At 34.3% G+C, this 105,847-nt stretch overlaps 2 protein-coding genes across 5 annotated transcripts; both read left to right on the forward strand.

The window, feature by feature from the left end:
* Positions 1 to 5,271: 5,271 nt before the first annotated feature.
* Positions 5,272 to 36,679, forward strand: LOC143252513 (sterol O-acyltransferase 1-like). The gene is given in 15 exon segments (XM_076504760.1): positions 5,272 to 5,631; positions 11,694 to 11,770; positions 15,416 to 15,561; positions 18,948 to 19,007; positions 20,903 to 21,010; positions 21,466 to 21,617; positions 22,754 to 22,881; positions 23,678 to 23,753; positions 30,597 to 30,650; positions 30,653 to 30,692; positions 31,020 to 31,293; positions 31,972 to 32,070; positions 32,492 to 32,624; positions 34,370 to 34,512; positions 35,473 to 36,679. Coding segments are annotated over 15 exon segments (1,767 nt in total). The 5' UTR covers positions 5,272 to 5,417; the 3' UTR covers positions 35,536 to 36,679.
* A 6,526-nt stretch (positions 36,680 to 43,205) lies between these two features.
* On the forward strand, positions 43,206 to 91,032 carry LOC143252514 (papilin-like). Of its 4 annotated transcripts, none has more exons than XM_076504762.1 (13): positions 43,206 to 43,361; positions 56,088 to 56,195; positions 59,428 to 59,631; positions 62,548 to 62,790; positions 65,557 to 65,730; positions 69,718 to 69,924; positions 72,496 to 72,714; positions 75,725 to 75,904; positions 79,130 to 79,327; positions 82,833 to 83,039; positions 88,690 to 88,890; positions 89,694 to 89,879; positions 90,759 to 91,032. In XM_076504762.1, exons 1-12 carry the CDS (start codon positions 43,304 to 43,306, stop codon positions 89,876 to 89,878), a joined length of 2,184 nt encoding a protein of 727 aa, XP_076360877.1. In that variant the 5' UTR covers positions 43,206 to 43,303; the 3' UTR covers position 89,879; positions 90,759 to 91,032. The 4 variants fall into 4 exon arrangements, with proteins under 4 accessions (XP_076360877.1, XP_076360879.1, XP_076360876.1 ...); XM_076504761.1 differs by having other exon boundaries at positions 43,207 to 43,361; positions 72,493 to 72,714; XM_076504763.1 differs by having other exon boundaries at positions 43,207 to 43,361; positions 72,493 to 72,702.
* Positions 91,033 to 105,847: the final 14,815 nt, after the last annotated feature.

The following is a 105,847-nucleotide window of genomic DNA, read 5'->3' on the forward strand; positions in this document are numbered from 1 at the left end:
TCCACCTAGGCTTCCTACACATGAAGAATATGGTTCTTGAATGTTCAAATAATAAAACGATGCATTTTAGTACGTTCGTCATATGTCATTTCTTAAACAGCCTAATTTAAAATCAAAGGCATAAGAGGTTGTTGTCAGTAGCATTTAGGAAAGAATTGGCAGCTTAAAACAGAGCATCTTTCACACGAAAAGAAAAAAAAAAAGATTTCAGTGGCGACACCAGAATATTTTCGTTGGGGGGGGGGCTAAGGTAAACTGTGGAGCGGCTTTCCAAAATGCCATCAATATGAAGTATAGATGGTAAATTATAATAATGTGAATACCAAAGTATATTTCAGAAAGGTGTGCTATTTTGAACTGCGTTTTCAATGCAGTTTTCATTGAAAACTCATACTCTGATTAATAATTAATTATTACAAATTAGAAATAATCTGTTTATAAAGGCCCGGCATGGCCAAGCGTGTTAAGGCGTTCGACTCGTAATCTGAGGGTTGCCGGTTCGCATCCCCGTCGCGCCAAACATGTTCGCCCTTTCAGCCGTGGGGGCGTTATAATGGTACGGTCAATCCCACTATTCGTTGGTAAAAGAGTAGCCCAAGAGTTGGCGGTGGGTGGTGATGACCAGCTGCCTTCCCTCTAGTCTTACACTGCTATACTAGTGACGGCTAGCACAGATAGTCCTCGAGTAGCTTTGTGCGAAATTCAAAACAAACAAACAAACTGTTTATGAAAATATGCGTATATATAAAAGAGGAAGCTCACCTAAATTCCACCCAAGGTAATAATAAAGAAAATCAAGATTAGCTTAGATTGAACATTTAATATACCATTAAGAGCAAAGCTACAAATCAAAAGAAATATAACATAAAGACATAGTTTACATAGCAGAAACGAATTATCCCATGTGAAGCTAATACACTCTGAGGAAAAGTAAGGTCACTATCAGGTTAACTATCTTTCATCATGTTGTGTTTATAGTCAATATTACTTCAACACAATGTACCTGTTCTGGTGATTGGCAGCAAATTTTGGATGGCTGATACACAATGCAAAATAATCTCACAGAGGACACAACACTGGCTAAATGCTTCATAGTTTTGACCTATACACAATACACTTATACATGCATGCTATGTTTTACTTTTCAATAAAAGATAAATGAAATTAATGGGTAAATACCTGTGAAACCTTTGGTTTATCAAGTAAAATCCCTGATGATCTGTTGTAACTTAAAATCAACGTGGTTGTCTAATATTCGTCAAAGCTCAAGATAGAATGGCATTACACAGAGAGTGGCAATATAGCGCATGAGTTTCAGTGCATTCAGTACGTTGCTATGGGACGCATGACACATACTTCCGTCTTAATGAAGACGTTGAGTTCTACAGATCTATGTCTCTTTGATGTTAATTGTTAAGCAACAACGACGATTGTGTTTTCCATATTTTATGAATATATGTAGGTAACATTATTGGGGGCTGAGGGGGGCTTCGCTTATTTGGAGGGGGAGCTCAAGTCACCCAAAGCCTCCCTTGGCGCCGCCACTGTAACGACACGTGCTGGAATCAAGATTCAAGGAACAGAAGAAAGATGGAGAAAGAGACTTTTTATTACTTGAAGCAGCAGCATCTTTCCACTTCAAACTTTTTGGTTTTAACTTCAGACTCCCAGTCGAGCCATTGCACGAGAGGATAATCTATAATATACATATGTATCTTAGTGATGTGCTGTACTGTAATTTATATATCAATGTATCAATTTGTCACAGTAAACTTCTAATAAGATCCAAGCTTCTTCCATATAGCTGGCATATACTATCCAATATCCACTCTAGTACACCCATTCTTCTACTATTTTCTCATAGCATTTCTTCTGTTGTTGAACAGCCTCTCAAACTGTTAGCGATCAATCTCGTGTATAACAAATAATTCACATTTAAACCACTTTATATATTATGCGAATATTACGGGACATCTGCTTCTTAAGGATGATAACACATCACACCAATAGCGACTAATGTATCCTACCAAACTATGAGAATGCTGAACAATTTGTAGACCTGTATTCAATTGCTCTTTGCATCATTATAACACAAAGCAAATTATCATTTCAGTTAGATGAGATAAGATTGACAAGCTTGACAAGCATACTCTTGATTATTTATATTACCTATCTGACTGGGGATGAAAAGGAATAATGCACATATTCACCACACCCAAGACTTTTAATGGTTCAGATAAAAATTGGCTATTAAAATTAACTTCATTATTGATGTGAACGTTTTCCAGTTCTCCAAACTATGTTATCCAATGCTCCATCACTACATCAGCTGCAGTCTTTACTAAAGTATTGAACATTGAATGAGTGTTGTTATACCAATAGCTTATTATAGTTGTAGCAGCATTTGCCTCTTTCTGCTGCTTTTCTTGCACCTGCTGAGTAATTAATCAGAATTACCACTTTACTGTTCAGTAAAGTATATAAACTACTGATTTATCCAGCGCTTCGTGAGCTATCAGCTGGGATCAACAGCCTTGTTCCCTTATTATTTAACAAAGTACAAAGAATTGACTCTTCAGGAAATCGTCATAGTACAACCAAAGCCGATGCTTCGCTTATCTCATCGAAGACAATATCTAGATGATGGCATGATGCGCTAAGGTTGCAGCAAGTAAACTAAGGGAGGACCAGGATAGTTCTTCTCGTTCATTGGAAGCCAGTGTGATTGCACCACAATGCTGGAACTTGTGGGTGACTGGTTAGGCTTGGGTTCAGTGTGGTGAAGTTATCTGAGCAAGGTGGTCTATTTCAGGAGAAACCACAAAAACTCTCACTAAAAGCTTGTTCTTTTCCAACGATTAGCTTGAAGTTACTACTTAGTATCTGTTCACGACAGAAGCTGCCTTAGTTATAGCAAAGAGATCCCTCAAACCTAGATGATGTTTCATTATCTCACAAGTAATTTCTTCAACAAACTTATTCATGGGTATATTTCATGATTTTCTGCAGCCGTTGAAGTGTAAGATTCATTATACATATGGCACAGATCATCATGTAAGCGGCCAGGATCTTGATATGAGGCTCCTTTTCTGACTTTGAATTGGCCCAAAAACATTTAATTCTTCACTAGCTCGAAATATTAGTACAACTTCGCTATATATGTATCCCACTACTCTTGCTGTTCCTTATCCAAAAGCACGTTGGAATCCAGGAATGGAACATTTAAACTTAGAGTATCGAACTGGACTATCTGATTTTAAGTCCAGCCACTCAAAGAAATTACATATTTTAATTTTTTCAGAAAATGGTCCAGGTGTTCCTATGCTCCATCTTTGAACATAAGGGGCGAAATCTGCTTATGTTCATCCATGAAGACCTGTGATGATGACCACAGTCTCTCTCTTTGTGTTCTCAGCCAAAACCTAGCTTAAAATCTGCCACTGTTATCGGTATGGAAAGTAGATGGATCTAGGAAATTCATTCTTTAACGAACAAGTATTCCACGGTTTAAGGTTGAGCTGGGTAATTAGGCAATGAATTGATATACTCGATTACTTATGAGCATCAATGATATTAGTTAGCCATGTAAACTAAACTTATTAATAAAAAAATGTGTTTCTAATAAGTACTGTTTTCGATTACCCCAACAATTTGTTAATTGACATCATGAATAAATCCATTGTCAATAAATAAATAAATCGAAATTAGGTGTTTTTTATAACTAGCATTTTCAATTATCGTAGTAACTAGTTAGTCAAAACTACGTGATTCAAAGGAGTCAGTATAATTCCCGTTTGTCCTAAATTTACTACTCCTGTGTTTGTTAAACAAAGCTACAAAGGCTATCTGTTATTATCACTACTTTAAACTCTTGACTAAAAGGAAGGCAACTGGCTAGTAGCATCTATTGTCAACCTTTTCTTTTTTGTACATACATGATTTAAGCAACATTATACTAATCAATGAATTGAATGTAATTGACTAATATGGTAATTTATTTTTCAATTAGGAAATACCACTGATCTAACTTGGGTGGTACAATAATGAATTGCTCTTGGAAGCTCATCTTGAAACTCTAGGTTTCCTCTCAATCTGTTGCTACCCTGATAAGATACCTTTTAGCTTGGAGAGAATAATTTTCTCCTCATGATTTACAGTCTTTTCAGTTGATGCACACTATATCACCTTCCAGTGAAATAAACTGACTGACTAAATTCATTCATCAGAAGCACACCAATCCATTCTTGTTTGGTCTTAGGTAATTATGCCAAAGGCTTAGGATGTGTTCCTAAATTATAGTAAAACCTCAGTATTTATAATTTATACGATATATGAAAAAATATATAATCCGATCATGTCTAGACCTACAATTTACATCATATAACCAACCTGTTATACAAATATAGACACTTTTAACAATAAAAATGGAAATATATTCTTTCGATCACAGAGTATCTAACTATAGTAATAGTTAGCTAAGGCATTCGACTCACTATTTGCTGGTCACAAGTTCAAATCCAACCACCAATTATGCTTGTTATTTCAGCCACGAAGGTGTTATAATGTGATGATAGACCTCACTATTCATTGGTAAAAGATTAGTTTAAGAGTTGGAGTGTGTGATTGTTGACTAGCTGCTTTTCTTTTCGATTATTGCTTCTAAATTGGGACTTCTAGCGCAAATAGTCCTCAAGTAGTTTTGTGTGACATTATAAAAGCAACCCCGTCGCACCAAACATGCTCGCCTTTTCAGCCGTGGAGGCCTTATAAAGGTGACGGTCAATCCACTATTCGTTGATAAAAGAGTAGCCCAAGAGTTGGCGGTGGGTGGTGATGACTAGCTGCTTTCCCCTAGTCTTACACTAGATTAGGGACGGCTAAGGTAGATAGCTCTCATGTAGCTTTGCGCGAAGTTAAAAAACAAACAAATACAAAGGCAAATACACTGGCGTTAGAAACATTAATTTAAAAAGCATCAGAAGTCGAATAATGTAAAGCATCTTCAAGTTCTTTTAATATTAGTTCAGAGTCTTCATTTATTTTCCATCACAAGCTGATTTATAAAGTATTATAAATGGTTTGAGAAAAAAAGCTATTATTAGTACAGTTTTGTGGTTATCAATCCGTCCTCGATAATTTATATAATATTAACTCCCAAAATTAGTTTAATGGTATTTTAAATTTATTGTTGTATACTCTCTATATTATTGATTTAAGTCACTTTTTCTCTTGTTTTTCTATACTGTAGCGCCTCATCCGGTGACATGTGATAGAGAATAACTAAAGTTATCGTGCTATAATATACAACTAGAGGTTATCAAACGTTTGAAGTAGGAGGTTATGTGTTTGTTTACTTTATTTAGTTCGTAACAAGTTTTACAGGTACTTTGAACAAGTGCAAATATTAATCGTAAGAAATGTCTGAGTTGGACAATGATGGACTGAATGTGAAAAATGTTCAAGCTTCATCTTGTACAGAAAAAGATGATAACTCTGGAATTGAAAGTAAAGTCAGCCAAGTGGAAGGTGTCGAACCAGTCGACAAACGAGAATTTAATTCCCAGAAGATACTTGCATCATCAGTATCGTCATTTCAGGTTTCAAATTCAAACCTTCACTTTCCAATAAATGGTATTATTATTGAATTCTTTAACTAGATTTAATTTTCTTCTATTTTTAATTATAGGATTTTGAGCCATCTTACTTCAAGTTAATATTAATTTACTGTCATTACGAGGTTGGTAATAATATTAAATATTTAAAGTGAGAAGTAGTAGTAGTAGTAGTACAATTTATCAGCTCTAGTACTGGTAACACTATAGCTGACTATGAAAGACACTAACATAATATTACCCATTATTAGTATTGAACTGTTACAGAATTATACATGCATGAAACTTGTCATTGTTGAAATTCACTATTCATCAGTTACATTGTTGATTGTTTGAGAATATATTGTACAACTTCTGATGAATTGCATTGGCAAAGTTTGGGTTAATTTAAATTAATTACATGTATGTTTGAATTTTTAAAGTTTAATTAACTGTAGGAGAGAAAATTAATCTAGAACTGAGAGTATATGGCTCTCTTTTTATATTGTGTAAAAATGAATCTTGAATATATTTTTTTTATGAGATGTAAAACTATATAATACTGTATTATATATATGCAGATTTGCATAATCTTTGGAATTTGCTATTTTATAGACTGTAAGGTCAATAAACAGTGCTTTAGTTATAAGACTAAAGCATCACCAGCAAGAACTGTTACTGGTTTTTCTTTCTCTCTCTCTCTCTCTTTTTCAGAAAGTCATTGATAGGACATCAGTTATCAAATGTAATATCTTGCTGTCGTTTTCTTCATAACATTAATATTTCAGAACAACATGGGACATATTTGTCTATTTTGGCTGTTCTATCTTTTAAAAAAAATTAAATAATCAAAAAATAGAAATAAGTATTAAAGCCAATCTTTATCTTTCACATACTTGTCAAGCTTTTTCATAAAGTTACTTAAATTTACTGCCTCTATAATATCCAAAGACCATCCACCCTGTTAAAACTGCTTGAGCTTAAGGTAACTTATACCTTACCAAAGCTTGTACTTTTGTCTCCTAGACCCGCTGTTAAATATGAGAATGATGCATTAACACTATTAGTTCTCTTTACAATATTAAACACCTCAATCAGATTCCTTCAACTCTTCTTTTTTACAAGAGAAAACATTTTGAGAGATTCCAGACTCTCCTTATACGACAACTCCTCCATCCCAGGTAGCATTCTAGTAACCCTTCTCTGAACCCTTTCCAACAATTTGATGCTTTTCCTAAGGTAAGGAATCCCAAGACTGAACACATTAATCCATATGTGGCCTAACCAATGACCTATGAAATGAAATTATAACTTCTTTACACTTGTATTAGTATTTCTGTAGATACAATCTAAAATACTGTTTGCTGTACCACTAGCAATAGCACATTGCCTGGATGACTTTAAGAGACTGATCAGCTATCACAAGATCCCTTTCCTTCATACACTGTTAAGGTTATTCCCATTCAAATTATTCCTATAAATATACTGTGTTATTTGTCTCTGGTATTCTTTCTGAATTTCAGTCTCTGCTCGTTAAATCTACTGTGGAATTAGTAAAGTCAATTGCTTTATTGTCCCGACATTAAAGTATATTTGTTGTTTTTCTTTTCTTAAGAGTTTTAAACAGGAGTGAATTTAGCAAAGGACATTTTCAAGGTAACACAGCAAATGAACAACAGAGTACTGCACTGTGATAACACATGAACAACAGAGTACTGCAACTGTGAAAACGTAACGTACGAACAACAGAGTACTGCAACTGTGAAAACGTAACGTACGAACAACAGAGTACTGCAACTGTGAAAACGTAACGTACGAACAACAGAGTACTGCAACTGTGAAAACGTAACGTACGAACAACAGAGTACTGCAACTGTGAAAACGTAACGTACGAACAACAGAGTACTGCAACTGTGAAAACGTAACGTACGAACAACAGAGTACTGCAACTGTGAAAACGTAACGTACGAACAACAGAGTACTGCAACTGTGAAAACGTAACGCATCTAACAACAGAGTACTGCAACTGTGAAAACGTAACGCACGAACAACAGAGTACTGCAACTGTGAAAACGTAACGCACGCAACAACAGAGTACTGCAACTGTGAAAACGTAACGCACGAACAACAGAGCACTGCAACTGTGAAAACGTAACGTACGAACAACAGAGTACTGCAACTGTGAAAACGTAACGTACGAACAACAGAGTACTGCAACTGTGAAAACGTAACGTACGAACAACAGAGTACTGGAACTGTGAAAACGTAACGTACGAACAACAGAGTACTGCAACTGTGAAAACGTAACGTACGAACAACAGAGTACTGCAACTGTGATAACGTAACGTACGAACAACAGAGTACTGTAAAGTGCATTTTCAATGTGTAATAGTTTATCTTTGTGTTTGGTTTCATGTACTAGCCATTGCATGTTACTGGTATATTATAGATTATGAACTGTACAATGCATATTTATTCATAATATTTTAGTGTATAATTTTGACATAGAAAAGTAAAATTGTCAGAAAAGCTATATAGAATAATGAATAGAAAATAATTGAGAAAGGCACAAGGTATGCCTTTATCTTATGAAAATAATTTTTGCATTGAACTGAGTTTGTAAACACTAAAAGTGTAATTTAGATAACTGTTTCTTTGAAATATATAAACCTGTTTATCTTATCAACTTGTTTGTGTATATGTTTATAATACTTTTTTTGTTAAGTTTCTTTTTAAATATCTTTAGTTCATCTGTTAAACTATATTTGATAATTATATCTTTACCTTTTATAATCTTAGAGGTTATGTAACTGAAGCTAATTCTCTTTATATTTGAAGACTGTTTGAAAATAAATGTAGTTCAAAATAACACATGCTGACAGTGTATATGTATTCAGTAATCTTGTGTTATCTGTGTTGTTTTGTTCAGATAATCACATGAGCCTTGAGTATTATGAAAACTGTGATAACTTTATTTACAAGTTTTATGCTGCTGGTCAACTTGTGTATTATTTATTGTTTTTTTCTGTTCAATTAACTTACAAGTTCAAAGAGGCTGTGAGCCCTAATTAGTTTCTTTTTTTTTTTTATAAGAGTTAATAACATAAACACCTGGACTGCAACTATATCTTTCAAATTTGAGTTGGCCTGTTGAGTACTGGTGTTGGGTGAAATCACTTGTACACACTCACTATGGCAGGTTTAGTTTGTTGACATGTTTTTTCTACATTCATTTGTAAGTTCTCATATGTTTGTTTGCCCATGATTGAATTTACAGATATGCTTAACATTGAATGTTCATCAGAATATATGCATATCCTGTGTAATATTTAAACCTGCTGAGCTCATAGTTTGTACAAGATCACTGTTGACCTCGTATGATGACCTTGGTTAGTATGTTGTATGTAAAACCTGATGTAGAGTCAGAGAACATAACAGAAAAATTTCTAATACATTTCTTCTTCCTCAATTTTCAATGTTTTTTCATTTTTGTAAGATTTAGAGAACTGATTATTCCATCATGATCACATGATTTTATGTATGTGTAATATAAATTTACTTTTTTTAATTTTCATAACATGTATACATGCTTTATTGAAATTGAATTTACGAAGTAAAACTTGTGCATCTCTGTATGTTGTGTTGCATGTACATGGTATTTTTAATATGTTATCATGGTAATGGGTTTTCCTAATAAGATGTAACATGCAATACTGGGGAGTGGAATAACTGTATAGTTGTTCAATTTAAAACAGTGTGATTTCTATCTGATACCCTGAAACAAGCCTTAATTAAGTGGTATCAATTGTTTTTAGAATCTTTTCTTACCACTAACCATACAACTGTACAATAATTTGTGCTCCAACACATTTCTTTCTATTAAAAAACAATTTTTAAAATGTTTGAAAACACCATTTTAATTATTAAATTATATTTTTTGTATCTGTATGAAAAAAACGATATGTATTCAACAAATTTTGTGTTAGTGTGATGTGTTTAACTAAGTAATGTTGTAGATAATATAAGTATTCATTAACTTTAGTTTCTTACATTGACTTATCTGTGGCATTTGACTCCATTTGTGATAAAAAGGTCAAGGTAAGCTAAACATTTGGGATTATTTTCAGGAAGGAGTGTGATTACATTGTCTTAATGATTGTGTGTATCATATCATTATAATTTGATGATGAATAATGGTACTTTTTTTTTCCTACAAAGAATTACAATAATGTTTAATCTACCCCATGCAGTTCTATTTGTGTATGTAGTGGTATTTTCTCATTGCTTAGAAAGGTTTTATATTTATCAGTTATATATACATTAAGTAATGTGAAAATGTACAACTGTCCATGGTCATTTAACTTCTTAAACCTCAAAATACAAGGACTTTCAATAAAAAAAAAACAGTAAATTATATTTTACATTTATATAAAACAAGTTTTTATATTTATTAATTTTACAAATTTATTCCTAACATAAATTTTTAAGAAAAATATAATTTATTTTTTGTACACTTCTGTTCTTAGTAAACACATACAACTATTTCTTACCAATACTTCACAGTGAGGCACATATTTTACTAACTTGTTATAGGATTACAGGTTTTGTTCAAAAAATTGTATATATTTATATTATAAATGGATCACTAATTTTCCGTATTAAATACTTTGTTATTGTTGTTTGCTGCTTACGAGTTTCATTCACCCCTGTGAAGGTTAAGCAAAAGTGAAGAAACAATTTTATACCAGGAAGGTACACGTACTCAGAGTGTACAGGCTCTAATTTACATTTATTTGTTTCTTTTGCTTAAAAACAAATCTTTAATGTGTTTAAGCTAAAGTAATGTTGGTGTAGTAGATGTAAAAATATAAAGAAAGAAACTGTGAGATAAATGAGTAAATTCATGTGTGTGCACTTCTAGATTTTGATTTATTTTAGTTTATAAATTATATTTTTTGATGCATTTCCCAATTTGCCAAAATGAATTGGAAACTTTTCATAAGAAGCAACATCTTTTTATATGTTAGTTAGAACTTTTGCAAAACTTTAAAATGAAAGATAAAATTAATTTACTGAAATATTGGAAAATAAAATCTAGATAAATACATTTTGCCACCTTTTGTTTTTACTCATGATAAAATATGATATATCTTTAAGTCAAGTGCATTTTACTGTTTGAAGATTGTGTTTCCATGTAACATTACAGTTGATTCAGTTTTGTTGGTTAATTTGTAGGTAATTATTCTGTCTCATGCAAAAAAAATTGTTTTATGTATAATACATACAAGATACTGTAATACTAAATCTCCAAATTGTGGGTGGGAAATTGGCAGAAAATATACTTGACTATTTTTGTTTGGTTTTATTCTAATTTTTGAATTATATAAAAATTGTGTATCCATTTCACTAAATTGGGGTCATGTGGTTTTAGTCACTTTATCTGTAATATTTTTTTCAGCATTAATCATATTTGTAGTTAACTAGGTTTGTTTCATATAAGGTTTAATATGCCACTGTTTTTTTTTATTAAGCATAAAATGTAGGTATAAATACATTGCCGATTGAAGAGATGTAAAAATCATACCATACTACTATACTGTTTTCATCAAAGAGTTTTTGTTGTATGGATTATTAGTTTACGAGAACTTTAAGATAGTGGCTAATCTTAACATATACTGGGTCATTTTTATTATTTGCACATGTACATTTATACTTTGGTCAGAGCAAGTGTCAGATTTAGTTATTGCAACAGCTGACTTTGTAAGTTCAGTACAATTATATAGATACATATATTATAATATCAAATCTGTGTCCCTGCTCTTAATGTACATATCTTTAGTTAGTAGGTAATATGTATGTGTAAAAATTCTTAGTTTGCTCTGAAGAAGAAAAGTCCACGTTTTTGAAAGTGCTCAGGCCATTGGGTTTTAATTATTTTGCATATAAAATGGTTCAAGGCCAGTGATATAGGAAGTGAGATCTAATGTACATGTAATTTATTGGGTATGTTTCAAAAACTGTTAGATTTTGATTTGAAGTTACCATTTTGTACATGTATCTATAAGAAAAATTACAGTGTGGTTTTATTGTATGTATTGTAAGGTTTCCCTAACAATGTGAACATGGATAGTAAACTACTTCAACAATTAACCCTCAAGAAAGTTAAGGAAAATGCTCAGGTATGTATAATATATCTATTGTCAGGATGGGAATTTTTCTGAGTTTATTTAACCCTCATACACACGGTGGGGGTCAAAAATGGGCCCACTTGTGTTTAAGTTGTTATAGAAATATTAAAGGTGTGACTTTCTGGCCTAAAAATGTACCTAATTTAATCTATACTAATAACATACTATACTAATACGTTTAACATGTATTTTATGCAAATGGGGTATTACACCCCTTGTCTAATGTCGAAATTCACGTTTTCCACATTGGGGGTCATTTTTGATCCCCGTTTAAAAAACTCAATTACATGTCTGGTAAACAATCAAATAATATATTGATATGAAATTTTGTGTTCTAGAACACTCTATAAATGTTCTCGAGCATTCTAGAATATTCTTATCTACGTTGCATAGAGAGCCCTCAATCGATGATGAATCAGGAAAACCTGAAATAATATCATACTATAACTCCACCAAAGGAGGAGTCGATACACTAGACCAAATAGTTAGATTCTTTTCCACAAAAAGAAAGACCAGAAGGTGGCCAATGGCACTATTTTATAACATTCTTGATGCTGTCGCATACAATGCTTACCTTCTCTATCGCCATCCAGAATTCGCATCAAAGTACCAAAAAAGAGCAAGACGTGAATTTCTGAAGTTGCTTACTGATGAATTACTGCCTGAAAAAGATACAAATGAAGTGATTCCTCCAAAAAGACAAAAAGTTGCTGAAGAGAACGTTAGGAAATGGTGTCAAATATGCGCACGTGATTCAAGGAAAAAAACCTTTTCAAAGTGTATCAAATGTAGTAAAATGGCTTGCAATGACTATAAAGTTACCCAGAGTGTATGCATAAATTGTATAGAATAAATATTTTGTCCAAATTTATACTTTGCTTATATGAAAATAAATTTTTTTTAAATATTTTTGGTGGGGGTCAAAAATGACCCCCAGTGTGGGCAACATAATTTTTTTGAGTGTGTGTACTAGGGTTAAAGAATCAGGGTTTTTTTATTTCTTAAAATACCAATAAGAAGAAAGTGAATTTATGAATGTATATAAATTGTATTTAAATACACAGGTTTAGTAGACATATCAGCATTGCTTTAGATTGCAGTCTTTGCTTAAGATGGTTTGATTTAGGAGTTAAACAAGGTTTTGTACACACACACACACTGCTTAATGAAATAAAAGTGGTATCCTTTCATTATAAAGTACAAAACATGTTTCTTTTAGGTTTAATAATATGTTTAGTATTTAATATTTGAATTAGCCAGCTAGTTTGTGAATCAGAATTTGATCTTTTTGTTTGTAGTGAAGAAGAAGAGAGAATTTTAAACCATGAATTTTGATTGTAAATATGTTCCTAGTTGTTATGAACTTGTGAAAGTGTGTATAAACTTTATAACATTCGTAAAGACATGTTTTCACCATTTGTACTTCAATAGTGCAACCTAGTTGACAAAAAAAAAAGTTGCTTGTGAAATGGATCCTGCTTATCTGAATGAGAGTAATGGTGTAACTTTGTACTTGAACTCTCAGAATGCATTTGGTAAAGTGCTATATGAAAAGTGTGGGGATTAGTTAGTCAATTATGTAGAAGATAGCAGAGGGTTGTTATAAATGTAATTCAGTATTTATGTTTAATAGAAAGCTTAATAGGTATTCAAATACGAACTGGTTTTACAATTTTGTTTTTATTTATATTTATATATTTAATAGTTGTAGTTCAAATGATGGGTTAGTTGAGATGGATCTGTAGGTCCCTTGTCCCTAAATGTTGCATTACAAAAATAGAAATAACTATGTGCATTTATTTATATATCATTTGTAAAATTCCTGTGGTTAATTGAACTGTTCTAAGAACTTCAATAGTTCAAAAAACAATTATTTATCCAACACAACATTTCATGAACCATTTTTATGCTGTTAATTAATTGTTCTAGGAAGAAAAAAATAAGTTATTTGTTGATGTATTTATTGTTTACAGTATTAGTTTCCATAAAATATTTTGTAATTTTAATTTTTCTCAATCTGAGGAAAATTAATAATTAGTCACGAGCACAACAGTTTGTTATTATATTGTTCAAATTCATAGACCTGTGTGAGAGACTGTCTTACACCTAGTCTCTTGGTGATCCAAAATTGTGGTTAAAGATTTCTATCAATTTTTTTTTTCCACAGACTTCATGGCATCTTGTTATGTCACTGTTAGTACATATTTCAAAAAATCCTTTTATGTTACAAGTTACAGTTCATGTATCTTAATTTACATCACATGAAAAAAATCTTCAAAACATGTAATACGATCCATAATAATTATTGCTTAATGTTCTACAAATTACAGCTATTCTAAAGATATTTTAATGCTGACTTGCAATCACTTGAGAAACAAATATATTCACACATTGGAATTAGTATGTTACAAATGTACAAAAATAAAATTATATATAAAGTTTTAGTAAAAATTGGATACATATAGACAAAGTTTGTCATTAATTGGTATTTTAAGTAAAATAAAATAAAGTACAGAGTAATTGCACAATAACTTTATATATCATTTATGATGTTTCACATATTAAAGCACTAAAAATGTAAAATTACATCAAAAATATTTTTTTGCAGAAAAAGAAAGAAAAAATTATGTATAAAAAATGTTCTTGAGATATTTATTTTGACCATTTTCTTTAAGTGATTAAAAACAAATACACAAACCTCATTTTGTTTGGTTTTATGTGTAAGACACTCTAGTTATCATTAATGACTTTGTAAGGCATGACACTTTGAATAACTTTGTTCACATGTGCTATGTTTGGTTGTAATAATATTTAGTCTGTTGATAAGGCATTGCATTTTTGAACATGGGGCATACATGTTTTACAGTACGAATAACAAGTTGTCTCAACTTGTGTAAAATGGTAGACACACACTGTTTTGAAACCTATTTACGTTGTTACAGATATAAACACTAAAAGTTAACAAGGCATTGGACTAGTAGGCCTAATATCACTGCACAAAAAAGTTTTTGCTTCTTGAACACTGTTGGGTGTTTTTTATAGATATTTGGCTGCTGATCACGAAAATCACATCCAGATTTGCCCATCACGCACCATTTAATCAAAATCTTCAGTTTCACCAGGACATTGCTACAATGGAAAAACGATATCTGGGCAACTGTCGTTCATCAATGCTTGCTGACTACTGTTGGATACTGCAACGTGATGCACTGGACATTGAATACAAACGAAAATCAGGAGCAAAACACTTTTAATTACGTTGAACTTAATAGCGTATTAGTAACATAAACGCAATTAAATACGTTATTGCCGGTAAGCAGTTAACTGTCTATTTCTCGGAGTTCCTACGTGATGAAGCAACACCAAAACTATATTTGTGCATACCCACCAGGTACCTGTCACAATCAGCAAAAACTTTTCAAAAAAATTGTTGTCCAGTGTATTTGATAAATCACAAACTGAAAAGGACAACTTTAGAGAAATGGGAGAAAAACAAAACTTTCAGTTATTGTGATTTAGTTTTGTTACAATTAATTTGTAAATAACTCTTACAGGTGTAGTGAATGCATTTTATTTTATTAATATTTAGCTCATAATGAAATTATAAATTTATACTTAAATTTTATTTGTTTTAAGCAATTAAGGAGCAATTTCATGGACCAAATAGACAACCAGTTGGCAGACTTAGTTGATGATTTTGTATCAGAAGTTCAAGGCCAGCTTCAAATGCCATCACTGTACACAAAATTTAATACCATTCAGGACTCTATGCACAAGAAAGGGTAAGATATTTGCTCAAGTATTATATTTTTTATTTATTGTAAACATGAGAGAAGAGAATATTTATAAAACTGAAATTTAACTGTAGTTAAGTACTTATGGAAATTAAGGGAAAAAATAAAAGAATGGGAAATCTTAGTGTAGATTTGTATGGTTTTATTGAGATTGAGGAATACAATTTAACTGTTTGTATGCTGATTTAGGAAAGTATTTGGAATCATAGTGTAGGAAGTTTCTTGATGATGAGAAACCCACTTGAAATAAAAATGTATCTGAGAATGGCTGGTTTGTTAACCTAGGAAGGTCACTGTTCTCAGCCATTCTGATATGCAGTGTAGAAAATTATTGCATCAGTATACTACCTGTATTTTATTGTTGTTTTAATAAATTTTAAAAACAAATATGAAATGCATTGAAGTTTTAAAGAAATGTAAAGTGAATTAGAGTTTAGGGAACACAAATATGTGTTATTCTTAAAAATAGTTAGCAATACAAACATTTTAAACTGTGCCATGTGAAACTCTGGGGATCTGCAAAGAGTCATTTGGGATTTCCCACAAATATAAAATGTTTTTTTTATTATTATTACTCAGCATTAACTCATCCATCTTGTTAATAAAAGTAATTAAGTTGTTCTGTGAAATATTTAATTTTGTACAGTTTAAATGTAAATAAATTTACATTTAAATTTGGATAATCAAATAGCATGATATTTTTGTATTTTATTTGTAATTTTACTTAAATAATGCTGTTACAAACTTGGCCACTTCCATCTAAGCAATGCTATGTGGGTAGTTTAAGGGCTGGAGTTTTACTGAGGAAGGAATGTAATAAGAGGGTACCATAGCTTTGTAAAGTTTGCAAACCAATGAAATAATTACTAATTATAAATACATTATCCTCAGAGAATGTAAATTCCCAAAATATCTAACATTTTACAGATAGTTACTAAAACTGCTAAAAATACAAAAATCTTGTCTGTTCAGCTTGAGGTGTTGATCTGATAATGATGTCACTTTGACCTATTTGCGAATAACTGGTGGAATCATTGTGTGTGGAATGAGCAGAAGGTAATTTAGGCCAGATTGATATTCTTTATAATAAAATTTCAGAAAACCACCAGATGTAAGGTTAAGACATCATTGTCAACATCTTCATCTCCGTACAGATGGTAACTAATCTGACTTTATTAGGTAAGGAATGTTAGTTTTTGTTTGCTGATTCTGTTGTATGAATGTCAAACAACATAATGAAATGAAACTTCACCTTAATTTTTCCTAATGTATTTGTTTGAATATCCATAAATTTTCAGTTAAGTAGCCTTGAAAAAGAAACCTAAAAAAAAAAGATGACTTTTTGGAAAGCTTGTAAAATGTGAAACGTTAAATGTTAGGTTAGTTTCTTGTATGTGAAGATTTTAAAAACTTTCTTTAAAGATACAAATTTTGGCAGTTTTTAAAAAGTGTTTTAACAAAATCATAATGGTTATGAATTGTGTTCCTTAATGATTAAATTTCAAAGCATATTAAATTTATTCTGGCAAGTTCAGGATTAATTGAATGTTAAGCCTTTTCTGACTGTGCTGAAGTTTCTTGTACCCTGTAATTAATATTTGATCTTAGTTTCTTGCAAAAATAAATTTTTGTTTTGTTTTTTTTTTTTACCTGTTTCAATGGAAATGAAAGATACTTTAGAAAGTTCTCTAATATCATTCACAGAGCTGGTTAATTATGTAAATCACTGTCATGTATTGGATGGAAGAAAGGTGGTTGTTATAAATGGAATTCAGTCAAACTGAATTAACATCAAGTGTTGGTACCTCAGGGCTCAGTGTTAGTACCTTTACTCTTTTTGATTTAGATCAATGAAATATACAATAGAAGGTACAATATGTTATCTGCTTTGCCAATAATGTTAATGTATAAGGGGGATGTTGCTGTCTTTGAAAAGGATTTTGTGATTAAGGTAAATAACTGACAGTTTACTTTTAATTACAATAAATACAAGTTAATGCACTTGGGATATCACAATTTGAAAAACAAGTATAATTTTGATGTGAATAAAGTTAACAGGTTCATGAAAATAAGGTATCTTGGTGATCTGGTATATTGTCTCTAAAGCCATTCAAACAGTGTGCTGTTGATAATAGCAGGAAAAATAGTATTTTAGGTTGTATCTACAGAAATATTGAATACAAGTCTACAGAAGTTATGATTTTAGTCATTGGCTTGGTCAAATTTGGGTTATTTTTTCACTCTTTGGCACTCCTTACTCATTGAATTGTTAGAAAGGTTTCAGAAGAGGGCTACTAGGATGATACCTAGGATAGAAAAGTTGTCATAAAAAGGTCAAGTTAAGATCTCTGAAATTATATTCTCTTGAAGAAAAAAAGATTAGAGGAAGTCTGTTTGAAGCATTTAAGATTATAAAGGAAATTTAGTGTTGAAGAAGAATGATTTATTGTACTTGATGGTAAGAATGGCTGGACTAGTAGACACAAATGTAAATTTTGGAAAGTCTGGAATCATATTCAGCTAAGACACTTATTTTTGTAACAGGGTAATTATCCTATGGAATGGGCTGCATTTAGTTAGTAGATGTACTTAATTTAAAGGAGTTTAGATGAATATTTGAATGACAAGAGTAGGTTTAAGTGTTTTATTTTCATTTTAAAGTTTACTTTGGTAAATTGGACAGCTTAGATGGACCAAAATGTACTTTATCCTTAAATTCTATACAATTATGTAAACTGTTTGACAGTATGCACCATGAACTTTTTTGTGGTTGTAGTATATACTGTGGCAAAAGTGACACCATAGTAATTCTTGATGACGAGAAACCCACTTGAAATAAAAATGTATCTCAGAATGGCTGGTATGGGTATTAACACTTATTGATAAGGAGAGAACAATGTTTTGACCTTTCTAGGACACCTTCAGGTTAAGAAAGAGAGAGTTTGCAATGCCCCCTACAATCCCATACCAATTTATATTCTCATCCTTGACATGTGTCTGGCAACAGTAACTTGCAAACTCTCTCTATTAACCTGAAGGTGACCTGGGAAGGTCAAAACATTGTTCTCTCCTTATCAATAAAAGTGTTAATACCCGTACCAGTCATTCTGAGATACATAACACCATAGTAATCAAATAATTGAACATAGTCATTTATTGGGACCATCAACTGACAGATTAGCAAATACTAATAATAGTACAGCTCACTCTGTTGATAGTGATAAAGTTGTGAGCTAGTCTTGAAATGGGAGTACTTTAAACGTTTTATTTAATAAAGTTTAATAGCTTTTGTTATTCATGGTACATTTTAGGTTTGGAAACTAAATTCACATGGGATATTTAAAAAACTGATATGTACTTTTTTTTTTTAACAGATCTGATAGAAGGAACAGTCTACCAGAGAAGCAGTTTGTTTTAAGGGATTCACTATTGACGTAAGTTATATAAGTGGATCCAGTGTATAATGTTTTACACCTCGAGCATAATATGTTGGTTTAGAAGTGAATTTATGAAGGTTTATTGAACTTGAACAGGCTCTGAATAATCTCCTACAGGTTTGTTTCTGTTCAGAAGGTGATTTATTTTTGTTGCAGTGTCATTGCTAAAAGCATTATTAATGCATCTTCCCAACTATGTAATAAAGGCAAACATTGATCATTGTTATATCCATGATGTGAAAAATGTGGATTTTTTTTTTTTTTTTTAAGTATTTTGGTAACAGTAATACTATTAAATGACCAGTTTTATTTAATTTCTTGGTTGTATGATGAAATAATTTGTTTTGAATGAGAAGCAAAATAACTTAAATGTTGTGCAAAAATGTGTTTAGAAGAGAACAGCTTAAATAGAAGATCATGATATAATAGGGATGTAGTTGCTTCTCAGCCTCGAGTCCTCTGTCAGAACAGTGGTAGGTCTATGAATTTACAACATTAAAATCAGGGGTTCGATTCCCCTCTGTGGACTCAACAGATAGCTCAATGTGATTTTTCTATAAAAAAAACACACATACAAACTCTTATCTGCAAAAAGTGTAACTCAGAGTTATGAACAACCTTACTAGAAAGATTAAATATATTTATTAAATTGTCTTATGTATTCAGTATAACTTTTATTTAAACTGATGTTCAATGTGACAATGTTTGAATTATGAATCACAAACTGCAAGTGAAATATTCATATTGTTGAAATGTGTATAAATAAATAGTAACATGTTTATTTTGGCAATAAAGACCTTTATTATTCAAATAATAATACTTTTATTTTTGACTTTGTTTTGCTGATGTGGCTTCATAGAACAAAGTTCGAACTTTTTTTAAACTTTATAACTTAAATTCCTTCCATATGCTATACAAGTTGTGAAAAATGACAAAGATATGTGTACTTTGAACTTTTAGTAAATTTGGGTCAATTATTTATCTGTGATAGTTATATATGGGGGCAGCATGGCTCAGTGGCTTCACCTTTAGACTTGTAGTCGGGTAGTTGTGAGTTTGACATTGGTCCTTGTTGTGTTGTTGACACTTTATCCACTTGTTCCTGTATGATGGAACTCTGGCTGTTAGTTGTGGATAAACTCTCAATGATTGACATGCTATTCCATGGGGAATGGGCTAATGTTATTGTCCGCTTATACCATTGTAGTTGGAGTTTAAAAGCACTGGCTTTAAAGCATGGCAAGGAATTTATTTTAATTTCTCTATGTTCCAAGAAGCAAATAACATCATTGAGGGTTCTAGTATTACAGTGATAGAATTGATAGGCATCAAAGTTGATAATATTTATTAGTAACTGTATTCACTTCACACAACACCTGTACACTTTTTATCAGTTTAATTTTATGCAGAACATGTTGTGAAGAGCTGTGTGAGAAACCCACTTGTCGAAATAAAAAAACAGCTTTAATAAATGTAACCAAATTTAACACTAGCCCTATTATGTGATTCACAAGACATAATGCTAAAGTACTTGAGTATCATACATAGCTACATTTACTTTATGTAGCTGGTGTCTATGAATGTCAATAGTAGGGTCTGGTTGCTTTTGTTCAACATATGAGATTATATGAGAACTACAGACAAGCAACACTTGTGATTCTCAAAGCATGGATGAATGATGGTAGACTGAGTTACTTTCACTCAAGAGAAAATGTAAACCTAGGATAAATGTAACTTTTTTTAATCAATTATTTACATTTTCATTATCCCTTATACAAATTTTCCAGCAAATATGTAAGTAGTCAAATAATTGCATACAAATGACCTAAAACCGTGGAAAGGGTTAATCAAGCCTTGTTACAATTAATGTGATTTTTTTTTTCTTGTTACAGAGAACTACTCCAAATCAACCATGTTCAAACTATTTACAATATTTTTGTTGCTTTGCTGTTAACACTATTCCTGAACACTTTACTATGTGATTTTGTGGACACTGGCAAGTAAGTTTGACATGTTTCTTATTCTATTAGAATATAAGAAACAAACATGAGAATTAAAAATGGGCATAAAGTAATAACCCATATTGAAAACTCTGCTCTAAGTTGTGGATATGAGTTTCAAACTTTATGGCATTAAAGAATGACTGAATATTGTCATAAATGTAGTGTTATCAAAATATGTTTATATTCATTGGAGAGAGCATTAGTGTATGAGTCATTATTCAAAACACACACGGCAGAAAAATTAATTCTTTACATTTAGAACAATTACTGTGTAATCTAATATGTATGTCATAGAAAGTTCTATTTCTTCGTTAAATACGGTGTTTAAACAAGAGATTGAAAACTGTGATTAACACTTGTGGTTCTTTGACAGATCAGATAATTTGTTCAAGTACCTTCTCCGGTTTTGTGGTATGAATCTCTTGTCTTGTATTTCTCATTATGTTTGTTAGGTTGAACTTGGACTTTGAAATGATGAAGTATGCTTTTGGTAAAAGCCAGGCTGTCCTGACAGTGTGGGTCCTGATGAAAATAAGTCTAATTCTCTTGGTATTTCCTGTCTTCCACTACTGGGCGCATAACAGGTGGCATTTTACTCACAAAAGTAAGAAAAGAGTCAGTTTGTTTCCTTAAGTGCTTACACATAAAATTCTGTATTTTAAAGCATGTTCAGTATTGTAGTAACCTATTGCACAGTGTTCAAATATCTGTTACCTGTGGCCTTTAAAGAGGAAATAGCAATATTACTGTCATGTTTTATCTGAGGACTTGTATTTTATTATATTGCATTTCTTTTGTTATTGTTTAAGAGATTCATTTTGCTGTGAAAGGAACTCACCTGTAAATGACTAACAAACAGAAATAATAAGCCAGTAAAACCAAGTCATTTCTAGTTGACCTTCAGGGTGTCTGAAAACTCTGGAACCATAGGCTCTTCAACAGATTCTCTAGAATGTGTTCCACAAGGTACCCTTGTAATTCAAAACAAATTTAGAGACAGAATTATTTGAACTGCAAAGTATATTTGTCAGTGGCATGTGCTTGTCATGAATTTGTTTCAGATGATTGTTGTCTCTGATCTTCCTTTTGTAAATTTGTGCCTCAAGCAGCCCTCAGAAAAAGAAGTCCATATCTTGGAAGGGGGAGTCATTGCTCTGAAATTAAGGAAATCTGTAAATCACCTGCAGTTTTAGACACCCTAGAGTAAGGAAGTGTTATTCAGCCAAGCTGTGAAATTAAGATATCTGTAAAACACCTACAGTTTTAGACACCCTAGAGTAAGGAAGTATCATTCAGCCAAGCTCTGAAATTAAGGAAATCTGTAAAACACCTATAGTTTTAGACACCCTATAACAGGAAAGTTTTGTATTTTAACTAACTGAAATGTTTTAGTTGACAGTGAATAGTTTTCCATCTGTTAGTTTGATGTCAGTTGTTTATCAGTAGTGCTCTTCACCATATCTGTTTCTTAGACTCTGAACTGATTAGTAATGTATGTCATTAACACAAACATGAGAATAAGAATAAATTAATAACTCTAACATTTTGTATGGTCAACACCTTAGATATAAGTGAAGGTTTTTAAAAGTTACTTTCAGGAAAAAGTCTTGAAAGATTATTATGAAAACCCAAAGGTTTTATCAGTTCGATATTTCTTAAATTAGTAATAGAAAACAGTGTCTTTGTTTAAAAGAAATTAAATCATTGTAATAACAACCTGAGTATTGTTTCTTATGGCAGGGATTGTAGACTACACATTCCTGATGTTGTATATAACCTATCTAGTCGGACTGATGTCTTTTCCTGTGTCTGTAATAATCAAGGATGAGATTCCTCCAGCTTCAGCTGTTATCATACTGTGTGAACAAGTAAGATGAAGTGAATACATTGGAAAATTTTAACACTGCCTTCACTCTGTAGTACAAAAAGGGTTTTCCAGTTCATAACAGATGGATGGTGTATAAAGATAAATCATTCAGATTTTTGATAGTGTTTGGTATTTTTTACTTTTCTGTGACAAGTGAATGTGTTACAGAATCTTCAAAACCATCTGGTTCTTGATGGACACATTTGCTAAGTTGATCCTATTGGGCCTTTGTTTATACGTTTATTTATTTTATTTTTTTTGAGATAATGGGGAAGGGTAGTAAACTGTTAAATTATAGACACATATGCAGCTAATCATAACCAAGAACTTTTTGAATTACTTATGAGTTCTTGGTAAATTTATTAATTTAAATTTGAAGTACACATTTCTTTAATGTTATGAGATTAGAAATAAGTTGATTTGGTCATTAAGTTTTTAGTTAATTATTAAGGTATATTTGTTGGTGTGTGTGTGTGTGTGTGTATTGGGAACTAGTGTTTGTATATTACTCTCCTGATCAGGATGGTTGAAAATATTACTCTGTGTGAATAATGGAAGTAAATTTGACTACAAAGCTAAGTAAAGCTACTGGAGTTATTGTGGAACACAGTTGTTTTGTAATTAACTTTACATATGAAATAGTATAGTTATTTTGGACAAGGAATATTCTGCATATTAAATGTTAGTTTTAAGTATAACAATCCAGTGTGGTGTGAAATACATATACAAGTGTCAATACTAAAAGTATCTTTTATTGCTAAGTGATTATTATTCATGAAAAAACATGTTTTTTGCAGGTTCGTCTTGTCATGAAAACTCATGCTTTTGTTCGAGAAAATATACCTAGAGCCAAACGTTATAAGCCTCACCAAGGTAAGTGGTATTGAATAAGTTTCTTTGGTTTAGAGTTTATGGAATATGAAGAGTTTTCAGTGAACCACAAAGTGTCCTGGCTTCAGCTTTTATTAATTGTGGAGTGGGGTTAAATTTATAATGGGGGCCAAATGTGAACTAAACATAAAATTATATGAAAGGACATCATTCACTTGGGGAAGCAACAACATTTCAGGGTGCATCTCCCCTGCCTTTTATCGCTAGTGTTAGTTCTGACTGTAAATATTTCTTCTTATCTTTTGGGTCTTTCTAAATTGAAATCTAAAAATATTAATCTCAAAGTAGGAAAAGATAAAAATAATGTGATGTCTTTATTTGCATATGGTTTTAATCTTTCTTTGGTGCAAAAATCTGGTGAGAATGTTTTGTTTTTTTTTAATTTTTTTAATTTTATTTGTTAATCTGAAATGTGTTGTAACTGAGAAACAAATTATGATGAAAAAGTTGTATTTGTTTTGATGGAAAATAAACTATGTTAAGAGATGCTTCAAGTATTGTTAGGTCATAAACTTCTCTCCCCTTGGTGTGGATTCCTGTACATGGTGAGGGGAACTCCCAGGGAAGGTTCTCTTCTTTCAGCTTATCTCCTCTGGGATCTAAACTTCCACCCATGTGTTTGCCATGGGGAGAAACATGTGAAGGGGAGTAGAGGATCCTGGTGGTTGAGGGGTCCAACCCTAACACACTACTTTGTCTTTGAATTTCTGTAGACAGGACAGCCTTGGGCTGGTGGCCTGCCTCCCTTGGGTCATTTGGCTAGTTCACTTGGGCTAGGGTCAATCAAGTACCAGTGTTGGATGTTCTCAACAGGTTTTGTGGACATTGTGTCTGATGCTGGTGTTTGGGTATAGTGCTCATGAAACCCTGGTGTGTCCTTGTTTAACATTGTAGCGTGTCCCCTTGTAGGGCTCCATGGTTGGTGGGGTCAGTGGGCACAAAAATTTCCTTTTTTTATTATGGATCCCCCAAATAAAAACTTAAATGGTGAAAAAACAGTCCACAGGTAAACAACTACATTTTGAAGATTCTGAGCAGCAATCTTCAACATCTGTAACACCTGTTGTACCTCATTTTCTTATCCTACATTCTCTTTCAGACAAATATTGCCCTTTAGGGCAAATATCTCCCTTTTTCATTCAGAAGGGACTAGAGGGACTTGCTGGCTATCCAAAGTCAGTAAAGAAGCTTCAATCTGGTGATGTATTGGTGGAAACATCACATCTCAACACAGTGAGCTCCTCTTGCATTCAAAGGCAATTGGGGTTATACCTATTGAGGTTACACCTCATGCTACTTTGAATTTATCACGAAGAGTTATTTTTGAGAGGGATTTGAAGAACATCCCTGAGTCACAGATTCTCGCTGGTTTCTCCACCTAAGGTGTTTCTGCAGTGAGGCATATCTCCACTCGCAAAGATGGGATTACAATTCTGACCAATGTCCTCATTGTTATATTTACATCACCATGTCCACTTGCCATCATTAAGGCAGGTTATCTTAATTGCAGGGTACGGCCATACATTCCAAACCCTCTCAGATATTTCCAGTGTCAGCCGTTTGGTCACTCGAAGACGTCACATCGTGGTTTCTTGACATGTGCTCATTGCGGTGGCAAGGACCATGATGCCTATGAGTGTGAAACGGACCCTCATTGCATCAATTACAATAGCTCTCTTCCTTCCTACTTTCGTTCGTGTCCTAAATGGTTGGAAGAAAGAGAAGTGCAGCGTTTGAAAATGATTCAAAACATTACTTATCCTGAGGCTTGAAAGTTGCTGTCCACCACTTTATCTTGGATGTATGCTGCTGCACTTCGTTCCACTACTACAGTGAGAGTGCAGAGAGATCTTTTTGTACCTCCAAAAGAATTGTACTCAAAACAAATGATAAGTCTTTTGACCTCCATGGTTTAAAAAGTTGATGAATCAACTTCAACACCCACCTCTGTCCCTTACATTCCAACAAATCTCAAGATCCACTTTCTTTGGTACTGGGTACAGACATTTCCTCGGGTACATCTTCTTCTTCCACCCCAAGATGCAAAACGATCATTTGTTCACATCCTTAGTCACTGGAATCCTCTTCCAACAGCAAAGACCTGCCCAATCGACCCAGGGCAAGATCCATGGAGGTCGATAGATCTCCCTTGAATAAAGACAGTAAAGAAAAAATATGTGGTTGTAAACAGAATTGTTCTCCATCCAATTCGCCTACACATAAGTAAAAATGGCCACCTTGATACAACGGAACTGTTAAGGTTTATGTTCTAACCTGGATGACATCAAAACTGATTGCTTCCTACTATCCTGTATGTCTTTCCTTAAAGGAAACATTTCTGAAACCTGCCAGTACAGTCACCTTTCGGCAGTTATCTTTGTACATAAATGACGGGTTGTGTGATGGGCGAGTGCATGGAGGGGTGGCACTGTTGGTTGACCAGCATGTGCCCACCCTGTCTTTGTCACTCGACACACCCTTGGAGGCCGTAGCCATCCATGTTTCCTTGGGTCGTACCATCACTGTTTGTTCTCTCTTCTTGTCGTCTGGAGAGACATATGATCAGTCAGACCTCAATGCTCTTATTGAACAGTTGTCTGCCTTTTTAATCCTGGGGGAGTTTAATGGGAAGTGCTGATATTGATAGGAGGCATTTATCTGTAGAGCATATGCTTTGTGATCACAACCTTTCTCTTTTCAGTACTGGTTCTTCTACTTATTTTCATGCACCTAGTAAGTCCTTTACTGCTATTGATTTCAATTTGCTCCCCTTCACTATTCTCCCATTTTTCATGGAGGGTTGACAATAATCCACAATGCAGTGATCATTTTCCTATGGTGGAAGTTGGATCACACAAACTGGCCCTTTTTCATTGATTTTGCAGAACTTGATCCTGCCATCAATAGACAACTGTGTGGCAGCAGTAAGTGACTGTATTATACAAGCAGCTGCTCAATGTATTCCTAAAACCTCAACACGTTTTCCATGATATTCTCGTCCATATTGGAATCTTGCCTGTCACATAGCACGGAAGGCTCATAAATGGTCTTGGGATACATTTTGTAGGTATTCCACACTCTCACACCTCATCGTTTTCCAGCAGGCTTGTGCATATGCTCAGTGGGTAGGATGTCAAAGCCAGAAGGAATCTTGGATTAAGTTCACAACCAGCATATCTTCTACCACCAGTTCCAAAGTCATATGGGACAAGATTCGAAAGGTCAGTGAGCAATATAATTCTATCCCCCTCTCTATTTTGCTCTCTGATGGCCAGGAAGTAGCTGATACCTGGAGCATCACCGATACTCTCAGTGAAAGTTTTTGTCAGGTATCTAACACTTCTACTTCTTCCTCCACCTTCTTCTCTGTCAAGACTCGGGGAGAGTAATCACCTCTTATTTTTTGAGCTGATTGTCTGTTTGACTATAATTGTCCCTTTACACTGGTAGAACTCAAACTGACCCTTCATCAGTCTGGCAGTACATCAGTTGGGCCTGATGATATACACTATGAAATGCTGCACCATCTATCTCCTGCTTCTCTTGCTATTTTTCTGATTGTTTTTAACCTGATATGGCAGGAGAATGTTTTTCCTGATTCCTGGTGCCAGGCTATTGTCCTGCCTTTCTCCAAGCCTGGGATGGATCCCAGAATTCCTTCAAACTACCATCCAGTTTCTTTGACAAGCTTCTCTGTAAGACCTTAGAGAGGATGGCTAATGCTCATCTTGTTTGGTTCCTCGAATCAAACAACCTCCTCTCACCCACCCAGTGTGGGTTCCTACGACAGTGCTCCACCATGGACCACCTGATTCAACTTGAAACGTCAATCAGAGAAGCCTTTCTCAAACAATATCACTATTCTTTGACATTGAGAAGGCTTATGATACAACATGGAGGTATGGCATTTTGCCAGACCTCCATATGTATGGGTTACATGACCATTTGCCCATTTTAACTAAAAATTTTTTAATAGACAGGAGATTCTGAGTTTGTGTGGGTTTGAAACTTTCCTGTTCTTTTTTACAGGAACTTGGAGTCCCTCAGGGCTGTATTTTGAGTGTCACACTTTTCAGTATAAAATTAATGCCATCACTGAACAACTCCCTCTTACTGTTCCAAACAGGCTCTATGTCGATGACTTTCACATTTCATGTTAGTCGTCGAACACAAGGTATATTGAACAGCAGCTACAGAATGCCCTTTATTATTTACTGAAGTGGACCACAGCAAATGGCTTTACCTTCTCTCTCTTTAAAACCGTTTGCATGCACTTTTGCCACCAATGGGTATTCACCCTGATCCTGAACTCTGTATTGGTGAAGTTATGCTGCCTGCGGTCTCTGAGACTAAGTTCTTGGGGCTTATCTTTGACCGTAAGCTAACCTTTATACCACACATCAAGCAGCTATGGGTCAAATGTACAAGAGCACTGAACATCCTCCGTATCCTCTCTTCCACCACTTGGGAGTAGATCGATGTTCTATGCTAAAGACATATCATGCTCTTATTTTAATGAAACTCAACTATGGATCATGGTCTATGGCTCTTTCAGACCATCAGCCTTAAAGATGCCAGACTCTTTTCATCATCAAGGATTTTGTCTCTGCACTGAGAATTTCTGCACTTCCCCAGTTCAGAGCTTATACACAGTCTCATGAACCTTCTTTGCACCACTGCCGTTTGCAACTGTCTTTACTGTATGCTTCAAAACTTCTTTTCTTACCAAAGCATCCCACCTGGTGTTGTGTTTTCCTTCCTCAATGGGCATTCCTTTTGAGACCAAACAGTCTGCCATTGTTCCTTTTGGCCTTCGTATCCAGGTGCAGTTTGATTAATTGAGTCTGTCCTTGGATAACATTGCTGTATCCACTGGTCAGCCCATCCCACCATGGCTTATTACAGTCCCCAAATGTGACCATTTTTAAAGTCATCTGAGAAAAGTAGACGCTTTTGATTGTAAATACTGTCTGCTATTTGCTGAACATCTTTCAAACCATCCTTCCATTCCTATTTATTCAGATGGTTTGAAAAAAGGGGACTGTGTGGGCTCTGCCATGGTTTGTTGTGGTTTGGGGGTTATGTGCAGAATCTCCTCTACAGCTTCTGTGTTCACTGCTAAACTCTATGCAATTTCTCTTGCCCTGGATCACATAGAAACTAAGCAGTACTCGAACTGCACGATTTATACTGACTCGCTTAGTTCTCTACTGGCCCTGGAATTGCTTCATGTTGGTTTACACCCTGTTCTCACCGATATTCAAAATTGACTGGCCCATTTCTCTTTAACATCTACTTCTATTCAGTTTTTCTGGATACTGGGCCACATTGGTATTTGTGGGAATGAGCTCGTCGACACCTCAGCTAAATCTATCTGCTCTGGCATTATCACAGCTGTGCTTGTCCCATACATGGACTATGGCCTTGTATTCAAGGCTTGGCTCCATGCTAACTAGCAGTCGACTTGGAGTGAGCAACGTGAAAACAAACTTTTCCAAATAAAACCCTATATTGGGCTTTGACCATCTTGCTTCCGTAATGATTGGAAAGAGGAAGTTGTTCTAACTAGACTATGCTTTGGTCAAAGTTTTTAACTCATCATTTTTTTTATCTGGGACTGATGCACCAATGTGTGGTCTGTGTAACACTCATGTCACAATAAGCCACATTTTACTTTCTTGCCATCGTTAGGACTCTCAATGACAGCACCATTTTAAACATGTTCTGTCCAAAGGTTTGTCCATAATGTTAGACAGTGTTATTGGTGATGGTGACACTGTCTACGTTAGAAATGTTTTTTGTGTTTTAAAGGCCATTAATCTTTTTAATGCCATTTAAATTTTTTAATTTATACATTAGACCTCTTTTAATGTGATTCCCTTTTAAGAATCAAAGTGCATCTAATTCGATTTGAAATTAGGAAATGGCCATAACATCAAATAACTCAATCAGGACTGGAAAGGCCAACTTCAGGTGACTAACACTGCTGTTTTAACCACCCGTTAATCATCCTTGCAAGTTATGATTAAATATTTGCTGCAAGTATTTTAAAACTTTTATTACTGTTTCAAAATGGCCATAACATCAAATAACTTGGAACCAGGACTGGAAAGGCTAACTTCAGGTGACTTACGGTGATTTCTGTTCTTACCTGTTAGTCTTCCTGGCAAGTTATGCTATAGAAAGTCCTTTACAACTTGTATCACTGTAGTTTTTCTCTTAACATTGTAGACGGGTTGTAAACATTGGTTTTGTGCTATTTATTTTTTTAAAACTTTGTTTTGTTTTCCCTTAATTTCCTTTTATGAATTTTACTAAATTTACTTTTAACATTTTACCAGATGTTTGGCACAGATAGCCTAGCTGCTTTGTGCCATAAAACACCAACCAACTAACCATAAACTTCTTGCACTGTAGAGGGTGAAGATATATTTGTGAAAAATTAGTAATAAAATTGCTCACTAGGATGAAAACAGTTTAGAGGCTAGATCTTAATATAAAATGACATAGGTTTTATGAAATTCAATTTGTTTTTACAACTAATTAATAAAAGACTAAAAATACTTTATTTCCAGATTTACTCTTGTTAGGCCTAATTTGTTTGTATAACAGTACATAAATAAGAATGGATAAAGTATGAGGACTTTGCAATTTTTATTTCAGTTTTTTTATTGAGAATATTTAAATCAAATTTTTAAATCAAAGTTTGATAGAAACTTTAATGTGAACTAATTAAAAACTAAGGAATTTGTAGTCAGATAGCTTTTAATAGGTATTCATATATACACTTATATAGATACATGAATAAATTGTTCTATTTTCCAGATGGAGAAAAAGAGGACAATACCCCATGTCCAGATTTTGGGAAATTCTTGTACTTCCTTTTGTCCCAACTCTTGTCTACAGGGATAGTTATCCCAGGTTGGAAACTTTATGCAGTTTTGATTCTAACATGTTATAAAGTAAATTTAATTTTATCTAGATTTATAAGTTATAAAATTATTGCATCAATAACACAGTTTACAAAAGTTGTTATACCTAGCCTTATGAAGGTAATGGTGACACCCTTTTGAAAGGTGGGTTCGTAGGTCACTGATGAAACTCAGTTTTTGCCATGTTTTTATGACTTGTAGGCAAAAGTTGTGGTTATTGTAGTTAGCAAAGATATACATTAATATCAATCAAGTTGAAACTAACAGAAGTTTTCAGTTGCATTATATTTTAACATATATTTTTTATTTATTGTAGGACACCTTGTATTAGGTGGCGCTTTGTGGCCATGAATTTTCTTCAGGTACTTGCTTGTTTATTCTATGTGTACTATATATTTGAGCGATTCTGCGTGCCAGCTTTCCAGAGGTTTGGGCACGAAAGAGTTACCCCACGAGAGTTTCTTGTGGCTGTGTTTGGGTGCATGATGCCTGGTACCTTACTTCTTTTCATTTCTTTTTTTGCTGTTTTACATTTGTGGATGAACGCTTTTGCTGAAATGATGCGTTTTGGAGATCGAATGTTTTACAAAGTGAGTTTTTGTCAGAATCTGTTTTTTTTTGTTTTTGTGTTAATTATGTATAAGATTTTAAGAATTGTTTTAAGTAATGCAATGTTGTGGAGGTTCAAAGTTAATTGCTGAAGCTTTTGTTCCAACTAATGTTTTTATCATTTTAGAGACTGGTAATACTTTATTTATGTAATGAAAATGGATAAGGTTTGTTCACTTACATTGGATTTTTTGATAGAAAATATTTGTAATAAGACTAATTCATTGATCATAACTATTCATTTAATCTTTTTTGAGCCGAGTTACACAATAAACAATATATGCTATGTATACTATGGGTATTGAAATCCAGTTTGTTTGGTGTGATAAATCTTTGTACTTATGGCTTTTTTGTTGTTGAATTAATTGTATCTGGACATTTCACATGTGCACAGAAAGTTTTTAAAGTTTTAAGTTTTATATTATAAATTGTTTATTGAACAGTTAAATATAAAATCATTAATGTTTTTTACACAAAGTTTTGATATAACTTTTATTATTGATGTTGTATTATGTTTGTTTAAGAACCTCAATGGCAAAGCCAAACCTTTAATAACTATATATTTATATATATATACATATTGAAGATTGCATATTTATTGCTTCATAATTTGTTGTTCATTGGATAGCTGTTTTATAATTTTATACTCTTAATACTAGGACTGGTGGAATTCCACATCATTTGCCAATTATTACAGAACATGGAATGTCGTTGTCCACGATTGGCTGTATACTTATGTTTATAAAGATATGCATCAAGTAAGTTTACAAAGAACTGCTTGCAGTGTTATATTGTTTCAAGTTGAATAAGAAATTTTGATTCACAAATGTACCTTTGTTGTTTGTTTCTCAAACTAATGAGTTTTAAAATAAGTTGTAGAGTTTTGAAAATTTTGAAAACTAGTAGTGGAGAAAAAACGTTTGATCCCATAAACAATTACATTTTCTTAGTTTTAACTGAAACTACATAGGTCCAGTTAACTAGAACTTCAGCATTTTGTTTATAAATTACCTATTTGGAACATCAAATGCAATAAAATTATAAGCTGATGTTCTTTGAAAATATTCTAAACGAACAAATGAAGTGTTAATTTTTGATTATATATAATTTCTAAAGTTTGAAAAACTACTGAAACGTTTGTTTGTTTATCAACTGCAGAATTATGATTACTTATTTCAGGTTATGGGAATCAAAAGTATGGCTCCAATGTTTACTGTGTTTATGCTGTCTGCTGTTATTCATGAGTATATTGTGACATTCTCCTTCAAATTCTTCTATCCTGTTCTCTTTGTGCAGTTTGGTGGTTTTGGAGGTAAGTGTTAAGTACTATGCCAAGTTGTAAGTTTAAGAAAACTTAAATTCTCTTGAGCACTTAGATACTGGAGTTAAATATAATGAAACTTCTAAAACCACAGTGGCCATCAGAGTTTCCACACTATAACTGTTAAAATTTGATATATATTTTACAAAGTCTGAAGAGCTTGCAGAAAACATTACAAGAAAACAGAAAATCAGTTTTTTAATTAAGTATTTTCCTAAATATTTGTTCATGAATATGTAGGATTATAGTGCTAACTAATCCAAGTAAAAAGTAATTTTCATGTTAAAAAATGCTTTTCTTCACCTGAAAATTTTCAAGTTTAATTTATGTAAGTCTAAAACTACCTAAACAAATATCAAACGTTTTTCTTAGTAGAACTTTATTATATATTATTTTCTCAATCTTAACTCATTCAAATTGATTGACCTTATAATAATCATAAAAAAAATGAAATAAATATGAATATATCTTTTATTTCTAAGTTGACTGCAGATTGAAACAGAAAATTACAGTTGTTTATCATGAATAATTTGAAGCTTGTAACAGTCTCTGTCTATTTATATTTAAGTTTATTGGTTATTGAACGTTTTCTAATTAATAATCCCACCACAGGAGTTGTGAATCACTCGAAGAATGCATAGCTCATTACAATATTGAATGACATAACATGAATATACCAAAATAATAGTTATTGTTATTTTTTGTTGTGTTGTCAAATCTAATAAGTTTAATTTTTTTACGCTTAAATTATTTTTATAGCTATAAATAACATACACAAAATATAATACTCACTGTAGAACTCATGTTGTTTTTCTGTTCGTTACTAATGAAATTTGGTTCTTTTTATAATGATAATTTTAATAAAAAGTAATAAATTTTACTTAGTTATATAATGCATGTAAGAATACAGAATAGTAATGCATACAATGTCCTGTAACTATTGTGATTTTAATTGGCTTACTAACTAAGACAAGAGGGGCTTAGATAAATTCACTTTGCTGTACAATCAGAACACTGAGACATAAGTTTTCAAACTGGAGATAAAGTTGAAAATGCTTGAAACAACACAAAGGTATACATCATTTGATAGATTAGAACTTGACCTTTCTATTGGTTATAAATACACACATCAGAGAGAACTATAAGGTATTTGTGAAAGAGAATTTGAGTATGGCAAGTCAGACCTATTTTCTCTTTAAACAAGCAAGGTTTAAAAAAGACTTGCCTTAGTATTATCTATATTATAATGAGTAATTTACATTAAATTCTGTACTTCAAAGGGGGGATATAGATAAATTAGATAAGAGGGAAGACCTGAAGAACAAATGTCACGGTTCTCATACTAGGTTGGTAAAAGTCTTTTAAATTTTGTTTACAGCAATGATATATATATATATAACCACAAATAGGGTAACAGACAGACAGACCTGTATTTGCTGCTATATTTTCTATGGTATCCAATACAACAGCATATTTTAGTAACATTTTCTTAACTTAAACTGGCAATATTTTTTGTTATGTACACTAAAGATATTCATAAAGTTTTTTTGTCATTCATCTCTGTTTAATGTTGTTAGAATTGATATTGTGGAAATGGTAAAAACTACATAAAGTGATGCTTAATTTTTTATAAACCATTTACAAATTGAAGATTTTATGCCAAAATATCTGAGTATAAGGTTTATAAAGAAATTTTGAATGGCAAAACATGTTTCCTTTCTTTTGTTTCTTTGCAGTGATTTTTGTTTTCCTGACCAATAAACGAAAAGCACAAAGCTGGAATATCTTTATATGGTTGGCTCTTTTTGTTGGTACTGGATTATTAATGTGCCTGTACAGTATGGAGTGGTATGCTAGAACAAACTGTCCACCTGTTTTGGTAAGTACAAGAGCCAGCCTGTGATAAGTAGTGGTAGTGCTGCTAGTTCTTTACTTTGTGTGAACCAAATTTTCCTCCTGTTTATACTTTTTAATTTAAAAGTCCTGCTTTTAGTAACTGATCTCTCTCTCTCTCTCTCTCTTCCTACTTTCTAATATGTAGAATGAACTTGGTTTTTCCATTTCTCTCAGTGTCATCTGCTTTGACTATAGGGATGGCAGAGTGCCTTCATAGGACAGATTTCCATCAGTCAGAGAAATTGGATTGTTAAAATTGAAAACCTGACTTTAAGTTTATTAGCTAAAACAGCTACTTTCAAACATTCAGATGAAGGTTACAGGTATACAACTTTGGAAAAAACTGAAATATTGTTGATCAACAAATATATCAATCATTAATGTAATTAATCAATGGTTTTCAGAAGCAAAGCGTGCATGACATTGTGTCATGGCTGAATATGTAAGATTTTCATAAGTGTTTTATGCACAATTGGTGAATCTGCAGAGAAATGTGAAAGTGACTTGATATGACTTTAATAATGACTGTAAAATTATTACAAATTATTGGTGATTATTTGTCTTCCATTTTGGATTTAGAGTAAAGAACACTGGAAGCCTGAAAGTATATCATGAGCTAAAGTACTGCTTCATGAATAATAGTCAGTTGAGTTTCTCTTTGCTGCTATCCTTGTTAATTATGTATTACTTATCCTTTTCTGTAGACTCATTTTCACATTTGTTTGTGCACCAAGTTGTGTTTTCTGATTTTCATGTTGTCTTCTAAGGAGTATGCTTAAGTAATTACAGTCAAGAAACTAGTGCAAGGTTTTTTTTTAAACAATATGCTGCCTGTATAGAAAACAAAGTATGGACTAAATTAAATGTACTTGTATAAAAATGCCCAGATTTTAATACCATACAAACAACACAAGATTCACCAGTTAACTGTCTTTATTTACAGGATTCTTTCTTCGACTACATGATACCTCGATCGTGGATGTGTAGTGCTTTTACACTGAAGTAAACCACAAGTCAAACTACAATGTTAAGTTCCATTGTGGAGTTTATTTAACTAAACAATGACCAAAGAAGGGGGATGACAGTAATTGTCATAAGAGATCAGTCCAACATTATTTACATTTTTAACAAACATCAAAGGATGTAAAGAAAAATTTTTTTTCTTTTTAACACTAAGTTGCTGTAATGTGTATAGTGAAAATGGTATGTTGTGCTTCATATTTGCTGCATTCTTTTTGATTGGTAAATTTGAACACTGAGTTTAAAACTGAACATTGTGTGTCACTTCTTACAAACTTGAATTTTCCAATACATATTTGTTAGTGGTTCTTCTCAAAGGTTCAAGTATTATAAATATTCAGTGTGATTGAATATTTGTTAGTATAATTTAGGTCATTTTGCTGATACTTTTTGAAAATCTGAATAGTTGCTAATTTGATTTAGGTATCCATACTTTATGTTTTGCCAATACTTGTTTGAAAGTTTAACAGAAGAGCCAACTACACTTTTTTTTTTTTTTCACAATGATTTTATTAATAATCTGTAATCACTGAAAGAAAATGATATTGAATGTAATTAAATGTTTGCCATTTTATTTCGGGTATTCATGTTTCACATTTTGCTGGTATTTTTGGAAACCTTGATTACTAGTGATTTATAACTTAAAATGAGAAGAGAAACAAGTGGACTAGTGGCCATAATTAAGGAGAAATGTGCTGTTTGATATAGATAACGATTACATTTTTTTTAATGTTTATTTTTATAGTTATTTCAGTTATCTAGTTCTTAATTATACTTCAGTCATTTTTGTAAGATAGGTTATTAATTAATTTGAGTTAACCACGAATTTTTTGGTATTAAAAGTTCCTCCAAAACCTGAAGAAGAGTTGTAGTAAAGCCTGGCATTCTTTGATGGAAAAAATATTTCTTAACTGCATAAGCATATGAACAAAATGTTGTATTTATCTGTCCATATATATTTGTAAAAAAAAGTTTTTTAGATAAAAAGATAAAGAAATCATTATGAATATGTGAAAACCAGTTTCACAACACTGGAGTATAACATTCACATTTTGATTGTTTGATTTATTGGAAAGCTGAAGAGTAATAGTTTATTTTAGTCAGTTGTTAATAAATAGAAGTTGAAGTAATTTCTGGTGGTGGTGTTTAATTATTTTTATTACATATAATTTTAGAATGCTTAATTATTGAGTACGTACAAAACTGTGAAACTGCTTTAAAAATGTGCGATTTTATAGAATGATTAGAATAACTGTAAAGAGTATTTGTATGTCACTCTGTTGGATAATTTATGCTCTTTAGTGGAAGTCTGAAGGCCTACAAGTCTAACAAAATGGTTTTGACATCAGGTTATACACACGACATTAAACACATTAGGTTTGAAGAATTACATCTTCCAAGCTATAGGGTTAAAACTATTTCAACACTGTAACAAACATGCTATTAAACACATTGTTTGGAGAATTACAGTTACCAAGCTGTCTCAACACTGATACTGACATGCTATTAATTAAAAACGTTAGGTTTAGAGAATTACACTGACATTACTAACGAGGTAAATCTTCCTTTTTTTGTCTTTTTTTTGTTTCATGTTAAAGGTCTATGTTTATCAGACTGAAAGCTATTCTTGTTAGCTTATGGTAAGTATTAGGAAGAAGCTGTAGGGGATTGTTCATTAAGGGTCATGTTCTGTTTCTGTCATGTAAAAATCAAAGCCAGATAGCCGAGTAATGTAATAATTCAAATTTAGGGGTTAGCTGGAAAATACTGTTTACACAGTGTTCTGGGACTAGGAACAGGCACAACTATTTGAAGTTGGTGTTATTTTTAAGGATAGTTTGTTAAATGTTATACCTCTTAGCAACCTCAGCCACATGGAGAAAATGACGGACTGTTAGCTAGATTTTGATTGGCTTAAAATAACATTGTTTTAATAACTTAATGAGTGGTGCTTGTTCAGACGATGATGTTTCGTGTGTAAATGTTTAGTACACCGTGGTGGTGATGGGTCTTTACAAAACCACGACGTATTTCATGTCTTTAACGTACATGGCGATCCACAGTGGATCAGCGGTAATGTTTACAGTCTTATAAGGCTGAAACTTCGCTAAAATAAACAAACTTGTAGGATATTTCGAAAAAAATAAATGAATAAAAATAGGCCCACTAGTCAGGGCGCTCGACTCGCTATTTGATGGTCATGAGCTGAAACCCCGTTACCAAACAACTACTAGATTATTAAATGTTTGTTTAATAAAATATTTTAGCTAATATTTGATAAATTTAAATATTTATTCCTGTAGGTTTTTACCAGTTTTGACCACAAACATATTTTATTAGTTCTATAGGTAGAGGAAACAATAGTTTAAATTTTGGAGACAAAGTATATAACTTTCAGAAAGTTAAACCATAAATTTTGCGTCTAAAAAAAAAAAAAACCTTTAGCTCATGCGCACTGTCGCTTTTACCGCTACTCAATTGTCAAGTGTAGTTGAAAGGAATGTTTAGACCACATATGCTGTCACCTTTATTAAACGAAAAATATCCTTTTCGGACTCCTGGTCCTTCAGGAAGGGCCACATTCCCTTTTTCAATGTACAAACAGAACAAAAGGAATAACAATTTGGCAGGAAGTAGTGAAAAATTAATAAGAAATATAGATGGAAATATATTTGCTTTGTGTGTAGAAAGAAGTTCTGGACTGTCGGCAATGTGTATCATGTTGGAAATAGAAGTGAAGGATTTTATTTCCATAACATTAAGATAAATTAAAAACACATCACAAGTTAGAGAAGGACCTCTCTTATTCGGCGAGAGTATTAAATGTTTCCATTACAACAGTGGACAGTTCATGGTTTAAATTGATTCTGAGGACTGCTTCGCAACCCTCATTCTAAAGGTCAGTTCTACAAACGAAGGGGAAAAGAAAGAATTATCCTGATGGCTTTTGCTAATTTTTAATGGGGGAGGAGATCAGGAAAAAATGTTGGAAAGAGTTCATAGTTCAAAATGTTTCTCAGAGTGGGGTTAGCGCTTTTTTAAACTCCTTCATGTAGCTGTGCGCAAAATTCAAAACAAACCAAGCCGGACCGTATCTATAGTAAATAGGAACGCATTCTGGTGTTCAAAGCAATTTGTGAATGTTCACACACTTACAGCGGTGAGAATAATAATATATATTTTACGTAGAATAATAGATAATGAAGGTGTAATTCACCAACTCTCATCTTTGGTTTATAAAATATCTGTAGGTGATTAAAAAAATAATTTTATAAGCGGATTTAATTTAAAAGCGTTGTAGCTAGAGTTTTATTATAAGGTATATACACAACTAACGGTTTCAGTTTATTCATCTATTACTGGTAGGAGCGTCGAGAGTTAACACGGGCGTTGGGACAAACCTCTTCACCGGGCCTCCTTTCTCTTTTAACATTTTAAAGAACTTATTAACACTGCTTCCATGGACCAGGCACCCAGGATTTGGATTGTATGGGAAACTTTAATATATAACATCATTCCGTACTGAGCTAAAACCCTATTTATAGCGTTTTCATGTTGAACTAAAATTCCACACAAAGTTTTACGAAAAAAGTCGCAGATTTTGTGACGTTATCGTAAATTTTAAACTCCCGTCATACACAGTAGTAAACTTAGAAGACGTGCATATGGTATTGACTTACTCGCTTGGTTAAGATTAAACGTAATTTGTTGTGTTCTTGGCTATTTGTTCTCTTTCTTCGTTTTTAGAGTAGATACGAAGGCCTTGACTTTAGAGTTAGTGGGATAATTTTATCATCTTGATCAATGGTACTCTACCACTTTCAGTGCAGTTCGGATTGTACTGTAGGTTCGAGCTGAAACCCAGATTTCAATCGAGAAAAGTGCCATCTAGCTGTTTCAAAAGCTTGTTCTTCAATCTACAATGTCTTCTACTTTTTAAAATGTCATAAACTAATGCAAGTAGAACTTTACTCTGAATACATTTCTATGGCAGAGGAGCTTGTTGTACATCGTTGGCAGATGAGAATAGTTGTGTGTCATCATGTTTTTTAGAAATATCATTTCCAATCACGTTCAAAAGACCATCTGGATATCCTGGGAGTAACGTGGTGCATAGCATAATTAATAGAGTCACGCAGGTCGAAAGCAATTTTGTCAAGAGCACTGAAACTTGATACCTCCCGTCGAACTTCTTCATTTAGAAACTTTGATGTCACTGATGTCTGATGTCATTTCTTCGGTGTCACGAAGTCGAAGGGATTCCCATAAGGATCGCTAGACATTTCATCTTCATTACTCTCCTACTGAATAACATAACCAATCTTTTCTTTTAGTTCCTTCGCTCCTTTACTTTGATTTTATTGCCATTTTGACCTCTGGATCTAAACCGTTGCATCCACACTGACATCGAGAGCGTTTCCCACTAGTACCTCACATAAGCTTACAAGACCTTTTCTTCTTTTCCTGTATTATCTTTGCTTTATCAATACAAAATTAGTACACTTACTAATGTTGATCGTATGTCGATATCTGTTTTGTAGCCAGCACTGGATCTGGTTCTCACAAAGAGTGGCCCCCCGCTAGTACAGCGGTATGTCTCCGGATTTACAACGCTAAAATCAGGGGTTCGATTCCCCTCGGTGGGCTGAGCAGATAGCCTTTGTGGCTTTGCTAAAAGAAAAACACACAAACACACACACACAAAGAGTGCGACAATCGCCTACTTTCTGTCCAATTAGCTAAAAAAGGCGACCCTCATATTACGAGTTGAGTGCTTTAACCACCTGGTCATGCCGGGCTCATAAGAAGGACTAAAAACATGACTAAGAATTGGGAAAAATACAGCTAACTATAATGGTTATTTAGAATACTATCCTTTGAAAAAGAATTCCAGCAGTAAAAGATTACTAAAGGTTGAACAAAATATTCAATACTTTCTATACAAAATACTTTCTATTTGTAATTTAAGTATGGAGATATTAGACGTTCAGTGCTAAGTTAAATTTGTATCGAAAAAGGAATTTGAATCTGTCTGCAGTATAGTTATTTGGTAGAGTTTTAGACAGATAATTAATTATGAAACTTAGTTGAATGGGCGACACCTGCCCTACAGTAGAAACACAAGTATAGAGGGCGACGTTTCGAAAGTCTTCTATTCTAGTAAGTTACACTAAACTTGATAATACTACCATTTGGTGATGAAGATCCATTTAAGTGATGGAGAAGTCCCTGATTTGAAAAGAAAAAAACACACGAATATAATGGAGAAGCAACATAATAATGAAAAATCAAACATTTTCGTCAAATATTTGGTTTCCGGAAATTAACTTCGAAACATGAGTACTTATTCTTACGCACTCCACTGGTGCAGAGGTATGTGTGCGAACTTGTAAAATCAGCGTTCGATACCCGTGGTGAGCGGAGTACCCTTATCCCATTGGGTATCTTTGTGCTTAGCTACAAATGAACCCATTGTTATGGGTTACATAGAAGCAGACTTTTCTGTTTAAAGGGAATAACGTTTTAACAACTGTTTGGAAAGTTTTATCTAATGAATTAGCCGTGAACTGGTAAACTGCTTTTTGAATGAAACATATTTAGATATTAATATAAATTTACAAAAATTTACTTCCAGTTTATACCAAGAATATAATGATACCGGTTTGTGGTCTTTCCCTACTTTAATGTAAATTCCCATCTGGGTATTAGAGGAATTATGTTAATATGTACAGTTCCCGTCAATATAGTCGATTTTACAAAGTATATACCAAGACGAAGGAATTATCTGTGTTAATCTTAGACGTAGGATAGCCAACGCCCAATGAAAACTGTAGGAATAATGTTGTAAGGATTTACAATTTAGATATCGTCCAACGTTCATCACGCACTTTCCGTGGGAATGAGGCTAACCACATCCTATTTAGGATCAAAGGTCACATCTCATTAGTTGTGTGGAAACTTCTGTCATTCTCAAGTCCACCGACACAAGACATTCAACCCTTTGCAACAATGTGCTGTAATCTGACAATGTTCTTTAGCTTTTAATTTTGTTAAAAAACAATACACACAAATAGATAGATTATTATAACAGAACAAAGAGAAAAATAACATCGAAGGAAAATGCGGTTCCAACGATTCCTTACGCAACTCATGGTTTAAGCGATCAGATTAGAGACCTTTAAGGGTCAGAAATAGAGAGCCCTAATTCAGAAGTGTTGAGCAAAGACAGGGAGATTTACTAGTCAGCAACAGCCGCCGTCCTCGCGGCTAGTCTTAATCGAATAGGTGGACTGGCTGTAACGCTTTCGATCTTTTCAGAACTGAAAGTTCAGAACTTGTTCAGTGACACATATTTCCTCGAACTTCAAATTTTCCGATTGTCAACCCAGTACGACAATTTTTGGACTGACCATGTCAGTCCGCCGGCATAAAAGATAAGATTAAACAGAGTTTGGGAGAGAAACTACCAAAACGTATGCCGTGAAAGTTATATTAAAAAGTAAATAAACCAATATGCTTTGTATGTGAACGTTCACTGCACCAAATTTAAGAATATTGTATCGAACCAGAACTTTCAAAGGTTAAGGTTTAAGATTTAAAGCGTTATAATGGAACTGGTACACGAGGGTGCGTGCGTTTAGAAACATGACGAATAGCAAAGTCTTCAAAGAGAGTTAAAACTTTGTCAACTTTTAATACTTGATCTACTAGAAAACTCACCATTTATCTATAGAGTGTTTCTTTACAGTTAAAAACAAAGCTACACAATGCCCACCACGGGTATCGAAAACCGGTTTCTAGTTGTAAACCGGTTGTAGGTCTGCAGACATACCGCTGTGCCTACAGAGCGAAAGCAGTTGTGGCAGAAGAAAGGAATCAAGAACAGTAAGAGCCGGTTCTTATGTAGAAACCTCCCACGTGCAAATATTGAAGAGATATTGAGCAATCACCCAATCAACGTAAATTATAGCAAACGCCCTGGGCCCGGCATGGCCTAGCGCGTTAAGGCGTGCGCTTCGTAATCTGAGGGTCGCGGGTTCGCGCCCGAGTCGCGCCAAAACATGCTCGCCCTCCCAGCCGTGGGGGCGTTATAATGTGACGGTCAATCCCACTATTCGTTGGTCAAAGAGTAGCCCAAGAGTTGGCGGTGGGCGGTGATGACTAGCTGCCTTCCCTCTAGTCTTACACTGCTAAATTAGGGACGGCTAGCACAGTTAGCCCTCGAGTAGCTTTGTGCGAAATTCTAAAACAAACAAACAAAGCAAACGCCCTGTGAACGTAGTGACAGTATTACGTTGCACAGTATTAATATCCGAGTTTTAATGTGCACGTGACGTAATATATTAAATTATTTGATATATCATCAGTGTTTCTCCTTCTCACAGAAACAAATGAATCAGATAAATCAAACTAAGGTTACTTCCTTTATTTCTACACATAAGTTTTGTTCGTCTCTGTCGTGTTTCATTTATTCTGCTATCTTTCATCAGTTTCTGTTTCCCATCTGCTATTTACTGTTAAAAAAGCGACCTCTGTTAACATTTGGTGTGCGAATGAGAATATCCACCCGAACTTGTTAAATCGTCTACTCTGTAAACGATCTCTTGTTATGTTTACAGATAAAATCACGTGGGAAATATCTTTTCTCACTGTCTATAAAGGTTGTACTTACACAAATTAACCATTCTGTTCAGTCTCACAGATTGTGCATAGTTTAACATTTCACAAAGAGATACTGTAAGAGTGCAACGATCATGAAATTGTTGTTATTTGGATTAATTCATTCCATCTTCGTATGGACATCACTAGCATGTAAGTTACTTTCATTTGAAATTTCGAATTCTTATCAGAAAACACTATATTCAACCATCTAACGTTGTGAAGCGGTAACCAATAAACATTATTTTTAAATAAGTAACATTGCGAAGAAGTTACCAATAAATATTTTTGATTAGGTAACGTTGCGAAGGAGTTAGCAATAAAAAATAGTTTTAAAGTAGGTAACGTTGTTGTTTTGTATTTAAATATAAAGCTATACAAAGTGATATCTGCGCTCTTTTTAACGTGGGTATCGAAACCCAGATTCTAGTAATATAAATCCGCAAACATACCGCTGTGCTACTGGGATGGTGAGTAGGGGCTACTAATAAACATTACTTTTTAAGTAGATAACGTTGCGAATGGGTTATTAATAATCATTATTTTCAGACAGTCAAATACAACGAAATTAATGATGGTCATCACAAACAACAACAGCTCTGCACAATGGTTTTATTATTATTATTAGATCAACCTAAAAGATATTACATTTAGAAGATTACCCCTGAACAAACTGAATATTAATCAGTATGTAAAAATGTAAAATTCGAAATATTTACCAATTTAAAACATAACCACTACTTGAGAAACACTCAAGTCTGTGGACGAAGAACTTGTTTTGTGGCCAATAAGATTTGAAGACACACTGAATGGGTAGCAAAGAACCTGTTCTGTGATACCAATAAGATCTGAGACAGACTTATTGGGTAAAACAAGAACCTGCTTTCTGACCAGTAAGATCTGGAGACAGACTGAATGGGTAACAAATAACCTGCTTTCTGACCAGTAAGATCTGGAGACAGACTGAATGGGTAACAAATAACCTGCTTTGTGACCAGTAAGATCTGGAGACAGACTGAATTGGTAACGAAGAACTTGTTTTATGACCAGTAAGATCTGGAGACACACTGAATGGTTAAAAAAAGAACCTGCTTTCCGACCAGTAAGATCTGGAGACAGACTGAATTGGTAACAAAGAACTTGCTTTTTGACCAGTAAGATCTGGAGACAGACTGAATTGGTAACGAAGAACTACACTATGGACAATGTCAACCATCTTCAGCTGAGTAATGTCTGCTGTAGAGAATGTTTCTCACTGGAACTGCATATGGGTTTAATTCATCACGTGAGATACCGAGCACAATGTCAGTTGAAACAGTCGTACCTATGTTTGCTTCCTCTTTTTTACCATAGAAACCTCAATGTGTAGCTTTGTGACAACCCACAAAACAAACAAACGCCCTCACACTTTTTTTTTTCTTAAATAAACGGATGTTTATATCTGTTCAACTGAATCTTGCACCGACATGTTATTTACCTTCGCCATATTGGAACAACAACAGCTGTGGTCGTTTATTTCAGCACGCCATTTCCTACTGACGCTAAAATATTTTTATACATCAACAGAACGTTTTTATTTTGTCAGAACGCCATTCATTATGTGTAGCGGTAACCTTACGGGCTTTACAATGCTGTGATTAGGTGAGCCCCCCCCCCTTCAAAGTTCATTTTGTGTGTCTTACTTTCAAGCAGACCTGGGTTAATTTTGACGGATGATCATCAGATGGAACCCTCGACACAAAATTTAGTACATTCCATATATATTACAAGGGAACCTTTTATAAGTTGGATAAGGCGGGTCCCTTGGGTAGATACAGGGGCTATCCGTAAGTTATCACTGGCACATCATACTTCTTATTTTATCTTATTATTAATTTGTTTCGAATGGTGTGTCATAATTTGGTGTCGATTATAACAAGTGCGAGACGCCCCACTTTCCAATCAGGATAATTAAAACATGAAACTTACTAACGGGTGTTAACAGGCGGTGCGTTACTTAGGAAATTAATAAGACTTGTCCCACAATTAAACATTTTAACATTAAATTAGGTGCCAAACTATAAAACTGTAAATAATACATGGAAACCACACAAACAACTAATAACACTAATCAAGCATAATTAAGAAGACAATACATGGAGACAAGAGACAGAGAATTAAAAACACAAATAAACAAAATAAGAAACGAAATCAGAGCAGAAGTAAAATTATTAAAACAAGAAAAATGGGATGATTTCTGCTCCCAACTTAATTAAAAAGACAGATCCAAAACAATTTTGGAGACACCTAAAAAGACTCGCAAATGGAGACACAGTAATAAGAAATTACCCGCCACAAGAACACAATAATACCACAACATATACAAATAAAGAAAAAGCCGAAACATTCAAACAACAACTTCAAAACACGTTTAAAACACACAACGACCCAGACATGAACGTATACTTTTATAACAAAGTAAACAACTTCATAACAAATAACAGTGAACTATTTGAACCACTTTTTCCAGTCAACTTAAATAAGTATCAAATTAACAACACAAACCAATACACAAACATAATGCTAACAAACACAATTCCCGTACAATAACTCATAGAAGCAATAACTAACAAAAAAAATAAATCTCCAGGAGAAGATGGTGTACAAGCCATCCTTCCTAAAAAAGGCACTCCAAAATTATTTGATCAACTCACAGCAACTTTTAATTTATCATTATACTCTGGTTATATCCCGGTTTCTTGGAAGCATGCAAATGTATTAATATTCCATAAAGAAGGAAAGCCAGCCCATAACCAAAATAGGCAAAATAGACTACCGTGTAGGAAAAATTCTTAAAAGAATAATCAGTAATAGACTCTCCACATTCCTGTAGATAACATCAATATTACCAGAAGGACAAAATGGTTTCAGAAAACTCAGACAAACTATAGACAACTTAGTGAGATTAGCAGAAGCAGTTGTTGATAGTTTTAATAAACGAGAATGCACTGTCCCTTGCTTTCTCGATATTGAGAAGGCATTCGACCCTGCATGGCATAACGGTCTCCAGTTCTGAATGTAAGAAATGAGACTACCGTGGGGAACTATTCGCTGGCTGTCTATCTTTCTGGAAAACAGAATATGTAGAGTTAATGCTGAAGGAACCTTCTCCGAATGTTTTACTCCAGAAGCTGGTGTTCCTCAAGGAGGGGTGGTTAGCCCTATCCTATTTATCGTGTACGTGAATAATATACCTCTAAAAGATCCAAATAATGGATTCTCCTCACAGTTTGCTGACGATGTGGCAGTCTGGAAAAGTACACCAACACCAGCAATAGCAGCCACAAACATACAACCACAATTAAACAGAATAAGTGAATATTGTCAAACATATAGAATCGAAATATACACAACTAGTATTCACTAAGTTAACTAAACATAAAAAAGCACAACCGCAGATCTATATGAATGGAGAACTACTTCAGACTGCTACATCTGCAAACTTTTTAGGACTTACATTAGACTCAAAACTAACGTGAGTAAACCACATAAATAATATTAGAACAAAAATTTGGCGAAGAACAAACTATGCTAGGAGTCTAACTGGTAAAAACAGTGGAGCAATGGCAGATAACATCATAAAAATATATAAAACGTAGATTAGACCCATCATTGACTATGCAGCCCCTGCATGGATAAAAGCAAGTAAAAAAACTACTTCAAACAAAACTACAAATAATACAAAATACATACAACAGCTTATAAAGTACCCAGAACAACATTATCTGAATTCATGCATAAATACGCACACACAGAAACAATAGCAGATAGACATAGTACAATAAACTATTCTGACAAAAATTGGAGAAAAAATGAACTAGTAAGTGAACTTGACAGGTACTGTTTACATGATGAGGATAGACCTAAGCACCTTTCACCAGTGAATGTATATTTTCTAAATAAATAAAAGGTCACCTATAAACTAGACTCCACATTAGTTTAGGGGTCAATTACTAAAAATTGAAAGGGTTTTTCATGTAAATGCTTTATAGTTAATATGAAAATGCAAATAATTATAGAACTATAAAGATACATTATTTATTTGCACCAAGTGTATGTACAGATTGTGTATGGACATTGTCCTGAAAGGGTCTGAGTAAGTCCGGGTTACTTTGGCCCTCGTGTACAATACATAAATACACTTGACAGTTACAAAACCAAAATTTAAAGGAAGGAGGAAGAGGTTAGTGAAAACTGACACTCCTGGGTAGATAAACATCTATACCCAAACACCTATAAGAGAGAGAGAGTGCCAAATTATTAGTTTAATGGATCAAGCAACATAGGTTCTGTTACATCTCTCGAAGATATAATGAATGCAATTTCATATTAATTCACCAGTGTGAGGGCTCTAAAACCAAAAGGTCTCAAATAGTCATTTGGCTTGTTTGAGATCTAGGCCGGCATTGCTATTGTTTCAATGATGAATTAACACATGAGCTCGTTTTAACAGTTTGAAAATTTAAAGCGAGGATCGATATAATATATTTTGCTCTGAAATGAACCACGCTATTGTGGGAAATTCAAGTTATTGGGGTTTGATGTCAGGCAATATAAAACGATAAGTTTCGATTTACTGTCATTTTCAGAAGAATTTTCATTATATTCGTGTCACCTCTGAACTTTGGTGTTACAGCTCTAAACTTTCGTGTCGCAACTCTGAAAGTTGGTATTTTAACTTTAAATTTTGAAGTCACAACTCTGAACTTCAGTGTCACAACTTTGAAGTCTTGTATCTTAACTATGAACTTGCGTGTCAAAATTTTGAGATTTGGTGTCACAACTCTGTACTTCAGTGTCACAACTCTGAAGTTTGGTACTCTAACTCTAAGCTTTGGTGTCCCAATTCTTAACTTTCGTGTCACTACATTGAACGAAGGACAAGAAACTGTACACTTGAAAATTTCTTCTACGTTCATTTAGTAAGAAATTCAGATTTGAAACATAAGAGAATAAAACGCATCATGTTGGGGATACAAAATCATCACGTACGTTAAACAACTTCATGACTTATAATATTTCTAACTGAAATTATTTACTTATAATAGTTCTATATCAGTATATTTACTGATAATAGATCTGAGTATATTTGCTTATAATGGTTCTTTCTGAGTAAATTTGCTTATAATACATGTTTCTATCAGAGTATATATGCGTACAATACTTCTATGTGAGTATATTTACTTATGCTTCTTCTACCTGAGTATATTTAATTATAATACTTCTATCTGAGTATATTTACTTATAATACTTGTAACTACGTATATTTACTTATAATACTTCTATCTGAGTATACATAGATATAAAACTTCTATCTGAATACATTTGCTAACAATACTTACAATCTGAGTATATTTACTAAAAGTACTTCTATGTGAGTATATTTACCTATAATACTTCTATCTTAGCATATTTATTTGGAATACTTCTTTTAGAGCATATTTACTTATAATACTTCTATTTGAGTATATTTCCTTATAATACACTTATCTCTGCATATTTACTTATAATAGTTCTAGCTCTGTATATTTGCTTATAATACACTTATATCTGTATATTTACTTATAATACATTTATCTCCGTATATTTACTTATAATAGTTCTTTCTGAGTATATTTACTATAATGACTTGTATCTGAGTGTATTTTCTTTGAATACTTGTATCTAAATATATATTTACTTTGAATACATATACCTGAATATATATTTGCTTTGAATACTTGTACCTGAATATATATTTGCTTTGAATACTTGCATCTGAATATATTTACTATGAATACTTGTATCTGAGTGTATTTACTTTGAATACTTGTACCTGAATATATATTTACTTTGAATACTTGTATCTGAATATATATTTATTTTGAATACTTGTATCTGAATATATATTTACTTTGAATACTTGTATCTAAATATATATTTACTTTGAATACATATACCTGAATATATATTTGCTTTGAATACTTGTATCTGAATATATTTACTATGAATACTTGTATCTGAGTGTATTTACTTTGAATACTTGTACCTGAATATATATTTACTTTGAATACTTGTATCTGAGTGTATTTACTTTGAACACTTGTACCTGAATATATATTTACTTTGAATACTTGTATCTGAGTGTATTTACTTTAAATACTTGTACCTGAATATATATTTACTTTGAATACTTGTATCTGAGTGCATTTACTTATGAGACTTCTGGATGTTATTTTCTTTTCGATCTTTCCAAACAAATAATTTTATTTATTTATTCTTTAGTTCATCTAGCGGACAATATATTTGGTTGGTGGGTGGGGACAGTCATGTCTGCCTGATTTAAATATTGGAAAGGGTCTTTACCATCGTCTATATGCTGTTCTCTGTTTTATTTTCATACAGGTGTTTTAGTAAACGAACTTACCAGTTCCAAGTGTGCGATGTAGTTTCATTTCATAACATGTGTAAGTAATTTACAAACAGAGGAAACGGCCAGCTATAAACTGTGAAGAAAATATCAACACTCTTGAGATCTGAAAATCCTCTTCCTGTCGTCTGAAAAAGTAACAACATTTCATATAAATATATACATTTATCGATAGACTTTTATAAAGCAGAATAGTGAGATGTGGAAACGTGATCCTTTAAGTTTAGATGACAACAGACTGAGGAGAACTGTTTATAAGCACGTTAGAAGTTAGCTTGTAATTCACGCGTTTTTAGACTAACAGATAAAAGCATGCGTCTGAGCACATGGTGTCGTGTTCAGTGATAATAAAAACACTTTACAGAGATTGATTGTAACAGATAGGTACATAATTCCAGAGGGTTACAGTCAACAACTTGGCATTTGTTACCTCTTGTATGACTAGCAGACGGTTGTTTTTCTTTTCTTTATTTCTCGCAAAGCTATGAGAGGGCTACCTGCGCTAGCCGTCCCTAATTTAGCAGTGTAAAACTAGAGGGAAGGCAGCTAGTCATCACCACTCACCGCCAACTCTCAGGCTAATTTTTTACCCCACGAATAGTAGCATTGACCGTCAAATTATAACGCCTCACGGCTGAAAGGGCGAACATGTTTGGTGTGACGGGGTTTTGAATCCGTGATTCTCAGATTACAAGTCGAGTGCCTTAACCACCTGGCACAGTGAAAAGGTGTCACAAACAGAAAATTACTTTATAAATATTTACTTTCATCTCTAATATCTCACCCCAAATGTGTATTATAACAAGAATAAGTCGTGCACTTAGCAAATATCCATTTCCTGTTGACGAACGCTCATATTAATATTAAGCCCAGGGTGTGGGAGTGCGTTTGACTATCCCAGGGAGTTCTGTTTGTTTGAGGTTAAGCACAAAGCTACATAATGGTCTATCTGTGCTCTTCCCATCAAGGGTATAAAAAATAACCTGTTTATAGCGTTGTAAGTCTGCAGACATACCGTTGTTCCACTATGGGGCACCACGGGGACATAATTCCAAAAATCTTAGTGTGTTAATCGGATATGTTATTCTGGCCGAATTTGATGACGCTTGGACCTAAACTGTGTAAACTAAACAGTGGAAAAACAGAAAGTCAAAATAGCAGGTATTGTAACAAGATTAAAGAATAGGAAACGTTTTGTCATATAATATGACGTATTCTATATATATCAGCTGATCATTTCAGCACTATCAGTCTTTGTACATTTCAAAACATACCAGTCTTTGTACACTTTAGAACATACCAATCTTTGTACATTTCAGAACATAGCAGTCTTTGTACACTTCAGAACATACCAGTCTTTGTAGATTTCAGGACATACCAGTCTTTGTACATTTCAGAACATACCAGTCTTTGTAGATTTCAGGACATACCAGTCTTTGTACATTTCAGAACATACCAGTCTTTGTACGCTTCAGGACATAGCAATATATGTACACTTCAGAACACACCAGTCAATCTTTATACACTTTAGAATATACCAGTTTTGTATATTTCAGAACGTACCAATATATATATACACACACACATCAGAACATACCAATCTTTGTACACTTCAGAACATAACAATGTATCTACACTTCCGAACATATCAGCAATTATTCTGTTAGATGATACCTATGTTTAATTTTCAAATAATCTTTCTGCAACTGTACTGTTGGTGTTTAATAAGATGTTTGTGTAGTTACGTATTACAATTTCAAACAGCCTGAAACTGAGTTGAATGATAATTTAGAATTACAAGTTAATTAAATGTCGATATATATCATATTTATGATATTTACCAACAAGATTGATACATACAGTTTCTTAAAATACAATTATATTTTAATATACAAAAATAAAACAATTTACAATAATGGTTATTACAGAAAATGATTTATGTACAAGTTTTACAAACTCACAAACAATAATCCTCTATCTGATCTGGAACTTCTTTGATGTCTTATTGGGGGATAACGATGAACAAATTAATTTTGAGTTAATATAGATGCAATTCATTTAACAAGGAGGTAACTAGGTCTGCATTCTTCGTTGATCACAAGTTGAGTTTTTCACAACCAAAGTTATATAATATTTTCTCAAAATACGTTCGGTGTTAATCGACTGATGTTAAACGGTTTATAATATCTTAAATGAAAAAAAAAAAAAAAAAAGCGTTCCTGGTCAAATATCTGAAGTTCCCGATTAATATGCATTTATCCCATTATTGCTTCCAAGGTTTATAGTATACTAACTGTAGCAAACCAACAATATATACTGTCTCTTGGCGCATCGCGTTGGTTACATTTATAGTTGTGAAGAAACTTTTTAGAAATTCCAGCCTGCGCAACAGTATTGACGATACACTTTTGTTTACGTACACACACACATATATGGGCCCGGCATGGCCAAGCGTGTTGAGGCGTGCGACTTCTAATCTGAGGGTCGCGAGTTCGCATCCCCGTCGCGCCAAACATGCTCGCCATTTCAGCCGTGGGGGCGTTATAATGTGATGGTCAATCCCACTATTCGTTGGTAAAAGAGTAGCCCAAGAGTTAGCGGTGAGTGGTGATGACTAGTTGCCTTCCCTCTATTCTTACACTACTAAATTAGGGACGGCTAGCACAGATAGCCCTCGAGTAGCTTTGTGCGAAATTAAAAAAAACCAAAACAAAAACAAACAAACACACATATATTGTTGATTCTTAGACTCAAGAATCTTCTACAACTGTAGTGAATAGGCGGGAATTTTGCAGTACATAATTAACAGCATAAGTTATGTACATTTCTAAATATAAATGTAACTTAAATAAACATCGATATGAAAATAGATATATAACAGCAAATCCGTTACACCTCTCCCCTTCAAGATTTAAAAATTGTCTAACAACAATTTTGAATGAAGATATTATATACATATAATGAAAACAATACGTTAAATAAAATAAATTATCAAAAATTATACAACTTCAATATTCATGACAGTATATAACCAAATAAATTCAAATAACTTTATGATCATAAAATTACATATTACGCACGGTCGTGTCAGCAAAAGTTTTACAAACTTCCTAAAACAACTAGCCGGTTCTCATCACTTTTTTATTGTTGCTATGAGTTGGATAATTCACAATATAATTAACTTTGAGATGAATATCAAAAATACTCAGTTTGATGTTGTATTGAGCTTCGATATCTTCAAAATTTCGGGTGTCTGAGTCAAAGTAACATGTCACCAGAATCAGAAGAACACTCAACTGTTAAAAAGTTTTCGGATGCATCTCGGATGCAATAAGGCTTCAACATATTGATATGAAACAATAGGGTAGTCTATCGATGATCAGGTGTTTTGATAACATTGTCCGTATTATTAAACAACCTCAGAGGGACCATGGTACATAGCTTTGAGTTCATGTTTTATAGTTGGTAACAATACTAAGATTATGCCACCAGGATAGAACCTATGATATTAAGCTTTGCAGTCCTAAACGTTTTCATTATAGCTTGAGATAACTTTAAATTTTCTTGAACAAATTCAGAAGCCGTAAGAGTCTGAACCGAAACTTAGAAACATAATCTATAAAGTGCATTTCTTTCAGGTCATCTTCCAACCATTGTTTTTTCAGCAACTTCGAAAGACCGCGGACTGAATGGCCAAACATCAATTCAAATGGGCTAAATCCTAACAACTCCTGAACCGACTCAAGAACAGCAAATAATAATAAATTAACTCCTTCATCCCAATTCTTCTCGTTGTTGAGACAATAATTCCGTTATATTTTTTAAGGATATATTAGAATCTTTCAAAAGCACTTTGCAAATCTGGATAGTACGCACTAGATTTCATTTGTTTAGCACCAAGCTGTTAAACATACATATTGAAATAACAGACATAAAACGTAATCCCTAATCAGACTGAATTTATTTGGATAAGCCAACAAAAGTAAAAAAAATAACCAAAGCCTTAAAATTTTTTTTGACTGAAATGTTTCTTCAGGGAATCGAGTGGATGAACACATTATAGTTTACAAATAATGGTTTCCTGATGGAATTTTCTGAAAACGTCCAACACAATCCGCAATCACAGGACAAAGCTGAAATAGGTTTCAGAGGAGCAACAGGTGTTTTTTGGTTAGGTTTTCCGACCAACTGAGGCCCGGCACGGCCAGATAGCTAGGGCGCTTAACTCGTAAACTGAGGTTTGCGAGCTTGAATCCTCGTCACACCGAACATGTTCGCCCTTTTGGCCATGGGAACCTTATAGTGATGGTCAACCCTACTATTCATTAATGAAGAAATAACCCAAGAGTTAGCGATGGGTGGTGATAACTAGTTACCCTTCCTCTAGTCTTACACTACTAAATTAGGATCGGTTAGCTCAGATAACCCTTGTGTAGCTTTGCGCGAAATTGATAAACAAACAAACCGACAAACTGACAGGTATGACAAATTTTGCAAAAATGAGAAATGTTTTGCCTAATTTTTAGCCAAAAGAAATGTTTAATTTTTTCGCGTCTTGTTGACACCTAATGACCTTCCATAGGGAGTTTATGGGAACTCTCAATATTTCAGAATGATATGCTTTGGGAACAACGATTTGATAAACTACAGCCCAGTCTTCTGAAGCTGGCTCATCTGGTGGTCTCCATTTTCTAATGAGTACACTATTTTTGGTAAAACAACCATTTGGAACTTTCTCCATTTCATTTTTGGAGTGCATATTTAAATAGTAAAGAGATCTACTGATCCTTTTCTTGCTCAGCAATCAGTTTTATTTTAGCAAATGGAACTCAACCAGTTGAACCAGATCTCTCGCGCCCATTCTTGTTACTCACAGAGGAATCGTCAGTAGGAGAATTATCTACAAGATCCCATACGTGTCCAAAAATGTTTGAGACAAATCTGTAATATCTTCCTCTGAACACGTCTCTATCATTTGTTTTTGGCTTCATTTCTTAATCTGGGCTTGACAACAATACCATCCTTAGATGAAACAATGATCGGATGTTTCGATCATTAAAGTTCTGTAACAATATTTCTCCAAGCCAAATCGTTTCTCAACAATAATGGTACACAATTGGCATAGTAGGTTTTACTCTAACCACAACTGAAGAAGAATAATTACAAAGTTGTCCTCAATACTGACTGTCAGAAGACTTCGAACTAGAGGAACTGGATGTTTTTAGAAGAATCCTCAACTTTAGTGGATTAAACAAATACAGGTTTTTACTGAGAGCACAGAAAGTCCCACCACCACCAGTGTCACATTGGTATATCTGCGTACACACTACCAGAAACCGGATTTCGATACCCGTGATGAGCAGAGCACATATATATAGCCCAGCTCACTATGTAGCTAAGGACAAAGCTACACAAGGGATTACCTGTGCTCTGCCCATCACAAGTATCGAAACCCGATTTCTTGCAGTGTGAGTCTGCAGACATGCCGCTGTGACACTGGGGGCGTTTTATATGTTAAAGTGTAATCATCGGGAAGAACGACTGCTTCCTATAGTATTTCAACTTTCTTTTCGTTCAAGTTAGTAATTTATATTTGAACACAATAAACCCACTTTTGAGAAAACATAGTTGGAGACGGCTTGAATAGGCAGTGGAAGAAACTTTATTACAAATGTACAACCTTTCGATAAGTTTATGTCACCATTAGGTACACGTAGCTTACATAAGCACAGGAATATATATTTTAAACAAAGTGGACACGTGACTGGAGATTGCTTAACAGCTTAGTTTAAATATCTTGGTATCCCAAGATGTTGGTTTATTCAACAAAGATAGGTTCTTTTATTTTGCGTTTTTTGATGTTTGATTCTTTGTTTAAAATTACAAAACACTGTCGAAAAACTGCACATTTGTAGTAAAGTTTATTTCTTTACCCATTCAAGCTGTTCTTAAACTTTATATGTTATGTTTATAACCTAACTGCGCTCTTGGTATTACGAGGATTAATTGAAAATTAGCGTTACATTTCATTGTCAATGACTCACATCTCTCTCTAGCTAACAAATGAATTATAACATTAAAATGTATATCTTACAACATTAGCAATATATGACTCTGCTCTGATAAAGGGAAACCATTCCTGTAGTATTTGATATTTTATTCCCTTTTCCCCACCATTTGCACAACGTTTTCCAATGTTCAGTATCAAATATTCCATGGGTGTAAGTGTAATAGTAAATCCATATTCAAAACATCCATTTCCGTACTCTAAGTCAATTCACTGGAATGTCATCACAGTATATATAGCATAGAATACAATGTGCTCTAATGTGACATGGTAAAGTGTAGCGTTAGGATGTTGTATAACAGTGTGTCAATGTTAAAGAAAAGAAGCCTTTTTATGTTATAACTGTTTTTAATCCATTTTACAGTTCCAATATCTGCTCCAAGAAACCTGAGTATTACCAGGTCTAAAACGTTATCCAACACACTTGACCTTCTATGGGAGCCACCGGTCAACGCAGGTGAAGAAATAATTGGTATGTATTGGGTCATTTTGATCAACAACAACAAAGCATAATTAAGAAACTGACTGTGAAGCAACATTTCTGAAGTGACACGTTTATTCTGGTTGATGGTCAGATTTAGTGGCATGTTGAAAACAATACCGCCCTCATAAAGCACGAGGCCTTTAGCTGTCACAGATATTTAGGAGAATTTGCTCACACAAAAATAAATAAATGAATTAAGGTTAGGATTAAGGACCCAAATGCTAACCCGAGAGATTAAATATCACATATTTAGTTCTGCTTTTGTGAGAAATAAAAATCGTATATAAATTTTAACTTTAAATATTATATCTAATTCACAAAATACGAAGCCCCAAGCGTTCTTTTCTCTTGATTTGTTTTAGTGGGCCTTCTTGAGAGAGAAATTCACAAAACAGAACAGATCTTATCTTATGTAAAGCTAGCAAAAATATCTTGAAACTTCAACTAATTATCAAGTTGTAGGTATATTCTTTCAGCAACCAATGACGTATTTAGGTAGGGGCTAGAGGGGGTTTAACCCCATTGTCCATGACCTTAATGGAGGCCCATTGATAATTTTATTCCATGTAAAATTATATGGGATGTAGGGCACACAAAAAATATTAGCCCTTAGGAACACGCAACTTTGAATCCGCCACTACCTGCAACAAGATTCATAATTTGCCTAGACGGACAAGAGATAAACGCTAATGATCAGCAGATATTATAAACGTAATAACAAATTTACACTTGGAGTTAGAGTGTTGTTTGTTTGTTTTTTGTTAGGTTTTTTTTAAAGAGACCCACTTGACCTAAAGTTCGTTAAGATTCCAATTTAACGTTTAAACTTGTATTCCAGATCAATATGTTTCTTATAACGCAATGAACAGTAAATCACAAAATGTATTAGTATAAAATGTCATCGCAAGTCATGTTTCTTAGATATATTTGGAAGTAATTTATTGCTGTTCACGCATCATAGTTTTCAATTACCTATCTGATGAGTAGTATAGATGCTGTGAATATGCTCAGAGAAATACTGAGTTCATGTATCAGTGTTGAACTTTCGTTTTTGTGCCCTAGAGTTTAGATATATTTGCAAAAAAATAAAAAAGTGGACAGACAATGAATTCGAGTGCACGTCCTAGTGTTTACTCCAGTTAGGTGTTGGTATGCCGTGATTCTATGTGATTACGCTAGGCCGTGTTTCAGTAAGATACTAGTAGGTCTTGCTTCAGCAAAATGAGATTATTCTGAGATTCACTAAACTGATGATAGGCCTTACTTCACTAGGATTATAAAAGGTCTAATTTTATTAATGTGATGATATATATTCCCTTTTTTTGATGGCATTAGCCATACTTTATTATCCTAATGCATTTTCTTGGCTACTAAGATGAGTAGGCCTAACTTTAACAGGATAATGATTAATCTCACTTACTAAGTTTAGCTTTACTGACATTAGGGTTGCGTTTATCAGATTATAATAGTGATAAACTGGAGCATTTGTTTTCCTTACGAAGTGACACTATAACAACTTTTAAATGGTAAAATACAGTAACTTGCTTTTTTAAAATTTACTAAATAATCTGATATTTATTACATCGCACTTTAAATGTTAGACAAACAAAATGTGTTAAAATTTATCCAGATGAACAAGTAACAAAAAAAGACGCCCAATTTGACTAACGTACTCACAAGAAAAATGTCATTTCATCCTTTTATTTTTTTTTACGGCTGTTCGTTGACAGGGTAAGTTAGAAAAACGTAGCAGAGAAAAAGCATTGTATTGCGCGATCTGTCTTCGTTAGGCGATTCTCCAAGTAAAATTTAAAGATGCTGTGTTTAAGATAAACTGTAACGTATATATCGAACTGACACTGAGGCACAAAGGGGCTGGAACAGTGTAATAAATTTACAGTTTCTGATCGGGACTAAATTAAAGCTAAAAACTGCGACGACCCCAGTTTTAGTGGGGCCCGTGGTAACCCTAATTAGGATCATCAATATCTGTTTTTGCTTTATAAAGACAGTGATAATTTTATTATGTATTTTTAAAGAATGAGGATGGGTCTGCTTTGATTAGGATGAAGGTAGGTCTTATGTTACTAGAATGATATTTAACCCAAATATTTCAGTCTTTATATTACGCCTATCTCTTCTGCTTACGTTAACGTCTGACTGCATGCAATCATGCAGTGCAAAAGTGCGTCAAACTGGAACAAATAGCCTCAGTGTATTGGTCTGTTTTGAATTTCGCACTAGCTATCCTTAATTTAGCAGTGTAAGACTAGAGGGAAGGCAGCTAATCATCACCACCCACCAATAATGGGAATGACTGTAATATTATAACGCCCCCCACGGCTGAAAGGGCGATCATGTTTGGTGTGACGGGGATTCGAACCCGCGACTCTCAGATTACGAGTCGAGTGCCTTATCCACCTGGCTATGTCAGGCCCTCATTGCATTATAGGCAAAAACAAAATTAAACGTTGACATTAAACTTTAGTGCACTCTATTCATGATGTCAACGTTTGTGATCGTTGACTTCAGTTGTTGCTTCAACGTTGGCTCGGCACACTCAACAACCTGTGAGAGCGGTGACATTGAAAAATGAAATATGGAAGCCTCCGTGACGGATGTAACACACTAACAGATGACCCCTAGTTTACTGTTAATGTGAATTCACAACCTTTTTTATTTCAAAACAAACTCACTGTGAAAACACAATATTTAAATAAGAAACAAATGTATTGCACCTAGTAACGTTTCGAGCAAATAGTGTTTCAGACTTATTACGAAGAAAAAATTTAGCCTGACAGGATGCAGCTGTTCGAAACAACGCTAGATGAAATAGATTTATTTCTGTTTTAAACATTGCATTTTTACAATGATTTTCTTGTATTTATCTCCCAAAGGTGTGCGAATTCCATTTATTCTGAAAACGTTTCTTTTTTCATTTGCAAAAGAGCGTTTCAGGTATACATTTATGGTTGAACGACAATTTTTTAAAGCAATATGAGAAATCGACAGTGGATGGCGTGATTGCGCAAAATCTAGTTGTTTTTCTTATTTTAAATTTTCATCGGTAACCTTTTACAGAAGGCACAAGATGCTTTATTTTTTCATTAGGCTTATTCAAGTCCACTGATCATAGCGATTTAAGCTGAGTTTTTAAAGAGATATTAATTTATATTATGATAAAATGTAAATATCCATGAACTATTATTTATTTTTGAAGGTTATATAATCTACTATACAATCGATACGCCAGAATCCCCTAGCGACTGGAAAGTGAAAACTATTACCGGAAACAATACTTTTACGAACATTCCGGTACCGGAACTTGTGACATCTAAAAGCAAGTATAACTTTCGGTTACAAGCAAGGGGAAGAAGTGGCACCGGACCTGTTTCAGAGGAATTTTCTTTTGATGTCTCAGAACGTAAGTAAAAATCTACTAACTATTAAACAGTTTTTTTTTTTTGGGTTTTTTTATAAATTGCGCTAGCTTTCTTTCTGATTTGGAGATGACATTTCAGTCTCTGTGATGAACGTTTATTGTAAGGTATGATATGTGAGCGTTGTATTAAATATGTTTCTATATCTGAGAAACTTATCTATATAAGTGCGGTACCGAAAGAAAATCCAAAGAATGGCGCAAAATTATTCCATTTTTTTTTCGAAAATAGCAAAAAAATTAAATAATTACCAAATCTGTTCAAGGAAGCAAATCGCAAGAAAACACTAAAAGAAGACCATCTCGTTGGCTTAAAGAAAGAACCATTAAAAGTTTTAATCATAACCATAAACTTCTTACGAGAGCTTCAATTCTTGATGCCAAGAAGTGTTTGACAAAATGTGGAACAAAAGCTTCATTTTTCAATTAATGCGAAACTTTCAACTTCTCTGTTATTTTATAAGATGCTGTCAACATTAATGATTCATATTCTGATTTTTATTGTACAGAAGCAGGTGCCTCACAAGATGCTGCCTTGAGCCCTCTAAAGCTTATTTTATCCACTAATTATGAATGTTCTGTTCACATAACGTTTACATAAGAAATTACTGTTTCGCAAACAAAACACCACTAGACCAAGCAAACTTTTCCTCTTAAATGTATCAAAATGAGGATATTGTAACGGATTTAGTATTATATGTTTATTTTAATATCTATGTTTGTTTTAGTTTAATGTATATTTAGAAATACATTTAACTTACATTGTTAAATCTGTATTGCGAAAGTCCCGCCTATTCTCTAAATTTGGAAATTCTCGAGCGTAAGAATCAACAATGTAATATATGTACACAAAATACTTACGATTGTGAACTTTCGAGAACCTCGCCTTAATATTTATAAATCGATGCGCCAAGAAACAGTTTAATATTGCCGTTAGTTTGCTACAGTTGGGGTACTATAAACCTCGAAAGCTATAACTGTGATAAACGCTTATTAATCAGGAAACCATGGGGCCGACATGGCCAAGCGCGTTAAGGCGTGCTCTTTGTAATCCGAGGGTCGCGGGTTAGCGCCCGAGTCGCGCCAAACATGCTCGCCCTCCCATCTATGGGGGGCGTTATAATGTGACGGTGAATCCCACTATTCGTTGGTAAAGAGTAGCCCAAGAGTTGGCGGTGGGTGGTGACGACTAGCTGCCTTTCCTCTAGTCTTACACTGCTAAATTAGGGACGGCTAGCACAGATAGCCCTCGAGTAGCTTTGTGCGAAATTCAAAAACAAACAAACAAACGGGAAACCATGGATATTTGATCAGGAATGTTTATAGATTTCGAACATTATAATGTTAATATTTTTTACGAAGACATTATATATCTTCGTCGAAAAAAAGTCAGCTTGTAAACGACGTGAAACTAGACAAGAATAAAGAACTAATCATTAAGAGAAGTATAACAACATCAAATCAGAATTAATTTGTTCATCGTGAACCGTCGATAAATATTCAGTTCCAGACCAGATAGAAGGTTCTGTATTATTTGTAACTCAAGTATATTGATCACTATTTATAATAACTATTTTAATAACCGTTATGCCCCCCTGTGGCACAGTGGTGTGTTTGTGGACTCGCACTACTAGAAACCTGGTTTTGATACCCATGTTGGGCAGAGCACAGTTTACCATTGTGTAAATTTGTAATGACTTTCAATCAACAATGATCGTTATTACAAATTTTTTCTTTATATATTTTTAATATTTGTGTCAACAAAGAAAATTATTTGTATCAGTCTTATTGGCGAATATCGTAAATTTGATAAATATCAACATTCAATTTACCTCAAATTCAAATTTGTTGTTTGTTTTTGAATTTCGTACAAAGCTACTCGAGGGCTATCTGTGCTAGCCGTTCCTAATTTAGCAGTGTAAGACTAGAGGGAAGGCAGCTAGTCATCACCACCCACCGCCAACTCTTGGGCTACTCTTTTACCAACGAATAGTGGGATTGACCGTAACATTATAACGCCCCCACGGCTGAAAGGGCGAGCATGTTTGGCGCGATGGGGATGCGAACCCGTGCCCCTCAGATTACGAGTCGCACGCCTTAACACGCTTGGCCATGCCAGGCCCAAATTCAAATTAAAATATCCGGCTATTTGAAACTGTAACGTAAGTAACATAGTAAATTTGAGGCTCGTCCGAGATAAATTATAATACGTAACATAATAAAGTGGAAACTCGTTTAGGATAGATTACAATATGTAACACAATATACTGGGGGCTCGTGTCCGAGATTTGAATCAGAGACAAAATTGGATCTAAATTAAATTTAAGTAATAATTTAATTTATATTTATCAGTGCAAACAAGGTTAAACCATGTCTTATTATCAATATTTTCTTGAATCACCCTCCATTAAACAACTATAAAGTTATAACAATAATGAATTCCTTGAATTTGACGTATTTTAGAATTAGAAGTTAAGAAATCAATGAGAAAAATTAATTTGTCTACTGCAGCTCGAAATCAGATGTGTATAATTAAATGACATTTCCGATTTGGGGCAACAGGGGGGCAGATTAAGAGGAATGTGATAAAAACAATAAAAAATCAGCTGTTTACTTTTTTATAACAACTTTTAGGCCTACGTTTTAATTTGATTTAGCGGATTGTGAAAGTGAATTGTATATTCAATTTTAGTAAGTTTTCTGCCATTTCTTTCAACTATTAATCCGTGAATATCCAAAAGAGACAACTGTAGACTTTACCCAGTGAAAAATGATTATAATCTTATAACAGGCCAGTAACAACGTGAAAACTACAAGTTTCTAACAACTAACTAATGTTTTTGAAGTGTGCATAAGTGTCGGTTTCTTCATGACTGATTTCTTATCCTGGTTGAAATACAGTTATTGCAGATTCCAGAAGCAGTAGCTTGCTGCCCACCAGAACATACTGCAACCTTCCGAAAGACCCAGGACCGTGTAAATGGTATATACGTCGCTACTATTACAGCCCATACTATAATCAGTGCCTGCAGTTTACTTACGGAGGGTGTGGAGGAAATGAAAACAACTTCGACACCAAGAAAGATTGTGAGAATTATTGTAAAAAGGAAACGATTCCACCAGGTCCATATTGGATCATCTACGGTATCTTTAATTTTATTTTATAACAAATGCTTTTGTTTTAACTTTTATTATGTATTATAATTTATCTCTGGTTCATTATGTTACGTATTACGATTTCGAATAACCGGAAATTTTAATTTAGAAGTTAACTGAATTTCGGTATGTATCAAATTTAAGATATTTGCCAACAAGATTGATACACATAATTTTCTTTCTTAACACAAGTATATTTTAGTATACAAACAACAATACAATTTATAATAATTGTTATTACAAATATTGCTTTACATACAAGGAGTTCACACTCTTACAGATTATAATGACTCTTCTATCTGATCTAGAACTGAATATTTTATCGATGATCCAGGTCCACGATGGGCAAATTAATTCTGAGTTAGCTTAAGTTAGCTAGCTGTCATTTATTTCTTGACTGGCTTCACACCGCATAAAAGCTAAACTAACCTCTTACTGACGAAGATATTTAATGTCATCGTAGAAATACTAACGTCCGAAGTTAATTCACAGAAGTTGAACGGTTTGTAATGTTCGAAATCTATAATCTTTCGTGATCAAATGCTGTAGTTTTCCCATTAATAATCGTTTTATCACAATTATAGCTTCCGAGGTTTATAGTATACTGACTGTAACTGACCAACAATAATATATTCTATATCTTGGCGTGTCGATTTATAATATTTAGGCGAAATTCTCGAAAATTCACTTGGAAGCAATGTAAAGCATATTGTTGATTCTTACATTCGAGAATTTTCTACAAGTTTAGAGAATAAGCGGGACTTGCACAATATACTTTACATGCATTAAACTGAAACGAACGTATATATTAAAATAAACGTATAAAAGTAAATCCGTTACATCCTTTAGTTCAGCATACTTGATTGTTAACGCCATTTCTGTGAGAATAAGCAACTGCTAACTCCAGGAAAGTTGATTAGTTTCATTCAACAATATTTTAGTACTGATCAAAAATCAAATTAAGTCGCTTCGACAAATAACAGAAAAGGTAAAATATTGCTAGTAGATGGATTACAATATTAGAAGTGTAAAAACCCATTTGCTCCAAACCAGGTACCACCAAAGATGGGTCCTCATGAAGGTTGTTTGTGGTCTCACTATGAATTTTAATCATTGGAATACATATGATTGTCTGGCACCTACCAACTACAAAACACGTTTGCTTACTTTATGAAAGTGTTATTAAAATATAAATCGATGGAGAAATACGAGCACGAAACCATGATGTATTCCCAATAAAGAACTATTATAGTGAGCATGAAGTCCGGATGTGATGTAAAGTAGTACGTGGAGATGTGACATGTTCATACGATGTTGTCATCAGAACTGCTACTCCACCCTGTCGCGTCACTAATGTGACCTTGAAAGTTTTGGTGGACAGATGTCACATTTTACATACTGAAAGGTGTTTGTTGATCAGTCTAGCAAAATAAAGGGTATTAATATTATAAGGTATTATGAATGTCAGAGTATATGTAATGCCACAGCAGCTGTGTGGTTCAACATTTGGCATTAAAGTCCATTTCTTTTTTATATATGATGTCTTTTTCTCCTATTCACATTATAATAACAAATATAAATAAATAATCAGTGTTAAACTTAAAATAAAATAAAGACCCTAAAAGTATAATTTGTAAATAACTTAGAATATTGTTAATTATTACAATTCAGGTGCTTACCCTGGTTTATATCACAGTTGTTGTTTATGAAAACATATATTTATTATATTGTTATAAACAAAAACAAGCCGAAACAAAAACGCTGCACTAACTGAAAGGATCCCCAGGGTACAGGCTATAATATGGTACATAAAATGAATCCTAGGTTTTGGAGGTGACTGTAGAAGTAGCACCCACATTGAGGTGGGGATACACTATCTATCTGTTTTAACCCTCGTTCGCCAGTCTCACATAAAGAAATAAAATAAAGACATTAGGAGAGCGAGATGTAGGTGCTCAAGCTTACAACGCCCCACATTTATATCGCCCTTCACTGCATGCAGACAGTTGTGGGATGGTGACTGTTTTCCAAAGTAAAGAAGAAGAAATATAAATAAAACTTAAATGTAAAAAATAATAATTATAAGGTACTATCTTTCTTCGTCTGTTCAGTGTTTTATATGTATGTTGTAGAGTCTTTAAGATCTTAACGAATTTTCTTTCAGTTCATAAGACTTTACGAAACCCTGATTTGAAATAACGGCATTAAACTTCTGAGAGTATTTGTGAATATAAAACTTAATTCAGGAAGAGGCTAGTAGACTTTTAATACAATATGCATCTAACGTGTGGCACTATTTCGTATGGCTTACACGTGTATCACACTCGTACAGATACGAGATATTTCGATTAGTTGTTACCAGTCAATTAAAGAATGAGTTGAAAGAGCTGTAGACGTTTATTATGGGAATCGATACAACTATATAATAAATTCAACATTTTATTCTCCGCGAGTAAATACGAAGATAGTATCTAATACAATCCCCAGAAGACATTGATAAATAAAGATGTTTTCAGCATATAACGGCAATCTGGTCTGAAAAAAAAAATCATTCATGGTGGATCGTTACTGAAAAATAGAATAAACTTCTGGTATTCAAAGCAGCTAGTTTAGTTATCCGCGGCTAGTGTTCCAATTTCCATAATTTAACTCTATGTTTTCTTTATTTATACATTTGAATATTTTATGTTATTTGATCTTTGACCTTCTTTTACATTTTCTAAATAAAACCACTAATTACATGTTTTATATCAGAAAGGGATGTCTGTTCGCAACCAAAGGACAGTGGTCCCTGCTATGCATATATCCCACGGTATTACTACGACCGAAGTCAACAGAGGTGCGTTCCATTTATATATGGTGGTTGCAGGGGAAACGATAACAACTTTGAGACCATCGAAGAGTGTGAAAACCGATGTGAAAGACAAGGTATTACCACATCTCGCTCAAGAGTGGTCAGTTGCATTACTTAAAATTTGATGACACGTGTTAGAGCTCAATCTGATTTTTACTCTGAATCATGTGTGAAATGTTAGGAAACAAAATAGTAATGATAAACACGAATCACGTAGTGTATATATAACAAATATTTCACTTTTTAACAGTACAATTCAAGTTCATGTTTGGTTCTTTGCTAAATACTTTTACAACTAAACACGTAGTAGTGGTGGTTGCAGTCATCTTCTGGTTAAAAGCTGGTTTTCTTAGCAAGAGATTCTAGCATCCTCACTGGAGTGGAATTCTTCCCTGGAATAGGTAATATTTGTTGAATTTCGCGTAAATCTACTCGAGGGCTATCTGCGCTGGCCATCCCTAGTTTTGAAGTAATGGACTAGAGGAAAGGTCGCTCGCTAGTCAACATCACCCAACTCCAATAAATAGTGGGATTGACCGTGAGCTAAAAGGGCGAGAAAGTTGGATGAAAGAGAAAAACCAGCGACTTGCAGTTCGTGAACCGAGCACCCTAACCACTAGAATATGCCAGCCCACAATGGAAAGATAACATGTAAATCCTTCAACATCACATTCGTTTATACAGTGGTTGGTACTATTAGTAATGTTGTAGGTTTAAATAATGGTTGGTACTACTAATAGTGTTGTAGGTTTAGATAATGGTTGGTACTACTGGTGTTGTTGTAGGTTTGGGAAAATTGTTAGTAATAGTAATGGTGTTGTAGGTTTAGGTAATGGTTGGAACTACAAGTGGTATTGTAGGTTTAGACAATGGTTAATTACCACTAGGGAATAATGGCCATTTTCTGTTCTTTTATAACATAAGCAATTAAAAAGTAACACATACTATCTAGGAACAAAATTTGTGTTACATAGTATTATCTAAACCTACAACACCATTATTCCCTTCAAACTTTGCTTTTGTGACCTGGATAATAAAATTTAGAAATTAACCAATTTTCTATGTAAAAACGGGCAAATTTGCACATTTTCATTTACATAAGGTCTTAATAAAACAACATATGAGTCAAGATTTACAAATATTTTTACTAAAGTTATACAAAAATGAACAAATATATTTAGAAGTGAGTAGTTTTTCGAGATTTGCGACTGTAATGTAAATCACTTTCACGTATCAGCTCCCAAATATAATCTACCATCATGTTTTCGTTATACGGTCTTTGGTAGCGGCGTTCAAAGTCCAGTATATCTTGGTGGAAGCGCTCGCCTTGTTCCTCTGATATGCTCCCATGTACTCCTTGAATTTATTAAGATGAGCATCAAAGATATGGACTTTCAGGGACATCCTGCAGCTCATTTCGCCGTAGTTCTTCACCAGAGCCGAAACCAGTTCAACATAATTTTCGGCCTTGTAATATGCCCAAGAAGTCCCGAACCACTGCAACAAAGCTACCCCAAACTTATTTTTCCTTCCTACTGAGCTTCTTGGGGAATTCTGTGCACTCCAGGATCTTCTTTATTTGTGGTTCAACGAAGACACCAGGTTTGACCTTTGCCTCAGACAGCTTAGGGAAGAAGTAAGAAGTCTCGAAGGAACTTGAAAGCTGCAGACTCCTTATCAAGAGCTGTGACAAATTATTTCATAAGACCCAATTTTATGTGCAATGGTGGGAACAACACCTTCTGGAGGTCCACTAGTGACTCACACTTGACATTGTGTCTCCCCACAGAGAACTCGGTCCGTTGTGGCCAATGCTTCCTGTTATAGTGCACTGCGGTGTCCCTGATGTCCCAAAGGCAAAAATAACAGGGAAACTTGGTAAAGCCTCTTTGGATAAGTCTATGTATTCACTTAGGCAGCTAGAACAAATATATATGTAAAAACGGCTCGTTTGGGTTGAGAAAATTTTTTATGTAGAGGAGTGAACAACGTTTCGACCTTCTTCGGTCATCGTCAGGTTCTCAAAGAAAGAGAGAGGTAACTGACCGGAAGCTGACCACTAGAACAAAACTGAAGTGGTGAGTGGTAAGCTCCAGCATATATATATATATATATATTACTATGGAAAGTTCTGGAAACTTCTAAAAGTTTCTTGACAATTTTCATTAGTTCTGCAACATTCTAGAAAGTTCTTGAAAATTCTCTATCAGCTAGTCAGCACTGAATCTACCTGGAATGTTCTGGAAAATGGGTAAATTTGAAAATACCATTACCTAGATCACAAAAGCAAAGTTTGAAGAGAAAACAGGTCTTTTCTATTTACTTTAGGCATAAGCGATTGGGAAATAACACTTTTTGCCCAGGAACAAGAAAAAGTAAACATTTTGTTTCATAATATAATGGTTGGTACTACTAATAGTGCTGTAGGTTTAGATAATGGTTGATGCTGTTAGTGGTGATGTAGGTTTGGATAATGGTTGATGCTGTTAGTGGTGATGTAGGTTTGGATAATGGTTGGAGCTGTTAGTGGTGATGTAGGTTTGGATAATGGTTGATGCTGTTAGTGGTGATGTAGGTTTGGATAATGGTTGGAGCTGTTAGTGGTGATGTAGGTTCAGAAAATGGTTGGAGCTGTTAGTGGTGATGTAGGTTCAGAAAATGGTTGGTGCTGTTAGTGGTGTTGTAGGTTAGATAATGGCTGGTACTACTAGTGGTGTTGTAGGCTTAGATAATGGTTTGTAATACTAGTGGTGTTACAGGTTTAGGTAATGGTTGGTAATATTAGTGGTGTTGTAGGTTTAGGTAATGGTTGATAAAACTATTAATGTTGTATGTTTTACCTGAACAATGTTATATTATTATACAGTACTATGGGAGGAGTTAGCTGTTAGATTAAGAAAAAAGATCAAACATCCGTTTCCACAGGTTGTGACCAGATGTATTTAAAAAAACGTCTTAACGTCCGTTCGTCAGTCTCACATGAAGAAATCCATAAAGTCATCAAACGAAGTAGAAATTAGGACAGTTAGTTGTAAATACTCAAGCCCGCAATGTCCCACATCTATATCACCCTTTACTGCTCTTCAGCTACCACCTTGGGGGATAAGTGAGATAAACTTACCTCCTGAAGTTGGAATTCTATCCATCATTACAGTAGTAGAGCACTAATCAGTAACACAGAAAATAAATTATACCAGTATACACGTATCTATATAACATAGACACACACACATTTATATACACATACATATATATATATATATATATACTTTTATTAAAACTGATCACTTGATTGTTTTATTTCCTTTCTTTAAATAACCTTTCAGTACATTTTTTTCCACTTAAATTTGTATATGGAATCGTGAGTAACTAAGCAATAAGGGCAGGTGTACATTGTATACATAATTTAAATACAGTTTTATGTCAATTTTAACATTTGACATGAATTTTAGCTCTTGACTAATCCTATTACATACCTTTGCTCTCAAGACTTTAACGGTAATGACCACCCTCAGTAAGACAGCGGTAAATCTTCGTATTTACAACGCTAAAATTAGAGATTCAATCCCTTTACTATATAAAACCACAAACACTTGAACCGTAACAAATAATGATTACTAGGAAGTATAAATAAAGTAAACAGATCCAATGATACTAGTCTTAAAATTTAAGTTTATTTTTCTTTTATTCGTGAAATTCTCTTTATCAACGAATAGTAGGGTTGCGAGTTGAGTCCCTAACCACTAGGTTCCTCTGGTGACTCAGATGTAAGCTTTAGGGCTCAAATCGCTAAAATTCGCGGCTCAATTTCCCCAACCAACAAAGTGAACATAGCTTATTTTGCAGCCAAAAAAAAAACAACAACAACAAAAATCAAAACAAACAAAAGCAATTGCATGTTATTTTTCGTTTGGCTTTGTTTATATGAAGTTAAAGTTTCATTATTTGATGTATTGTAGATACAACATTTGTTATACCATAATTCATTTTATTTTTCTTGTGATTTCTAAATTAATTAAAAGCGTTAACTATAAAACATAATTGTTAATAACATTTCTTAGGTGTTGACATCTGTCGGTTACCCGTAAAACGTGGCCCTTGTCGTGCGTCGTTTCGACGATATTATTACGACTCAATTCATCAAAGGTGCCTGTCTTTCAAATATGGCGGGTGTCAGGGAAACGAAAACAACTTTAGAACCCATGAAGAATGTGAGGCTAGGTGTGGAAGAATACACGTATACTATTCTACTGAAAACCTTAATATTGGTGAGAATACATAAAATCCGTTACAGTAAAGTTGTTATCAGCAAACCATAACATTTGTAACTTTCTTAAAACATCTTTACGTTTATATATATATTAGCACAAGCACAACGTTCTTTTTCACAGCATACGCTGTTCTAAAAATGCGTGCGTGTTTTACTATTTCATACGCATGCGCTTATTCATGTCAACGGATGTAAACAAAAAGCTTATGTAATTATATACTTAAGTAGAAAATTTTATATAATAACATATCAAGATATTATTTTAAAATAGTATAACGTTAGGTCATAGAATCACATTATACGTCTACATACTGATTAGTATTAAATGCGATAATGATTAGGTGTGAGTAAACTAACGCAAAAATGTATATTATTTACGGTGTTAATTTATCTCTTTATCGAATGTAGACCATACTTGATAAAGGCTTAATTCATGTTAGGCCTAAGACAAGTGAACTTACAGATTTCTGTGTTTGCGATTAGAATTATTTTGCATTATCCTAGAAGTCTTGTGTTTAGAGAAGTACCATTGCAATAAATTCACTGATTTGACCGTAAATCTTTACGGGTCTTATCTGGTATATAAATGTTTCCTCATTCAAGTTTATGGTGATTATATGCACTATTTATAACCCATGTAGTGCGCTAGTAATGTATAGTAACGGTATACGAAGCGTGACAAGTTGGTTGTATGAAACACTAAAAGCACAATAACTTATTTAAACGGCTGAATTTAAGAACAAAAATGATCCAACATTATAAAAGTTCATCAAACATCAGTAGTTAAAAAGAAGTGTAAAAGGAAAAGCAGTGAGCAGTTCTATAATATTCTAATAGTAATGTTCTACCAATAACAAATTTACATTATCATATACACGATATTTATATATTTGCGGATCCAAGGGAACAAATGAGGTCATGACTCCCCGAACGAAAGAAAGTGAAAAAAACAAAACAAAAAGTTATGATCTTCTTACACCAAACAGCTGGTTTTTGGTATGATTTTTTTTACAATGTGAAATAATGTGAGAGTTTAGCATTGAAAGTGCATGAGATAATATTCGAGGAATTTTAAAGCGAATTTCTCTATTCTAGATAACACAAAAGCGCAGAGCTTCCGGAGTCGTCGATCTTGGACCCCATCAGGGACCTTAAGGCGAGCCTATAAGCCCCATGCTTTAGATGCTGGCACCTTCAGCGCCATATCTCCACAACTTTGGCATCTTTAAACAGTAACTGTGGAGCTGCTACTGTGTGATAAATATACCCTGATCAAATAAAATATGTATTAAATGTTCGTGAAGTATAGTGTTTACTGGATATACACTACACAAAGTGACAAAAGAATAATTAATATTTCTAATTTCAATATTACAACTTAGACAACAGAAAACTCTCACTCCCTCAGTAACTCAGTGGTAAACGTGAAGTCTCATAGCGCTAAAACTGGGTTTCGATTCCCGTGGTGGGGGACACTACAGCAAAGTTATTATGTATCTTTGTGTTTAAAAACAAAGGAAAAACCACTGATGAAATAATCTCAGTTACCTATCAGTTATCTGACATACAAATCATGCATTAACTCATAATTCATGTAAGTTTTATTTGTACTGTGTGTTTATGGCATAGTTGATAGGGCTATCTGTTCTTATTTTGAATTCCTAAGACAGAGTTAAGGCACCTAATCGATAGCATCATACCACCTACACTAAAGGAACGGCTGCCACTCTTATAACGCATTCACAGCTTAAGTGGATGGGTTATTTTTGGTATTTTACGGGTTTGAACCTGGCTCAATAGCTAAGAAATCCAGAGCTTCATTGTAAAGTCAATCCGTGTTCCCCCGTTATGTGATGTGATTTGAAATGCAAATCGTTGATCATCTGAGCTACGTCCTATAGACGTAGCTACTGTTACCTTACAGTTTTGTCTCAAATGTCACTTTCAAGTAATTCTTGTTTTTTAAAAACTCCATGTTGCTCGTGTGTAATAATTCAGTAAAACAAAAGTCGTGTATTACCATCGAATGAATAGAAACTAGCCAACCATACATGACAGACTGTTGGAAATTTACTTCAGTGTATTAAAACATCTTTTATACAACTTGAAACACTTCCAGACCAAAGGTACGGCTGCTCGGTCAACAGAACAATACAGATCAATATTTACATTAAAAGCAGATAATCACTACTTTTCGATACTAGTTTGCTCCAAACTTAGAATACCTATTCCGAAACTGAGTCAAATATTCGCAGCCGCAACAGGATACCGTGTCATTGTCTTATTAACACCTGTTCTAAGCACTTCCGTTCGATGAAAGTTTGCTCTTGCTGCTTGTGCAAACAACCTTCATAATGAAATTTGTATTTCACATCACATGACAATTCATCAGATGTCTGTATGCATCTCCGCATGGATTGCACAAACCTTCATATTAATTTTGGTGAAGATCCATCCACACCATGCGAAGTAGTTACATTAACATACAACAGACAGTATAGATTCCAATTATTTCGGGGTGTACAAACTAATATATCTTATTTATTAATTTATTTTAACCTCTTAGCAGGTGGCGACATCTGTCAGTTACCAAGAGAACATGGTCCTTGTCGTGAATCGTTGCAACACTACTACTACAACTCTACTCAACAAAGATGTTTATTATTTATTTATGGTGGATGTCGAGGAAACGCAAATAATTTCAGAACTCGAGAAGAGTGTGAAGTTAGGTGTGGACAAGAAAATCCTTTCACTTCTACCGAAGGTCCTACTATTGGTATGATTAAAGGTTCGAGACAAAAGATGGAATTCTTTTTGTATAATACTAATGCTACTAGCAAAACATACGTTTACCTTTTTTAGTTATTTAATATTCATCATCAACTTATTATTTTCAAGTCTTTGTCGAATTTCGTGCAGAGCTAATCGAGGGCTAGCTATTCGTATTTTCGAATCATAGATTGAAGGTAAGACTCGAGTTAGCACTACAATCCGCCAATACTTACACTACCCTTTACCAATAATTATTGTGATTGATTATAACATTATAAAGTCTTCATAGCTGAAGGAGAAAGCAAATTCGGCAACAGTTGTTGATCCCGCGACCCACAGATTGCGAATCGAACTCTCAAGTTACCAGACCATAACAGGTTTTTTATTCCTAACAAGTTCCTGTGCATAATCTTATATTTCATTTTTGTTTCGTTGTTTATTTTGTGGGAAATCATAGTTCATTTTTGTCACTTTTTCGTTTTATTACATAAAACACGTTTTATATAAAGTGGTTTATTAAATATTCTGTCTAATGTATTTGTTTTTAACTTTTCCCAAGTTATTATTGTATTTCACCCCCACCCTCTCTCCTATGGCTTAAAATATGAGTCTCCCAGTTTGGAACGATGAAAAATTTCGATACCCGTGGTGAGCAGAGCACTAATAGTCCACCGTTGTGGGCTTGTGTTTAATAACAAATATGTATCGTTTTAAAAACATTTCAGCATGTCCTTTGAACATTGCACTCCCCAATGGGTTAACAGTATGTTTTCGGGCTAACAATAGTAGAATATGGTGTAAGATTCCTCGAAGTGGACAGAGCGCAAATAGTCCATTGCGTAGCTTTGCGCAAAAAACAACAACAAACAAACAAAACAGGAAAACAAAACAAACTAACTACGTGTGTAAGTCTCATAGTTTTCAACAGGAAAACGAAACAAACTAACTATGTGTGTAAGTCTCATAGTTTTTAACAGGAAAACAAAACAAACTAACTACGTGTGTAAGTCTCATAGTTTTCAACAGGAAAACAAAACAAACTAACTACGTGTGTAAGTCTCATAGTTTTCAACAGGAAAACAAAACAAACTAACTACGTGTGTAAGTCTCATAGATTTCAACACGTGTGGTCTGTTTTCAGTGAACATGCTTGATTTTATTCTACAACACCACATTTAATGATTCATAAAGTTGTTCTAAGGTGTATTTTTAATCTCTTAATTTGGATGCTAGCTAGAAAACACACGAGGTTAAATTAGTCCAATAATACCCAAAATCTTCTGAAATATAGTGATCGAAAGACTTTGCGAAGCATCGAGAAACAAGGTAGCATTATAAATACTAGAAGTGAGTCAATCAGTTTTGTTTTGGTTTGGTTTATTTTGAATTTCGCGCAAAGCTACACGAGGGCTATCCGAGCTAGCCGTCCCTAATTTAGCGGTTTAAGACAAAAGGGAAGACAGCTAGTCATCACCACCCACCGTCAACTCTTGGGCTACTCTTTTATCAACGAATAATGGGATTGACCGTCACATATAACGCCCCCACGGCTGAAAGGGCAAGCATGTTTGGTGTGACTGGGATTCGAACCCGTATTAAGTTTTGTTCAGCGAGTTATCTGGATCGGTTATTTGTATATACTCAATCGATTAACCGTGAAATTATATAAGTTTGTTTTTTAATTCGTTATTCGTAGTGCAATTAGCGAGGCATTACCGTTTGAACCTCGTTTGTTAAGGTACAAAAAATATATGTGAAGTTGGCTTGTAGAAACGTTATGGAAGAAATAAACTAATGTTTTATCGTTATGGGACTGGACTTGTATTTGTTTTCACCAAATAGCTAAAAAACAAAAAAAATGATCCACCAAAAGAACAAAATATTCAGTCGTCAAGTCTTTTGTCTAATTTCACTACTCTGATAGCTAACACCAACGTAATATATTTTGGTTTATTTGTTAATTGTTAAACACAAAAGTAAACAATGAGTTATTTATGCTGTGGCTGCCACGGGTATCGAAAACCGATTTTTAATGTTGTAAGCAAGAATACTAAGTGCCAAGTTAGTGGAATACATTGACTCTTATTTGACACTAACCTATCAATCTAACGCTTCCTTTTAATATTAAGTAAATGAATTCAGTTTAACGAATTTAGTTTGATACAAGGGTATTATTGTTAACTCTCAAAACAACTACAGTAAGAAACGTTTAACAGGCATGCTCAGAGTCCTTAGTGAATTTCCGGTATAAAAACGAATTGCGCCCCCTGGTTTGAAAACCATGACTGTGATGTATATATCGGTTAACTTTTTATTTAAAATGTGACTAAAGTGATTTACTTCTAAATTTCCAAAGTGAAATGGTAAGTGAATAATTTAATTTATTTTTATTAGTATTTTTCTAAGATTAAAATAGAGCATAGCTGATTCTTATTTTAGATTAATGAAAGGATATATTTTTCTCTCCATACTTATAATTCTATTATGCAAAAACTCAAGATAATATTGCGCATGCGTTGTTATTGGTATTTTCTTTTATAAATTTTGAAGTGCACGTTTTGTATTAAAACATCATTTAATTTAATGAATATACGAATTCATAATATGTATTTATTATTTTCATAATATACGAATTCATAATGTGTATTTATTATTTTCATAATTTACTAGTACTTTGAGGATTATTCCCTTATTTCAGAATTGTCCATTTATTTGCAGAACACTGTTCGTAGGCTTTTGGCTTTTAGTTGAAAAACGTATTTAAGTGTCAACAGGAAGTACTCGTATGATACTTTAATATGTATGTTGAAAGAAGTGTTGACTGTTTTATACTTCGTTAAAACAGTATAATTAAATCTAAAGTTGTTGTGTTTTCGTATACTTCGTGTATTATTTTTTTATAATTGTCAAAACTTATGCACAAATCTGCTTATAAAAGTGAAACATAGTTATTTTTATATGATGCAGACGTGTTATGTATCTTTTCACCATGGGTAGATGATTAGGCATTTTCTTTAACTTTATAGGTGAGAACATCTGTCAGTTACCAAGAGAACGTGGTTCTTGTGATGGATCATTACAACGGTATTACTACAGCGCAACACAGAAAAGATGCTTGTTATTCATATATGGTGGGTGCGGAGGGAACAGAAATAATTTCGGCTCTCGAGAAGAATGTGAGGCTATATGTGTGCGAGAACGTAAATGTACGTCACTAAATTTAATTTGTATTTAAGGTATCCTAACAATGTGGATAACATTTCTTTACTTACATAGACTACCATATGTAACCACAGCTCGCAATTCGTTCTGCAGATCTACTGGATGCACGTTGTCGGTAAAGGTGTTCGGGCAACATTAACTGTCACTTTGATTTGGCATTTGTTTGTTCAAGGCAATACAATGGGTTGTCCAAGCTGTGTTAACTCGTCGTTGATGAACTGACTCGCTTGATGTCCGCTTCATGTAGTAAAATTTAAGTAACTGACCAATTAAAACCACTTGTCCAATTCTTTATAGATTAAAATTCGACTTATGAATTCCACGTGAGATCATTTTCCAACGACTTGTGACACCAGACAGATAGACGATTGATTTGGTTTGAATTTCGCGCAAAGTTACACGAGGGCTCTCTGCGTTAGCCATCCCTAATTTAGCAGTATAATACTAGAAGAAATACAGCGAGTCATCACCACCCACAACCAACTCTTGGGCTAATCTCTTACCAACGAATAGTAGGATTGGCCGTTAAATTATAACGCCCTTACGGCTGAAAGGGCGAGCATGTTTGGTGTAACGGGGATTTGAACCCGCCTCCCTCAGATTATGAGTCAAGTGCCTTAACCACTTGGCCATACTGTTTTATGTATATTAGGGTGCGTCAAAAAACAAAAAGTTGTGACACTCAGTCGCTCGCTTATAATTTGATTCCATTCAATGAAATAAATATGCTAGCGTAAAAATCAATCCAATACATTAATATTTAGGGGTTGCGCAATGCGCACAAAATAACAACGTGCTTCCGGAACAAAACGAAAAGTTGGCATTAGTGAAAGGCTAGCTTCGGCTTTAGACAGAACCCAGATCAGTGACCGAAAAGCCGCGCAAATTTTGCTTCCTTTTGCAGCTCATATTGGACATAATATCGAGGATCTTGCCATTAGCCCAAGTTCCATAAGGAGGAAACGAATTACTAACCGTACTCTTTTAGCAGCTGAATTGAAGGAAAGTTTTTCTCCAAACGTTCCTTTGACATTACATTGGGATGGTAAGCTGATGCCTGACTTGGTTGGCAGAGAGAAGATCGAACGTTTGGCAATTTTAATTTCAGGTGAAGGTGTAGAGAAGATTCTTTCAGTGCCCAAGATTGATAGTGGGGATGCAAATTCAGTAGCTTCTGAGATCGGATCAGTTTTAGTAGAATGGAATGTAAAAGACAGAATTAAATCGCTTTGCTTTGACACCACGGCGACCAATACAGGATCCAAATCTTGCGTCTGTCTGAAGATTGAAATGTTACTTGAACGTGAGCTCTTGCACCTTGCCTGTAGACATCACATTTTGGAGATTCTTCTGAGCGCTGTATTCTCTACTCTCGTGATAGAGACATCAAAAAGTCCAGATATTACTTTGTTTTTAAACTTTAGAGATTGTTGGCCTAAAATTAATAAAACTAAGTACATAACAGCAGTAGAAGCAATGCCACTCCGAATACAGCCTTGGAAGGATGATATTATTCAATTTTGTCAGAATCTCCTTCACTCTCATCAACCACGGGACGATTATAAAGAGCTCTTGGAATTAGCTGTCATTTTTCTTGGATCTCTTCCACACGGACGTTCTTCAGCTTCTTTCCGTACTTCTGGTGCTGTACATCGTGCACGATGGATGGCTCGAGCGATATATTCTCTAAAAATTTGGATGTTCCAAGAGGAGTTTGGTAGACTGCAACCACGGCCTGCTTCATCTCGTGTTTCATTTGACGTACATTTCTGCAGCAAACTTGACGATTTGTGTGTCTTTATAACTAAACATTACTTGCTCTCATGGTTTACAGCTAAGGATGCTTTCGTGGCAGCTCGAAGGGACCTTACACTACTCAAGGAACTTACATTGCATGAAAATCATATGATTAAGGAAGTTGGTACAAAGGCAATGAATCGGCATTTATGGTATTTATCTGAGGTTGCAGTTGGGCTTGCGCCCTTTGATGACGGTGTAACGAATAGCGACAAACTCAAGATGGTCTCAAATATGAATACCGTGAAAGGATCTCCTAGGCCAACTCCACGTTTAACAGTTGATGCTGCAAGCAATGCTGTTTCTAGAAAACGTTCAGATTTTTTTACCTCGGCAACGAAGAAAATTTTCTACCATCTGGATATCTGGATATTAGTAGCGCATTTTTATCATTACCACCGAAAGAGTGGAGCGCCTCCGAAGAGTACAAACAAGGAAAGGACAGAGTAAAGAAACTTTTTGTGACAAATGACGCAGCTGAAAGAGGAGTAGCTTTAATTCAACAGTTTACATCAAAGGGCCGCACCAAGAACGAAGATCAATTTCAGTATATGATTCAGGTGGCAGAAGAACATCGGCGAACATAATGCGAAGGGGGCAGGCAAGATAAAACTTCAATGAAATAAATTTTTCTTTCAAGTTTTTATGTTTTTGCTAATTGTATAATCAATAAATATTAAATAATTTCTCTAAATAATTTAATTACCATTAACAATGTAACGTAGGGTAAATTTAAGGAAAATAGTGAACTTTCCGAGGGATGCGCGACCCCTAAATACTTCGCGATTTAAATGAAACTTTGTCTATGTTCTTTTCTCATGCAGTGGCACAACTGAGCAACTGAGCAAAAAAATTGGGACATTTTAATTTTTATCCTTTATCCGCTGACGCACCCTAAATTATATATATATGTGTGTTTAGGGTATTTTGCATTATTTACGCCTTACGCTTTTCATCTTTGTTTATTAAAACTTCGATCTTTAATTCTTTAGAAAAATTATATTTCTTTTTCGGGATTTTCTTTTTGTTAACTGACATAACATTATTTAATTTAACTGAAAGCTTGTATGGCTATATCTTACAGTTGACCGCCTCTTTGTATTTCAGTGTTAATAATGCTAAAACTTGAAATTCAGTCTTTGCGATAGGTGCAAAATATATAGCCCATTTTCCATCTTTGTGTCCTAAACACAGTTGAAAAGAAGAAATAAAATATTAAAATTACGGATTTGAATAATACTTTTTTATTGAATATCAAATAAAAAACTGAAATCAGTGAAATGTGTCTATATATTTCGATGTTTAGTAAGCTTTATCAAGTTTTCATGGAGTGAAGTTATTCGAATACTCTTGTGTGGTCAGCCGTACTTGATAAAGTTGTAATTAATTATTATTTGTTTGGTAAACTGTAGGTAGAGCCATCTGTCGATTACCGAGTGAACATGGTCTATGTCGCGATTCCTTACAGCGGTACTATTATAGTTCAAGCCAGCAAAGATGTTTACCGTTCATATATGGCGGGTGTGGAGGAAATTCGAACAATTTTGGTACTCGAGAAGAGTGTGAAACTAGGTGCGGGCAAGACTATTCCACAGAAGACCCCAATATTGGTACAGTTGTCGTTTGAAAATTAGAAACATGTAAAACAATTCATTGTAAAGTCTCTTTTGGTAAAGTTGTTTATACTATTCCCATAATTTTGACAACGCTAGTATGTAGATGAATGTTTTTATTAGTGTTTTTTTCTCTGCCATTCACATCTCTCCCAGTTGTTTAGTTGTAAGGTTTAATGTTTATAACGTTAAAATCCAAGATTCGATCATCAAAGAGTGCAGAACGTAAATATTTATGTAGTTTCTTCCATTAATAATAAACAATTTTTATCTATATTTATTTTCCCTATTTCCTTGAATTACTCTGTAGGGTTAAGTTTATTTGGTTTTTTTTTCACGTATTTTTTTTTCGTTTTGGAAGCTTAAAATTACGATATTAAAATTTTTCTCGCAATTTTCTCATTATACACATGATCATCTATCTGACATGTGTATTATTTAATGCTAGTGTATGGCTTGTCTATCGGTTATTAAGAGAAGATTGTTATTGTCGTGAATCGTTAAAACTACTATTACAACCCAAATCAACAAAGATGTTTATTCATTTATGGGGGACGTTAAGCTAGGTGTGGACTGGAATATTCGTTCTTTTCTACTGAAGATTCTTATGGTGGCATGACTGAAGGTTGAAAACAAAGATTAGATACTTTAGTATAATATTAGTGATATTAAGTTACTGTGTATGTGGGTTTAGATATGGTGAAGTCAGTTCTTTCCACATAAAAATAACTGGGCATCCTACGTTTATTCTCATGGTAATTCTTACGTTTGTCAAGCCTTTTAGCCCTCCTACCCCCAACTCTTGCAGTTGTGGCGGGTACTGGGAGGGGACGTACTTACATTACTATGTATCGTCACAGCAGGATGCTGTTAAAACCTCCATTGTTTAACGACTACATTCTGTGGCATATTTAGATAGGGGCTTGAGGGGGCTCAGCCCCAAGGTTCATAGTCTTAATAGGAGCTCATTGATAATTTTATTCTATGTAAAATTACATGGATGTAGGGCCCACAAAAAAATTATTAGCCTCTGGGCCAACACAATCTTAAGTCTGCCACTGACTGTGTAAAAACCTTCTTTTCTTTTCAGCGAAAGTAAAACGAAATATATAATATGCGGTGTAGAGGTCTAATGGATTTCTCGATTCACCGCATCCTCTGCTACAAGCTGGGGTTTTGCTTATTGAAGACTTATCAGTACAGCTTGGGTCAGTATAAAAATAAAAAGTCGTAGGCCTTTAAGTCGCAGATGATATTTTCAATTTTACCTCTGATAGAAAGAAGATAGATTTGTAACAGATCCATCATCTTTATACAGTTAGTCCACTGTAAAATACTGACACCTATATCAACTTTGGCTACTACATTGCGAGTTAAAATGGACTTCAATGCTCCATAATTGTTAGAACACCATATTGTTTTATTCCCTTTCCTACTTAGGCAAATGTACTTATATCATTTGTAAGTCAAAGGTTTACCGGTGTTAGTTTTTCTCAGTTAGATTTCATGACATTCTGTTTACATTATAAAAGTTGCAATAATTCAGGTAAACGTTTTTAATTCTCAACTTTAATTACTCTGGTGTTGCTTGTGTTTTATTTTATTATACGTTCTGTTTTAGATCTGGCAATTTTATTCTTAGGTGTCTGTGTGTGTGTGTGTTATAATGAGGTCGGTCCTACTAGTTACCGGTAAAAACTAGCCCAAGAGTTAGTGGTAATTGTTGCTTACTACTTACCTTTTTATAGTCTCTCACTAAGGGCGACTAGTGCATATAGCCCTTGACCAACTTTGTGAACATTTCAGTCAGTAATAAACCTTCATTTTATGAACTTAATGTTTTTAATATTAAATTTTATTTAAATGTATTACTCTGTAAATAATTTCAAAAACTGATTAAAATTACTTCCCGAATTTAGTAAAACTGTAAGAATAAAAACGCTTTAAATTATTAAGATCGAGGTAGTAGTTAATATGTTTAATTAATAAGACGGGTGAAAGTATATATTTTGTAAAAACTGTAAACAAAACTGAGTTATAAGTTCAAATCTTCATTGATTTATAGGTCGCGACATCTGTAAAATACCATGGTAACCTGAACTTTGTTGCTAATCATCTCAGCTTACTATAACAGTTTTTTTAACATATACTGATAAAAATGCTTCCCGGTGGCTCAGCGTAAAGTCTATAGGCTTCGAAATCTCTGTCGGTGTTTGGGTAAGAAATGTTCATACCCTGGATGGTCAGGTTCTCTATGACCTCTTCCTCCTCCCCGTACTTATGTTCTTGATGGATTGGTATTTATAATTGTAGAACTGAATATTATTTTGATCCTTTTCAGGGCAATGTCCATATATTGTGGCTCATATATAGTGGTTATTTTATTCTATCAGCAGAATGTCAAGTTTGTTGGTGGCATTTTTTTATTGTTTAACACACACACACACACACACACACACACACACACACACACATATATATAATTTTTATTTTTTATTTTATTATTATTATTATTTATTTTTTCATTATTATTCAAAATATATATATATATATTTTTTTTTTTTATATTTAAAATATAAATTAACTGGAGAGAGATATTTAGGACTAGCTTCGTCATGTATGAGGTACCTGTCTAGTTCGCATAGTAATTCATTTTTCATCCAATTCTTATTAAAGTACATTATTGTACTATGTAGGAGTCTATCTGGTATGGTTGGTATGTTCGAGTATTTGTGAATGAATTTAGATGATGTTGATCTCGGGACTCTGTATGCTGTTGTGAGAAGTGTGTTTTGTATTGTTTGTAGTTTGGTTTTGATTGTTTTATTACTTACAGTTACCCATGCTGGAGCTGCATAGTCAATTACTGGTCTTATATATGTTTTGTATATTTTCAAAATGTTATCTGTAGATGCTCCACTGTGTTAACCAGTTAGACTCCTAACATAGTTGGTTCTTCGCCAAATTTTATTTTTAATTTCGTTGACATGATTGATCCAAGTTAATTTTGAATCATAAGTCAGACCTAAAAATTTTGATGATTGGGTAATCTGGAGTAGAGTGCCATTCATATATATTTCTAGCTGTTGTTTTCTGTGTTTTGTCGATTTCGTAAAGAGTACCAGCTGAGTTTTTGCTGTATTTATTTTAATTCTATATTTTTATTGTTATTATTATTTATATATTTTTATTTATTTTTATATTTAAAATATAAATTAACTGGAGAGAGATATTTAGGACTAGCTTCATCATGTATGAGGTACCTGTCTAGTTCGCATAGTAATTCGTTTTTCATCCAATTCTTATTAAAGTACATTATTGTACTATGTAGGAGTCTATCTGGTATGGTTGGTATGTTCGAGTATTTGTGAATGAACTGAGATGATATAGTTCTTGGAACTCTGTATGCAGTTGTGAGTCTATAGGCTTGAAATGCTAAAAATCGTGTTTCGAAATTGCGCCTAAAAACAACGTAATATAAATTCTATATTTCTCTTTTTAGGTGGCGACATCTGTAGGTTACCGAGAGAACATGGCCCTTGCCAAGAGTCGTTTCAACGATACTACTATAGTCCAAGCCAGCAGCAATGTTTATCTTTCATATACGGCGGATGTGGTGGAAATAAGAACAATTTTGTAACTCGAGAAGAATGTGTGGCTAGATGTGGAGGAGGAGATAGCTATTTATCACCTGGGGCTCCTAACATTGGTATGGCCGTACACCTTAGTACTGTACTGCTTTTAGTAACAAAATATATTCAACCGTTATTGCTAGGGTGTATAGTTTATAAAATAAGTATAATTTAGATAATCAGACCCATTTGGTAAATATGAAGTACACACGTCTAATTAAAAATGATCATATTTGAGACGTATTTTCTTACCAAAAATAGGCATGAAATTACATTGTAAATATTTTTTTTTGGTTGTTTTTCGTTTAAGACTTAATCAAAAATGTCCGTAGCTTATGACTTATGAAGCATATTTTGTATTGTGTACATTTGATTTTCATATAGATAAGAGTGTAATGAAATATATTTTTGTCAGTTTGCGGAAGGCTTTGAAAGACGAAAGGATTATTTAATTATTCGTTGTTCTAATTGTTAAAGTGGATGGAAATACTTTTCAAATTTGGTTATAGTTTGAAACAGTAATCGGATATTGAAAATGTTTTTTAATATGTCAGTTACCATGGTGCTTAGAATTAATTTTGTTTGTCGTTTTAAAACCAAATTAATTTTAATTTTGACTCGTAAAAAAATCTTATTTGAGATTGTAAACTACAGGTTTGATACTCTCTGATGATACCTTTATATTTTCAAAGGGAAATCGTTTTAATTCTTTCACTTTCATATAACTTAGAAAATTACGTAATTATTATTATACTTAGTTTGATTTTATTTTGAATACATATTAGAATACCATTTATTTCAAAAATGAAGTTTCTATCCGTTTTTCTTTTTATTTTGTGATTTTAAAATTGGACTAATATTTTTATTGTGGCTCACAACACCTAGTTTAACTAAAACCAGAGGTTATATTTTTTATAGGGCAGTAATAGTTTAAATGAAAATTATGTTGTTCTTGGTTGGAAACCTTTTATAGCGTTTTCAGCGTAGAGTGAATTAAGGCAAGTTCACCCTTTATTGAAAATCTACATTTATAAAGGAAATAACGTTTCGTCTGAGTTTAGTATTTTAAAAACAGTAAGTTTAATGTTAAGCCTAGACATTAGGCTTGCTATACCTTCCTATTTTAGGTCACTTTCAGATATGCTATTATCATCATGATTTCTGTGTAAACCTAAACTACGTCTAATTCGATCGGAAACTTTCAAATAATGTTTCCTGTTTGAAGGTATTTTTATATAATAATGTGGAAACCTAGTTCAAGAATAAACCAGGGCAGAGATGAAAAGTGAACTTTTTTTTGCTAGTTCGTTTACTGTAGATTATAATTATATTGATTACAATATTAAGTGTTTAAACACTGAATGCTAATAAAATTGTTGAGTCTCTCCTGCTGGGATAGCGGTAAGTCTACGAATTTAGAACTCTAAGACCAGAGGTTCGATCTCCTTCGGTGGACCCATCAGATAGCCTATTATGGCTTTGCTATAAGGGAAAAAAACACAACAGATTGTTGAGAGCTATAGGCATGCCTGTATATCAAATTACAATTTACAATTCATCATACAAACATGGAAATTTAGGGAATTGTTGCAAAATATTGATAATGAAAACATAACATTGGATCTACTTCTCACGGCGCCTGTGTTTTATATATCAGTGTTATTTGACCACAGATCTGTACCGGTTCGTGGGATTTCATGAAAACAAAAACGGATAGAACATTCATATGAAAATCGTAATGAGTTTTTATTGTATTTGCATTTCAGTGATTCGCGACAATTTATAAGGGCAGCGAGTTGATACTTGGTGTTGATTTGGTTGTAAAAACGCTATATCAATCAGTGCAGAGCCGTATACTCAGTCATTTTTGTGCCCTGGACAAGTTTTCAGTTTCACATAAACCGTGCATATTGTTTAAAATATGCTGGCGCAGGCGCACACTTGTCGGTTACTAAAAGTCAAACCGAATGATAAACGTTGTTGATCGGTAATAGAGTATTAACACAATCTTGGTGTTATAGTCATGATAAATTGAAATTAGCTGGGGCGCTACACTTTATTCCTATCTATTGTTTGTTTGCAATTAAGCACAAAGCTACACAGTGGGCTATCTCTGCTCTGCTCACCACGGTTATCGAAATCCGTTTCCTAGCAGTGCAAGTCCGCAGACATCCCACTGTGCCTCAGGGGGTCATCTCTGTTTAAAAATTCATTGAAATATGTAACATAATCTACATAAATGATCTCCAAAGTATATTTTTATAGTTTCCTTAGAGTTACAAAATATACATTTACGGATATGTATATATATGGGTTATATCTATGTTATTAAAAATTTAATTATGCTGATTAGCAGTTTTAAAATTCCTTTATGCCATAATTTACGCAGATTTATGTACATAAATACATCGTGAATAAAACTTGAGTTTTACATCTGTGGTTGTTTGCTTTTAGTAAAGTACTAAATCTATCTTCGATAGTTGAACACACATGCATGTGCGCGTATGCATTCAAAATGAACGCAAAAACTTGACACGTGATTTGTATGTTACTACGGAGAGAACGTTTTCAGAGGTGTTCACAGGACTGTGAAAAAGTAACTTAATAAAGCTGGTAAGGTTATTATATTATGTGCAAATGATACCATGTTTTGTATTCTCAAGACGACTGGTATAGGTGTTAGCACTTTGATTAAAATAAAATTTTGATACCTGTACCAACCGTCTTGAGAGTACATTTCTACTTCACGTGTGCTTCTCGTCATCACGAGCAACCGTGTTTTAATCACGTGTGAGAAACTGCAATTGAATTCTCTATGAAAATATAAACTTTTAACAACTATTTTAATTTAAAACGTTTTGTTCTTGTTGTGGGTAATGCTTATAGGGTTAATGAACTTAAATTAACCAATAACCTTCATTAACCCTCTGATAACGGTGAGTAAAACACCATTAGGAAACTAGTTTCCAGTTAGATTTCTGACAACATTCTAACAATAGTGAAGTGACGAAACACGATATAAACCCTGTGAAAATGATGATCAGTCGTTCTGATCAATTCATCAATTTTGGGTTTTATAGATTCCAGCTGTAGAAGTGAACAGTAAAAACACATTTTAAAATGTTTATATTTGTGAAACAAATGTAATATAATTAACAAGTGCGATTTCTTGAAATTTCAAAGAACAAAGTAACTAATTAATAACCTCCCAGTGGCACAGCAGCATGTCTGCGGGCTCACAGCGCTAAAAACCGGGTTTCGATACCCGTAGTGGGCATTGCTCAGATAGCTCAGCGTGTACTTTTGTGCTTAATTCTAAACAAACAAACTAATTAATAGAGGTTATTCCAAGTTCAGTGTCACAACCGAGTTAGTAGCGAGCCAATATATGTGTTCAGATATAACATGCTATCGAAGTTCGAACAAAGAGTGTAACACATGGGACCGATTTTATGAAACTTTACGTATTTTTACCTGTTGTGCAAGTAGTTTAATTATAGAAAGTAGCGCCTCTTGTGTCTGTAGTACCCAGCCATATTGACGAGCTTTGGCGCTGGACGAGAGGCTTCGTCACCACTGGAAATGGTAGGTAAACTATTGTTCACCGACATATTCTTGTACAATGTTCTCTACCTCCTCTCTTAAGGTATATAGTGTTGTTAGCCTTGTTTTTAATCAATCTCATTTCTCTGATGAAACAGACCCCGTTGGTACGGCTGTAAGTCTACGGATTTGCAACGCTAAAATCAGGTAGACTTAGCAAATGGCCCGAGGTGGCTTTGTTATAAGAAAACACACACTGTTGAAGTGATAGGTGTTTTGTTTTCAGCGACGTTATGAGATTGTATGGTATTTTAGTCAAGGAAAACATTTCCTACAATGTGTTTATTATTGTTTTATTTCCAATGTTCAGCCAACCTATTTTCGAAATTACTGAAGATGTATGATGTATTATATAAGAAAGAAACAATTATTAGTTATCTGTGTGTGTCACATTGGAAATAAACTTCCATAACCATATGAACTGAAATCCCAGCACTCGTCACGAACCGTCTCCTAGCAACCAGAAACTTTTGCACTTGTAACAGACTAACTTTCACGTGGCAACCAGAAGTTTTCACACGTGGAATAAGTGTTTTCGGCCTACTCCTGAAGTAGGCTGTTTTCTGAATGCACGTATCTCACTCTGATGTTTACAGAAGGGTTTCTGCAACGTGATCTTCTGAAGATTATGTATGTCGTAACCGCTTGTACAGAGAGCGCCGTCCACAGTGACTTTAGCACCTATTTATCGTATTCTTTCAGTACAAAGTTATACAACATGATATCTTCGCATAGCTCTCATCAGTTTTGAGCTGTTAAGGTTTTACAACTGGTAAAACCTTAGGAACAAAGAATAACAGTCTGTAATGTGATGTTAGTATAAGTTAGAACTGGTAAAACCTCAGAAACAAAGAACAATGGTCTGTAATGTGATGTTAGTGTGAATTACAACTGGTAAAACTTCAGAAACAAATAACAATGTAGAGTCTAATTAGGAACAAACATCTCGTCACATACGGTCAGAGTCGCTGCACATTGAATCACTTTGTTAGTCAAATCACAACGACTAAAACAACCAAAGTTTTAGTTTACACCAACACCAGTTTTAGTTTCCGACATCGGTATTGAAGTTTATAACGCATTGTTTAGTCGGATTAGACATCTCGCTATCGCGACTACACGTAAGCAGTTTATTTTACATCCAGAAACCCAGGTTTCTGAACGCCGCGATATAATGTACACAACTTGTATAATTCAGACATTTCAAAGAGACATGCTGCGTAGACTGCTGTTTTTTTATTCATCTGTAGCAGTTTGTTCAGATATAGAGGGTTTCTCATTTTACAAGTCCAGTCGTAGCTACTGGAAGATTGTATGATAGCTAGCCAGCCACTAAAAGATCAACCTATGAGACGAAATTTGTCCTCCAGAATAACTAGTTTATATCGCTACTAATGACGTCTTTTAGTATCACTGTACATCCGTTCTTGGTGTTTGGAAACGATATAATGACGTCGTATTTCTGTCAGTAATGCGTTTACAGACTCGCTTGTTTCAGTATCATATCATATTGTTTTGAATAGGTGTAGGATGGTTTTGTGGGTAAGGCAATCGACACGCAACCTGTAGATCACGATTTATTAGGACGATTGGTATGGGTATTAATAATTTTACCAAAATAAATGATTTGTTAACTTGAAGATGACCTAAGAAGGACCAGACGTTGTTCTCTGCTGTATTTTGGTAAAAGTGTTAATACCCATACCAGCCGTCTTGATATACATTTTTACTTCAAGTGGGTTTCTCGTCATCACGAGATCACGAGTTCGAATTCCGTCACTAAGTATGACCTTTTAGTCATGAGGGCATTGTAATGTAAAGACCAATTCTACTTTTCGTTGAGTAATAAAATAGCCCAAGAGTTATCGGTGTTGACTAGCTAGCTTCCTTTCCACCCACACTATCACTTCTATATTAGAGATGGCTACTTCTGATAGCCCTCGAGTAGCTTTTAAACGAAATCCAGCAAATAAACTCGAATAACGTTTCCTTTCTTTTTGTCCATCCTCTGGATATTCTTGAAGATATGCAAAGTTTATGAACAGAGTGTCATAGATTATTTTATTATTTCACAGGAATAACCAGTGGTTAATTTCTAAGACGATTTTTGTATTTTCCTTCAAGGCCCTGTATTTTGCAGCCTTCCCGCTGTGCGAGGAACGTGTTCAGGCTTATTCTACCACTTTTATTTTGATCCCAATGAAAGAAGGTGTTTGACGTTTGAATACAGTGGTTGTGGTGGTAATAAGAACAACTTCTACACTCTTGAGGACTGCAGAAGGGTGTGTCTTAGAAGTGAACCACCCGAGGGAAGTTATACTGTTGGTGAGGAGGTTATATATTCAGTTATATAGACTGTTTTACATAATGTGTTGGTTGTTTCTTGCGGTTATATTTATTTTAAGTGTATTTGTTGTCATAGCTACAGGAAAACATCGAACTTTAGTGTTTATTTTCTCCTGATTATTTTTAGGGCTACTTTTATTTTAAAGCATACTTATTATCACAAAACTACAGGAAAACATTTAAATTTAGTTTCCCATTTATCACTGAGTAACTGAGTGGTAAGTTTCTTCATAAAGTTACATGAAGCAAGACTGAAACGTATGTTGAAAGCACCAGCTGTCAGCTTAACCTTTCAGAGAAAATAAAACATTTAAAATCTTGTTGATGCTATGACGCAATTTAAATAAATTGTGTTTACAGAGCACGCTTATATACATGATTATAGATACATACGTAGTTGAAATAACATTGTATTTCCAACATATCCCAAATAAAATGTTTTTTTTTGCTGAGGCTGATATACGCGTACAAATTGTATATAGACATATAAATTGTATGTGCATGCAGCACTCTGTTTTCTTATTTCCAATTTTATTGCATATCTTACTAAAAAATGACAAATTAGTGTTAAAGAAAAAATGTTGGATGAGTACGAATTGAAATCAGACTTGTAAATTTATTAAGAACGATTAGGCTAGGCTTTTGTTATATATTGTTTGTTTTGTTCCATTGAGGCGTAGAATCATATAAAGCTGACAAAAATGCTCATGTTTCTGGCTTTAGTGTGTGTGTGTGTGTGTGTGTGTGTTAGAATTTGAGATAATTATTGATCTTTTCTCCAGGTCCAGTATTTTGTTCGCTACCACAAGATGCGGGTTTCTGTACTGGCAACTTCATTCGCTACTATTACGACACCTCTCGGCAAGGATGTGAACCTTTTACATATGGCGGTTGCGGAGGGAATGAAAACAACTTTAAGACTAAACAATTATGCGAGAGCACGTGTATACCTAAACCAGCCGTTTGAAGTAGGTCTAACTGTTCGAAAAAACTTATATTTTGTTTCGTGGTTTTTGATAGATTATTGTAGTAGTTTTCACAGTTTTGTGTGAGTTGTCTAATATTACTAAATATTTTATAACATTTACGAAGGTTTGTTTGTTTTGAATTTTGCGCAAAGCTACTCGAGGGCTATCTGCGCTAGCCGTTCCTAATTTAGCAGTGTAAGAGTAGTTATCACCACTCGTCGCCAATTCTTGGGCTACTCTTTTGCCAACGAATAGTGGGATTGACCGTAACATCATAACGCCCCACGGCTGAAAGGTCGAGCATGTTTGGTGTGACCGGGATTCAAACCCTCGACTCTCGGATTACGAGTCGAGTGCCTTAACCACCTGGCCATGCCGGGCCATTACGAAGATCAACTACTGAAAAATACTAAATATTTTATTTTGTAATATCTACGAAGGTCAACTGTTAAATAATACTAAGTATTTTATTTTATAATATTTAGAAAGGTCAAAACTGAATACTACAAAATAATTTATTGTATAATATTTATGAAGTTCAGTTGCCCAATAATACTTTCCCATTACACAAAACATGTTCGCCCTTTCAGTCGTGGGAACGTTATAATGTGACTGTCAATCCCACTATTCATTGGTAAAAGAGTTTCCCAAGAGTTGGTGGTGGGTGATGGTGACTAGGTGACTTCCCTCTAGTCTTACACTGCTAAATTAGGGACGGCTAGAGCAGATAGTCCTCGTGTAGCCTTGTGCTAAATTCTAAACCAAACCAATAATTCTAAATATTTTATTTTATAATATTTACGAAGGTCAACTACTAAATAGTTTATTATATAATTTTTTGAAGAACTATGCGATAATTATAAATATTTTATCTTGCAGATAATGTTGTAAGCATACAAGAAGGAAACTGAAGATTTTTTTTTTTTTTTCATGTTTGTAAGGCTGTTAAAACATTTCATTAATAAACTGCTTGTCTCATCAAATATTACAACTTTTAAAGTAATACAAGTAGTAGTATTATCTTACACATTGACAGTAGTAATAACATATTTGCTACACAACAATTTTTGAAGTATTTTTAATTTACATTTTTTTGTAAGCATTTATGGAACTTTTGGTGTCAGAGAATAAAAATGCAAGTTTTGTGTAGAAATATTTTATTTGTGACATTTAAACATCACTAGTTGTAGCGAATCAACGGATAGATTAGGTCTTTACTTCTATTTTCTTGACTTGGTGGTTAGGGTGTTCGATCCGCAATCTGATGGTGGCGGGTTCGAATCCCATAACCGAATATGTTCACATCTTTCAGTTGTGAAGGACTGTTATAATGGAAAGTGTAGCTACAGTATTAGTAGGTAAAGAGTAGCCAAAGATTTTGCAGTTGGTGGTTTCAGCTGGCTTCCTATTCTCTGGTCTATCACTTCAGAATTAGGCACGGTTAGCACAGGTGGCTCACGAATAGCTCTACGCAAATTCCAACAAACTAACCATTTTTCTTCATGGAAATTCACATTTTTGTGAGGAAAAGAAATTAAAAAATAACTAGTTATTCTGCTGAATAATAATAGATAATTAATTGTATTATCATGTCACGTGTTATTCAAATGTCAAAAATATTTTATTTTTACGCTATGCGTCAAAACCAGATAAACCACTTATACTCCCCTATTCCATATTCCAAATAACAGAGTTATGAACCAGGAGTTATCTTACAACAGGTTGGATCTCCGTGTCATCTCTTCACTGAAATTCACGTTTCGGTGAAGAAAACAAACCAATAGTTAAATAAAAGAATTATTTCTGTTGACATCGTGAGGCTTTAACACTGTATTATTATATTTTTGTGTATTTACTGATTAAATTAGAGGAAAATATGTAGGAAAAACTAAAACTGCGAAGAGGTTCTGTTGTCTAGACTAAGCTGTCTTTCTTCAAAATAATTGAAAACTAACAATAATTTTAATTTTTCATTATTATCCAATGGATAGCAGGAAAAACAAAACAATGTAAAGTGTGTTCTCGTACTCTCGTGATATTTATTGAATATATTTTCTTATTTCTGTCATGCCAGGAGGTTAGAGTGAAACGTATTTCGTAAGGAATGCATTTGACAACACTTATACTAGGTTTTATAGAGACTTCTAGAATACTTTTAGATATATAGTTAGAAGAGTGCAGGCCCAGCATGGCCAGGTGGTTAGGGCACCCGACTCGTAATTCGAAGGTCGCGGGGTCGAATCCCCATCACAAACATGCTCACCCTTTCAGCCATGTGAACATTATAATGTTACGATCAACTCTACTATTCGTTGGTAAAAGAGTAGTCCAAGAGTTGGTAGTGGGTCGTGACAATTAGTAGCCTTCCCTCTAGTCTTACACTGCTAAATTAGGGACGGCTAGCGTAAATAACCCTTATGTAGCTTTGCGCGAAATTAAACAAGCAAACAATTAGGAGAGTCACAGCTGTACTGGCTCGCGGCGGCCCAACACTACGTCTAACGGCCCACCGCTGAGAACCATTGGTTTATGGTATAAGCGTCCAATAAATATACCCCATCTCCACTAGCACAGGGGTATGTCTGTGGACTTCCACTGCTAGAAACCGGCTTTCGATACACTTGGTGGGGAGCGCATAGCTAGCCCACTGTGTAGCTATATGCTTAATTAATAATTAATTAATTATTCAATCAAATATCGTTAACAGCGAGGGTACTCAAATGACGAAACGATACATTTTAACATTGTGAGTACCTATACTGAATGCCAAGTTAATTTTAAGTTTCGTTCTAAATTAAGTAACTTGTTCTGATCGAAAGTTGTTATTATTCTAGAATAGGCAGTTGTTCACATTACACGAGTTTTAATTTTTATAAATAAAAATGCTATCTGACAGTAGACAAAAATAGCAAGTAATGACGACATTGTAAGGTTCTATAAACTGGTTGTTTATTCTGGTTGTTTGATCGAAAGTTTTACGTTAAGAAGCTATCCTGATTATCATTTGTATAGAGACCAGTGATGTTGTCCGTATTTCTTAAAAACATCAGATGTGTTAATTTTAACGAAATGCCCATCATCATCAACGAGTAAGAGAAACTAAAACCAACACTTACAAACGAAATTTAACCGGGACGAAGTAATTGATTATTTGGGTGATAAATTAAATCGGAATCTACAGTTTGTGAGCTGGAACAGAAATATACTTCGTAAAATATGTTCTCCTCACAGGGTTTTAGATCTTTTATCAAAAGAAACTAGAACAAAAAAAATACAACCTTCAAAGTAATAAATGTGTTTAGTGAAATATCTTTTAGAAAGTGTAACAATTTCAACGTCAATTTATTTTGAGAAGAGGAACCACTCTGTTGCCAAGGAAACCAAATAAGCACTACAGTGAAAAATATATTGGCTTAGTGTTAACATATAAAACTACTGCGTTATTTAACCTAAAACTCACGATGTGGCAAAAATAGTTCATGGAACGTGTATGGCTCCGTTTTGTTTTTTTTCTCACAACTAACTGAAGTTGTAAAAAATGCCTATAAAAACATGAAGCCAACGAGCTTTCGTACTAAATTTGTGAGAATTCATCAACAGGGGCGAAGTAGTGATAAAACACTTAATATTGAAAAATTCGTTTATATCTTCCTATGAATCAAATAAACAGTAATATCAAATATGGTGAAGACCTACGTAAAGGGGGCGAAGTAATGGTGAGAAAGTCCCCATAAAAATTGCAAAATGCAAAATTGAAAATGGACCTAATGAATCCCCATACGACTTTGATGAAGATCATTCACAACCTGAGAAGTAGTTATATGGACATACAATAGATAGTACTATTATATTTACATAGATACGTATTGCATGGACACACAACAGACAATACTGTTATGTTTATATAGATAAGTACTTGCGTGGACACACAACAGACAATACTGTTATATTTATATAGATATTGTTCTTAGAACAAAACTATTCACTATCATAAAATTAAGACTGAAAAGTTTTACTTAAATGAAAACGTTATATCAGTATTAAGACTCGTGATAGTGATTCATAACGTAGTAGATAAATCATGACTGTACAAACAGTGATGAGAGACTCTGGCTAAGTAACTGAAAAGTCTTGGCCATACCTAGAGGAACGAAATGTGTGAGATAACTTATTACCAGGGTATTGTTTACAGATATAAATGTAGAATGTCCTTATTAAAAACAGCAGACATGTTTATATTTTGCAGTTTGCATACAATTATCCAGTATATCATGATACTTGCCCTTGTTGCACACTAGATGGCTACAGGGTCGCTAAGCGAAAATGGAAATTTTAAAGCATTAGTCTAAAGACTAAGGATATAGATGGACTGTTTATCAAGGAAGTGAGAGCCACGGGCTAATCATTTGGTCCACGTATGACTAGTTTCAGAAACAGACTTTCGAAAGTGTAATATTAAAAAAAAAAATCAAACAAAGGAAGGAAGAGATATATGAACAAACTTATGAACAGGTAATAAATGAAATACTGTCTCTCAGATTTTTGACTCCAAGACTACACATCCGGCACAATGTTTCCATTTGTTTTAAAATAATTAGTTATTAGTTTCAGAGTTACTGTAAGTTGAATTGTCAGAGCTAGTGCAGTAATAACAACAGATTAATTAATTAAAGTCACAGTTAGTGGAGTCTGGGCACGAGGCATCAAGAATAAAACAGGGACTAATCTATTGGTTCGACCAGTCCTGGTCATAAACCACTTGTAACCTAGTTGTGTATGTAATGTTAGAATGGATAAATGACTGGAATATGGCATTCATGGCCGAAGCCAGTTAGATCTTCAATCTGAATCGGATAATGCTACACACATGATGGATTCTTTTAGAATGATTAATTGTAAACTGAGTCAGCCAGAGCTACACATGATGGATGGGTTTACAAATGATTAACTGTAAACTTAACCAGATAGTGCTACACATGCTGGATGGGTTCACGGATCATCAAGTCGAAAAAATACTTCGTCTCACACTGTTACAAGAAGGTAGAAACAACAGTCTCTTTATTAGTTATAACCAGGTTTCGTTCAGCAAAAGGTCCAACGCCAGGAAAGTTCTCGAAAGTGTATATTTTCTATATTATTAGCTAGTGTGCTCCCATCTCAATGATAACACCTTTGCTCTGTCTAACAGGTTATTAGCGCTTCGTAGTTCGTCTGTTTTGTTTTGGTGGGCAGAGTTAGGAATAACAGCCGTCAACAGCAACTGATTGACGTATTCATTACAATGATACATTGAAAGGTCTCCCTGTGGAACAGCAGGTAAGTTTATGGAATTACTAAAAGAACATTCATTATTTGATGCCCCGCGTTGAATACAGCAGATATTTGAGTGTGACTTTGCTTTAAAACAAACAGAATACACTAAACATTTGAATCTAAGCAGGTGCCCACTAGAGCAATGCACCTTGTGCACTCAGTAAAAGATTTTGATTGGTAAGTAAAAGATGGAGATTAACATAGAAAGTGAGATCTTAACAACGAACCGGTAAATGGCACACGAATACAAAGTACACTAGGCTCCACCAGCCTCACGCTGTCATATGTTACTGTGGTGTCAAAGGAATCTGGTTAAGTAGATATAATATTATGATATAATTGCGATGAGAACTGCCGTAGTGTTCATATCAGATGAACAATCAAAAACCTCATCCAAAGTCATGTACACAATTCACAATCATCTAGTTGTATTCGTGAAAGATAATGCAAACTATTATGCTGAAAATTGGAGGTTCCTACCGGACTTCACGACACTCCAATGTATCTACTGATAGAAGACTTCACTATCATATACTTCATCTGGGATGAGGGTGGCAAAGGCTTACATTCTGGTTTCCACAGTATAGTCACTGACATTATACTGTCCAACTTAGAAGTAACAGCAACTTCTGAGCATCACGGTGACAGATTCTTGTTTAGACTTTGTTATTGCTAATACCACCTCCAATATGACCTTTACTGTGGAAGCAAAATGTCACCAATGATCACCTTACATGCGAGATGTGCGTGAAGATTGGAAGACGCAGTGGTAAAAACAGTCTAATAGGATGCCGAGACTTGTGGCTGAGTTCATACCTTCAAACATTTCTTCAACATCAAGGAAAGTCAAGTAACAACTTTTTTTTGCGAAAGGATTCCTTTTCATAGATGAAACAATGATATTAATGAGTCCTGGAAAGCATGTGGTCAAACCCAGTCTTATTTCATGCGGATAAGACATAACCCATCCTACCTAAAAGTGGCAAGTACTCCATTCAACAGAGCCCTTACTATCTACAAGTGATCAGATTTTAGAGAAGGAAAAATGAAATGGAACTTACAGTGCAGCAAGTCTAATCTCACAGTATCTTCATACATCTTATAATAATATAGCTGGTACAGTCGCCAAATACATGACAATGCCAATCATTTGTAATGACGATGGTATCATACTCTATACAATGGAGACCAAGGCGATGCCCTCATGTGCAAATATATTAACTATTGCGACCATGGTGCATGTAGAGAGTCCAAATTACAGCAGTTCGTATCTGAACGACAACTATGTGCGAATATGGAAGTTATCTTTAGCTTATACAAGATATATAAAACCATGAATTATTTAATAATGTATATCTAAGTATGAATGGTATAAAAATGTTCATTATTAAGAAACTTACAGAAACCAACCTGCTAAAGAAAGTGGTGGAATATAAACATAGCTGGGTAATGGGTAGAAAGCCTGAAACATTACTGCTGCGTTTATTAAATTATTATCCAAACCTATGAATGATCATTCTGATCTTAAAGACCATCGACTCTTCACTGGAAAAATCCCACAGAAGATTATAACGAGATCATACACCTACTACCTTAATAATTAGACAGTTATCACAGTGGAAAATAAACTTGGACCATCAGTGTTGACTTTGCATCTAATAGATGAGAAGGCTTTAAAGTTACACCTTATCAGTAACTTTAGATTTGAATGATGTCTACAGTAGAATGCAGCTGTCCGTTATTGCTCAAAATAGGCATCATTATAATATGTACAAAATTGGTCTTAACTCCACTGAAATGCCAAAAGATTTATCATGAAACATGGAAACTGGCAATAAGACTAAATTACTTTCAATAATTACCACAGTTACCAATCTTCTTCAATATGTACATCATTGATCTAGTTAAACTTGATAATTCAAGGTGAGCTAGATCCAACTAAATGCTGTGATTTAACCTTTGATGAAGACATTTGGGTGTAAAAGAAACTTTGACAAAGCTGAAATTTAGAACAAAATTCAATCATCTTTTAGCAGGGTTAGAAAATGGTACAGTGCCGGAAGAATGCTCATAAATTCAGCCAACCTACAACCATGTTCTATACACTCAACAACGAACACGCTAATGAGGACAAACTATCAGCTAACCTTTTTTTGGGGGCTATGCACAATAGTGACACAATGGGCTATACGTACTGTGCGTATCGTGAGTATCGAAACCCTGTTTCTAGCGTTGTAAGTACGCAGACATATCGCTGTACCACTGGGGGGTTTTGGAAGTACTTTAGGTTCTCCAGCGAAATTTATTTCTTCTTACAAGCTTTAGCAGCATCACAAAACATCAAAAGTGCTTACTAACTAACTAATTCGCTAGGGCCTTTAAGTGAAAATACTATACATTACATCATTTAGCCATTGCCTTAGACATTTCAATTCTACAACGATTTCGTAGGCACCAGGTTATCTCAGGAGACATTCATAGATGGACTAGTGTCAAAATGCCATAATTGAGGTAATGGGTCAGCACTATATCTCAGATGTTCCTATGTCAAATATGTATCTGACGTTACTGGAATTAGCCACAAAGACATAGACAGAAATTAGGTAGATGGTAAAGTAGAAAACGTTACCTGTCATCATAGCCAGAAATGATTCCCACACCACAGATAGCAACAGAGTTTGTTGGGAATTCGTCGTCTTTTATAACGACAACATAAAGATACAATAAGATTGGTGGAACATTTAAATAGTATAAGGATGGAGTTGAAAGCCATGAAACAATCTTTGTCGTGAACTACTAAGAGTAGTGAACTACAAATAGACAGTGCCACCAAAATAATATTAGCAACTAGCAGGCAGTAGTGCATCAAATCAGAGTGGATGGTTCTCAGATGGATGGTGAACAACAAAGGAACTACTTGTAAGATTGCCACCTGGATGCAAGTGCCAGGCTACGCAGGAGTAAAGCTAAACGAAGAAGCTCACAAGCGTTGTCAAACCTGATGCAACTCTAATGACAAGATATCGGCCTCTTCCACTGGTAAGTCGAAAACATCAACCATTGGAGGTCTTTATGGATATTGAAAAGGAATTAGAGTGCTGAAAACAAAGTACCCTATGAAGTATGTATGTTTTCTTGTAGCAAAGCCACATCAGGCTATCCGCTGATTCCAACGAGGGGAATCGACTCCTGATTTTAGTGTTGTAAATCTATAGACTTACCGCTGTACCTATGAAGTAGCTAGGAAAAGTAGTAGAATAGAAGATTACTAGCAACATAGTAGAAAGTATCTTTTACCACCTGCGATACAGCTGCCATTTACTCATCACCCAGTATTCAACTGAACTTAACTTATGTGGTAGTGAAGTGTTACTAAAGTAGTGATAGTTTCAGTTGTGCTTCTATGGTGACGAAATGTTAATAAAAATGTATGACATTTTCAGGTCTGTTTCTATGGTGACAAAATGATATTTATGTTGCAAACTATTTTCAGGTCGCCAGATTGTTTTACTGCTTTTATGGTGCGAGAGTGCTGTTGCCAGAGTGTATGGCTAACATATGAATAGATATCATCACGTGCCCTCTTTATCAGACAGGTACTCAGATACGACCGCGTTATTCTACTCTGGTGTTTTGTAAAATTCTAAAAGGTTTCATGATGCACGATAAGCATGAAATCGATGCTTAGAATTGTATTTAATAATAATTAACTACTTGTTTGATTATTTTCTAAAATCTCGCTAAACACTTATTTGGTAAATAAAGATACATTTAACAAAACATTTGCTAATTAAATTACAACAACTTTTAGAAAGAAGCACGTGAAGGTTATAATGAAATGGTGAACACTTGTCGTGTTTCAAACACGTATTTGCCAGAGGAAGTTTATGTCTTGTTTTCCAAAAATAGTTGAAAATTAAAACGGTAAAGATAAATGAAAATTAAAAATGTTGACTGCTTGCGTCATTGTTACCATGGTATTGAAACAAAATTCAGTTTAATATTAAGATCAAAAGTAATTCATCAGATGGTAAACGCTGTTACAAGGAAGGTGACTTTGGGTTTTAAATTTGTTTCAAGCATTTGAAGAGGAAAAATAAAAAAATAAAATATTTTACGTTTTTAACTTTATGTTCTGCGTCATAACACCGCATTCTCAGTTGTTGAGTTTTTCGGTTTTGGTTTTGTTTATATAACTTATCAGAATCTGGACCAGTTTCGTTTCAAGTACTTCGGATATTGTCCACTCGACTCGTAATCCAAGGGTTGCGGGTTCGAATCCCCGTCACATCAAACATGTTCGTCCTTTCAGCTGTGGAAGCGTTATAATGTGACGTTCAATCCCATTATTCGTTGGTAAAACAGTAGTCCAAGAATTGGCGGTGTGTGTTGATGACTAGCTGCCTTCTCTCTAGTCTTACACTGCTAAATTAGGGAGGGCTAGCGCAGGTAGCCCTCGTGTAGCTTTGCGAGAAACTCAAAACAAACCAATCAGATAATGTCAGTGTATTTTAAGCGTTGAGTTAAAAATTCGAACCAGGTGAATTTTAACTTTAATTTTTCTTTAAACATATATGTTCTCTTATAACATCGGGCCATCTGCTGAGGCCATCGAAAGGAATCGAACTTCGGATTTAAGCGTTGGAAATCCGTACCAGTGGGGGACTTTTCTTTAGAACACAGCTTAGCTACACCACTCGTATTTTGCGCTGTTTTTTGTTTTTTTCTTCATAAATTTATATGTGAAAAGTTTTTCAAAGAATAGAGCATGGGCAGATAATGGCTTAGGGCGCTCGACTCACAATCTAAGTGTCGCGTGTTCGAATCACCGTCACACTAAACATACTCGCCCTTTCAGTCCTGTGGGAGTTATTATGTAATGATCAATCCAACTATTCGTTGACAAAAGAGTAGCCCAAGACTGGGCGGTGGGTAGTGATGACATGCCACTTTCCCTCTAGCTGGCTCAGATAGTCTCATAAAACGTTGAATCTTATTATATTTGCACCAGCCGTCTCTAATTTTGAGCTGATGGAATAGAAGGAAGACATTAAATAAAAATAACTAATCGTTATATCTTAGGTTGCTCTGATTTGATAACAGGATATGACCGAAACTCTTATAACGCACCTACAGCTCCAATGAGCACAGCTTGACTTTATGGCAGTGGGAAGCATATATTAGCATTTTTTTACTGGGTAAGAGCGAATCATATATAAATAGAACAATAACGAGATAGGTCTATACTACTAAAAAAAAAAAGGTACTGACTTCAGATGCTTTGGTGTAAGATATTCTAAGAACAACTTGTACAGGAACTACTTTACGAACCCATGTATGATTTACACAACGACTACTTTATGAACCCGTGTATGATTGACACAACGACTACTTTATGAACCCGTGTATGATTTACACAACGACTACATTATGAACCCGTGTATGATTTACACAAGGACTACTTTATGACCTCACATATAAATATTTTGCGAATTTGCAAACATTTTGTTAATTGTATATTTGTTTTGAATTTTGCGAAAAGATACGAGAGAGCTGTCTGTGCTATCAGTCCTTAATTTAGTAGTGAAAGACTAGAGAGAAGGCACTCACCGCCAACTCTTGGGCTACTCTTTTGCCAACAAGTAATGAGATTGATCATAACATTATAATGCCCCGACGGCTAAAAGGGCGAGCATGTATGGAGTAGCATGGATTCGAACCTATGACCCTCCTATTACGAGCAGAGTACCCCACCCCCTGGCCTATTTGTTAAACGTATTTCTGAAAGTAAAGAAAAATTATTTATGAAACTTGTTTTATCAGTTTGTCCCTCAGTGGTTCATTACTAAAAGTCGGTTTTCGATACTCCTGGTAGGCGCAGTAGATATAACTCATTGTGTACCTTTGTACTTCAAAACAAAAAATAAATTTATTAATTGCTTTAAAGTTTCTTTGCAGGAAACAAAATAAAATTGTTACAGAGTTCTTTGTCTTAAGCGCAAAGCTACACAATGAATTATCTGCGTTGTATCCATAGCAGGAAATCGAATCAATATTTTAGCGTCACAAGGTGCCGAGTTAACGGCTGAACTACCTGAAGATGGCGCTTTAATAGATGATTAATACATGTTTCAGAAACTAGGAAATCTTTTTCTTTAAAGAGCTACATCTGTAACACATGTATGATATAGGTAGAGTTTAAACTGCTTTTATATCACATGGCTGGCATAAGTTTTATGCATCACACAGATGGCGCAAATAGAGTTTTTACTGTTTTTATACTAAATTTCCCGTGTATGTTGTATCATTTTCTGATTATTTTTGAGTCACTGTAGTTTAAGGTAAGTTTAATGTGAACTTATACCAGTGTTTGTTTATTAATAAATTAAAGATGAAAAGTAGACAAAAGAACCATGAATTTCCTACTAAGGCCTAGCATGGCTAAGTAGTTAAGACACTCGACTCGTAATCCGAGGGTTCGAATCCCCCATCACACCAAACATGCTCGCCCTTTCAGCTGTGGAGGCGTTAAAATGTGATGGTGAATCCTATTCATTGGACAAAAGAGTATCCTAAGAGTTGGTGGTGGGTGGTGATGACTAGCTGCCTTCCATTTAATCTTACACTGCTAAATTAGGGACGGCTAGAGCGGGTAGTCTTCGTGTAGCTTTGCGCGAAATTAATCAAAAACAAACCAATCTCCCACTATTTCTGAGAGTCATTTTCCTAATAATAATGCATTTTTACTGACACAGATTAAAAAGTGGTGTTAGTGGAGGAAGCTGCTTCCTAGGTCAATGACCCCATTTTGCATAAGAAGTTTTATATTTCTGTTTTATCATTTGAAGAAACAAGAATCAAACCCAGAAACTTAAACAACTTGTGTCTTGTGTCAGGGCAAAGATTATATTGATGGGCACTTATTATATACGATATACATACTACCAGCTCGAACATTCCATCTCTGGTCCCAAAGAACTAGTTTTCCCGTTTGAACATTTAGTCTCTGGTCCCAAATAACTAGATCACTCGTTTGAACATTTGGTCTCTGGTCCCAAATAATTAGACTACCCCTTTGAATATTCAAACTCTGGTCCTAAATAACTAGACTACCTGTTTGTACATTCAGACTTTGGTCCCAAATAACTAGTCCACCCGTTTGACCATTTAGTCTCTGGTCCCAAATAACTAGAGTACTAACACGAACACATTATTTTTCACTGTCACAATCTGCTTAAACTGGCTAATCAAACATTTAAACTCTTGGTAATTTATGATGTTCAACAAACTTTTATCAAGTTGTTCCACATCTAAAAGTGAATTAATTAATTAAAAACAACAACTTGATATTAGATGAAGAATTGAATCATCAAAAGCAGACATTATTTTATTTGTTAATTCGGATTATTCAAGTTTTAGGCTTAGCTGATGGTTCTTGTTTAGTATTTTTGTTAATAATTTTGACACTAATAGTTTAAGCATTAAATAATAAGTGGTAATCAAAAGAGAAAATCCATAGATTTTTCACACATGTAAAGTTTATTCACAATATTTTACACAAACAGTTTAAAAGAAACAATTTTACTCTTAAATTATCTAATTTTTACGTAATTATGTACCATTAGACATTAAAAAATAAGTGGTAATCAAAAGAGAAAATCCATAGATTTTTCACACATGTAAAGTTTATTCACAATATTTTACAAAACAGTTTAAAATAAACAATTTTACTCTTAAATTATCTAATTTCTACGTAAGTATGTACCATTAGACAACAAGTGAAAGCCATGATTATTGGGGTTAGTTTTCTTTCTCTTTATTTGGAATTTTTATAACATGTTTTGAGCGCTTACTGAAGAATGGTTCTATTACGAATGCACGATTCATACAGTTTCAAATTAAACATATATTAAACATTAAATCTTTAATATAGAAAGTACAGGGTGTCACAAAAGTTCGGTCTCACACACTAACTATCGAATCAGTTTGTGCAAGTTCTATCACCGATACTGTCTCGTTTAGCGAGTGTGGTTATAAGATATGTCTGTTTGTAGTTAAGCACAAAGCTACACATTGCGCTATCCGTGCTCTTCCTATCACGGGTATAAAACCCCACTTTCTGCGTTGTAAATTCGCAGACTTACTGCTGTTCCACTTAGGGGGGTTGACAAATGGTTAGAAGGACTTTTTGTTTGTTTTGAATAGTAGGGCAACATACTTGGCACACCAATTTAATGTTTTGTGCGAACTTATGAAGCTAAACTTTTGGGTCACCCTATATTACGAATCTAATTCCGACTGTTAGAAATCATATATCTGAAGTTATAAACACGACAAACACAAGAGTTTTATGCTGAAGGGATTGAGCACCATACACACATACATATGTACATACAAATATTTATGTATTATATGATAATAGTGGGTTAAAGAATATGTAAAGGTAATTAAGGAACAACTGTTTGTTGTTTGGCACAAAGCTATCTGTTCTGTGCTCACCTGGTGTATCGAAACCATTTGATTTCTTTTATCTTCCTAAATAATCGAACCGAGAAAAATGAATGGCAAACGTTTTAGTCACTGAACTGAATATTCAATCATTATGTATGTCTCAATACATACACAATAACGCGTGCAGTATGCCGTACTTGTTCTGATTGGCTGGAAATAAGCTGAAAACAAGAGAGGCTTGTATTAGGTTTATATTAAAAAAAGAAAAAAATAATATTCTCTGAATGTGATTAAACTACGGTCCACCAATGACGATGGTAATAGGTAACTACCGAGAAGGTGCTAGCGGTATAATGTGTTTTGCTAACACGTGGCGTACAGGGCGAGTACAATGCGGCCCGGCATGGCCAGGTGGGGTAAATCGTTCGACTCGTAATCCGAGGTTTGCGGGTTCAAATCCTCGTCGCACCAATCATGCTCGCCCTTTCAGCCGTGGGGGCGATATAATGTGACGGTCAATCCCACTATTCGTTGGTAAAAGAGTAGCCCAAGAGTTGGCGGTGGGTGGTGATGACTAGCTACCTTCCCTCTAGTCTTACACTGCTAAATTAGGGACGGCTAGCGCAGATAGCCCTTGAGTAGCTTTGCCCGAAATTCAAAACAAACAAGCGATTACAATGCGGGATTAGCTACGATGAATGTGGTATAACCAAGCTTATCGTGAAGAAATAATAAAAGAGCAAAATATATAGACAAATCGCACACATATTTATGCACCTAAAGATACAGAATTTGTCACTAGGTGATATTCTGTTTATTGCTGCAATAGTCAGCTAGTAATTATGACCGATTTGAGATCGAATTGCCATTCTGGACTCAGAAGGTCAAACCCTTTCGTTTAATGTATTTGACCACGTCCAAGGCCTTACAGGTAAATTTATTCTAATTTTGCCTGAAATAATTTTAATTTGATGGTTGGCTGGTAGAGATCTCGATGACTAATAAAATTGAAATAGCTATACACCCAATAAAATAAAGCTAATATGGGGGGGAGGAGGTTATTCGATCAATTTACTTTAATCCAGCCTAAAATGATTTCAAGTGCTGTGGCTATTGAGGATTCTCCCTTGTTTGTACTACCAGTCCCAGGTTTTATTTGATCGAGCGAACCGATGATTTTGTTTGTTTGTTTTGGAATTTCGCACAAAGCTACTCGAGAGCTATCTGTGCTAGCCGTCCCTAATTTAGCAGTGTAAGACTAGAGAGAAGACAGCTAGTCATCACCACCCACCGCCAACACTTGTGCTACTCTTTTACCAACGAATAGTGGGATTGACCGTCACATTATAACGCCCCCACGGCTGGGAGGGCGAGCATGTTTGGCGCGACGCGGGCGCGAACCCGCGACCCTCGGAATACGAGTCGCATATCTTACGCGCTTGGCCATGTCGGGCCACGCGAACCGAGGAAATGTCCATCACAGGTGCACCCACTACAGCTTGGATTCAGGGCTCACCTTAATGCCCTAGAAGATCTTTGGTTCTGGATTGTAAAGTGCTGGTGGATGAGGGAGGATATTTCATACATTGGTGTCCTTGTTTTGTATAAGAAATATGTTATATTTCATTTTTATCACAGAAATAAACAACAAAACCATCCGAAAACTCGAATATGTAAGATGTTACTTTTGTTACTAGCCACCGATTAAGTTTTGGTTTTGTTTTGCTTTAAATCTTGTTAAAAGCTACTAGAGGGCTGTTTGTACTAGCCGTCTCTAACTTAACAGTGATAGACTAGATGAAAACAGCTCGGTGACACTAACCACCGCCAACTCTTGGGTTACTCTTTATTGACGAATAATGTAATTGAAAATCACATTACAACGCCCACACGGCCGAAAAAGTAGACATGTTCGACGAAAGGAATACAAATCAACAACCCGCAACTTGCGAGTCGAGTGTTCTAACCACCTGACCACGTCAGTGTTTTAGCAGATTCTTCTTGTCAAAAACTGGTTCATTAAGGTCATTAGTAGTAGTTTAGGTGTTATTTTTCTTGTCAACAACTGGCTCATTCAAGTCATTAGCAGTAGACTTGTTATTTTTCTTAACAACTGATTCATTAATGTAAATAGCAGAAAACTAGGGACTATTTTTCTTGTCAACAACTGGCTCATTAAAGCCATTAGCAGCAGGTTATGTGTT

This window comes from Tachypleus tridentatus, chromosome 6, assembly GCF_004210375.1.
Source record: "Tachypleus tridentatus isolate NWPU-2018 chromosome 6, ASM421037v1, whole genome shotgun sequence".
NCBI classification, from domain to species: Eukaryota; Metazoa; Arthropoda; class Merostomata; order Xiphosura; family Limulidae; genus Tachypleus; species Tachypleus tridentatus.

Bases quoted from the DNA above. Each gene is read 5' to 3' on its own strand.
- LOC143252514 (XM_076504761.1), top strand. From the start codon at position 43,304: ATGAAATTGTTGTTATTTGGATTAATTCATTCCATCTTCGTATGGACA. The intron at 62,791-65,556 runs GTATCTTTAATT...GTTTTATATCAG, and splicing joins TCCATATTGGATCATCTACG to AAAGGGATGTCTGTTCGCAA. The intron at 65,731-69,717 runs GTATTACCACAT...AACATTTCTTAG, and splicing joins AAACCGATGTGAAAGACAAG to GTGTTGACATCTGTCGGTTA.